Here is a 142,354-nt window from a genome sequence, read left to right as displayed (position 1 = left end):
TGAATCTCAAGTTCAACCCCCCTCCAGGCAGCCGAGAAAATAAACCCACTTCAGTTGTGATGAGAGGGACTTTCTTCCAGCGCATAATTCAAACGTACAGAGAGATGGAGCAGGTGAAGACCTCGAGATGCAAATCAAGAGAATATGAGCCTCGCTTGTAGACTATAATTTCCCCATCAAAAGGAAAGACGTACTGTCAGAAGAAGTGCTGCGCTCCAAACCACATCTCAACAGGTAATTAGACATCAGTCATTCTCTCTTTAACCAAACCTACAGCAGGGCCTGTTTGAGACCGAACGCAGGAGCCAACATGTCAACCGCACTGCACCCACAAACCACCTCGACACTTAATTTGGAATTTTTCACTTGCTCTCTCCGACCTGTTTTTACCATTTACTCCTGCAGCCGTCTCCAAAGGGGGAACTCCATTGCCGAAACATAGGTAAACCTATCCAACAAGGGAGCCCATTCTTTTGAAGGATCACTAAATTTCGGGTGTAATTTAATTCCTGCATGCCTCCTGTCCCGTATCATGGCTGCGTGTCTCCGAGGTACAACACCATAGTAAATAATGACTGGGGGCTCCACCTCTCCTTGCCAGGCTGTTATTCCTTTACAGTACAGAAATCATAAAGGGACTGCAGTCATAAATATACATTGTCCAACAGCTCTATAAAGACTCCACAGATGGGACTTGTGGTCAGGCAGAGGCGTCTGCATAAATTAAGTACCATAAAGGCTTGAAATAAGATGCCCATTGTTTTGGTGAAGAGCTAGTATAACATTATAGATTGACTGTAACTAACATGCATTGACTAGTCAACTGAAGGAGCAGTGTTGGAGAGAGACGCCTTTGAACAAAGAGTTAGTCAACAAAACACAAATATAATAACCCAGATTACAGGACACGCAAACTCATGAACTTGCGGGTAATCATGGAAAGAGTTGACAAAGAGGTCAGGTAGAAGACAAATAGGACTCACTTTGAGAGAAAACTGAAATTACCGAATTGATTAACAAATACTATGCTAGCCAATAATTTTTGAGGGATACTGTTAGGAAACATCTTTAAAGTCAGAAAAAAGTTTGCACTTGTGGGGTAAACAGACTTTCAGCAGATCCAGGCAACTTTTGGACACGTGCCTTTGAAAATAATGAATTGGAAAATGCTAGAAAATGGAAAACAGCCTCAGGAAACTAACAAATACATTGGAGAAACAAGGAATGTTAACTTACAAGCCAAAACTGGAATTGTGCAAATGACAAATGCAAATGAATTGTGCATGTGTTATAAGTCATAAGAAATTACATCCAGCAATTTAAGGATATTACTTTTTTTTTGAGAGGGAGGAGGAAGTTAAGAATATCAAATCTATCAAATCAATAAATGAAGAAATGTTTACTGACAATGTAATGTAACTGAAAGAGGATGTGACATTGTTTGCTTTTGATGACCGTGTCCCAAAAATCAAAAACAAGTCCTGCGTTCTGGTGTTAGTTCCACATCAGATCCTCAGGCCCCGCCCCGGTAACCCGACACCACTTCCCCTCTTCAGGAGCGAAAGCAGGAATGAAATCTATCGTTTCCAGATCAGTGGAGGGGGGCGAGCGAGGGAAGAGGGGGAGGAATAGCGTGACCTTCTTTGATCCTCTCTGAAGGTCTCATACCCCGCTCCCCCCCCCCCCACCCCCTCGCTCATTCCCACCCCTCTCTCCGCCCGTCTCTTCCTCTCTCACGCGCAGGTTCTGCCTTGCCAAGCACCTGTCCGCAGGTATGAAATGAGAGAGATTTGGGGCTTTTAACCGCCGCTGCGCTCTACCTGCACACAATACCTCCTCTAGTCTGTCCTCATCCTTGCCTCTGCTTATCTCTCCATCTTATCCCCCCCTCCCTCATCCACCCCACCCGCCCCCACTTCATACTCCCTCCACTCCCTCCCTCCCACTGATGCTTTCACCACATCTGTCAGCATCAATATCTCAACCCAAATTACAGACTTGGAGTGGGGCAAAATGGAGGCAATGATGATTACAATCATACAAGGGGATCTGCAATTCAGAGGTGCTTAAAACCAACACCGAGCACACACTCCCCCCTCTCCGCTCAGAGGGGGGTGGGGGGGTGGGGGTGATGGGATTAAGGTGAGTGCACCGTCTTCAAACAGGAATAATCCAAAACACCATGATTATCAGACATAGCTGCGGTTTCCTTGTCTCCCTCTCTCTAAAACTACCTCCTCTACTGAACATCTGTCAGTTTGTTCAACAACAGTCTTAATGGCTTCCTTTCCTCAACTCCTTATCATCTGCTGAATGCATAGAAAATACAGAGGAGGGAGAGGCTTTGTTTGCTCAGATAATTGCTTCAGGTTGTGGCTAAAAGAGAGAAGACTGCTGCAGACATAATTCAACAGCGAGGTCTGTCAGTGGGATCCAGAGTGGAACCTCAAGGATGCCTACAGCAAAATCGTCAGGGTTACAAACTAAACAACACTGTGCCGGTGTTTATATAAGTCTGCACCCATCAGAGTTAATTTAACACTTCTGCTAGTTTTGAACATCCATCAGAGCCATAATTACGGTGGCCCTGAGGGGCAAAACACGACATTTCACAAAACACAACAACATTTCACAAAACACAACAACATTTCACAAAACATAACGACATTTCAGATTACGGAAAAGGTGGGACAACACTTCTTGTTTGTGATTGGACAGAACCCAAGTCCCTGGCGACAGTTCAATGTCATTTCCTGTTTCTATTGTGTACTACTCTCAGCAGTGTCCTTGCACGAATTTTAAACTGAATTTGAAAGGATGGAAGAGGAGATTGAAATCATAAGGGAATATTTTAACAAAGGACATTCATATGATGTAATTCTCAATACGCTTTCAACATATCATGACATTAAAATGTCCTGTGGAACCCCGAAAGCACGCTTGAAAGAATTAGGTGAGGAGACGGGGCGGCTACTCTTCAACAAGTGACATCAGAAGGGCCTGGACAGATGTGGACCTGGACAGATGTTTGGATACAGAACTATGTGGTTGACTTTAAAGCAGAAACATGGCCTCTGTGAGAGACGGTAATGCGAATGCTTCGTGAACTGAACCCACGCGTAACCTTGTCGCGGACACGTCGTTGGTTTATTAGACGCACGTACTATTCTATGGGTCCAAATTACTTGTGGCATGTAGACGGGTATGACAAATTAAAACCGTTTGGCATTGCGATATCTGGCTGTATAGACGGGTTCTCCTGCAGAATCATGTGGCTCAAATGTGGACCAACAAACAACAACCCCGAAGTAATAAAAAACAACTTTATTAACTGTATTACGCCAACACTTCTAATACAGTTAATAAAGTTGTTTTTTTATTACTTTTATTACTACATTTTTGTGAAATGTCGTTGTGTTTTGTGAAATGTTGTTGTGTTTTGTGAAATGACGTTGAGTTTTGTGAAATGTCGTTGTGTTTTGTGAAATGTCGTTGTGTTTTCTGAAATGTCGTTGTGTTTTGCGAAATGTTGTGTTTTCTGAAATGTCGTTGTGTTTTCTGAAATGTTGTTGTGTTTTGCCCCTCAGGGCCACCATACATATCAGCTCTACGATTGGATAACTCTCAAATGTACTTTTGTCTCCAAATAATGTACTTCAACTCCAAATAATTGTCACTGAAAAGTCTTATGAACACTGGAAATTTACATGAGACAATTCATGACTTTTATACTGATTACAGACAAAATTTGGCATCATAACTGATTTTTACGATTGAACAAAATCCATGCTTTCCAGTGTTAAGAAGTCATGGTTTCAAAAGTCATGACAATTATTTCAAATTGATTGGAGAGTTATTTATCCACTCTAATACGTTTTTGTTTTAAAACGGCAACAAAAACGATCTTCGTCCACACGATACCACACCATACTAACACGCCTGAAAACGCATATCACATGACCATTCACGTACACTGGGCATGCATGTGCCGGTTTAAACAGGAAGCAGATTGTCTACTCTGCGGTTGGTTGCTTAGTTGCAGAAAATACTACGGAGGGGTCCGAAAACACCGGAGTAGTGTGGATGCTAGGCGTAAACGTAGCAAAAGTTATGCGTTTTAAAACGAAAACGTATTAGTGTGGATGTGGCCATAGAGCTAATATGGCTCTCAGGTGGGAGTTCACAAGTTCTAAATGTGCTAAATTACCTCTGATGGGTCATAGAGTTGATTTTTTTTATCACTCAGAGTTAAATGCACACTGACGATTTTAGATATGTTGCTAGAGGACAGAAACCACTACCTGCAGCTTCCCAGAAGGCCACCAGCACAGGGAGTGGGACTGCCACCGCTGCCCCCAGAGGTGCTATCTGTGTTTGGGATCAGCTCTCACCTCACCCTGCCTCCCTGCGTCTTTCTCTAATCTCCCATATTGGGACCAGAAGCCCTCGCAGAGACCTCCGCTGGAATGTGACAAGTCATGAGACTGCCACTGCTGCATGCATCCCTCTCTCTCTCGCTCTCTCGCTCTCTCTCTCTCTTTCTCTCTCCCTCTCTCTCTCTCTTTCTCCTTGCATTGACTGTGGAACGCAGCTATAAACTGGAGGATATGAGACACAATAGTAGCTGACCTGGGTCACTTGAAATACTTGAGGTGTGCTTGATTTACCACACGGGGTACAATGGCATTGCTGTAAAACTGGAGAGTCTCTGTGCCAGGCAGGATAAATCAAGAAAACCTCACGTACTATAAATTGAAACACATGTTCAATCCAGGCTTTGAAACCTGCTTCAACATTAAACTGATTTCTAAAAAAAAATCCGCTCTCAGTCTGTCAATTCATGCTGTATACGTTACACAATGATCTATTTCTGCTGTTTCATGAGGGGTTGAATGCTAGTGGAATGTGATGATTACGTGTTATATCACTCATAAATCTTCATCAGCAGTGGGTGGGTGGTGTCAACATCTCAAGTTAGCCTGTAAAAGGTCTTGCTTGGCCTGTGGATATAATCCAGCAAGACTTTCGCATGTCAAGATCCCATTTGCAGCCCAGGACCAAATCTCTTCTGCTGGCTGAGGTCGAGTAAAATAATATGCGGGCAGATTTGGGAAGGCAACTGATATGGATCCAAATGGCAGATGACAGCAGCGTAAGACGGAGGGCTAATGTGTGCAAGTGCATTTGTGCATGAGTGTGAGTTTGTGCGAGTGTGCGCTTGTATGTGTGAACGTGCATGCGTACGCGTGCGCCCTGCACACGTGCGCATTCCCTTTAGCAGGAGATCCATCATCTGGGTCATATTACAAAGCAGTGGGAATCCTCGGTCAATTCCGGCTGACGGATGAAAAGAAGAACTAAGATGGCAGCTATGTCAATAACAGGCACGGCCCCTCCTGACATCTGCCAGCCTCTAACCCTCACCCTCTCACCCCATTAGCTCAATTTTATACGGCCTACCAACCCCCTACCAGCCAGATGTGGCTCCCGCTCACATCTGTCGCACCCGTGACCCTCACCCTCACCGGGGCTGGGGTCAGTCCACATTTAATTCAAAATTCAGTTGTGTCAACTGTAAAATAAAACTGACATTTGTTTGTTAATGACTCACCGGCATAATGCATTTACAGACAAAAACAGAACAGACAGAAAAGACATTTTTACATGGAATTGGTTGAATTTAAAGTGAATTCAACCCTCCATGCCTAACCATATATACCACCACTCTTTCCTTACCTATTACCCCCCATCTGCTCCCCACACACACACACACACACACACACACACACACACACACACACACACACACACGCAGTTCTCTACCCAGTCCAAAGCCCTTCATCACACCCCTACAGTATGTTCTTCTCAGCTTCACAGTCCCCAGCCAAAACATAGCAGTGATGTTGGTGTCTGACCTCACCAGAACAGTGTGTTGCTGTAATTAAATCAGTTTTGTTGAAATGCTTTGTCTAAATTACTGTTTGGATGGAAAGAGTTGTGTTTAACTCGACTTGATTCTCCATTTTGGGTACAATGACAATGCAATGTGTGCAAAGCCTGCGTGCCAGGCGGGGTAAATCATGAAAACCTCACATACTATAAATTGAAACACATGTTCAATCCAGGCATGGACTCATTTAAACATGAAACTAATAAAAAACACTTGTATTCTGTTCGTAAATGTTGCATACAGTACATGATAATATGTTTCGGCTATTTCATGGCGGCTGGTTGCAACTTGAGATGTGATGATTATGTGTTGTTGGCCGTCTCATTTTCAAGGTAGCATATTCCTGTAATAGAAGAGGAGGATTTTGCCATCATCACTCATCCAACAGAGAAGATACCAGAAGCAAACGTGGAGATATGTCGCATGCCGCTTGATTACCCAACTCTTGCTAAGTGAAGACAGAGATAAGGCAGGGAAAGAATGAAGTGCCCACCTCCTCTTCTCCTTTACAGCGTCATTACATGCTGTTGTAGATTCACTCCTGATTTAGTTTGGTGATATATTAGATAGATTAAAGGAGGGGTTAATCATGTTCTTGTGTAGCTCAATATATGTATCATGGCACAAGAGTTAGGGGTTTGATTCCCACTATGGGGGCTACCCATACTGTAAGGTGCTTTGGATAAAAGTATCTACCAAATGGCATATAGAAGAGTTATTCTTACTTTGGGTTTTGGTAAATTCCTATTCCTTTAATTATTGATTATAATATAAACGTACACACACTGCCTCAACAACAAACAAACATGCTATTGTAATTTAGGGGGGAATAGATAGCAACTTCCACACTCCATTAAAAGTAAAAGTTTGTAGACATACAAACAGTACGATCCCATCGTAATACTTGTGAGTTTCAATTCACTAATGGAGATGGAAACTTTGCAGAATTGCAGTGACAGAGAAGCTGTTGTGGCAACCTGTAGCCTGGGAATAAATAACGCTGCGGCTGATAATCATCTGTTAGCAATCAGTGCTTCTGAATATTTGCTCAACTTTTCCCCAAGTGTAAATATCTGCCAGAGACACTCCATCTGGCTCACACTCAGTGTCGGAGTGACACTTTGCTCCAACACACACACACTTACCACACTATCTCTGCCTCAGCTGCCAGTTTTCCTCTTTCAGTTGGTGCCGGTGGTGTGGGTGTGGGTGTAGGTGAGTGTGTGTGTGTGTGTTTGCGAAATGGTCTTTTTGCATATTGATTTATACACAAATCTGCTTGCATGCCTGTATGTCTCTGTGCCTGTGTGTACATATAACGGCATCCAGTGGGAGATATTGAGGACAAACAGGCTGCCGCCGGGAATCCGGTTAGCGGTGTGTGCATAAGTGTCACTTCCAGATCTATGCGATGACAGATCAGTGCCACTGACAGAGGAAATGTGTGAAACCGACACACACCACTCACTGGTGTGAAGCTGGATCTGCCCCATATCCGAACCTCTGGAGTCACAGCAAGCGGTGTGTGTGTGAAGGACGATTGTTTGGCAAGGCAGCACAGTGCTGCGGCCTGCAGAGAGGCTCTGCCACAAACAACAAGCTCCTTGTCAGCAGCTGAACGACTGAGGGCTTTATAATCATCTCATCGTCCTTCAGTAGTGTCACAAAGACTATCATTAACGCATCACTTCTGTCAAAACACTTGAAATTCAGGCTGAAAAGGATGGCTGATTCCTGTGTTTTTGTGTGTGATCTTCATACAGATCCAGGTTCCAATTCAACTAAGTTCATATACTTCTCTGAGGCCAAACAACCATCTGAATAGCACTTGAAAAAGTAGGAATTACCCAATATGTGATGAAAACTCCAGTGCAATGCTCTACTCAAAATGACATAACTTATATCCATTTTGGAAAAATAAAATCAAGACCTAATGTTCATCATTCAGATAGATGACGTTGTAAAAATAAGGACTGAAGTTACCTTTTATGCTTTATAACAAGACATTTGTTTTATTTAGTGCAATCATTTTATTTTTAAGAGTAGGTGCCACTTTTCACTATATCACTCTTTGGATATCTTACAGATAGTGATTAGACAGAGAGGCAGTTATGTAGAATTTGGCAAAAATGGCTGATGGAAATCCATACATGCCGTTAAGGAAAAACAGAACTTTGATCCCTGAATCAATACTGTCTGGCTTTCAAAATCAAATCCGACAACAAGCAGTGGTTTCAGTGACTTGAGGAAGTACAGATACAGATAAAGCCACTGCAGACGTCTCAGGTGTTTACACCCAAGAGCAACTATTTTTTTTTTAAAAACTACCGTACTAAAACAGGGAAGATGCAGGGTGAAGGATCCTCTATGTTGTGAATATGCCTATGAAACAACAGCTTGACTGGAGTATTTGTGCACACAGAGGTCCCGGTGACGACGGCAGACAGCATTCCTCCTCTCGCCTGCACTGTAACATGTTTGGACATCTGCTACAGGGGGATTACAGCATCAGATTGCCTATCTTCTCATCAGCGCAGGAGGAAACATCAAAACACAGTGCTTCAGACTTCAAGACCTCACCTGGCTGCACCACCCAGCACTGTCAACAAAATCAAAGTCCCTGAATCTGATCTATACTGTAAAGGTCTGAGTCACAGATAGAAACAACCAAACCATCAGTACGCTCTAGTTTAGCTTCTTCAGCGCAGTGAAATTTCATGGACAAAAGGCAGTGAATAATGGGCGAATGATGTGGGTTTCTTCTTTTTTTTTCTGTGTGTATGTTTGGAGTTACGCATCTAACAGATAAAGGGCCGGGATGTGAATGTGTGATGATTAAAGACCCAGGTCCTATCTGCAGCAGGCTTAGTGCGTGTGTGTTGTTGTATGCGTGTGTATATGTATTTATCTTTGCGTGTGTACAATTTGACAAGGCGGGCGCATATCCTCTTGGTTTAGGGCCAGTCCCAACCACCACCCACCATCCCACCTTGACCCCCCACTACGCTACTGAGGCTGCTTTCCTTCGATACAGTAGTTAGGAAGCTGAGAGGGAGACTCAGCTGAGGAAGATCTGGCAGGATTTTATCTTTTAGGCCAAGCAGGGGAACACATGTGGCTTCAGAGGCTGCAGACTTTAACCAGGAGAGAAGAGAAGAGAAGAGAAGAGAAGAGAAGAGAAGAGAAGAGAAGAGAAGAGAAGAGAAGAGCTTGTGTGTGATGCACAGGCAGATTTAGCCCTATTGGGGGTGCTGTTAGCCCGTGAAGGGACCAGAGCGGGAAACTCAACCAATCGGGTCCAATCGGCTAGAACAGAGGATGACCAGTATGAATGAACCCAGTCTAGAGTTCTGTGTGAATATGCAAGCCATGTGTACGTATGTGTGATTATTCATGTGAGTATGTGTGTGTGTATGTGTGTGTGTGTGCGTCAATGTGTGTTGACGTGTAGGACATGTGCCCAAGCAAACACACACCACACACATAGCCCACCGTGGTTGATAGTTCATGTTTGGTGGAGAGGTATTAGTTACAGGATTGAGAAATTATTTGATTATAAAATAGCATTGACTGTGTGTTCTTAGGCACACATGCCAACTCCTGTGTGTGTGTGTGCCAGCAGGCAAGGCCAGTAGTATGTGAGTGTGTGTGTGTGTGTGTGTGTGTATGTGTGTGTGGGTGGGTGTGTGAGTTTGTGTGTTTTGTGTGTTGGAAACAGGAGAGAGAAAGAGAGTGAGAGAGAGCGAGAGAAAGAGAAAGATTGTGTGCATGCATACACGTGCATCAGTGTGTTCATTCATTGATGTGAGTGGCCTTGTGTGTGTGTGTGTGTGTGTGTGTGTGTGTGTGTGTGTGTGTGTGCGTGCATTCCAGAGAGGACCCTGAGTGGATCAAAGCTACTGACACCCCAGGCAGCGTCCAGCTGTCAGATCTGGGATCAGAGATCAGCAGCGTCTGTCCTCCCTCCTCTACACACTCTGTGGGGTCTGTCACAGCAAGTTAGCACTAACCCAGAGGCACTGATCAACAATCAGATTAGGCCCTCCCAAAATGATAGCTGTGATGATGACACAGGCATTGTGTAGTGGTGAGGATGGGAAACACTGCACACAACCCGAATGGGACAGCGCAAAGGAATATCAGTTTGATTACTGTGGATACGAATAACGTACAATGAGAAAATGCTGTTGTTGCTTATTTTCAGCATAACTGCCCATTCACATAGCCTCATTCATTGCCAAAGTGCATCATGGCATATAAAGAGGATCTTGTGAGAAACTGTGGGCTTTCAACATTGTTAGGGAACGGTTCAGATTAAAGGGAATTGACAATGGCGAGGCAACGTTAATGTAAGCAATATGATGCATTACAAATCTGCCATATAAAACACTGTACCGGCGGTAAAATTACCCGGCCCAGTTGCACTGGTCGTTGCCTGTGTATAATGTTGTTGGGGGTGTATGCACCCTGAGTGTGTGCCAGAGCTCTGGTCAGCCCACCCGTCGTAGATGTGCTGCCAACTCTCCCTTGGCAGGCACTTTGAAACCCCTCTTTACCTCCGCAGCGGTCAACAGTGTCAACAGCCCAGTTAGACCACATGTATATGCAGAACCTATGAATCAGTGTGACTGGAGCGCTTGTGTGTGTGCATGTGTGTATGTGCCTTTCTAATGGGGTGTGATATGGGTTTGTGCAAACCGTGTGTGTGTGCTGCTCTGCAGCTGCCACAGATTTGAGATTAAACATTTCTCGCTGGTCCATGAGCTAAGCAAAAATCTGAAAATTTCATTTTTCTCAGTTTAAGTACCTGGAGGTAGATTGTGTGAGTATAATTTACATGTGGCTTAGCATTTTAGCTGTAGTATTACTCTTACTGCCCTTTTGCACCTTGCTCGAAAAGCTCCCCAGAGCCTTCACTTTAGGAAGTTTGAAGCTCAAGTCCCCTCCTCCACACTCTCTGAAACTTTCTCTATCTCTGCCCCCCAACCCTCCCTCTCTCTCTCCCTCTCTCTCTCCCTTACTCCCTCCTCTCAGCTCAAACCAAGAGCCAGACAGGAGCGCACACACACACTCACACTCACACAAATACCCTTGCTCACATGCACACACACACACTCACAGCACATGCATAGAGTGGAACCAATCCACAGTATTACCGAGTGAGGCAACGGTGTGTGATTGTGAGGGGAGAGAGAGAGAGAGAGGGAGATAGAGAGAGAGAGAGAGAGAGAGAGAGAGAGAGAGAGAGAGAGGAGCATTTCAACTCTCCAACTAAAGGAAAGCACTAGTGTGGAGAAGTTGTATGAAGCGAGTGATTCCAACTGAGGACTTTCTTATCAGACGATGGAAGCCAAGAAGTCAGAGTAGCAGAGAAGAAAAACTCCCTGCTGCCTGTACGGGACACAAGGATTTCATCTGAGGGATTACCGGGCAGTTCATCTCCGCTCGTGTCATGCTGATATCCTAAATGATCGTCTCTTGTTGACAGGAACCTGTCCGCTTCTTGGATTTCCCAAGGATCAAAGTTTGTTTTGCGAGCAGAGTGTGTGAGTGTCAGTGTGTGGAAGCAGGAAACATGTCAAATGGACGTTTCGCTCACCTGTTGAGGGGAGTCTGGCTGCTGTGGCTCTGGCAAGGTGAGTTCAGGATGGCTGTGTGTCTTTCTTTCCGTTTATCTCTCTATGATTATTTTTAATATGTCTTTAATTACTCCCAGAGATCAAAAGAATTCTCTCCTTCGACTTAGTGAAAACTAAGCCTGATTATGTTAAAATTAAGCCTTGATGGTAAGCCTGATTTTGACCAACATTTTGTCCAAGATGATTGTTGTTTAAAAAGATTTATTTTAAAAGAGAAAAAAGTTTACAAACATGATGCTGTTAAATAGTCACATGGTTTTCTCTGAGTTTCAAGAATGATGTAGTCTACAGTGCTGTTTTTTCAATTTTTTTTTGAGGAATCATGTGTGAGAATGTCAACTTGTTGCATTGTAAATCTTTTCTTTTACAATCTATGATCTAAAAATGAAATTGCAGCTTTTCTTTTTTTTTTTTTTTTTTTTTTTACCAAAACCATAGCATTATGAAAACAATGTGATAAAAACTCTCTCATGTGAGAAATCAGCTGAATTCCTGGTGATTTAGCTTAAGGAACACATGGCAGGATATAGAGACAAAAAGGAAAAGATTATAAAAGACAAACTCATAATTACAAGGAAATCATTACGCAATTTGTCACAATTCAAATGATTTGAAAAGTTCCACATTCGGATCCCCACTTTTAAAAACAAAAACATAACCTGCGCTGACATTAGTCTTATGAATAGCCAGTCTGTTTTCAGCCTCTCTCTCTCTCTCTCTCTGGATCTTCAAAGCCTCAGTTGGATGTGCGGCCAGCAGAGGAGTCTTAAAGAGCGCCCTGGTTGGTGCCTTTAAACAATGGTTCCCTAGGAGCAGGGAAGCGTGGCCCTGGAACTAATGTTGCCATTATGTTAATGGTTAGAATAACAGGAGCCAGCCATTACTGACCCTACCTCAGGCTGCTGTGCGGAGCTGATTGTCCAGCCGCCACAGCCTTGGTCAGGGGAGCACAGCGTTTTGGCCGTCAGCGCTGGTTAAGGTGACGGTGGAGGGAGAAAGACAGGAGGAGGCATCTGCCCAGTTATAATCATCATCCTGCACCCCTGCTGCACACCTCCTCCTCCCTCCCTCCCTCCCACCCTCCCACCCTCCCACCCTCGCTCGCTGCCTCAATGGTCGAATGGTAGACTGGTAGACTGGTATCTGCGAACTGTTTTTCTTTTCCACCGCTCAAGTCAAGTAGAGGAGACAGGGGCGGTTGAGTCGCTGGCCCCAGACACACAGCGTAAGGAGCTGAGCGGTTCCTCAGCTCAGGGCCCCGAGGCTGTCATCTGGACACAACCCTTGTTTGAAATTAAGTCAAGGGACTGCCATTGATTTCAAAGTGGAATTATAAACCATGAATGGGTTTGGACCACAACACTTGTATTTAGATGAATTATGACAGGTGTAATGTGATTTCTGCGGAGGAAAAATTGTTGGTCAAACTTCCCAACTTGGTGTACTTTGTTTTGTATGTGAGGTGACACAGAAAACTATCTCTACATATTGATTCCATATTGAGCCAGACCTTTAGGCAACTTTGCTTGTCATTTTGCTGTAACTATAGTAACAGATTCAGTGTTTTTTTTCCTATTTACTTAACACTCTTTGAACCCTAACTCTTTGATTCTTAAGCTACAGACAAGCTACTCTTGGCAGATTGCTGTCTGCCTTGTTTAAGCTTTTAAGGAAGATAAAAGTAAGCGATTCGTTGTGTGGAAGAAACCACAGTAAATATTTGCATAAGGTCTGGTGGATCCTTAGATGGGAAAAATTAACGATCATGCCCTATCACTGCTTCATTTGACCATGTTTTGAACAGATAAACTCTTGATCCAATTCATTTTAATTAAACCTTGGATGCAGTCGTCCTCTTTGGCCCCTTAATTGTCCTGTTCCAACTTGAAACATTCTGAGTATGTGAGACAGCCACCAGCTCTTCCAAAACTTCTCTGAGGCAAGTTTTTGGATTAAGGTGAAACCAATGTAATCTCAGCTCTAAAACATCAATGGACCATCAACTTTCCTTGTCTGCTATCTACATCTTGACTGCCTCGGCTGTCCACAAAGGAGAGACACCACAATGCATGTCAGGTGCTATTATAATCAGGGATCTTCACTACTGTCCTCACTACTGTCTAATAACCCAAAATGAGACAGTGGAAAAAGTACAAATAATCCATCAAATCGCGCCCTATGAACTGTGAATCACAGCAGACATAGTTTTGTTTGAAAATTACATGAAGTGAATTAGTAGCATTGCAAATAATGCAGCATTTGGGCAAAGTACAGTATTAGGCAACATCATGGCCCTTGTGTGTTTATAATTACCTGTGAGGGAGAACTGACACTGTTAGTGTTGGTGTTTTTGTATATAAGCAAAGCAGCGGGGTGGTGGTGTTGGTGGAGTAGGTGGAGGTGTTGGCTTAATCCATTGGTTATTTTACATGGTGAGGGTGTGAGACGCAGCAGGAGCAGCTGTGTGTTGTTGTGTGAACAGGAGCCAGAGTTTGCTAACCACAGTGTAACTGGCAGCAAGGTCCGCTGGACAAACCCCTCTAGATCCCTTGTCTAAATAAACAAGGCCGCTGGATTAACCAGCTTACACTGTGATGAAAAGACAACAGCAGTCGTCCATGTGCCGCCCCAGGGACCGAGGGATACTCCGAGTCGGGGAGACTACTAGGAGAGTCTGGGGTGAAAGCCCAAAACAGGAAGGCGGACTCAGGGTTGGAATAACTCAACAGACCTCACGTTCTTTGAAATACCTCTAAATCAATCTGACCTGTGCCTGACTTTGTTGTTTCCACAGGCGACAACGTTAAAGGAGAGGGAGAGAGACAGATGCGGGTTCCTGCAGCAGGCGGGCCTGGGCCAAATAGAATTTGAAAATACTTTGCATGGTTTGTGTAAGCCTACTTTGGTGCCAGATAGGTGGGGTTTGCCACAACTGGGCCAGAGGATCGCAAGAAATGCATTTGACAATCATAGGAAACCATTTGGAAGACAAATCAGTTTATTTATTGTTGGCAAATTAACCAGACACCACCTGAATAGTCCTCATATGGTAAACCCCACCTATCTGGTACTCCCTCCAGGTTAAAACAAAGGCCAATAATTACTTGCAATTGTAAGTCATTTTTACATGCTTGCTGCACTGCTTCTAGCATGTGCTAATGCAGGAGAGATGCAGTGTGGGGTGACATCTAAAATGACCACTGCATAGCAAACCTGAACAATAATAATAATAATAATTAAAAAAAAAAAATGTTGTTGCTTGTCAGTGAGGTATTTGTATCTACTCTGTATGCGCATGCTGACTTTCACAGAGTAGAAATAAAAGAAGAATCTGGAACCAAGAGAACAGCATACATTATATAGCTGGTCATATTTTGTGAGGGGATTATGGCTAATGCTGCGAAAAAAAAGCAGATGATTTAGAGGGTTATTCTCCTGCAAGGATTATGTGAAATCATTTTTATCCATCAATACGTGGGCGGTGAGATCCTTCCCATTAGAAAACCAATCCAGATATCTTATAACACCGGTCCAAGATCTGGAGGACAACTCAGCAACTCAGAGAGCCTGAAAAAGCAGCTGTGAACTGTGAATAAAGTGCAGCAGCCAAGTAAACATGTGGAACGGATAGGATCTCTAAGCTACTGTGCCATTTAACATTTTTTTAACTTCACACATATACACACACACCTTATCTATGCCATGGTACTGTGCTGGTCTGCAGGATTTTCCAAACAGTTCCTCTTATGTGTGGAGCAACAGTGCAGCACAGACTACAATGTCTTTTTCTGTGCTCTACCTTGGTCTTCACATATATGCATGGGCACACAAGGAACAAGGAAGTGTACACATGCTTACACACTCACACTCTCTCTCACACATACACATAAACATCCTTCACCCCAGTAATCATGACTTGTTAAGAGTTTGGGGTCATTACAGCACATGAAGAAGCTTTACCTCAACCCCCCCCTCCCCACCCCTCCTCATCCTGACCAACTTCACCTCATCAACCACTGACAGACACAGAGAAAAAAATAAAAACGAAACAAAGAAGGAAAGAGAAAAAAGAGGGGAGGAATCTGAAATCCATCCAGGAGAAATGAGGCGTAAACATCATGGCTTTTTCATCAGGGGAACAGTAATCAGGGGGAGGGGAGGTGGGTGAGGTAAGGCGGAGCGGGGCCGGGCCGGGCCGGGCCGGGCCGGGCCAGGAGGGCGCAGGCCTCACAAAAGCCATGTGGCTGTGTATGAGGGGGGAACTCAGGGACAGTTAAAAGGGTTTTGTCCTGCGGCACTGAAGCAGTGAGAGGGAGTGAGAGATTAGGGAGACACGGAGAGTGGCTACAGTACCTTGCGGCTGACCACACTTGGGACTTAAGCTGCAGAGGGTGGGGCCAGGATGTTGTAAAAAAAACATAGGAAGTACATGAGGAAGCAGTTAAAATGTTTGCACATAAAGTATGAATTGTTGGTCCCGCTTTGCCTTGCATCGTGACATTATTTCAAATAGTGCACCAATAATATTTTGTCCTGTCCTTTTTGTGCCTATCCCTACTTTGGTGAGTTTAGTGCACCGAACTCTCCTTGAAAAGCCTCAATGGAGCGAGCTAAGAAGCTGACAGAGGAGTCTCTCTCTAACGAACGGCGCAGGGCGGGCTTAAAGGTCGATGTGGGCCGTGAATCAAAAGTGGCTGGATCTAGCTCTTGTTTGCACAGAACAGCTCCAAATAGAGAAGTACATAAAACCGTATTTTGACTTTGGCGCTGTGGATGAGACATGAGAGGAGAGTGAGAGCTGCCAAACCTTAATCACTAACACAAACAAACAAACAGTGTGCAGCCCGGAGGTCCTTTATAAATGGCATCCCTTCTATAAATCAATGTCTCCAGTGTGTTTTTGAGCGCGTGTGCAAGCGTGTGTGTGTGTGTGTGGCAACAGCATGAATTTGGAAGCTCCAAGACAGGTAGATTACTTTGGCTGGTCATCAGTCACACAAACGGGCCAGTTGCAGCAACGGCCAGTGACTGTGGCGGGCTGCTGGTGATGATAGGCTGGTCATCCAGACCACACACAGGTCACAGACTGCTGCACTGACCCCTTGTGGCAGAATGATGACATTACAGGAAGACAAATGGGTGGCAAGTGTTGTCATCAGAGCTGGTGTGTGTTGTTCCCCTGGTCTCTGATAATATAGATGAAACCAGCTTCACTGCAGTAGAGAGAGAAAGAGAGAGAGAGGGGGAGAGAGAGAGAGAGAGAGAGAGGAATGATAGCCCTGAACAGTGGCTCCCCAGCCGACGGTGCATTAAGTCATTCTTTCAGTGAGTTTTATTGTTCAAAATTATGTGCAATGTGTTTTTGAAAGATGCACCCAGCATGTGGCCCTGTCTACACTGGGACAGCACCATGCAAGTCCTATCGGGGAAGTTTTAGGGGCCCTAATGGAAAAATGATTGGGAACCACTGCAGGATGAGACTAATAATATTTCACTGCCTATGCAGGAAGTGAATCAACTTAAATAGTCCCCCGCCTCCTCCAAATTGTGATGGGGCCTGGCTCCCTGTTGGATATTATCATATGTATTGCTACATTGTCTCACTTGTGGTTAGAATAGCCTCTTTTGTAGAGGAATACTTAAAACCCCACGATGAGCAATTTTGTTTTACTAAGCTCTGTTTTTACGAGTGCTCTTTTAGTAAATGCAACCATATGCCCGACTGGAATGAGATCCAAGAAGGGAAAGGGCCTGAATGACAAGTGACCTCAAGAAACACTCTATAGAAATGCTTTGGCAAAACAGAAACTCAAATATAACAACCCAAACGATTCCACATCACATACTGTAACTCTTGCCTCTCTGTCCATTCAATGCTCTGTGTGTGAGTAACTACTTTGGCAGCATGTTGCATGCAGTTGCAGAGGGGGATAACACAAAACAGGCCAATCGGATGACTCGCAAGGAGCAGTGGAAATTAATTAATCCTGATTAGTATTTCTGCCCTGAGTTCTCCCATGGGAGCTCAGCTGAGTCCGTCTGACCGGATTCCCCCGCCAGCTGCAGTGACACGGAGCATAAACAAACACACATCATCGCATGGGGAAAATTGCAAACATGTTTCGACGCCTGTGACAGAAAAAAAAAAATTACTCATATCAACAAATTGACATAAATCAAACTGCTCGAAGGAGAAGAAATGTGCCTTGAGCTTAAATCTGTCTTTGTGGTGTGTGACTGTAGTTCAAACATCCCCAGCTGTGTATGTGTATGTGTGTGTGTGGACTGAGGACTGAGGCTGCGTTCACACTACAGGTGGAAGTGGCCCAAATCCGATTTTTTTGTCTACATGTGACACAGATCTTTTTTTTTTTCAGAGCAGTGTGAAGACCAAAAACATATGGAATCTGATCTTTTTAATTCCGATTTGATCCGATACATATCTGATACGCGGCAAAGCGACCTGAGTCTGACCGGTCAGATCATAAATCATCATCATGTGGTTTTTACGTCACACTCCACGACGCAGATCACTGTCATTTTCATTTTCAGAGGACAGCAACAACGATGGAAGTCAACTCTTCATCAGCAGACAAAGTCTCATTTGACCTCCACTGCAAATATTCCTTAAAATTAACGCTTGAACCGCAATTTCACTAGCTTCCATGATGTAAACATGACATCATTTGTTGTTCATTTGTACATGTGGGTCATTTCATCGTAGAGGTCGGATATAGGTCACTTTTCAAACATGAATGAGAACTAAGAATTAAGGGGAAAAAAATCGTAACTGAGCATGAAGGCCTGTAATGTGAACGTAGCCTGAACTGAGCATGTGTGTGTGGCTGTGGTCAACACATGGGAAGCATTCCCACAGTTAGGGGAACCAAAAATATCCTCCTGACACTAATAAGGTTAATACACGCTGACCAGTTAGGCTCCCTCTTGGAGCCTTTTAAAGACAAACTCATTGGCAAATAAATATCAGACGCTTTCCAATCAAAGTCCCCATTTCCCTGAGGCGACTCTGCTCCATCTGCGACTGAACCGGACAGCTCAGCTAGCAGTTGACACTTTCATAACTAACTCCCAGTTCAACCCAGGGCTCAACGGGTGACATTCTCCCCATGTGAGCTGCAAGAAGAGGGGTGAAGTGAGCGGATCTAGGTCAAACAAGGGAAAGACCTTTCAGAGTGGACCCAGAGTACGTCCATAAAGCTGTCTAGCACAGGGCCAATGATGAGATCCTGAAGCCCCTAGGAACGAGTGTGAGAAAGGAGAGAAAGTGGGAGAGCGAAAATGAGAGAGGGGAGGGGGGTAAAGGGGAGTGAAAGGGAATAACAGAAATGGGAAGATGGAAGGCGAGAGAGAAAAAGGAGAAATAGAGGAAAAAGCAAGATGAGTTGACTTAAGAATTAAACCCAGTGGGAGAGACAAGAAGACGGACAGAGACAGATAGAGCCACAGAGGGAGAAACCATGTGGGATGGCGGAGAGAGGAAAAAAGAGAGCAAGTCAGAGAACAATCAGGAGATGGAGGAGCCTGTGAGGACTCATTCCCCTTGCTTTTTGACATTTGTTTTGGGAGGATGAAACTGAAGCCATAATTTTCATCATACTCACACACAGACAGACACAAACACACACAAATGCGCACACACATTGCCCAGACCCCAGTGGCTCTTCTCACGTTCCAACCATCAGGGGGAAATCAGAGAATCCTCTAGCCTTTGTCTGTGTTGAAACCAGATCGTAGACCTTGGCCTTGCCCTGTCAACAACGCACATATCTCTACGCAACAACAAGTGGATACACCAGAACGCGTAGTTATGGCTAATGACAGGCAGAGAGACTGCAGATGTGCATGTGTCAGATCAATAAGTGTTATAGAATGAATAATGTTTTCATTTGGATTAACTTAACTGTCAGTGTTTGGGAAATCTTAAGCAAGACCGTTCATCATCACAAGTGTTTTTTGAATCATATTATCAACAGATGTTTTTGGCTAGGTCGGCCTGCTGCTGTCAGTGACAGACTGTTTGCTTCATCCTGATGACAGAGATGAATGCATACACACACACACACATACCTACATACCTACATACATACATACACACATACATACACAACTCCGTCTTCCAGGGAGACCAAAAGAACTAGGAGTGTGAGCTGCAGCTGCAGGCTGATTGAAGTGACAAGCCAAAACTGTCTGCACTGTGGCCAACGTCCCGATTCAGCACTATGTATGGTTTCTATAGCACCCACTCACCACTCATTACATGGAAAATTTACAGGAATCACAACCCTCAAACTGCTTGCAGTCAACCAGAATTTTGTTTAGCTGTAAAGAGGAGAAGGGGTGAATATTCCCCCACGGCTATTTGGCTATTATTTGCTCCCTTCATTTTCTGATGAAGGAGGCTGATAATCATCTCTGAAGCGAATAATTTTGTGTTCCTGTTTCTTAAAAACACCACAGTATGGTCAAAATCAGGCTGGGAATCTAAATGAATTGTAATGGAGCCTTGTGTGTTTATCTGATTGGAATACTAGATAATGATAACTGAGATTATTTACTGACTGTTTTCTGGCTTTCCGCTACAGCCGTGCTTGTGGCTGGGTCAGGGAGTAAACTATGGGAGGTCCCCACAGCCCCCTTCGGCTCTTCTTCCAACCACAGCGAAAGCTTGCAGTGGGAGCCCTACTGTCAGCACCGCCACCTACAGGACAGGGCAAGAATCACAGCAGACATCCCACCCAGACTGGACGGCACTTGGGTGTCAACAAGGTAATCTTTCTACAAGATGTTGTAGCAGTCTAGCAGCTTAGCAGAAAAAAAGATCCGATGGACAAACAAAATAATCGAATCCAATTTTTGAAACTCTCCATAATTACAGATATAATATGGGTCATTTGAAGTGCTAAGACCAATATGAAATTATGTACATTGCTGTACATTCACAGACTTCTTACTTCCCTCATTGTTATATTAATGGTATGCCCATAATGGCTCCACTATTTCATACAGTACATATACATTTTATTATTATGTTTACACATACTTATACTCACATAGCGCACATAATTGACATCAGCATGTTTATACAACCCCACAGTTGTTTACATTCCTATTTTATTGCTTTATTGTTTTATGAGTCTTTTACAGTTTTTATTGGTTATTCTTTAAATTTCTAATTTCCCTAAAGGGATTAATAACATTTCACCTTATGTTGACCCAAGTCAAAATATTGTGTCAGGGATAGAAACTGCACCAGACTGTCTACTGGTGACTAAGATGGTTCAGTCCAGGCTAGTGCAAAATAGCCATCACAAGCCAGAATTTGAAGGCAACTAAGCACAAATCCTTATGTTCCACTCCTTTTCACTAACCCCGCCTTATTCTAACCATTTCCCTCTTCTCCTTTCATGTTCAGATGTGAAGTTCGGCCTGGCCCAGAGTTCCTGACCCGCTCCTACACCTTCTTCCCCAGCCGGCAGTTCCGGCTCCTGCAGCACTACTACACCGACAGCGGCTGCGAGGACGCGGCCTACTCCCTGGTGATCAGGGGGAAGCTGCGTCTGCGCCAGGCCTCCTGGATCACCCGCGGGGGCACAGAGGCCGAGCACCACCTCAGCAAGGTGGGCATCATGGTCCACAGCTCCGTGGCCATGCAGAGGCTGGCTGCCCGGCTGCCTCCGGTCTGCACGGCTCTCACCCTGGGTGGATCGGTGCCAGGGAGGCTGTACGAGCTCTACAACGCCCGGGCGGGGAGGGCCTGTCTGGCGGCCCTGGGCTTCTCCATGGGGGAGATGGGTCTGGTGCGGGTGGAGACCCGGCACCACAACCATGGAGGGAAGGTCCAGGAACTGTTCTTAGGGGACATACACACTGACTGGACACAGAGAACTCAGTACAGACCCACAGGGTACCAGCAGCCACTGCAGAACGCTATGGTGAGACCTTTCTGTGTATTTTGGATTTCAATCGTTATTTAACCAGGCAACTTCACAACAAACACATTCTTATTTACAGAAAGAGCCTAGAGGAGTAGGGGAAGGGGGGGGGGGGTTATAGACATTTCATAGATTAGAAGAAAATGCACACCCCAGAAGAATACTTCCAATCAGTGCTGGTATGAAGGAAATCAACTTAGAAAATGGAAAAATGTATACCGCACACAATATAATGCAGCGCCCATATTTTATTAATTATCTCACACCAGAAAAACACAACATTTCACACGCAGGAGGCTTCATCGGGTCTACAGGTTTCAGAGTGTTAGCCCATATACATAACTATATGTACTGTATATAAAAAGATAAGTTAGTCAAACATTTCAATTCAGTACTCATTATCAATATTCATAAGACGCATTCTGACATCTTCACAGTCTTGAATCAAAACTCACTGTCATGCCTCTCCTTCCCCTCCTCCAGCACCACATCCATCCCTGCCCTGTGTGCGCCCTGGTGTACCGCTCCTCGGAGCAGCGCCCCCCAGCGCTGCCCCGCACCCCCGCAGCCCCTCTGTCTCTGGCGGGTCGCTGGGTCAGCCAGCGCTGCGAGGCCCGACCCGCCGTCCTCTTCCTCACCCGAGACTTCACCTTCGACCCTGACCGGCACGCGTGGGAGGGCGTCTACCGCCACTACTCCGACCCCGCCTGCTCCCAGCCCAGTTTCACCCTGAGAGCCTCGGGCCACTACGCCCAGGGAAACCCCTCCGTCAAGGTTGCAGGGGCCACCGAGTTCGTTTTCAAGGTAACCCAAGTGCGAGTTACGGCCTTAGAGGAGTCCACAGCTAAGGTGCTGAACGGGACGAGGCCAGGTAACTGCGGCCGGGCGGGTGGCTGGGAGATCGGGGCGGAGCAGGACTTGACCCCCACAGACGGGTGCAGTGTGCTGGGCATCAAGCTGCCACACAAGGAGTACGAGCTCTTCAAGATTGAGCTGAACCACAGGAAACATCCGCTGCTGTTCGTCGGAGAGAGGCCGACCGACGGCTCCAGCCCCGACCGACCGCAGAGGAGGCCCACTTCTTTTCAGGCTCCCATGGTGCTTTGCAGCGGGGGGGAGACATTGCCCTCGCATCGTTACGGCTCAGGTTCTAACAGCAAGCAGGTCCAGCTAGCAGCCAGTGGGACGGAGAGGTTGGCACAGCTGGCACTGCTGGTACTGGGATCCACGCTGTGCAGCTGGTTCTGTGTGTATTAGAGACCCGTTCAGAATCAGTGCTGCTGAAGCCGTTGATGGACATTGTCTTTTTGGCAGCTTTCTTTCTCTCTTCTTAGATATATTATTGACCACATGACTGATGGTCAAGAAAATAGACTTCCAGGAGAGCTGACTGATTTCTGATATCTGTTTGCCACGTTGGATTTCCAAATGGCTTTCACACCTGATTGCATTGTTATGCTGTCTGTAGGTTCAGTTTATTGACTCTTATTTCAGTGGTGTATGTTCCATTTCTACCTAAAGCTAACCTGTATATAAACTACCAATATATATACACAAGTGCCATCATTTCAGTATGTAAAAATGTATTCTTTTAAACCATGTTGCTTTTGTATAATGAGCAGTCTCGAAACAGGTATTCTTGCTTTACACAGATCATTTCCTTTTAAATATTCTGAGCAAATGCTGCAGATTTTTCCTTAATGCTGTTACAAAACAAGATCACGGTGTTGGAGTGTGGGCCGGTTATTTCCACATCCAACTGCAAGCAATGGACATTCCAGAGGACTTCTCGTGTGAGCGCAGCCGGCCAAGATGCAGTATGAGTTCAGCACTTTGTACAGAACATTGTTTTCTCACCATATGGAAAAGAAGGAAGCCACAAAGTACAAAGTGTGAAATCAAAACCTTAATAGCTAACATCTTCTCTGGTCTAATGCCACTGCATGATAAAATGTTAAGCTTGGAGCACAGCAATATTTGATTTACTCCTTTATCCTCTTTCAATTATGTACAGAATTTCTTCTATCTCGTGCATTACACCTAATTAGACTACTTGTCTATCAACAGTCAATCTAAATAAATTTGTTTTCAAATAAATATTTATTTTAACCGTTTATACTGTATCATTTTGATAAGGAAAAAGGAAGATAGTGGTCTATTTTTAATTGAAGTTTGTAGTTTTGCAATTTAAGAACTATTTTTTTCCCGCTTTGTCTATTAAAAATGGCTTTTCATAATGTCTCGTGTTCAATTACTAAATCATTTCTAGGAAATTATTTTAAATATGGCGCAGCCATCAGAAAAGAATGAAAGTTTGCTTTTGAAATGTCCAAAGGATGCTGATCGGACGTGATTTATTGCAATAATGAAACAGGAATCCTGGACTATAGACTCAGTGGGCTGGATCCACCAGGGGCTGGATTCTGTCTCCGCTCTGGTGATCAGACTGTGGTCTGATTCAAAGCCCAGATAGTGGGTACGTGTACCGCCATTTGATGAATAACTGTCATATGGCTCACACATTACACAAGGCATTCCAGTGCAGGTCCAACTGCTGAAAACACACACAGAGGGATATCTGATTGGATGCACAGTATATCATTAGAGTGCACCACCGTCAGCCAACAAAATACATTTCACAGTTGCTCTGACAATAAATGAGCCGAGAGGAGCGGCAGTTAGGAGGCAGAAATACTACACATACTGAAGCTGTTCATTCTCAAATCAACTCACTGACAGGCTTGTGCTCTAACTCTTCAGTGTTATGACTGAAACAAGTGAAGCATTATGTTCCACAAGGAGATGTCCTCCATTTGTAATATGTTGACACCTGTTCCAACAAAAAAAATAAGTTAAATTCAATATGGAATATCACTGAACTTATCAGATATATTATGGCCTTTACTTACACAATACTTTGAAGTTAGAGGATGTAGAAAGCTGGATTTTGAAACAATGAGAAATGAAAATGAGACTGTTTTTTTCCAAAAATGGACACATAGCATTTTGGATTGAAACTTTTTAACTGACATCACACCATTCTTCATCTAGGCTATCATCTGTAAGGCAGCATTAAAATGAGGAAATGAGGGGGGAAAAAAGTGTGGTTTCCGAGAAGTAAAAAAAAAAGAAAAAAAAAAAGAAGGCGAAATGATGTTAGTTGGCTTTCTAGTGTTGAACTTGTGGGGACAGAGAGAGAGAGAGAGAGAGAGGGAGAGAGAGAGAGAGAGAGAGAGAGAGAGAGAGAGAGTCCTTTCCAGGGGCTACATACTGTTCCTATTAACTCCTGTGAGAATGGTGATGGCAGCTGCTCGCCCCATGAGGTCATCCTTTGGGGTTGAGCAAGTGTAGGCCTACTTCAGGCTTGGATGAAGAATATAACCAAAAAAAAAGAAAGAGATGAGGAGAGAAGGGGGGGTTGGGGGCGAAGATGAATGGCATCTATCTGTACTCTAATGTGGAGAATCTGTCATTAAACGGACTCCTTGCTCCCTCCGGGGGTCCAGCAGCAACACATGGATCCACCCGGGTTGTGCACTGGAGATGGCTGGGTGGTGATGACGGAGGGGAGGGGGGTAGCGCAGTTTTTCATAGTCTGTTTGCGGTTTCTGCTGCACGCCATAAAGTATAGACCGCCAGGCAGCGAGGAGGAGAGCGCAGGGCCAACCTGTTAGCAATCATGCCTATAGTGGCTCGTTAAAGGCATCCGTTCGACAAAGAAAAAAAAAGATATAGATATACTGTATATATAAATATATATAAAAACGCTGCTCCAGTTTAGTGAAACATCGGAAAAGCAAGCATGACTGCATTCAGGATGGGTTTCTGTGTGTTTACACTGAGTCGGTATAAAGGCAATCTCTGAGTGGGTGGGGAGACAGTTTTAGCTTCTTTAGCCAAGATGATCAGCCCTTGTGTCATTTCAGAAGTTCAGACACATAATGAGAAAGCTAAAGATGGTGTGAAATAGTTTGAACTATTACATGACTTGATATTTCCACAGAAAGCTAAGTAGTTACCAAAAGCAACAGGGGGAATTAAGGAGGATCGCTACAGGTCACATGCGGTCATACATGAGCAAACGGCCAAACTTCCCTCACTGTAGAAGCAGTTGGGTTTCTGCAGCCTAGAAGTTAACTTTGTGTCACTTCAGTTGCTAAGACATTGGTATAAAAATGGTTTGATATTCTATTTTTCACATCAAGCCAGCAACAAATGTGATGCAGAAATTGCGGGAAGCTCCAAGCAATTATTATGCAAGCAAAAAAGACCAAAGTATCGTCTGTGTAGTTCACAACCCTGACATGGGCTGCCACCAAGCCACATGTAAGTTTTTAGCTGGGATATAACGTTTTTTCATTTTTTATTATTTTTCTTATTTCTGTAGTCTGAGCTGGGATCATGTAAAGCTCGTACTTTCAACATGACTTCAGAAAAAGAATGCTCCTATAGACTGAGAAAAAAAAAAATGAAAACAAAACAAGCCCTAAGGAGTTTCCTTTCAGCTAAACTGAGTTTCCAAACCACAAACAGTTTGGTGGGTTAGTCTGACAAATGTTCTGGTAACAGAGAGACCCAGTGCTGCTTTTGGACCGAGGCTCAATAGAAAATGCAGCAGAGGTATGTTTTTTCTCTCCATCGTTTTCTCTCCCATCTCCTGTCTTCCCATAAAAATCTTGCATATGCAGTTAATGCACACGCACACACACACACATCATGGGATGACATCAGCGCAGTAGTACGGACAGCTTCCAAATTTGCACTTTCTCTCTCTCTCTCACTCATTCAAATTTCAAGCTCTGTTAAGAAAATCACATTATTTCTATAAGAATATGAGCTACAGCTGCCCCATAAAAGATAACATCAGCCATAGGTTTGCTGGCTTGGTTGAAACAAATGAGTTCCTGTAAAAAAAAAAAAAAAAAAAAAAAAAAAAATGAACAAAGCGTTGTGTTTGCCCACAGAGCTGCAGCATGGGGCAGCAGCACTCTGCTGCTTGATCTGGTGCCAAACACAAACAGGCTCCTTTCTGTCATGACCTCATGCTTATCTACGGAGAAACAGGGCACGACGTTTGGTTAGACTCAACCGTCTACCAGATCCCACCTATTCAAGATCGCATTCCAGTTCATTCTCTTAATTTTCTGCTTTGTTAAAACTAACTCCTCATCTATCAGGATGCCCCAGATCCAAAAGAAAACCCATCAGCCCTAATCAATTCCTTTCTCCTCTTTTGCAACACCTCCTTGAAATAGAATAACATTATAGACGGACAGTAACTTTCAACATTCCAGCAGATGAGACAAGCTTTCTAACATACATGTTGCCCCGGGACTTATTTTGACAGAAGCATTCCCCCAGGAGCTATCTATCAGCTCTGGTGGCTTGTTAAATCAGGTCATGTTTCGGTTCTAAGGTTAAGATCACACACATGATTGAAAAGGTTATTGCTGGAGAGAGCTGCCACGGTGCTATTCTCCCAGACTGCATCACTCTCTGCCAGTTGACATGCCTCCAACCTTTCTGGCATGCTGCAGCTCTTATTCAAACAGTTATGGCCCCCAAAACTCTTACATGGACCTCTTGGCTTGACCACGCACATGGACTAAGTAGAGAATTTGCAGGATATTTGGCTAATCAATGTGCCAAACAACTCTGCCTTGAAGGGTATTCAGTGGTGCACTTGCTGGGCTTTGAGAGGGAAAATAAATGAAAGGTTTATATATGCCAATTTTATTTAAAAACTGTTGATGAGGAAGAAGATGGATTGTTTTCTCCGTGTATTTAAATAACAGTGTAAAACAATACTCATCGCTTTGCCAAAAGTAATTATGGCACACAGTTAACACCAAGAGCTCAGTTCAGGGGGGAGTGTGTCGGCTTGATGCGTAGTTGAATGCAGTGAACTTGGGCTGCAATGTTTTATATGTTTTCCAACTTGGAAACGCGGCCAGACATCAGGTTTATTGTACAGACCTCAATGAAGACCAGATCCACCGAAACACGGGGCGGGAGAGAAGAAGAACGGTTAAAGATCAGCCACAACCTCTGGACAGAGGATGAAAAGCCCTGCAGCCACTGGAAGACATCCAGTCTGAGGGGCAGAGATCAACATCTGATGTGGTTCATAGTTGATAATAAGAACCAGGCAGGATAAAGTCAAGAAAAAGTTAACTTTGACTCTCATTAATATCTCCCTTTTTGGGGAAATTTGCTCTTTGATTAGCTCTCATCTGTTAACACCCCTTTTATCTTTCTCCTTGGCTCTTATTTTCTCTTCTTTCTCAGGGCGCTACAGCTCTGACCGTTGCTCTCCTTATGACTGGCTGCTTGTAATTTTGATGATCTAGGGATTTAAGCTTATTCTACTTTTGCACGCATTCTATGTCGCTACAGATGAGAGTGTCAGCTAAATGGCTGTAATGCAACACATTAACTTAAAATGTTATTCGGTGCCATTTAACACACAGCAAACTGGAGTAGACGATAAATCCAGTCCAGAAATTAGCTGTGTATTTGAAAGGCAATGAGGCAAAACAACATCAGTCAGCCAACTGCTGTCTGAGCCTCAGGATTTGCATCACACCTTTGGCATTTTAAACCACAGCAATATAAAAATTTGTTGATGTCAGTTGTTGACTCTGTGACCTCTTCTTCAGGTGAGCGGCAAACCCCAGGACCCCTGAATAATTTTCACTCTCTCAGTATTTTGAAACATTCCTTTGTGATTTACCTTGGAAATGGAATATTTCCCAGCTGAACGTAAAAATGTAAATTAATATCGGTTGGTTTCCACCATTGAGCATCCAGCTGCGTCTCGCCATGGCCAAGCCAAACAGCTGAGGAGCTACCGGGCCCAGGTGCACCCCGGGGGGCTCCTGACAGAAACTCCTCCAGCAGCTGCACCATGAGGTGCAGACAGAAACACTGTCTGGTTGTTACTAATACAATAACACTGGATGAATCAACATGATTTTATTCAACACCACAACTGCAGATGTAAAATCCAAGGGGCAATTAATTACCTGCTGGCTATATATTTTAACACTTTTATCCCACTGCAAATAGTGCTACTGCCAAATCAAGCAAACGGGAAAGAAGTAACAAGCCAATATGGCTTTGGGTCTCAGTTGCGGCGTGTCTCTGGTTGTGATGAGAGTGGTAATTGCAGTTTTGTGTCTCTTAACAGCCAGTGGTTGTTATGTTGTGACAGGGAGAGTGCTGCTCTTACATTGTTGTCCCCTGGAGATTGTAATAAGGCTGACAAATACCAAACACATCACAAATCAGCTCTGCCTTCTGACAAGCTAATGTAATAGACAAAACCTGTTGGCCAGAACGGGTGTTTCTGATGGAGTGAACAGAAAAACAGTGTGTGATCTGGTATGTTTAAAGGTGTGTCTTTGGATGAGAGCCTGTGTGCATCTCATTAACAAACAGGAAATTACTTCACACGGAGTTAGGTAGAGGCTTTATTCATTTAATTTATTAAGATGCTACATAGTCCAACCAGGTTGGGTTGTTTTTATACACCAGAGAGACTACTTGACTAGGAATATTAATCTTCTTCTCAGATAGACTTATTTATTTATTTATATACATACAAAACAGTTGCCCGACTGCTTACATTGATCACGGTGATGGTCAGAGACTCCAGGATAGGTCAGTGTAGTGTTTACAATCAGGCCTCGATCGATTAGTATTTACAGATAATTATTTGTGTTTGTTTAATCCCACTTGGAGAACCAAATTGGTGGGGTTTACTGCATCAGCACAATTCAGACTCTGGTAAAATACATTCTCAAATCACAGAAAGGTTCATTAAATACTTTGAAATACTTTCCTGTCATCTTCTAAACCTTTCTGATTCTCATTGTATGGCCCTATGCCGCAAACCCCACCCACCTGGCACTCCAAGCAGGGTAAAATAAATGCTAAGAATTATTTTTAAGTACTATTTGACCCAGGTCTGATCACAACCCAAGATGGGACTGTAGCTCAGGTCTGCTCTGCCCTCCCTCTAAGCAGCAAGTCATCCTCAACCCAACAACTTTACAGAGATACAGTAGAAATACACACTTCTAATTTTTCTCTCTCAATCTCTCTCTCCAATCCATCCTCCTCCACTCCACCACACATGTAGATACAGTGGATTACATTTGTTTCCTTCTTTCAGTTTAACAAAGGTGAATACACTCCTCCCTCTCTCAACACTTCACTCATCACACGTAGATACAGTAGGATACAATATGCCCAACTCCTCTCTTTCACTCCAATAATGCAAAGTAGAATTACACTCCCCAGCTCCAAACTTTCAACAGCATTCTTAAATTGTTTCATCTCACAATTTGCATAATGAGGAAAAGAAAAGCTTTTCCTCAGTATGCAAATTGTGAGATGAAACAATTTAAGAGCATGTCTTTTTTTTCTTTTTTTGACAAAAAAAAAAATACCCATTGGCTCTAAAACAGTACAATGTCATCATATGGTCCCTTAAGGATATATCTAGGTTGTATGCTTCTTTTCCCTCGCTTGCTTTCAACTTAGTGCATTAAAATGAACACAACTTCAAATGCAGTGAGGATATTACATTGATAATCAACTGATAAAATGCAAAACAAACACCAAAACTGTACACAGGCCTGCAGTGGAGTGAAAAAGAGCAAGCTCATAGACAGTAGTTACATGGAGAGCTGGAACAGGGCAGCTTGAAACACTCAAATGATCTCAGACATACATTTGCCCTAACATAACAGAATGTCAACAAATGTATGGCTCAGTGGGAAAATACTTGAAGTTGAAAATATGACAAAAAAAAAACCCAGCAGTATCGCACCTTGGTATAGCTGATGTCAGGGAAACACACAACCAGTCGCCTCTACATGCACCTTCTGTCCATTCATACTCTCTCGCTATATAACTCTATATATACCTCCTTCTTGGCCCGAGAATAACTTGCCCAAACAGGTCACAAGGCAAGGCTTACATCCAGAGAACATAAATGATCCGATCCTACCAATCTGGAGCTCATTGTAGTTAGCTGCAATATTCTTAGATGCTTTAATTCTAAAAACAAAAAATCGTTAAAATCATAAAAATGCAACAAAACAAAACATGAAAGAAAAAAAAACAAAACAGAAAATTGAGTTGTGCAAACCTATAGCCAAAAAGACGTATTATTATCACTCAATGATAAAAAGCAATTAAATTAAGATTCAAAAGTCCAAATCCAACACTCGCTGTGGACGCATGCAATCAAGCATCTCCTCTGCCAACTGGGGAACCGGTGAGCTTTGAGCGACCGGGGAAGGTAATAAGGTAGTGTGGGTTACTTGAGAAAGGAAAAGACGGAAGAATATACCTATGGTATTGTGTCTGACATATTGATCAAGATCGTTCTCCAATCAAAGACAAGCCGGTCTATACAAAGCCTCTGATTGGAGGAGTCAGTTTGATTGACAATAGCCCTGTGTGTAACCCCTACCGCCTCTCTGGATCGTCTCTCTGGTAAATCCCTTCCTTAAAGGGGGTTTAGCTGGAAGGAACACGGCAAACCTGGATATACTGTACAGCAGGGGGATTACGTATACATATACGTAGGCTCTGGCCTCCATCATTTAGAAAAAGAAAATACGCTACGCTAAAATGACATTCACACAATGCAAACTGACTCAATCGCACCACCACTACCTCACCGGCGTTAGAAAATCCATTGGTCTGAATCACTAGCATTAAATCATGTTTCCATTGCCCCCCCACCCCCACCCCCAGAACTGGTCATCTGTATACATGAAACTTCGGGAAGAGGGCCAGAACGATTATGTAATGATTACGTAGAGGCAAGACCTGTAACAGTTGGTTTATTCATAAGATGATGTATCATTTTTCTTTTTTCTCATACATTTCCTTTGAAATTTTTACATAAATGAGACTTAATCAAAACTAGTACCACCCCCCCACCCAGCTGATATGGCATTTCTGATCCAAAAGCCCAGATCCCGTGTTTGTTTCATCCCCCAAAAGCATGCTGCTGCCGACCGAACTGCACTGCGCTCTACCAGACCAAGTAGCCCACGATGACGCCCATCACAAAGTAGAGCGCGATGAGGGCCACCATGCGGGCGCTCAACCCCTCCTCTTTCACCGCGCCGACTGAGGAGGAGTGCTGAGACGACATCACGTTACTCTTCCTCATCCGCAGACCATCATCCTCCTGAGTTGCGGAGGAGAGGGGGGGCGGAAAAATGGTGGGAGAAGGGTAAGGATCAAAGGGGGGGGAGGAGGGTAAAAGAAAGAAGTGTGTGGGGGGGGGGAGGATGAAAGGAAAGAAGTGAGTGTGGGGAGAGAAAGAGGGATGGCAGCGATGAGACAGTGAAATATAGAAAGGGAAAAAAAGAGAGACAGATAGACACAAAAGATGAGGAGAACAAGGGGGAAAAGAGATGGTCAGTTTATCAATCAGTCAGTAAGATAAGGCAGCAGTCATTCATTAATTCAAAGAAATGGGATATGCTTAAATCTCCATCTGACCCAATCCCCTCAAGACTGCAAAAGGCGCCAGGCTTTCACACACTTCATTTCCCAGCAGCGGGTGGGGGGGCTCTCTGTTAGTTTAATCTCAGCCACAGGAGCGGCCAACAGTCGTTCTGCCTCTGGCAAGAACTTAAAGAGGAGGTGGTGGTGGTGGTGTTGGGGTGGGGGGGCTCTCACTTGGCTGTCTGTGATGTGCATGTGTGTGTGTGTGTTTGAGTATGTGCATATGTTTGTGTATATGCGTGTGACTCATCGCCAACCAACCCTTTAAAAGTACAATTTTAAACCCTACTTCAATGATTGTTGTGATTGATGGCATACTCATTGATGGGTAAAATTGCCTTATGAGCTTCGGACCCAAGGGTCTGCCACTGATTATGGATTTCAGCGGTTACACTTACCCCAAACCTCAATCTTAAGCTTACTGTCTCTATTCAAATCAAGGCAGCAAGGGGGAGGGGGACACCACAACATCATTTGTAAGCCCTACTTTGTGTGACTCAACCTTCCATTTAATTAGCTTATCTTGATTACAAATATGACTCAATGCAAAATATAATCATGAAACGCAAAAATTACTTTGCAGTGATGTAATCTGCTAAATTTGATAAGATGTGGGGGCTTTTCTTTGTGTAAGAAGAAGAATTGCATTTCCCGTCCATTCCTGATTTAAGTCTTAAGCTGGGCTGAGTGGTTGAACCATGTGTTACAAGTTGCATCTTAAATGATACTGATTGGCCATTGCTGTAATGATGTATGACTTGTATCTAGTTCCTCCCCTATTTGTATTAGATCTGTAAATGTGACCAAGTAATATACATAAAATTTGTTTTTGTTCTCCATTTGTTTTTGTTACTCATTTCATTGTACTTATTTTATGGTCCATTTATACTATATACAACTATTTTTGAACGATACTTGTGAAACACTTTATTGACCATTATTAACTTGGAAAATCCAGTAAATTTAAAAAAAAGAAAGAACCACCTCTGGCCCTTGAGTGATCTCACTCACCCTGATCTGTTTGTTTTCTTCCCGTAGCCTCTGAGCCTCCATCTGCAGCCTCTTACACTCCTCCATGATCTTCTTCACCTCCCCGTCATCGAGGGTGGAGCTCATGGACTTCATAGACAGCGTGGAGGACTCCGACTTCAGCAGGCTGGACGACATCATCTTGTTGGACTCCATGTCATGCTGTTGGCGGGTTAGAGAGGGCCGAGTTATAATGGATGAGTGGACTGTTGATAAAAATGCTGATAAACTCGGCGATCCTGACCGAAGGCCTGGCTAGCCTGTACGTATGCGCACACACACACACACTCTCACACACACACAGAAATACAATCTCCAGCCTCCTATCTCTATGTTTATGCTGGAGTCCACCCAGGGGTGCCCTTCATAAGTGGATCAAGCTGGTTCTTATCAGCAGTATCTCTGTCTAACGTTGGTGCATTGTGCAGACTGGGAGCCATGTGTATGTACTGTATCTTATAGCTCATAACGAATTGAAAACAACAACAACAGGCCGTTTTCCCTCCTGGTGTTCACGAAGCCTGTAGACTCCGCTCATATCAGGAGGAGATAATGTCTCTACAGCTGTGTGTGGTTTGGAGAAGAATCACAACAATAACAACCTGCTTGTGAGAGTGGAGAGAGAGAGAGAGAGAGAGAGAGAGAGAGAGAGAGAGAGAGAGAGAGAGAGAGAGAGAGAGAGAGAGAGAGAGAGAGAGAGAGAGAGAGAGAGAGAGCAGCCCATCGAAGGGCTGAGACTGCAGCCAGGGGGGAGAGAGCAGGGACTGGAGGAAAGGAGGACAGGACGGAGAAAGAGGTGAGAAGGGAGAGGGAGATTGAGAGAGACGGGCAAGACAAGACAGAGAGAGAAAGAGAGAAAGTTAGTGAGAGAAAGGAGAGGAGAGAAGAAGATCGAGAGAGACAGGACAGACAGAACAGACAGGGGACTAGAGTGATAGAAGGATAGAGGGAGAGACGTGCGCAGCAGAGCAGTAAAGACGTGAGGTGTTGGGAGATAGAAAAAAGGAAGAGACAACAAGGAACAAAAAGGAGGGAGGCGGAGAGAGGAGGGGAGGAAGAGCACGTGCTTACCGTTTTCTCATTCTCCGCTGGCAGCTCAAAAACACACCTCAGCTTGGAGTCCATCAGCTCCTCTGGTTTGGCCTCCTTCCACTGGAGACACAGAGAACCAAATTAAATTTTGATTTTGAGTACCGACACATTATTTTTGTATTCAGACAAGCCCACGCAGAACACTGCAACGGTGCGAGCAAATCCAAAACCAAAACAACAGAAATATTGTTATAGTGTCTATCTATCTAGGTGTCATGTTGATAAAGCACATAAGGTGCTGTAAAGTATATTAAGAAATAAAGACATAAGAAGGCAAGGAGAAGGACTGTGTGGAGGAAAAACAGAGTGAAAGGAAGTGGTTGGCATCAGGATTATGGTAGCCTACATTACAGGAGGAAAGCTCAGAAAACCCTCCTGCTGAGTTTGAAGCTGCACTACAGCGGTCTCATCCTCAGATCACTGAGCAGGAAAACCAGGGACAAAAGGAAACTAGGCCTGTGCCGACATGAAAATCTCATAGTACGATTATCTTGGCCAAAATTATTGATTGATTATTGATTGATTGATTACCCTGATAATTATTAATAAGATGAAAACACGTTTTAATGTAAGACTGTAGAACTCTGTGTAAAATATTTGACTTTTTTCTTAAAAAACAAAATTGCAAATGCTGGTTTAGCTTATAAAAACTGTAAGGATAGTTTTAAACAACACATAAAAACTCACAAAACAGCATCTTAAATAAAAGTAAAACTGCTACTGGCCTGGATGCACGTTAAATAAAATAAAACATCAATGCTGACAGGAGAGAGAGCTGTGGCTGTGCTGTGTGTTTGAGCTTGTTATTCAGCCTCCCAACAAGTCGCCACGCATTTTATTACCGTGACCATCATGGTGGTCACGGTAATAAAATTGCGTTGCGATGTCATAACCGTTATTGCTTTTTTTTACTGCGATATAGAGTAACACCAGTTATTGTCCCATCCCTAAGCCGAACCTGTCCAGTCCACTACAACGCAAAGAATCCCTGCCCAGCAGGTAGAAATCTACTGTTGACAAGGAGAAAACAGTGGCTGAACACATTTGAAGAGTTTTGTTTCAAAATGAAATACTGAGATACTGACAATAAAAATGATACCTATTCCTACAAAATGACTGATAGCACTACATTAGAACTTATGGTACTACTACTACTACTACTAGGACTACTTATGGTACTTTTTAAAGGATATTAGGCAACTTGAGTCCTTGGTTGACAAAATAATACTTTTTAATACTAGGTTCTCTATGATTTCTAGATATTGAAAGATGAACTTTACATAATGATTGTTTCTAGAACGCATACAGTATGCAGTATGAACTATTTGTTTTCAATATAACCATCAAAAAGGGGGGAAAGCATTAAGATTGCTTGATTTATCTTATCATTCAGAAGATGTTAGCACCTTTAAGGCTGCTCAAGGGGTCAAAGTTGAATCGGGCACGCCTCCTGTGGTTCAAATGGGGCGGCAGCAGCCTGGAGGTTAGAGGAACAGGCTGGTGATTCCAAGGTTGCCAATTCGAATCCTGTACCAGCTGGGATCGTGGCAAACGTGGCACTGTTCAGTGGCGCTACTGTGGTAGCACTCTGCAGCTGGCAGGTGTTGATAGTATAAATGTGCGTAACTCTCCCACTCTCCCTTTGCAAACAATCCTGCAGGCTGTGTGTAAATAAGGCCGTGTTCTTAGTCAACTTGCATTTTTTACATTTTCGTCAGGGCTGCTCTATTACCAGGGAGATCAGCTCTGTCCATTGTTCTCCGACTCCACGTCTGTTGTGAAAGGGGGGAAACAACAGCGGAGATTTACCACCAGGAGGACAAGTTCCTTCTGTTGCACTCTTCCTACGATCCCACCTCTCACTGTTTCTCTAACCTCTGTCACAAATATGGGCTTGCACAATAGCCCACTGGGTTTCAGGCTCTGCCTCTGCACAGTGTCTCTTGTCTAACCATTGCTCAAGTTGTGTGTGTGTGTGTGTGTGTGTGTGTCACAATATCACACCGAATTCTCAAGACACTTGTCAGCATGTTAACGATAATTTACGACGGTACACTGGCCAATGATAGCAGCAGTGAGACGGAGACCACACACACTGTTATGACTAAACCGTGCTCATTGTGTTCTTTATTGCTTTGTGTCAGCACTGCGACACAGGCCCTCATCCAGGCTGTGAGTTGCTAATCGACCGCCTCTTCCTCACAGTAAAATTCAGGGTGTATTTTCTATCTTAGCAAGAGTGGGGTTCATCTGAGCGTGTGCTTGTGTGAGAGACTGTTCTGTCTGTGTGTATTAATGCAAGGTATTTTATGAAAATGGCTGAACCATGTTGGTGGTGGAAAATAATTTGAAGAAGATGGAGTACACTCACCACTCCCTCCATGTCAGTCATGTCAGGTGGCGCCAGCAGGGACTGAACCATGAACTTGTGTTTGCTCTTCTCATTGGGGTCGTAGTCAAAAGGCTGCAGCATAACTGAAATACAAAAAGACAGTCATTGTCAGTGTAGGAAGGAAAATATAAGGAAAATATACATTCTTAAAACCTAAGGCGATAATTTCACAATGTTTTCCATCACCCTGTATTTTTTTTTTAATCATGCCTTTGAGAAAAAAACATTTTCAAAGGATATTACACAAATATCACAGCAAAACTGTATGTCCCTGCAAGGATACTATAGTGATACTATAGGAGATTAAAAAAAGAAATACCATTAAGCATGATAAGGCCACAATAAACTCACTATTGAGTATCACAGACACAAGTCCATATAGGAATATTGCAGTGACTTTTTTGGTAGGGCTCTCTCAGTTTTATTTTCCTTTTTTTAAATCTCACCCTCACTTCTCGTCCTCAACCCTCGGAAATGATTATAAAGATCCTAAGGAGGATGTGTCAGATGGATATCTTGTTAGCATCATCCAAATCACAGCAGACAAGCAGAAACACAATTTGATTTGTGGGTGAAGCAAAGCAATAAAATCTGCCTTCCCAAATACGAACACTTATGGAATGCCGGCGACTAGGCCCTTAGTTCACTTCGTCAGCAACTTTCCATCTCTTTCCCTTTCTTAACTCAAGTGTTCCAGTTCAACTCCTTGGATTAAAGAGGAATTAGTGAGTATCAAATACCCATATATTTGTCAAACAGTAAACTAGGGCCTCAGCAGCTTCAAGGATTTTACTCGCCCCTGCTGCTCGGAAAAATGGTGGAGATGATTTATTTCCATGTTCGTGTTACCATGACAGCGAAACACTGATGGATCTACAAATACCCCGGGGGGTAATCTTTCTAACAGCTTCCAACCCTGTTGTTTTTCATCTTAACATTACATATCGCTCTAACAAAAAGCAGGTGTGGGGTTGGAATACTACTTTAACCCGTCACCACATCAGTCCTCTCAGTCAGTGGTGTGTTATTTGATGTCATTCCAATGACTGAAAAGGTATTTTACAGCTGTAACGATGATTTAAAATGATCACTTTCTTATGTCAGCGTCTAAGTTAAAGGGGCTGGGAGTCCAGAGGGGATGAAAATGGCTATTGATGGGTGATCTTATTCTCCCTTCATTACTGTTTTTAAAAAGGAGCAAGGCTGGAATTCAAAGGCAAATTTTGACATCAATGCCAACTCTGTGTGCAATGCATGCGTGATTCTTTGGCTTTCATTAGAAACAAATGACCTCTTAATTTCAAAGCCAGTGTTGGTGTTCTCAGATGTGGCTACCAGGACGGTTCTCATATATGGCACATGCCAATTCTCCCCAGAGTGGAAAACCTCAGAGTTGTAGTGCGCCATTACAGCAATCAGGGCAGTTCAATATTGCAAACCAGAACCAGACGGCGGGAACAGATTGAGAACGTCCTGTTTCAGTCAGGCCCAATTTGCACGGCCATCCACCTTGGGTCCGAGGGGACAATACTGGAGAATGGAGGCAGGAAAGCATGTAAGTTCTTTGAGGAACACTGAATAACATAAAAGGGTCCAAAACCAAAGCCTCAGTCAGATGGAAAAAAATATACCCTCCGTAGGGGGAAAAAAATGAGTTAAATCGTCTTTGATCTACACACTTTAAACAGGCCTTGACAAAAAGCTTCTTCCACTGATGGCATAATTTAGTATTCTTACTTCACACTGGGCGATCATTCATAAAACTCACAGAGGCTAATTGCAGTCAACATGGTCAAGCAGGATGGTAATCTGCATGTTCGCCTGCCTGCTTGTTGTTGATGAATGGAACATTTAGACGGGCGCGGTAGGGAGGTTAAGAGAATTTTCCTTTCCTGTCACTAATTTATTACGTCCCGCGAGAAAAGATGTTCACAACAGAATTAATTAAATATTTATCTTTAAGTGCTTATAGTGGTCTACCAATGGTTCCATTCCATTCACAATGACCAGGCAGAGGGAGAATAATTCTACTAATGGGCATTAAGGCACCTACGGGGAAATCGCATTGGGCCAAGGCAAGACTCGCTATAACAGTAACCTATTCACAAACCTTTTCAGAGGAAGGGAGCTTATCCTCAAGCCCTCCCTGTCTGCCTTGTTCATTATTATTCATAAGGAAAATCTGGTCAGAGATCAGCAAACCTACCGAGACAATATAGGGTGGGAGTGGGAAAGAAGCTAAAATTTTGGGGTTTCCGAGATACAGGCCTGCAGGGAAAACTCACCAGGACCTACAAGTTATACTCATAAAACTCCTTTATATTCAGGCTTCTCAGGGTAGCAAAGCTGATCTCAGACTCCTGATTGTGCTCTCCTGGGTCCATCTTATTCAATATAATTCAGCAGGAAAAAACTGACTATAGACTAGGAAACCTATTCCAGGGTCACCAGCACTTACTCCATCACACTTTGGCAGGAATCAACCACCATTAATGATCCAATTCTGTTCTAAGAATCTAGCTGGCGGGTAAAATAGTGAAAGTGGCTTGCGAATTTTGGAATAAACCAGCATGTGTGGCATGTGGACAGAAATGTGTTGTGAATATGGACCCAGATGTTGGGTAATTATCACATGTGACAGGAGAATCTGTTGATGATGAGTTTCCTGTGCTATCATAATAGCAGGCACACTGGAAATGTATTCCCTGTGGAAAGTATGGTTGTTGGACTGGCAAGCTAATGAAGATAATTGCAACAAAAGAATGTTATTTTGCTTCCCTAGGAATGTTGACATGTCCCGAGAGTTTAACAGGTCCTCTTGAGACAATAAAGAACGTCTGACACACTCCCAAAAGAAGATCAATATTTGTTGACACAAGGATTTTGAGACATTCACGCCGCATATTTTTCCATTGAATACTGCATAACACCAATCAAGCTCAGCAACATTCCTGTGGCGAGGGCAACATTTAACATATAAAGTTTCGGGTTTAGCTTCAAAAGCACTGTGTGTGTATCCTTGGCTAAGCCAGCAAATGACACATCAGGAGTTTGTAGGTATCCTGTGGCAGGCCGTTCCCTTTCGTTTGTTCCGACACAAGTAAAGTTCTACGTAGCTTTTGTGCTGCTCTGTTTACAATTCGAGACCAGAGACCTGACTATAGACTGCAAGAGGTTACAGCTCCTATACAGTATTCTTGGACCCATGCTATTTAGCATAAACCTGGGTTTTACGTTAAAGTTACTTAAAGTGTGTGCAATTTCGATGCACAAATCATCTGCGAGACTCAAACTTATGACCCCTTGTCATCCTACTGAGTCGGCTGCTTTGATTATACAGTAATTTGCAAGCCGGAGCTCTCCCTGTAGACAGGTTGGACAGAAAGAGGTTAAAACTCCTTTAATCGATAGTGACTACATTCTCAACACAGACTGCTATCCTTATGGGACTCAAACCTTCGACCTTCCTCAGCCTAATGAGGGTGACAAATGATGGCGGCTAACAGATTGGACTGCACTGATTTGTCGCCCACTACTGACCGCTGTCCCCAGTGACACAGTGTGCAGGAGGTGATACCAGATCCGGGAGGTTGTAAAACGAGTCTGTGGCTGTAAATGGCAGTGGTGGCGTAGCCTGGAAACACTAGCCTGTACCTGTCTCCCTCCAAGAGTACGGCTAGGGATGAGGCCTGCCAGGAAGAAGGACCGGGGAGAGAGGAAGGGGGAATACTGGGGAGGAGGAACGGGATGTCAGGGGTCACCATAGGCAAAAAGTAGTATGTGTGTGTGTGTGTGTGTGTGTGTTTATGTAAAAAGAGAGGGAAACCCTTTAGAATTCTGGGGTGAGAATGGGTTGCATTGCGGGAGGAAAAAGTTATGACCGGGCTTAACTTCCTTCCAATATGGTTATTCTCACAGATATGCTCTTGTTTTAAATCAAGATAAAAGACAGTCACAGAGATCCGGATTTAGGGACCCCAGTAGAGCTGGGTTTAAAAAATTGATTTTCTGATTCAAATCAATCTTCATTTGAATGATCCGATATCGATTCATAAAATCCCGAGATCGATCTTTTAATATATGCCCAATATATTCCTGTAGAGTCTGTAGAGTTGCACAACTTGCACTATATTGTGTTGCTGTAGTGTGTTGGTCATGTTAAATAAAAAGTACATTAATGTAACTGCTTTGGGGTCAATTCTTAATGTAAAATTAATATTTTTAATAATGCACCAGGTTAGAGGGTTCCTTGTACAATTTACAGCATTAGTTCTCTGAGAATCTCTTTCATATCCAAGCAAAATTGTATTGTAAGTGAAATATCCCTAACTGAATTGATATTGAATTGAATCGAATCAAATCGGAAATCTAATCGAAACCTTGTGAATCGGAATCGAATCGATTTGGGAAATCAGTGGCGATACCCAGCCCTAGACCCCAGGCTACTTTAACATGGCCTCTCTCCTGCCTCGTACCATCATTCCTTACCTGAGACATTGATTGAGGTGCCTGCATCGATGATACCGCTGTTTGGCCGGACACAGTACCGGCGTGGCGCTGTCGTCTTCACCTTGAAACACACATTCCTGTCTGTAGGGTTGGAGAGCTTGAGAGTCGTGGTGACCACGTCTGAGAACGGACCTTTGGAGAAGGGAGACAAGGGGGGCAATTAGTCTGGGTTTCGGGAGTTCAGGAAGACACCTTTATTTTCTCTTTGACAAAATATGCTTTTTCAAAATTATACAATGTGTTCTGAATGGGATTTATGGGAGCTTCCGGTTATTAAACATTCTCACCAGATATAGGACTAGGCAAACTTAGTTCCAACTGAACTAAAACAAAAGAAGAACACAAAACCTGGAGTTAACAGCAAACAAAACAGACTTCTTTTCAGGTGGGACTGACATCTACTGGTTAAAAGCATACTTTTGGAATTGCAATCTGGTATTGGCTGATCTTGGTTACCTGTGATGTAGGTTACCTGTTTTTTTTGCTCGTCATGGATCAGCCAATAGCAACCAAGATCAGCCAGCAGCACATTGCAAGAGCGTGGTTTTTTAACCGGTGGATGTCTGAAAAGTAGTCTCTGTGTTTGGTTTCCCTTTAAGAACTTTTCAAATGAAACACACGTAAAGCTAAAAATATTATAACAGATCAGATATTGGCCTTTCATATTTTCTTTCCGACATGATGAAATTAACAAATCACTAGTCGGAATATTCTAGTTTAGTTTAATTGCACAGTGATAATACACAGAATAGAAGTAATAAAACAAGGTGATGTAACACAATGATAAAACACAGAGGAGAGAAAAAAAATCGATTGGTGCATGAGATAAAAAACAAGGGGCTTATAAAAAACAATGAAGATCAGAACAAAGGCAAAACTAAACTGGATAAGAGAAACTAAATGGCAAAAAAAATACAGTTGTATCAATCAAAAATGACAAAATACCATTTATCAATCAAGTTTTGTGAAAGTCAAACGGTTGGAAAAAATGAGTGTACACTGACTTGAGCATGAAACTGCCACTGGCATACAAACTGAGCCCGTAGCATGTGTGAGCTGTAAAGCTCTTGTGAACTGTGCAGCAAGAAAGCAACGTACTAATCAAAGCAAATGAGTGTCTCTTAGTCAACTGATCAAAAGACATCGAAATGCAAATCCATCATAAGCTGCTACAGAAGAAGCACCAGTTTGAGAAAAAACACTGACAACAGCTAAAAAGAAAAAAAAAAATCACCCCTCAGGCAGGCAGGGCTCTGTACATGAGATCAAAGAAGTAGGCAAGATTTGCAACATCATGTCTTAATACTGACTTATCAAGAAAAAGGCAGACTGGGGGCTTTAAAGTTCAACCACTGAGGGTTTCTGCCTAGTGCCTACTAAACATAATGTAGGTGTGTGGAAAATTGTATTATTGGTTGTATTATGATAAATTGTAACATTAATATTTTGGCACAATTTCTGTCCCAATATAGAGCGACATCATCCATCTTACATTTTCAGCATAGTGATAGGCAAAATTGCTAAACATTTAACAGAGATTTTACCAAAAAATGCACTGTTCTATATACAGCAGAGCCTGGCCAATCTGAACTCTGCAGCAATGGAGGCTTTTCAAACCGCTGAAATGTTCGGATAACTGAAAAGACTGAAACACCAGTGGGCAAAGCTTAAAAATATGAGACAACATGCATGCACATGCATTTAGGCTAAGACTGCCCTGTCAAAGTCTAATTGGACATGGCTTTAATTATAACAAATCCAAACAACTGCCCACAATTAAGGCCTAATGCCACATATTTTCTTCAATTGACCTGAGGTTTGGATAAACATTGCTTTTACTGCCAATTCAACTAGTGAAGATTTTTAAGAATTTTGACTGAATGTTGCCCTCAAGATAAGTTCAAATCTCTCCGTTTCTCATGTTGAAACCAAAACATTACAACGTCTCAATAACCCACACTGTTGACTTGAGAATCAGAATACTGTCAGTATCACAATCCAATCATATCATGGCCTATGCATCATGACATGTGTCATATTGTGGGCCTATATGGTTAGGATGCTTAGTAGGCTAAACCATGAGAAAAAAGATAGAATCACTTCGTAGAATCACTTCCTGGATCACTGACCACTATAAACTAAAAAGAGAAGCCAATGTTTTTTTCTGTCAGCTCACCAAAAACAGTGAACTGTGCGCATACAAAACCATACATCACAAGCTTCTAGTTCTCCGGCATTATAAGCAGAGCAGCTGAAGCAGTTAGGCTTTAACTAATTACAGCTAGCATTGTCGATGCAGACCACATCTCTGGGGCTTTTGGAGGGCCAGATGCATTAACGTCTGAGCAGCACAGATTCGTCAATAATGCTGAAACCCTCATAACAAAAGCCACAGCAATAGAACACTGTGCCAACTCTAAGAGGTGAACTAAGTTTAAGTGGGTTATCCATCCAGATGCAGCAATAAGATTATCAAAGCTTTTTTATGGACAAAGTTAGGTCGCTGACTTTTTTGCGTTCATCCTCAAAGATATTGCACCGTTGTTTTATCCTTTGCTTCTGTTCTTCCCTGTTCTTATACAAATTTGTTGAATTTTAACTTTCCAATAAATGTAGGTTTTTAATCTGATCTAGGCCTATGCCTTTTCATACACCTAGGCTAGTCTATATTTTGGCACCTTTTTTTCATCTCTTAACCTCTTGGAATGCCTTGAATCACAGTGGACTCCAGCTACATACAATTTGTTTTGTAATAATCTCTTTTAGTCTTGAAATTATAGGGCGGTCAAGGTAATGCTCAACTTTGATTAACATCTGAGGTAACAGTGGAGAAATTGAGGACATGAGGGAGGAGGTGAGGGGGTGGGAGGGGGCGTGGGTGGACAAGGGCATAACAACCAGCAAGTCTCTTTCTTCACTAAGCTGTGTCAAATCACTCCACTTAGCCCTGCTATTCATAACTATATGACAGGGGAAGACAAGCACCGCCAAACAGACATGCTATACTTTTGGCTGGAAACACAGATATATGGACAATGTATTGTCAGGAATATTGTCACATGTCAGGAACATTTTGACAATGTCAATAATTTGTAATAATTTGTAGTGGTTAAACCCAAAATGGTCTATCACAACATAGATGTGGGAAAATAAAAGTAAGGAGAGTTATGCATGTGATCAGACAGCAAATTAGACTTATTGCAAATTTTGCTGGAATCTCTTGGAATCCCCTCAAGGACTTAAGGGGGTGCGCCTAAGGCCTTATTGCAGATGAACAATCATTTGCATCTTAATCCAAGGGAGAGTGAATGAACCACAAAATTTGGCATTGGCATATATTTCATATCTTTTTCATATCTTATGTTGTGAGCCGGCAGCACCTATCCTGTTGGCAAAGCAGATAGCTGACAACCCCATATCAGGTCAATGTAATGTAATGTAAGTCCCAGAATAAAGAGAATCAATTGAATTTCCCCTCTGGTTTATGTTTTTTTCATATTACTGCTGATTACATTAACAGAAAAGCTTCTATCAGTTGGTAATGAGGGCTCATACAAGAAGACAATAAGCATCAATTCATACGGCCCAATTTGTATTTTGGAGTTTTACAGAGTCGTTAAAAATCACCTTCACTTGCCTCAGCGGGCAAGTGAAAAAACACTAATACTGAACTATGCATTTGCTCCCCAACTTTGAATCTTGCAGGCAACATTTAAGGCAACCGGTAACCTTATGCTAGTATTATAAAGCTCACAACTCAGTCAGGTCAGTGCTGGTTTTGTGAAACCCGTTTTGGTGAGATCCAAAATGTGTTTAAAGCAGGTCAAGCTACTTGACACTGAGCAACAACATAGCTATTTAGGGCCTACACAGTAACTGTTCCCCTGGCACCCAAACAAGCATTAAACATTTCATTAATGGGTGTTCAAGAGTAAATTAGGCTAAGATTGGTTATACTCAAGAAAATGACAACATAATCTAAGGGTGGGGTATTCATGGAAATCTTTGAGGATTTAAGTCACTCATGTAATGAAATAACACATCAGCACACTCCAGTTGCTAGGATAGAAAGGAAAAAAAGTTTGCATTTGTCCATTTGAGGGACGGAGAGGCACACTGTGCATGGAAATGTGGAATAGAGCTACTTCAGAATTAGCACATATTCCAGATTCTAGATAAGGTTTCACCTCCCAAAACATCCACAGCAACTGACACTTCCTTTCCCTGTTGAGCGAAGACAGAGAGGAAATTCAGACCCTCACAAGCCTGGCTCAACATCTAAGGGGTTTCAATGAAAGGGACTCACGCCACTGACTACTGTACACCTGATCTACAACTTCCTTAAAGTACCTCGGGATAGGGTCCAACTCACGGAAACCACAAACGCAGTTAAAAAAGTATTCTGAAGGGCTGATATTTGAGGCTGTGATCTTTCAAGGGTATGGTTTTATAAATAGCAGATCAAGAGTGGGAAGCTGGGTGTGTTTTGCAAAAATTAGTCAACATTAGCCGTGAAAAAGAAAAAAAATAATGAAAGGTGAAAAAAACAATCCATTTCCTCATCTTTGAGATTCTTTGGTCCAAAGCTGGTCTCAGCCTAGGTATAACAAGTTGCCAGTGACAGACCTACTCTATAGCCTATTCCCTGCAGTTTCACACTGCATGCCTACTCATTAGCTGAGGCCTAATTGGCCACATGTGATTCGAGGTATGGTTGAGCAAGGCACAGACTTTCTTCTGTCCAGTTAACATGCATGCATTAAGACGTCTGATTGATACAACACTGTGGCAACTTACAGGCTCACAGTGGGTCCTATCTCAACAGTTCTGGACACCTGATTACCATCCACAGCACATAGATAGGCATCTCCCAACTAACACTGAAAGCAACTGATTTACGCTGAATAAAATTGAAATATGCCATTACACTGCCATATTGGAGGGACACAGTAAATGACAAGAGACAAGTTAGCAAGCTAAAGCCTTACTGAAGCTGCACATTTGTAAAATGGATTTATGATAGAATTGAATGAACTGCAGGTCCTTCAGTATTATTTTTCTTCTTTCCCCTGGCTGCAGTTACTTAAATTAGGAATAAAATCTATATAATAACCATATATGAAATGTTATTTGGGCCTAATGCAACGTGACATGTTGCAGTTTTATAGTAAGCGAACTGCTTCACTACCTATTAACTACTATAAAACCTAAATGATGACGATGGTGGTCATGATGGTGACCTGTAAAACAGACTAAGAAGCAAAGGTTGCCCAGTTATTCAGTCCTGGGAGCTGTCATGTTATTAAATGACAGCTGGCTGTCCAACAGAGCGAGACAGCCAATCAGAGAACTAGCTGATGTTAGCTAGCTAGACCTGCTAAGGATGTTGCAGCTTGTGCGCACTGTAGGGTTAGCTATTTGTAAGGTAATTCATGCATTTGATATATTGACTACTGTACTGAGAAATATACTTTCATGTCTTTCGTTTGCACACTGCTTACTGGCAGCTGCTGCAGCATATATGTCTGACAGGGCCTGGCTAGCTTAGCCATTGCAAGCTAATCCAGCTAACTAGCTAGCTGCCGAGCTAGCAGTTGACCTGTCGTCCTTTTAATACACTGCTTCTTCTTTTCAAACGAAGGCAATATTGTCAGGGTACGTACTGCAGCTTCTCCCCGACTTGATGACGGTAGCACTGGCCTGTACCCCCACCCTGCTGGCAGAAATAGCTCCCCCCTTCACGTCAAAGCCGGGCCCTCCCCTCTTACCTCGGAATTTCAGTTCGTGCTGAGGCTCCAAGAGCAGAACCTGTTCTGGCCGGGCCATGTCCCAACAGTTGAAGTGGGCTTATCGCAATGCAACCAGTTTCTGTAGGATACCCCTTGTTATGATGTTGTTGAATACTGCAACGTCTGGAGTTATTTCTTTATGATAATTAGCTGTGGTTATCCTGCCCCCCCGGTCACTGGTGCTACTCGAGCTACTAACGGCTGTTGTGATGCAGCAGGAAGGGAGTGAGAGAGAGGCTGGTGACGTCACTGCCTCTGCATAGCCACTCAGCGGGGAGGGTGACGGGGTGATGATGCCAAGGGTGCATCTGGGGCTGTGAGGGCCACCAAGCGAGGGTGGATGGATGTCCCAAGAATATGCAGATTTACTTTTCAGCCAAACACTATAGCAGCTGAGTTTACCAGTAACTCCTCCCTTCTCTGGTTGAAGGCGTGCTAATTGGTGAAATCAGCTGGTGTGGTGTATGGTTGGAATGAAAACCTGCATACAGCCATGGGCCACCAAGGTGCATCATTAATCTTCCTCCATTGCTGCTTTATGAGTTGTGCAATAACACGGATGCATGGAGTAGGATGATATTCCCACACTTCACTTCTAGATGGAAAACAGCTCCATGGCTTTATTTGCAAAGTTAGGCAATGGGAACTATATTCCAGTTTGCTAATAGCTTTAGATGCTAGGCACCTGTCAAATGTTGGCTTTTCACACTTCCACTTCTCTTCTGCAATTTTCCATGAGTTCCCATAGTATTCTCACACTGTGATGTAATGTAGGCAACCCACCAGTGCGCACTCACACTAATGAATTCCTACTCTGATTAATCACTCACACTAATATTGATACCTCAAGGAATATAACATGATAACTAAGCCCTTAATTAGTGAAGATATCTTAATTTACTGTCATATTTTTCATATCTCCCACTTAATCAGAATAAAACAAACGTGCAGGCAAAATGCTCATGCACTGGACTGGAATATACATACAACCCTACTGGGGGTGTCTGACTATGAACTTGGTGTTGAGAGGTTGTCTAACCAATGTTCTGCCCTCTCAGCACTATTCAAAGTGCAGTGAGAAGCCCTCTCCCAGTCAAACACATATCTCAAGTGTCATATTTATATATATAGCCAGGGGGCTGGTTGCCAGCAGAGCAACATAACCAATTACTAACAACATTGTCACTGTATCCCCAAGGAGCAAGTTAATACACACACATCCCCCACCTGCCCACCGCAGGACAGAGCGAGAAACTGTTCACACAGAGACACATACACACAGGCTGCATGCAGGACACACACACATAAGTACATTTGTCAATCTTTTTTTATTAGTAAACAGGTTGACAATTCCCTTTTTACACATTCAGAAATACACTGCCAACAAGTGTTTTCAGGCATTTTTGTTTACAATCAATATGAAACATAATAAAAAGCTAAATATGACAACTACAGTGCTGATGGAATTACTGCAAATGGTGTACAATAGTATATTATGGTCTTACAACTTACTAGAATAGAATATAGTCATTCCTTTGTGTGCAATTTGATGGTATCTGTCTACAGTGAAAAATACACATAATTAACATAGATTCATCACATTCCTAGGGCCAGCCCAAGACTATTGGTATTTTTCCACATTGTCAAAGCAAAACTGCCACACAATTTCTAGCTATGCCTCCTGTTTCAAAATAAGGGAAATCTAGTCACAAAGCAGTCATCGTTATCAGCTTTCAGACATTTAAGTAATTACATGGTATGTCACTTTAAATCGATCATTATATTACATCGACAATAAAAAATGGTTAATGATGCATGGTGTAGTAAAATGGCTTTGACATTATTTGGCACCATGTTCTGCATGGCAATAAGAACTGAGCAAACAGCCATAATCTAAAATAGCAGGAGGGGACATTAACAATCCTGACACCATTACAAGAATGTTTCATCAAGTGATTTCACACAGATAATAACAGGCTGCAGACAGAATGTTAGTTAGTAATATGGGCCAATTAATACAAATAGCTGGTCAAAGTGCAGTTTTCAAAGTACCAGAGTTATTCCCTTTTTGATATAATGCATTGCTGAAGCTATAGTGAATATTAGGTAGAATTAGCATTATGATGTAGTGTGGGGCGACTTGTATGAAAAACAGCAGAGTGAACCAAAATCATATTCACAGACATAGTTTTCGATCTGGAATGCCACTCTGGCTTTCAAGGGAGTTGGTTTACCCCAATCACACTGCTCAATTTATCAACTATGAATGACTGAAAATATCATAAAATCAAGTAACTACAAGAGGTCAATATAGGCCCATGTCTTCATCTTAAAGTAATATTGCATGAACATATTACACTGTAACTGATTTTTTGGATTTTAGTCACCATAGTTTAGGTCACATTTCACCCTTGTCGTAATGACAACTATTGCACTCTGTAAAGAAAATCCTGAAAATATAGGCAGCCTTGCTTAGTACACAACTCATCAATAACACCTACATTTAAAATGCATAAAGGCAAATAAAATTGTCATTTGTGTCAAAGAAAAAGCACACAGTCCATATTTAAGTCTATGGAGTCCCAGTCTAATTTAAGCCATATCTGTCAATTTTTTTGGCAAATTTGAATAGAGGCGTTGTGGCAAAAAGAGCCCAAGACATATAGACAATTACCACTGAAAACAATTAGGCCAATAAAAGGACCTAAATAAAACGAATGTACTATGCATATAGATCACAGAGGAAAAACGATTTTCATGAATGTGAAAGGTCATGACAGGACTCTTTCAATGCTATACTGTAATCCAGGTCTTTTTTCTCAGGCAAAATGGAAGTTGGGCCTAATTGCATGGAGCAGTGTTAAGGAATGAGGCAGAGGGAGTGAGAGAAAGGAAAGACAGAGCACATCCACTAATTCAGAGCAGAATGGAGACCGCAGTTCATTAGGGGGTCAGCATGTCAATGCTGCGCCACGTTTCATTCTGCACACAACCTTTTGCTAAAGGGAGATTTAAGCTCTCAAAGTAAAATCTCATATTCTCCTGGAAGAGGTCTATTTTCCAGATATCATTCTTTTCATCATCAGCCAGGTAGTAAAACTATATTGGATGTGCAAGCCAGTTCTTATTATGTGAAAAAATGAGAAAAGAAAGATGAAAAATGTTTATGGGACAATTAAAGAATTTGGCAAGACCTCACAAAATCAGCCTCCCCTGTAAAACTGCTGTAAAATAACAGCAAGGGATTCAGGACAGGAAGGCTCGCCAATGAACATGAACAGTTAAAATGAAATTACAGAAAAAATGAATCACAATTAATATTGTAAAACAACTGGTAGAATACTGTGGGCACTATGGGGCAATTCATATGAAAAATTCTGGCGATATGCTCATTTTTTCAGCGATTACAAGTGGAAACGTGGAACACATGTGAGCAGTTGGAACGGTTATCATATAATACACTTGGAGACTGCCAGTGGTGTCAGCATTACACAGCCTTATCTAAAGCACCATCACTGGAAGCTGCTGACAGTAAACTTTCTCTCATCACAGAGACAAGACTTTGCAAGAGTTTGTTACCGTTCTCAGTCCCAGGTGACAATCAAAACGTCTTTACAAGCCTAGCAGAGACGAACACAATGCACATCACTGTACTCTCCTTTGTGCAGCAGGGAATCAAATCCCAAAGTTCACAATCCATGTAAAGGAGGAAGATTCCCACACACCTATCACCTCTGCATCTTTTATTGTGTGGCCGTGGTTTGCGTCAACAGACCTATGTGGTGTTTGTCTTGAAAAAGGTCTTGATGCAAACACCGACCACACAATAAAATATTTAGATGTGTGCATTCTTTGTGATTGTGACTGTGACAATCAACATATCTTTCCAAATATTTTTCCAAAGTGCAAATAGTGAGATGAGACGGTGGTTACAAACTTAGACCATGTAAAGCCTTCAAACATGACCCTATTCATCAAAACCTTACGATAAATTAGTAATTACACTGATTAATTGTAAGGACTGGATCCTTCAAGAAGTTGGAGAAGACTTCATTGTTTGAGGACAGATTTCCCAACAAACAAAACAAAAGGCAATAACTTAAGTACTATCTAAATAGTTTGGTGAGATTTTAACTCACATTCAACCCATCTTTGGGTAGAAGATAATGCAAGTACGAATGTCGTCTGAATCTACAAATCTGTGACTGTAAATTGTGGTTTCTATCCAAACTAGGGCTGAATACACAGGGCAGAGGCTAATGTCCACTGGAGTAGAAGTATCTTTTTGTGTCTCCAAGCAAATGGGCTGTCTGTCCTTTCTGATAGAGTAGCAATGTGGGGGGGTTAGAGTGTAGGACTCAAGGATTCCTCAAGGCTATTTCACATACACAACAATGTGAACAAACGGTGTGTTAATGCAAGCATTTCTGTCCAAAGTTTGGCAAAAATGCTCCATAAACCTCAAAGTATCTTCCCGCAACTAATTACAGACAACACATGACGACTTGCTTTCGTTCCATGCGCCGCCTTTTTGTTTTGCGAAAATATATGTGCAGCGGCCTTTGCGGTGGCACTGTTGCACTCGGGGTCTCGGTGATGGAGGTGTGTGCTACGGTCGGAGGGTCTGTGGTAGCTGCAAGCTGAAGCAGGCCAGGGACAGAGGGTGAGCAAGGGTCGGGTCACGGATCATGTCAGGACAGTCAGTGGCATCATCAGCAGCACGTTCTGCGGGACTCTGAGGGCTGCCGTCCAAGTTTGAAACCCTTCCCCGCCGCTCCTCCTGCTGCGTCTAGAACAGGGATGCGCTGACCTGTGAGGACACACACACACGCAGAAAAAAATGACAATGTTCTATATATATCTAGAAAAAGTATACATCAGGCAATACTGTTCAGCACACAGTAAACAAGAAAAAAAACAGGCAAAGTATATTAATACTGTACACAGCTTAATTTATCACAGCATTACACGACTCAATAGGGACCTGTGGATGCACAAGGCAACAGAACCAAATGCTCAAGACACACACTCACTTATCTCTATAAACACCTCGTTGATGTTAATGGCATTCTTGGCACTGGTTTCTACGAAGATGGCATGGATAGAATCGGCATAGTCCTTGGCATCCTTCTCTGAGACTTCCCTGTAAATGCAAGAGGTGTGTCAAAATGATTATACTGCAACATGGAAGACTTTCATATTTCATGGATGACATAACCGTCAAATGTATTTCTACAGCTACCATCTGAAAGACTTCCCAATTTCATGGATGATCTCAGTATCAAAAGTCTATCTGCAGTTTGGGAGATTTTTCGATTTTGTGGATGATACAGGCGACCCACCAAAAGAATTCGTACAACTGCTGCTCAAGCATAGAGACGGGAAAGAACAAAGAGATTATAAGAGATAGTTTGGATAGTTTATGACCATGGCATCCCCACTGCAGTGCTACAGCCATTCACTCACCATAATGATCGTCAAGTTAAACGACAAAGGCCAAATGAGGTGAGAGGCTATCAGCTGATATTGCAAAACAAATTACATAGAATATTAATCAGTATCAAATTCCTCCTTGTACAGCAGAATGCACTTCAGCTCTGTATCAATTCCAATGGGGTTTCTAAGTCAGAAATCAAACATTATTCTGATGCGAGGAGGTAATGGCCCTTCAAGCAAAAATGAGGACTTCAAGTATTTTTCAGCTGCTTCTGACTAATCACCACAGTTTAAACCCCTCCATCTGAAACAAATATCTAATTTGCCATCATTTCTCTCAAGTTTATGCTGTATGTGAGGGAGCATCATTATACCGCATGTAGATTTTCTTCAGTCTTTTGAAGTCGCTATTAAACTTCTAATGCTGAATAAAACATCACTGTCTCTGGATAAGTTTAGGTGTCAATGAGTTCAGTTCCTGGGTGAGGTTGTTACAATAAGTGAAGCAACAAGCCAAACCTGACACTGCATCGTTCATTATATAATTTACCTGGCATCTGAAAGGTCACACTTGTTGCCAGCGATGGCTACCACTATGTTGGGAGGACCGTGCTGGCGCAGCTCCTTCACCCAATTCTTCAGTGTTTGGAAGGACTCCTGATGACACAGGTAATTAACATGTAATATTGATTGACACGTGAGTAAATCAATAAGCACATAAGATTAATGTATACTAGGGATGAGACGATATGTTTATCTCACGATACGATTCGACACACGATATAGGGTTTCATGATATGATGTAATATAGAAGAGTTCAATGACAACAAAGTCTGACTGTGCAGAATTATGTTTATTTCTGAGCCACAAATCTTTCTGGCAATGGCACTGGCTTGCTAGAACGTAAACAACAATTTAAAAATGTCATTACAAAGTGCCAACAATATAATTTTGAAGGAGAGCTTGTGAAACTGTGATCGGTAAGCTGTCTCATTTGTGATTATAACAGCAGAATAAAATGTAGATAATATCACTATTCATTTTTCTGCCCCACGATACGTATTGTCACATTTTTGTATTGCGATATATTGAATTTCAATATATTGTCCCATCCCTAAAAATATACTATTCCTTTGGAAGTTTGCTACTCACCTGAATGGGAAATAAAGAAGGAGACAGGTAGGAACAATTAAACTATACACTGTATTTTGTGGTTGAGGAAAAAACATAATATGATACCAAGACTGTACCTCTTTCGTGATGTCATAAACAATGATGGCCGCCGCTGAACCCCTGTAGTACATGGGCGCCAGAGCACGGAACTATGGGAAGATAGAGGGAGATTGAGGATGAGAGGGACAACGATGAGTAATGTCCTGCAGTCATTCTTCAAAGAAAGGGGAAGTCCACTGGACAGAGGGGAGGCTTGCCTGTCTGAAGCCTCCTACTGAGCTTTATCTCTGGTTAAACTGGCTCCTCTGATGTACTGACGTTAGGTCTGCGTATAGCTTTGGCCTATGTGAAACTGAACATGACAATCAGAGCACAGACCAAGAATCTAAAACATCTAATGACTCCTCTTTGAAGACTGTTTATCTAGATTTCCTCCCAAACGTTTGTACATGGACATGCATGTAAAAAAAAAAGGTTATAAAAATAGCGTTACATTATAACTTCACCATTATGAAGTCTACACATTCTACACACTAACAGTGTCTAGACTTTTCATAGATGGTCTAATCCATCATAGAGGTGAACACAGAGTATGGTGATTGCATCACTGTGTGCTTCACTTGGCTGAATAATATCGACTGAATATAACCCAAACTTAAAACAGAGCATAAAAGTAAGCAAAAAAGACACCAAGTACCATTTTATGAAACCAAAAGGCCCCACGTTCTGAGCCCATAAGCCAAGTGGCTTTATTATAAATGGAAGTATGGCAAGCCTTTCCACCAAGACCTCACACATGTGGGAGCCATCAGGAGAAAGATGAGCAGAATGTGTCAAAACCTGTTAGCGTTTTGATATTTATGGAGGACTATGCATTTGGTCTTAACCCAATACATCACAAAGCCCTGCATAATCAAAACAATCTGTACAAAATTTCCAAATCCATAGTTGGGGGGTGGGGGGTGGGGGGAGGTTGTTATGTTTGCCAGGTCTTGGTATTTTTCTGGTAAAACATTTTCCAGTGCTTAGTAAGACCTGGCTTCAACAATTAGCCTGCTGTCATAATATTTTAAAACAGTTTTATGTTGTTTTCACAATGAATAGGATGAACCAACTTTGAAGAGCGCGATGAGGCTGGGCCTAACTACAACACAAGTTAACTCTGTTCCAGTGTAACAGCATCTGAGCTGGCCGAACATCCAGGGCATTTTGTCAACAGATAGGCCTGAAGGACAGCTCCAGCATAACAAAAGACAGAGGGAAAAAAGGTCTTGCCAATTCCTTTAACACCATTTAGGTCCTAAGCCAGCAGCGGAGTGTGAGGCCACTGGCTTTGTTTCATTTCATTCCATTTAAAATATTGTTTCACTGTTAAACTGTTTTGACTGCTGACAAATGCAAATTACAAATGCTGACTGTCAATTCTTGATGTAAATACTGACAACAGTTTCTAATGGATTTTGAAGCTGTAACCATTTTATGTTTATATATGTTACATTTTGTGAGGGCTTCTGCGAAATGGACCAATATTTTGAGATCTGAAAGTTGCAAAGAGATCATTTTTCCACCAGAAAGTCCTACGCTTCAAGAATCTTTGTATAATTTCCTACACTTGATATACTGAAATGAATTCTGGATTGGGGCTGTAATGTGCTTATTTGAGAAATTAATAGGCTAATAATCACATGTGTCATGCATTAACTAATGAAATTAATCTGAAAAGAAACAACCCCAGTCTCAAAAAGACCTTCACTTGGAACGACCCTGCCTTTCCCGCCAATTCTATTTTCCTTTACAATAAGATGGAATAAACTATCCATCTTGGAGTGACACAGTTACCTCAGGAAAGCACACATTCCACATAATTATAGTTGTTACTGGCCCCAAGTCCGCCAAAGGGAATCCAACTCGGGATATTTGGCAGAGGCACTGAGGAGAATGCTGTCTGTCTCACTGGCTAGCGCTGGGCTGCACCACCGCCAGTCCTGTGTGGTCTCTCTCAGCCTTCACCCAAAGAGGCCAGACCAGACATCTGGCCACACAGCAGCCCTGAAACAGCTCCAACGATGCCCAGCGTGTGCTGATTAATTACTGAAACCGTGAGTCTGGTGCGCAGTGAAAGGCACCCTCCCATGCCAGGGGAAGCAGAGTTTGCCTTGCTTGTTTTCTGCAAAGAGGAACGGTCAGCGGGGGAAAGGCCTGGATAGACTGTTGACAGCAGGGCTGAGATGTACCCATAAGGCCCCATATGGTCTAGCGATGTGGATTGTGGATTGTGGAAATCACAGAGCTCTCTTCCTGCCCCTGTCTCTCCTTCCATGTGCATTGGCTGGCTCTACGTTCCCCTCTCTCAATTCAACAGGTTTTGATAGGCCAAAACTCAGCAGAGGTTAAAAAACAGGCCATGAAAGGCTTCAAAATACCACAGCAGCTTTGTATGAAAACACACACACAGACACACAGCCTACCAAAAGAATGTTGCTACTTTTTCACTCACAGATGTGAACCACTTGGGAGACTCAAGAGGCCACATGGGAATGAAAAAGAATTGGGGGAGTGAAAACGTGGAGAAAAAAGAACTGAACGTAAAAGAGCTACAGAAAAAACAGAGCGATATTTACCGAGAAATGAAAAAAAATAGATGTTGCGAAGGAGAGAGTGCAAAGGGGAAAAAAAGGACACTTTGACATGGAGTGGCAGTGACTCTCAGATAAGACACTGTAGAGACATCTTGGGTTTCATCCTCTCATCTTATCTTAAACAGACTTTCATTTATGTCCCCTCGAGGCTGTGGTGCAGCCGAGCCCCGGGGGAACAGGACAAAAGACAAGTAGCATCTTATCTCACCCCTCTGGAGAAGACAGCGGCAGGGAATAACCCATTGTAATAGCAGGGGATTGTGCAGGAAGAAAGGGAAGGGCATGAACAGGAAAGGGGAACTGATGTGGACAGCTACTGCAGAGAAATGTAGGATGCAGTGTATGAGGCCAAGATGAGTCAAAAAAGAAAGTGGTTCCTTACACTGCTGTCTAGGGCTGGGTGACTTAAATGCTAATAATGTACCTAGACACATAGCCTTATCATATTTCTTATATCACGTATCATTTGTAAGTGTGCATTTCAGTCCTTCACCTTGTGTGTGGGCGACAAGGCATTTCAGATTTGGCATCATATAACATCGGAGGCAAACATCAGTGTAGATTACACACCAAGTTAGCACTGCCTATCATGTCTTCACTGCTGACAAACAACTCCGCTTGACAGTTCAAAGGCGTATGCAGCACAAAATATGCACAAAGGGATAACAATGGCGCTCCTTTGAACCAGCACACAGTCTGCAGGTCTGCTTGTGTCTAAAAATTTATGTGTGTTGTGAGGGAGAGGGAGAGAGAGGGGAGAGACAGGGCGAAGATGGAGAAAGAAGTGAAAGAGAGAGAGACTAAATCATGACAGACATATTGATGTTATTCACTAGACTAAACAGACTGATCTAGAGAACGCAAACCCATCACACCATGCATGCCATTTAAACCATGGAAAATGGGCCTCCTGAAACAAGAGCACTAAAACGTGGGATGTTGGTTAGGAGGCAGAACTCTGCCTATAGAAAGGTAAATATTGCCCCCTATCAGAAATAATGAATTACTGCACAAAGTAGCCCCTTTCTTTCCCCCAGACTGGTTCAGTGAGTGATACCTCTATGCAGCTTTCTCATGTTCCTTAGAACCAAGTGCCAGGGATGAGCAGATTTTTAATGAGCCATGCCAAACTTCTCTGATTACAATATCAAAACAAGAGCGCCATTGTGGCTTGACTGTAAAAAAAACAAAACATAGGTGAGTCCTGCTCAGGTTTTATATCCACCAGTCTATTAAAAAAATGCTATGGCCTGTACCTCAATGGATTTTACTAACCCGCTCCTGTCCTGCCGTGTCCCAGATCAGGAACTTGTGCAGCTCGTTTTGGTATTGCACTGTCTTGGTCATGAAGGATGCCCTGGTGAAGAGAAAGGCCTTTATAGCATAGGTCACATTACAAAAATGGAAATATGATTTCACCATTTTTCAAAGCGTAGGCTAACAATAGAATTGGGACTGTAGGCTAGACACACAGAAGAGATATCTTGAAACATTCAAGCATCCAAATTTCCACCAGCAATGTTAAAAAGACAAATTTCTGTCACCTCCGACTGTCTGTGATCATTCACTTTGTGTTTCAGTATAACTTATAACACAAATTGTCATTGGCATATCTTTCTGTTTCTGTTATCAGACAACGGCTATAAAAAAGTGATTTGATTGAGGGTTACAAAATACAAAGTGGCTAATGGTAATTTCTGGGCTGTTAGGATTTGTGACCTTTGATCACACTGTTTTATAGTTGTGTAGTTGTCTGACAACAGAAACAGAAAGATATGTCTATGACAACACCTGTATTGTGTTGTAAGCTACACTGAAGCACAAGTACATGAGTGAGTCGGAGGCGACAGAAACTTGGCTTTTTAACATTGGCAGCAATCGTGCGAACTGATCTTTACCCTGCAGAATACATCAGCCATGTTTATGAAAAGGTTCAATTGGCTCAAAATATCTTGTAGTGTGTGCCACCCTTAGTAAGGAATTGTAACATCCCAACATCCAAAACATTCAGTAGATGAAAATGCCCGACAGCAACCATGTGCACAACAAAAGAGAAAGAATATAAACAGTAGAAATGACAGCAGGAACTTACCCAATTGTTGGGTTGATATTTGGGTCAAAGCTGTCCTCTACAAATCTCCAAACAATACTTGACTTTCCAACACCAGTGTCCTGAAGAGACAAAATAAAGACAATGCTTACTAAACATGGTCAGAAATAATAACTAGAACTATTCCATCCTGGAATACGATCGCAAGAATCAACTTGGTCTCACTGACTGAAAAACACATTCTCTGGCAATATGCCTAGACACTATTACTTCTACTGTGCCTTCTTCTACCTCCCCCCTTCTTTTCTAGACCTGTAACTTGGTGACAGTTAAACAGGGCAGCTGTAGTTAACCTAAAGATGTCAAGCTGTCATTGTTTACAGTTATTGTTTTATCTTTTTAGTAGATGATGGAGAGGAGCAGACATGAAGAGGTTACTCCAGGAGGGTGATGATGTTGTTTTAGCAGGATCGTATGTAGTCCAGATATGTATGAGGAAAACACATTAATAATAATAACATAGGGTAACAACCATCCATAAGATCCATAACGTTATTTGAGACAAGGGTTTAGAGGTTGTTACCCACTTGATCACAGGGCCAACACATTTGACTCATGTAAATAGAGTCAATCAGTCAGTCAGTACGGCAAAGGCTAAAGGAAGAGCAGTATCGATCAGTCATTTGATGCTACAGGTACAGTCAGAGGTACAGTAGGGACTTGACACGAATATCTAACAAATTACAGTGAACACAACTGACAGATAAAATCAATCCCGACTTACCCCAAGGAGACAAACTTTTAACTCTCTCAGCGCCATATCTATCTCCTCTCAGAATTAGTTTATGATGAACATTGACAGTTTCTTCTATTGCTACCTCTTGAATATTCTTCAGGTGGTCTGTGTTTACAAACAACTTTACTTCATCGTGGCCAAAGGCCTCCGCATGCACATTTCGGTGAGACGATAAATGTTATCAGCGTTCAAACGCGTGGTAACTTGTCCTATTTGCCATATTTTAATTATTGTAAACAGCTAGCTAGCTACCAGTTAGCTACCAAATCGCATCGTCTCCATCTTGAACTACAGTGTGTGGTCACGTGACAGCTTTGGCTCTTTTTGTTTGGAGATACACAAAGCCCAGAGGCTGTGTTTATGCTTACTTATGCTACATTTATGCCTGAGTTGATAAATATTTGTCGGAATTTATATTTAATAGACAATCAACCCATGAAAAGCCGCATCAGGAAGTAGTTTCAGGAAGTAGTTTACTGCCTTGTTTGAGTGACAGCTGTGTGGTGGTGACAGCCCACACGGCAGCCCGCAGAGCACAGCCGATAATCAAGATGGCAGGTAATGGCACTTTCTTAATAATGTTTTCCTCGTTACTTTGACAAAGTATTCTCTTTTGTACAACAGCATATGGTCCTCAGTGTTTCAATAGTTAGATTGAGGCGAACACTTTGCTGCATTTGCGGTATTTTCAAGCGAACTGCTATGGCGAGCCAAGTCAAGCGAAAGGGCTGGACAAGCTGTGTTAGTTAGCATGGCTAGCATGGCTAGCGAGCTAGCTAACGAAACCTTCCCAAGAGTAACGAAATAGTTGAATTCAAGGCTAAATTTTGAACGTATAAATATTAAGCACTTATATATGAATGTTTAGTTTACCGCTTTCTTTTATAGTTAGCCACCATCTCAATGTCTACAGCGGCGTGCAACATCGAACTGTTGTTATAGCTAAGGTTAGCGAGTTGACCTAGCTAACGTTAGCCTACTTGCTAACGTCATTTTCAGCCATAAGCTGACCAAATCCTCCTCCAAACCATAACAAAGGGAAACGTTGCTATTAGCCAACTTGATTGTGGGACATTGCAGATAACCAGCCCTCTTTACTGCACACACCAAACAAAGCTATATTCAATGTCCCTTTTCAAGATTGGGCTGTTATTTAAATGTTGGGCACATGCCCTTGCTTGTTCAGTTGTAAACATTGGCATAAGCCATCTTGCCACACACTGCTCCTTCTGCCACCTCTTTATGGGATGTTTTCTTGACTGAGCTGTTCAGACCTATTGTCCTGTATCTTGCTGTGATTTGATTTTGCAAATAATGGAGGAATTAGTCAAGATGTTTGTGACTAGATCTCGGGGAATCTCATATTTGCAAATGGTCGAAGACAATTAAAGCATAGCATTGTATCTCTGTCACCTAGCAGTTGTCTAAGTGATATTGGCCATCTTGCAGTTTTTAGACAAGTTCCCTCAATGTCAAACCAGGAGAGGAGAAACCCAGACATTGAATAGATTAGACTAATCCTGTATGAAACGGTGTCATCCCTGGCAATCCCCCACTGAAAGTCTGATTTTTTTTTTTAAGTCCATCTGGGTCTAATCTGTGTGTCGGATCCAGGGAAAACAATTGTTGTTATTTACTAATTTCTTCGAACACATGGCTAGGCCTACATGTCATGTGAATGCATTAACTTTTTCTACTGTAGAGTGATTAATTGGCTAGACCACTGTATTGTTATTGTGAATCTTACTGAAGCAGACTTTGTCCCTTCTTAGTAATTGTCAGCCTGTAAACCAGCCAACCCGGAACTCCCTTCACGCTAAAGGGGGGAGCGGTGTGTAGAGTGATGGTATGTTGATTACATGTTTGCCGCCATGGTTTTCCCCTTTAAATGGCTTATTCTTTCAGGTCTGTCTTTATACTTTGAAGATGGTCATGATGATTTGGATGACTGTGAGTATTCCCATTTTCCTATATGTTATTTTATATTGTGAACAAATCTCTATTAAAGCATACCCAAATTGAAGGGTTCATTTCATGCATTTATGGAACTTTGTTTTCTTTCCCGCTGCTCAGATGTAAGTGTCCTTGAGGAAGCATGATCTTTCTGGGTGACCCTGTTTGCCCATGTGAAATTTAAAGCTGTCAACAGTTCTCCTCCCTTAACATTATGTTAGATGATTCCTTCAGGGTTTACGCCTTGCTATTATTAGCAGTTATACAGCCCATCCTGTCCTTGTTGTCTTCCTTGAGTCGGGGTGATGAAACGGCATTCTAGCTCCAACTGCAAAGCCAGCATGTGTTCAGGGTTGGAACGTTAAATCGAATCAGTTAGAACTGAGCCTTTCTGCTTTATTCACTCATTCATTCATTGGTGGTTCATCATTCCTTACAATTAGCCTGGCTCTGTATGGTTAATACATCTCTTTGACAGTAGTTCGTCTATCAGTATCCTCATTTAAGTGTTTTGTTTTTGTATACAGTATATGTGGATATTTGTGTGTTCATGCGTTCAGAAATGTGTCAGCAGTCTGTGTGATTTTAAAATTGACTTTCTTCCCCATCCACAGTTGGATTTGATGACTATGGTTCAGAGTGCGATGGAATCCGCATCACAGCCTTCCTAGATGCGGGGCAGGACAACCTAACTCCTTTAGGGAGGCTAGAGAAGTATGCCTTCAGCGAGAATGTCTTCAACAGGTAAGTAGAGGCCCTCGTCAGGCTATTGACTCAATACTACTCCAAACCAGACAAAATGCAAAATATCAGATAATGGAATATTTATGACTGGCACAGTGGTACGGCAGGTTCTGTAACCAGAACAGTGTACTTTCATATAGTCGTCTGTAAGGCTGTCTGCATTCCTGTTTATTTACTAGGCACATACCTGGGCTAACTCTATACTGCAGGAATGCCACAAGTCTTGATGTCGAGCCATGGGTGGATGGTTTCAAAACATGGCATGAGGCTGGGTATAGCGGTGCCAGTTTACTATGGGTTTAAAGCCATGAACTGTTTGCCCTGAGGACACATTTTGTTTTATGTATGTGTGTTTTCTGATGTTGTTCTTTCAACTTTCTTCCTGGTGAAAGATGAAAGCCTGCCAGATAGCCTCAATGGTTTTTAAAGTCCTCAGGGTGTGCTTTTTGCTTAGTTTGAGCGCATTGCCTCTGCGAATATTTAACACCGCTGTGTTGCCCCTACACATACCCGCTTGGATCCTGTTTTCATGCTTTTCATGCGCAGCTCACAGGGTTCAAGCCCAACTGTCATTTCCAAGTACATGTACTTGTCAGCTCTGGCAGCGCTGTGTTGCGCAGTGTGCACTTGTAGGTATTGGCAGGCAGGCAACTAACCTGAGGCTCCTGTTGCTTTCTAGGCAGATCGTGGCACGCGGCCTGCTTGATGTGCTTCGAGAGTTCAGTGACAATGAAAATGACTTTATCAGTGTCATGGAGACAGTTGCCAGAATGTCAGAAGATGGAGGTAGATGCTTTTTTTCTTTTTGTCTGTTTAGTTGTGTCTCAAGTCTCTAGGCCAGTGGTCTCCAACCATGTTCCGAGAGCCATGTGTAGGCAGGTTTTTGTTCCAACCAAAGACTATAGCAGGTGATTTTGCTGATTAGTTCCTCCTCTCTGTTTGATGATGTGCTAATGATCAGCTGTTATAGTGTTTGAGTGGAATGAAAACCTGCAAACACGTGGCTTGTGATGGCACATGGTTGGAGAATTCTAGCAGAATGTTAGGATTCATTCCATTTTAATTAGTAATTTCTGCAATGCAGTTTGATTTTTTTTTTTTTTTTGGTGGTAATTTAAATTATAGAAACTCACTTAGGACTTGACCTGTTTACTGTTGCAAGCACCTAACACTAGTGGGATTTAGTGAGTGTGTATATACATGTTTGTGTGTGTACATAGTCTAATATTTTAACATATGTGCTCAGAGCCAACAGTGAGAGCTGAACTGATGGAACAGGTCCCCAACATTGCCATGTTCTTACACGAGAGTCGGCCCAACTTCCCAGCAGCTTTCTCAAGATACTTGGTACCCATTGTGGTCCGGTACCTCACTGACCCAAATAATCAGGTGGGTTTTAAATGAGCAGACTGTTCTAGCTGTCTTTTAAAATTAAATGGTCAATGGAGGTGCAAGTTTTCAAAAATAACTTGATCCACTGTTCAAACTGACTTTTTAAAATGGTGACACTGTGTATTCTTATCATATCTTATTAGGGGCCGGGCAGCTCTGCTGCCCCTAATCTGCCTTCCCATGCATGAAAATAAACCAAACTGCACATAGGCCCAGTCCCATGCCAAACTTACTCCACTGACTTTGGGGGTCAATAGTCCTAATGGTGGCGCTGCAGCAACCATCTAAAGTTTAAAACTTTGAAAATTCATTACAAATCAGTCGTACGTGCTACTGCTTTGCAAGTTGCACCAAAATGTAGGCCCAAGTGAGCAGAAATGTTCAGATGCTTTGAGCTGGCAGGAATAATGAAGTCCATCACTGTTTTTCTCAAAAACTGTAAAACTAATTAAACCTATCTCCTACCACATTTTTTGCTCAATTGACACCAAACTTGCTACACTGCATCTTCAGACTGTCCTCCACAAATGATCCAGCCAGATTTTTGAGTTATCAAAAATTGAGCCCACAGTGCATCAAAATGTTTTACTGTAAACAGTACTGTAAACAGCTACTGCAGATTCTCGCTACATAAATCTCCAATGTTCATGAAAATAAATGACAAAATTTTGCTGTCATGGTAGATGAAGTGTGTAAAATTTCAGAATTTTGTCTCAAAAACTGAATTTTTGACAGTATTTTGAATTCTGCCCTCATGTATGTAACTATTGCAGTCAGTGGAAATAGAGCATCTTTAAACATCAGTTTTTCACTAATGGAGCAATCAATCGTTGTAAAAAGAAAATTACAGACATCTCTATGTTGTCTAGATGAAGTACACAAATTCTCAGAATTTTGTCTTGATTACTGAATTTTTGACGCTAGCTTGAAATCTGCCTTTACATGCATGGACAGCTGTTATCCTGCACCCTGGTGGTTGGCTAAGTCATAGTGTGAAGCCACCTCTAATTTTCCCACTTCTCAGGTAGCTCAACTCGATCACAACTTGTCATTGGTGGCAAAGGTTGTGAGTTCGAGCCCCGGGGGATGCAGGTTTATGCCTACTCAGGCATTGTGTTGTGTGGATTAGAGACACATGATTTCAAAAGATGTTTTAATGATAATTATGGTCTGGGCAGTTCTGCTGATGGACCTTCATGTATTTCTCATTCGTCTTCCTCTTCTTCTTCCTTCTCCTCCTCCTCTTCTTCCTCTTTCTCCTCTTCTTCTTCTTCCTCCTCAAAATGCCCGGCCCCGACACTGCAGCAGCAGCTATAATCTTATGTTTTTTGTTTTGTTTTTTTCAGGTGCGGAAAACCAGCCAGGCAGCCCTGCTTGTTTTGCTAGAGCAGGGCCTCATCTCTAAAGCCGACATGGAGACCAAAGTTTGTCCCGTTCTGTTGGACCTCACAGAACCCAGCAGTGACGATGACTACAAAATTGAGGCAGTTGCTGTAAGAAAATCCCCTTGTATTAAGAGTGCAGAAGGTTTTTGTGTAGGGTATTCCATAAAAAAGGCCTGTTGATTCATTGTCATGGTACGAGATGAAGCACAGAGCCAAATGGTTTGTGACTGACTAAGTGAAGAGTGTTTGCCCACTGTTGGCAGCCTTGGAGGAGGCTGCTGCCTTCTAGTTGTCACTCTGGAAATAAAAGTATCTTGTGCCTGAATGTGTGTCTCAAGAAGCTGAATCTGAGTTAAGAAAACTGTGAATTTGACATCACATGACAAATTCAATTGTATGCAATTAAAATACAGTCTCTGCTGGCACTAATTGCTCTCCATATACTCTTAACAGATCATGTGTAAACTGGTCACCATGCTGAGTAAAGACACAGTGGAGCATCTATTGCTGTTGCGCTTCTGTGAGCTGTGCAGCGATGCCAGACTCTTCCAAGTCCGCAAGGTAACATCTCTAAACCCTTTTTACCTCCTCCTCCACCTCTTCAATGTCCGACTAAGCCCAAACCCCCCCCCAATGCTAGAGAGAGTTAATCAATCAGAATTATTCATGATAAACCAATGAGATATTCTTGGTTTTAAACTACATTCTATTGAATTTGTGGATAATGCATATGAATTTGATCAAAGGATTATCGAGTTAGAGTTGAATTATATTTATGGTCTTGCATGAGGACTGATGCAATATTCTGAGAGTCAGCATTAATTCTGTTTTGCGCATCACGCCAGCCTACACTATGCTGTTGTTTTCGGTCTGGAATGTTAATTCCCTGGCATAACTGGTGCCAGTTGGGAAAGGGTATTTAGGAGTAGCAAATATGGTCAAACTTTGTGAGTTTTCTTTTTTTTTGAGCTCTTGTTAAGTGTGAGAGTTTTTCTGCCATTCTGTGTCACTCTTACACTCCTAAACCAGCTGTTCTTTAAGGTATTGTTTTGGGGCCCAAAATGAGTAAATGTGGTGTTGCCCAGGGCTAAAAGCTCAATAAGATGTACAAATCCTCTTATCCTCTATATATAGGGACCCACCAGAATTGCAGGCTATTTCAAAAGTAGATATGCATTTTTATATTTATATCAGTGCAGACAAAGGACATTGTGACAGTGTTGCAGAGAGAATGAAAGCATGTGTTAACAGTGATGGGGAAACAATTTGAACACTTACGCAAGTGAGGACGCAAGTGAAGTTTTACTTGCGTGTTATTTCCTGGTATTAACGTAATACAAGTATAATTTGTAGGACTAATAAATTCTTCAATTGAATGTTGAATTATTTTGTTAAAACGACTAAGTTTAAAATTACTAAAATGATACAGCTTTTTTTTGGATGATGATGGTTATTATTAATAATAATAATGATACAAAATTGTATACCTACTTTTGAAACACTCTAGATATGTAGATAAATGTATGTAGATATGTGACCTGTTTTTTGCCCCATTTGTTTCAGGTACGCTGCTCTGAACAACTGAATGAGTTGTCATCAAAACATGTATGCTTCATTTGTCGAAGAGATGGATTTGGCACCTTCATTTTGTCTCATTGTCTTTCATTATGTTACAGGTCTGTGCAGCCAATTTCGGAGAGTTCTGTTCCATTGTAGGCCAGGAGGCCACAGAGAAACTACTGGTGAGAGGCTTTGGGACTCCTCTCTTTCTTAGATTGCAAACTCCAAAACCACAACCCCTCTATATAAGCCTGTCATTATGTAACAATATGCTTTAACATCGGTGTCCTTCTCTTGAGGCAAGTCACATAACATGACCTATGGTACAGCAAATTAGCCTAACTGCTGCCATGTGACTTGGTTGCACATCACATTTTACTTTCCGTTTATAAGTCACAGTTCCAATAGCACTGTGGCCAGACTCCAAACCACAGTTCAGTCATTGGATGTTAGATTCAACTTGTACTGACTTTGGTTTTGTTTTGGATGCAGATGTCCAAGTTCTTCGACCTGTGCTCAGACAGCTTGTGGGGCATCAGGAAAGCCTGTGCTGAGTGCTTCATGATCGTCTCCAATTCCACCTCTCCAGAGGTGCGACGTACTAAACTGTCCCCCCTCTTCATCAGCCTCATCAGTGACCAGTCCCGCTGGGTAAGACATACATACACACATTGGTAAAAAAAAAGTCATTGAGGCGATTGCAAATGTTTAGACACAGATTTTACATACAACTACGTCCCCATTGATGATAAAATTGTGGCAGTTGTTGGCCTGAAAGTAGGTAAAGTAATTGATTTTTATTTCCCTTGCCACTTTATGCATCTTCTTGTTGTTCCTTATTTTCCACTTTGTTGTCTCCCCATGTGCAAATTTGTAATGTGCATCTTCTTTTTTTTTTTTTTTTTATTTTACCACTGTTTTTATCGCTGCTTCAATGTTTTATCTTTGTGCAAATTAACTGAACTAGAAAAACAAGAGAAACTTGACAGTTACATAATGTAAAACAAACACTAAAGAAGTGATGAGGACCAGAAAAAGCGAAGGAAGATGTTTTGGTCCTCAGACTTCTGTCAATTCTCTGTTGTCATCATTAGAGATGATTGATAAGTATTGAGACATCTCTCCTCCACTTCTATTCAGGTGCGTCAGGCTGCCTTCCAGTCCCTGGGGCGTTTCATCTCCACCTTCGCCAACCCCTCCAGCACAGGCCTCCTCTTCAGAGAGGACGGCACCCTACTAGAGGTCCCCAGGTGTACCTTAGACAGGTAGGACCACTCAGTCAACTGCCCATCATCACCACTGTTACAATGGAGGTTTGGCTCTGTTTCCAAACTGTATTGTGCCCGATTTGAAGCATAGGGTTCAGTGCCCACAGGTTGGCAGTTTACTTTGAAATGTTATTTATTCCTCAAGTAATGATGGACTTGATGTTGTGTGTGTGTGTGTGTGTGTGTGTGTGTCTCTATATTTCACTATATTTTGGCTGGATTGTTATTGACGTTTCATTTAGCAAGCGCAATATCTTTGTTCAGGCACTGAATTTTCTAACTTGGTGCTACAATAATAGCTGATTATTATACACCCATCTTATTATCGCTAGTTTTGTGAAGCAAATATAACGTATAGCAAATTACAAATGGGTTACCTCCTCAAAAGTAGGCTACTCAAACTTTACCTCTCTATTCAGTTTGTGTTGGCACAGACATAGCACAATGTCATAGATGCAATGAATTATGGTCGTTGTAGTTCAATTACACGCTTTCAGCGCTTGAGTAGGTGGCACATGGGCACATATGTGGGCCTCTGAGGGAAAGGGAGATGTTTCGAAATCTCCGCACCACCAAAACATCATGCTAGTTGGCCATACAAAGCCGTGATTTTCGCACAAAACCAAGAAAACAAATATTATGCAGTGCACTACCAAGATTATGGCCAGGATGTATATGTTTAATTCTAAGATTTATTGAACATGAACATTGATTGACAGCTGAAAAAGTGAGTTAAGGTTACCCCTGTCCCTTTATAAAAATGTAATTCAGTAATGCTTCCATGCTGCACTCTTTGGCTGGGTTTGGAATAGACCAGTTTTTAGCTGGACTTTAACTTTTGTGTCGTATAAAAACTCTACATTGGTAAGCTCAAATGCTTGTGGAGAAACTGAACGAATAGATGTGGCTAGTGCTTAGTTTCTGGAGCAGGCTAATGAAAGGATGTCAAAAGAACTTGTAAATGTGTAATATATGAAAGGTTCTAGTCAAGTAATCCTATATATTTTGTTGTCCATCTCATTGCAGCGATTCCTTAAACTCCCTGAACTGCACTGAAATCAGTGGCTGCCACACAGAAAGGACCATCACTCACACGCCTCCCAACCAGGATGGCCGTGCCACCCCATCCCCGGAGCACTTGTCGACCGCTTACAGTGAGGAAATGCATCCCTTCGGTGACAACCCCACACCTACTCCTAGAGAGCTGTACAAAGGCCTCGCTCATACAACCCTAAACAACAGTGACAGCCCTACAACCACAGAGAACACCAGGAACACAAAAGAAACGGAGCAGGCAGATGAGAACTTTAATTCTTTCCACTACTGGAGGCCTCCTTTACCAGACATCAGTGGCGAACTGGAGATGCTAAGTTGTCAAACAACAGAGGAAGTGGTAGAAAAGAAAGAAAAGGAGGAGGAGGAGGAGGAGGAGGAGGTGGCTGAGGATGAATGTCTTCCTTCAAAGGGCGGCCCTGGTAAAGCTACCAGCGACCAGATCCAGAAGGTTTTGGACTGCTTGCAGCCACACATGGATGACCCTGATGTACAAGGTGAGTATACAGAGCCAGAAAAGTTCTCCGATCAGGAGTATGGAGCCATGGACATGCAACATGACAGACCTTTCTCTTTCCAGGCATTATTTGATAATCTGCTGTCACTGTATTTATTTATTTATTTTGGCAACATATATGTATTTGAGACTGAGCTTTGCTTGTTTATTTACCTCTAGCTCAAGTCCAGGTTTTGTCAGCAGCTCTAAAGGCAGCTCAGCTTGACAGTCCAACAGACAACAGCCCGACTGAAACCCAACCACCAAGCCAACCTGAGAACCCGATTGATATCCCGTTGGTGGAGAGTAAATCCGTGGAGGTTCAATCAGAGGACAGAGCGAGTACCCCAGAAGAGGAGCAAATAGTGGAACCTCCTCCAGCCTTGGAGTCATGCCCTGTCCAGGAGCAAGGAGAGGAAGAGACCCAGACGGAGCCCCAGGAGGACCAGGAAGAGTCTCCTCCTGACACCCCCATTCTAGTTCGGGACGATTCAGACCACAGCAGTGTGGTAAGTCAGCATTTGTGTATTATTTGGTTGAGCAAATATACAGAATATTCTCAATAAGTAAATATGCAGGACTCAGAGATAGGGCTGGGCGGCATGACGGTATATACTATACAACGGTAGAGCTTCTACCGTGGTAGCTATCTCTTTAGTATCTCTGGCTACCAGGGTTTCTGCTAGACTTTTTTTTTTTTACTGGCCAACTAGGCCGGTAAGATTCCAGGATTCTGGACAAGTAGAATATTTACCGGAATAGGCTAGAGTAAATTTAGATAGCAATAAACAATACAAACCAAAGGCAATGATTGAACAAATGCATTTTATTAACAGTCGAGCCAGACAGAACGGGTCGTTCGGCTGTCAGATCCAGTGGAAGAGTCTTGCTGCCTTCAGGCGCTCCTCATAAGCTTGTACTTCCAAGTTTCACAATCGTAATGACAACTCATTGTGTATTCATATACTTTTAAGTGAGAAATAACAAAATGGACCCTGACACAAAAGTACCATACAGAGCTCGGCTACTTTGTGCTGCGTGGGTGAGAATGTCACATCTTGGCATCTTGGTTATTATGCAGCCTAAAATTCTACTTTCCCATTTGTGTTTACCATTTTATTGGGTCGTTTAAGCACGCTCTACCTGTAATTGCAAGATTTCTGACAGCATTTGAAGGTAGCATCGGCTTGCTACAGTTGTGACGATGTAGAAGTGGGGAAAATCTAGGAGATAGTGAGGTAAATATTGGACTCAGTACAATCGTTTCACTTCAGAACACTGGCGTCATTTTTTGTCCTTTTTAGAGCCGTCTTTGCACAGAGAATGGCATAAAGCTGAAAATAAAAATGATGTGTGCAGTAAAAAGGAAGGCTAGTTATTCCGGTATTGACCCAACCTCTCCATCTAGTAAAAAAGCCGGAGCAGAACTAGGATTTATTCAGTGTAAAGTAGCTTAAAGCTGAGCATGCCATGGTAACCATGGTAACCATTACGCATTAACATTCTATCAGCTGTCCGCGAGAACTCTGTAATCTACTGAGATGTCATATTTTCTGTCTTTTTTTGCCCTTACATAATTTAAATTGCATATTTCTGGGGATGCTGTGATTTTTATTTTGCACTGACTGAAACCAGACTGCCATTTATTTGCACCCGTTAACCTTAATACCTGTAACACTTGAAAATATTGGTCTCATTTGGAAGCTTAAAGCCTAAATTTTAAAAGAATATTAGTTATACTTTTAGTCTTTCGCTTTGTGTGTTTTCTAATGTAAGGCAGCTGCCAGTTGGTCATATTTATTCATTTGTTATGATTACTCTTATCTTTTGTTTTTGGTCGATCTTAAAATATAGACTAGTTCAAAATAAAAAAGAGAAAATAATCAAATGTAATGAAGTGCCTTTTAATTTGTCAAGTATTTAATTCACTGGATTAGCCAAAAACAGGCATTACCATATGGTTATTTTATATATAAACCATTTCTTAATAGAATTTCCAGAAAAACTACTATATCGTGATATAGACCCTATACCATTGCCGTGATATAAAATTACATATATACCGGAATAGAAGATTTTGGCCATATTGCCCACCCATACTCACAGACCTAAGAGGATTTCAGAGAGGCCTTGTGCCTAGATTATGAAAAGAATGACAAAAAGGATACTGCTAAAGAAATTAAGATTCTTTTGTGTACAGCTGTGCTTGTTTGTTCCCTAAGGGGGTTTGTATGCATATTTGTATTTTCCTCAGGAGTCTGAACTAATCGAGAGCGTGGAGGAGGAGGGGAAAAGAGACTCTGCTCCCAGCCCACTGCCTGAGGAGAAGCCTAAGATCCAGGTCCGTCTGCCTGTTGCAAATGCTGTCGTACATCCAGGAAATATTTAGCTGGTCCTTACAGTTGGCATGTAGATTATCTTAAAAATGGATTATTAAATACTCTCTCTCCCTGTATCTCCATTCCTCTTTGATCCTCACGACACTTTCATCTCCTCCATCCTCCCCTTCCTCTGTCTCCAGAATGTCATTCCCCAGCAGCTGTTGGACCAGTACCTTTCTATGACGGACCCAGCACGGGCCCAGACAGTGGATACAGAGATAGCCAAGCACTGTGCCTTCAGCCTGCCTGGGGTGGCCCTCACTCTGGGACGGCAGAACTGGCACTGCCTCAAGGACACATATGAAACCCTTGCTACCGATGTGCAGGTATGCAGGGCAATGGAAAAACCCACCACATGAAAAATGTGACTACTAATCAGAATGATCACTGGAATGAAAGTAAAGCTCACTATTGAATATTTTTGCTATTGGCGATTTAAAGCCTTTTAATAACAAAATAACAAGCAACATTTTTAGGGTCACCGAGGGCCGTCACACCTCTGCCAACAAAGTAGGTAATCCTTTTTATATTTCTTTCACTCTTACCGTCTGCCTTTTTTTTTCACTCTCAGTGGAAGGTGCGCCGTACGCTAGCCTTCTCCATCCATGAGCTGGCAGTTATTCTGGGGGACCAGCTGACAGCCGCTGACTTGGTGCCCATCTTTAACGGTTTCCTCAAAGACCTGGATGAGGTCCGCATCGGTGTTCTCAAACACCTCTACGACTTCCTGAAGGTAAGATTAGACGATTATCCACTGCTGTTTCTTTTTTTCTTTTTTTTATTGGTGCAAAAACAAAACAGTGACTGAAACAAACAATGATTGAAACAGGGATAACAAGGGCAGACAATGTATAAACAACAACAGGGTGACATACAACACTTGACATGGTACACATATAAAAACAAAATAAAACAAAACAAACAGAGATGAAATAGACGTATCAATTATGATGGTAGTGACATCATGCAGTTACTGCAGTTTAAAATTAGTGTTTTAGGGAAGATCTATGTTAGAACGCGTGTTTATGTGTATGATTGTGTGTGTATGGGAGAGTAGAGAAAAGAAAAAAATTATGAAATAAAATAATAATAATAATAATAATAGTAATAATAATAATACATATATTGAAGAATGAATAATAAATAGGTAATAACAAGGGAAGAATGAAAAGTAAATAAATAAATGAATACATAAATGGTTTGTAATTGATATTTAGAAGTGTCCGCTATTATAGTATGGGGGGGTCCTGGCAGGGCTTGAGGGCTGTCTAATCCACAGTTCAAGTATGTATAGGTGGGGGGGGCACTGGTGTCAGTAGGGGGAGGTTGTTATCTGGGTGAGGATGTGTCCGTGTGTGTATGTATGTATATTGGTTTGTGTTACATGGGTAGACAAGTGATATTGATAAATGGGGTCCAGCATATGTGAAATTAGTCTATTTGATTGTTTTTTAATACTATTTGTCTTTCTGTTGTGATATAGTCAGATCTACTGCTGTTTCACGTGTAACAAAACTGTTTGCAATTGCCATGCTCTCATTGATGGGATTTGTAAAATTGTATAAATGGAATTGGAGTAATTTGCATTTTAAATAATTAAGCTTGGTTATTTATAGGGATGTAACAGCATAATTTTAATAATTGTCTTCATGTAGATTTTGCTCAAAATATTGTAATAATATCAAACTGTGACCACAGTGTCATGTATCGAATAGAACCATTTGAATCATTACATCCCTGGTTATTAACAAATCCATTTCAATCAAGCATTGCATACTTTGAATACTTCAACATGACATCATTAGCAATGGTACTTGCAAAGGAAAGAGAATAATGCTAATTATAACAACCAAACTGATTCATGTGCATCTCTGTGCTGCAGCTGCTACATGCAGACAAGAGGAGGGAGTATCTGTACCAGCTGCAGGAGTTCATGGTGACAGACAACAGTCGCAACTGGAGGTTCAGATACGAGCTGGCAGAGTGGGTTTCCTTTTCTTTCTTCAGTAGGGATGAGAATGATAACATTTGCATGATAGACATTTAGCTGATTCTGTTGTGAACAATTATAATGAGTGAGCAGGTGGGATTTCAGTGTCTTGCTCAACGACACTTTGACAGTCACAGGACACATGATGGTTCATGACTGTTGGGATCGAACCTGTGACCCTCTACGGGACAATCTTTCTAACCATTTGGCCAACCTGCCAACCTTCACTTTAAAGGATACGGCTGGTGTTTTTAAATACATTTCTTATCGTCAACAAATCCTATGAAAATAACAAAATCAACAATGCGTTTGCTCTACTCCCATTACTTTCCGACTTTCCACGTACCGTTTTTAGCCTTCAACCCGGAAGTCATTGGCTCCAATTGTAAGCTAAAAAGCTTTAAATACAGCTCACAAAGACAGTTTCAATTTTAAAAATCACTAACTGTTAACCATGAAAAGTCAGACTGTTGTAGTTATTACCAAATCAAATTCAAATGGGAACAAATTCTTCATTACGACAGGGACTACTTTCGGTGCTACGGAACTACTTTCCTGAGATCGCAAACGTCTTTACAGCTGGCTTATTAAGTTGTTTGAGGAAAAAGTCGGCTGGCCCGGTGCATCGCAATGATGAAATATGCTGCCCAGAGCAACGGCATGGCTCTTTGACATGTTTTTAATCGTTTTTATAATACAATGGAGTTCTGTGGCTGCTCGGACATGGCTTCATTGGGCACCGGCTACATGGGCGAGACTTGTTGGCAAAACAAAATCATTGCTCATTTTGTTATTTTCATAGGATTTGTTGACGGTAAGAAATGCATTAAAAAACACCAGCCTTATCCTTTAATCTTAAAGTCATGTATCCAACTTGCATAAAAATGGAAAGATATGAAAAACAGACACATTTGATGTCTCCTTCTATTATGTATGCCGAAAAACATCCAACCCCTTTTTCCCCAGTTATCTGATAAATGTAAAGTATATGGTTTGACAATTTTATTCAAATTGATGAACCATGAATATTGAAAATTGAAATTGCTCTGGCAACTAACTGTATATGGATTAAATACAATTTCCACCAAATAGTGTCAGTTAGTGTCACCAAGCAGTTTACCGACTGTAATCATTTCCATGCCTAACAAGCAGAATGCTTTAAATTATTGTTGTTGACTGTATTTACAGGACAGTTTCTGTAACCTTTATGTACGTCTGACTGAAGTGCTCTCTCTGCGTTTCCAGGCAGCTGATTCTGATCATAGAGTTGTACAGCCACTACGATGTGTATGACTATCTCAGACAGATAGCACTCACACTCTGCTCTGACAAAGTCTCAGAAGTCAGGTGGATCTCCTACAAACTGGTACGTCTGGGGGACACCTAAAAACGGCTTGAAGCTTTAACTGCTTGTGACTGATGTTGTGGGTCAGCAAAAACACTGCGGAAAATGTAAGATAAAAGGGAAATATAAGTCACACTGATGGACGATGTTATGTTCAGTCGGAATGTGTGTAGGGTAGATAGTATTACACTGATAGCGGTGGTAATTTATTGTCTTAGCTGGAGAATAAATACCTGAACCTATAGCTAACTACTCTCCAACTTCTTTGTAGTCAGTTCACCTATGAGATGTAAATGAGTGTGCAGTTATAAGTCTGTGCCTGACAGTCTAACCCAGCCCAAGGCTATGTGCATTTCATATCTGAGAAACTCATTTTTTCACATCTTGGCATCTTGGTTATTACTTTTTTTTTTTTAAGTGCGTCATTGTCTCCTATGTTCTCAGGTGGTAGAGATCCTCCAGAAGCTGTATGCATGTGGAGCTCATGACCTGGGCCTGAACTTCATCAACGAGCTCATCGTCAGGTTCTGCCACTGTCCCAAGTGGGTGGGGCGGCAGGCCTTTGCCTTCATCTGTCAGGTCCGTGGGTTTGTCACACTACTCAACAGGAAATGGTGGAAGAGAGCAGTTTCCACATATCTGACTCGCTGTTTTTCTACTCCATACATAGCTGTGTAACTGTCTGCCTTTTGCTCTGCCTGTTCTGACTGTCAAAGCTAGTGTTATCAAATGCACTATTTGGTTGCAGTGGCACCTTTACTAAGATTTTAGTAAAGGTCACAGCGCATTTTCGATATTTAACCCTAATAGAAAAGTGTGATTTTAAACATTAGAACTCCATATCTTAACGTTTCAGAGGGAAATTTAGCTAAATTATACTATTTTACCTTTTCTCTAGCAGTGATGGTAATTTTCTTTTTTGTTATTTATTTTCTGTTTAACGTGCATGTTACTCACATGCGTATCTGTCCATGAGCCTGTCTGACTCTATTCATACAATACAATACAGTACTTTATTGTCAACCTGTCTGTCTGATCAACTCCTGTTTTGTTCTGTTGCATCTTCCCCTGGCCACTGTGAGGGAGAACCTTACTCATGTACGCCTCTGGACCAATTGCCCTGCCTGTTTGTTTAGCTGTCTTACTGTCTGTGGTTTTTGTCATCTTGTATTTTCCTTAGGCCATAGTGGAGGAGGACTGCATGCCCATGGAGCAGTTCGCCCAGCACCTCTTGCCCAGCTTGCTCAGCCTCTCTTCAGACCCTGTGGCCAATGTCCGCGTACTGGTAGCCAAGGCACTACGACAGAGCGTCATGGAGAAAGGTAAAAGTACAAATAAACTGAACGATTGATATCTTCAGCGCACAACATGCTATGCGTCTTTCTCTCACACGCACCCCGTAGCCTTTTGTTGGTAGGTTTTTTTCACTAATTGTATCTTCTGGTTTGTCTGCAGCATACTTCAAGGAGCCAGGCTGTGCCTACTCGGACGAGCTGGAAGAGACCGTGATGGCCCTGCAGTCTGACAAGGACCGGGACGTCCGCTTCTTCGCCAGCCTGGACCCCAATAAAGCCCTGATGGACACGGCTCCCTTAATCTAGCCTCGGCTCTCAAGTCCCCTTCCAGCCCACCTGCCTGTCTACCTGTCTGTCTGTCTACCTGTCTGACTGAGGCACAGTCAGCTAACTGCATCACCAGCACCCGACCAGACCAGACCCCCCCGACCACTCGCCTGCTGGACAGACCTGTACCGAGGCACCGATGACCACTTGAGAAACACGTCCTTGCATACAGACATGTTCAGATGACAGTATACAAACACAAACATGAGCATGCTCGCGCACAAACCAGTTTCTGGGTGTGCACTACATAACGCACATTACACTCACTCAACATGACTCAAAACACATACTTCTCTGAATTTTCTGAAAATGAGCAGGCCTCAGGTTAGCTGGACCCCACTGTGGTAGCAACCATATTTCCACCTGGACTCCGCCCCTCCTCCACACTAGCAACAGAATGACTCGGTCTTTCCCTCATCACAGACTTATAAAACTGTGCGACGGGCTCACTCTCCAAAGCTAATTGTAAGCTTGTGATATAAAATTGTTGAATTTTGATTGATTTTTCTTATCGCTTCTTTTTTTGTGGATTTCTTAACGAACAAGCAGACGAAGCCTGCCTGACTCTGACGTGTGCACTAACTCAGGGGGACTGATCTGAACCTAAACAGCATTAGCTTAAATAATGAGCAGCCGCTGCTGCAGCGGTTCCCGGATCCCTGGTGAAAACTCCAGCTGTGTGAGCGACATACCAGCCAAACCAAGTAGCTCTGCTGGTGTCTCTCGCCTCATTTCCTCCTCAACGCCTCTGTTTTCTCAGATGTTCTCTGCCTACTGAGATGTCCTCTGGGTTAATGTCTCGTTCTCCCTCTACCTTCTCTCCTGCTCGTTCTTTCCGTCATTCTCCGCGTTGTCTTCATGGGCCACTGAAACCACTACTACTGCACAGGAGGGACAGTGACTCTGCCACTCAGCGTAACTCTTGATTAAAACCATATCTTGACATTTCTGAAAGAACACCGTTGATCGCTTCCCCCCCGTTGTGTGTATGTGTGTTTACCAAAAATGTGACACAGCACGTCTCCCAAACGGCAGGAGACTAATGAAATACCTCTGTTTGGACACGACTCTGGCCAGTGTGTCATATGTAGAGGGACGTCCAGGGTTCAACAGGCTTTGAATGTCCTAGATTGGTGATGCTTTTGGGGTGTTCTGTGGTGTTGATGAAAACATCTTAACAAGGGCTTATGATGAAGTGACACAGGGTGATATAAACCTCAGAGAGAAGAAGAAGATAGCAAGCACACTGTTGGAATATGCATGTTTCCTCACCGTACCTCCCTCCCCTTTTTCTGTTTGTGTACAGTCTGTTCCGGTTCCTTTAGGTTGACCTCCTGATAATGAATTATGTGACCATGGTAGCTTTTCAGTGGATCTGATTGACCGGTTGTATAGTAGAATATAGGAATGACTGTGTGTGGCTCCACAGTCAAGAGCTTAAGAGACTGAAAGACAACTGATCGATATTTCCCTGTCTTGGTGAAATGCGTTAAAGTATGAGGTTTCTCTAAATTTTGCTTTGTACAGCTTAAACCTGTGGAAACGGTATGCGTTTATGGAACCAAGGCCAGTTTAGTAGGGTTTTTACCTAATGAGATGTGTGTGAATATATTGGGAGCAGTCACCAAGTCACTTTTCGTAGTTCTTTGAGGTCTTTTGTTTTCCTCTGTGTGCAAATGGTAACCCATTTTTGACCATAGACATAACTTGAGAACTTAAGCTGATTGTGGTGTGTGCTGTGTATCTCAAGTCTTTCTTCCTTCGAAAGGAGAGCTCACTGCGGTAATGCAGTGTCTACTCATCTCATCTGTCTGCAATTTGTGCCCATCTCGTTTTTTTTATGTAGTAGAACTGTTAATATATGCATTTTATGAAAATTATTTTTCTTTTCAATTATGCACCACTGTTCAAAGATTTTATATCCTAACTTTACAAAATTTACGACCTTTGTAATATTCAATGGTTTCTTTTAAAAAGACATTTTATGTAATGTTATTTTTAGTATTCTGTAATTAAAATGATGAAAATTAGAATGTTGTTGTTTTTAAATTTATGGTTCAGTAAGCACTGGTACAGCTGGGAATAGCCTCTGGATAATGGACAACAGTGGACAAATCTGAAATACTGACTCACCTAGGGCTGTGCAATATGGTTGAAATCAATATCAATAATCATAAGGATTTTTATCTATACAGTATGTCACAATATGGCTCATGTATTCAAAATCACATTAAATAAATCCCATTGAACCGAATGGTAACAGGTGTGATGCCAAACAAATCTGAAATTTTCAAATAATATTCCTTAAAATGTTTTTTAAGGAACCTTTATCTTTTTTCCTACCTAAATATGCTTGTTATCAATTGCAGAATTGTCACGATATCCCAAAATCACCATATCATCACGCTATTATTCTACTGAAAGACAAACGATAATATTGAATAATCGCACAGCTCATGCATGCTAAAAATTGCATACATCTACATCTCTACATAGGTTTTTTACAGTGAGCAGTTGTATAGCTAAACAGTCTTTGATACATATTTTTACATTTTATTCGCACATGGTGAGGCAGATGGTTTAAAGTTTAAACACACAGAAGTTGGGATCATAATATGCCAAATGGCAGCAGGCTATTTATGTCAAGTTTTAAGCCACACTATTCCCATTTAAAGACACGCTGGAATGAAAAATTTATTTTTTTCAGCTTTGTAGCTCATTCTAACCATCGTACCATACACTTATTTGACAATTAAGCCCCAAAAATTACATTTTATTTTATTGTATTTTTATATAAAAATGTAGTTACTTTTACTTCCTGGAAAACAAGTGATTCAGGTGACTTCATTGTGTACCAGGAGACGTACATAAAAATTTCAACCAATAAAACATCACAGATTTTTGAACAATGCCACCCCTCTGCCTGCATTTCTCTCCCTATTGGTTTACATTGATCCCTTCCTGCGTTATGTCCCGCTCCAATATCCTGTTTCAACAGGATATACAAAGGATAAGGCTGGTGTTTTTTAATGCATTGCTTACTGTCAACAAATCCTATGAAAATAACAGTAATAATATCTGTTGTCATAATAATAATGAAAAATGCCATAATATGTGTCATTTTTAACTATAAAGGCTGCATGTACTGTGCAGAATACATACAGAACACAGACTAAATTGCACAGTTCACCTTCATTCATCACCTTCCTACTGCACAAGTTCTATGTCAAAACAGTACTTTCACAATACACTAACATTTAGGCCAAAGTGGTTTAAGAGAAATCATGACAGGCCCTAAAAGTCAGCCATAAAGACTGTCGGCTGTACTGGGTGATTGACTTTCACCACTAGGTGGTTCCCTCACCTGCCGTTAAGCGTAATTTCTCTGAAAACCTTTGGATGACACATTAACACTAAACCAAGCTTCATCAAACAGATAAAACAACTAAATCAAAACCACAATACAAACCAAAGCCTATTAAAGCATTTTATTTTATTTTATTTTGAGCTCATCAGAGGCAGCGCCAAAGGGCTCTCAGCGGATGGATCGCTGCTATTTGGTCTACTGACATTTGGTGGGACTGTCAGTAGCACAGTCTCACAAGGGACAGGTGAATTCTCTTCATCAGAGAAGGCCGTTTACACTTTGGAGTAGAGGCCTTTTCCTCTGGAAGAACTTGGTCCTTAGCGGGAGCCTTTGAAAACAGCTTTCGGATGAACTTGAAGCTCCACTTGCTCTTCTTGGTCTTCTTGGAGTGGGACTGGGCCACAGAGGTCTGGCTGTATGAGGCTCCAAGGGCCTGGGAGCAGGTCTCCACCAGGACAGTGGGAAACCACTTGTCCTTGGTATTAACAGCAGCCTTCAAAAGCTTCTCTGTCCCGTACTTATCAACAAGAGTCTCGTACATGCTCTTGTAGAGTTTCTTGACGTCTAAATCTGGTGGATGAGCCTGGTTGTGGCTGATGCCTGAGTCTCTACAGAACCGAGAGACAATCCTGTTAGCGAGATCAGCGGTCGCTCTTCTCATGTCTTCTGCAACACTCTGGGATTCACTGACTTCCGTGAAGAGCTGAATCAATAGCAGAGAGATTAAACTGACATAGTTGTCATCACCAGAATCAGTGGTCTGATGATGGGAAGAAGTCACTACTTCCTCTTTCACATTGTCAGTTTTAGCAGGCATCTGATCTGCGGACAGTGTAGAAGCATGGACAACCTGCTGAAGCAGTTGTTTTATCATCTCCTCTGCAAACATATAGCTGAGCTGATTGGAGAAGTCCCTGGATGTCTCTGGGAACTGCTTTGTTCCATATGTCCCAAATAAAACAGAGTCAGAGATCGATCTACTGGCCTCCAGGAACTGTTCCTGAGTCTTGCTGCTCTCATTCTTAATCACAGAGCAGACTCTGTCAATGAGCCTGTGTGAGTCACAGCGAATGGCTTCACTAGACAGCAGTGTCTGAAGCCTCTGTGCAGAGGAAGACAGAGCGGCCGTAATGTCCTGGACGGTGTCCTCCTTCAGGCCGGTCTCCTTGATGATACTGTCCACTATTTTGGACACTGATTTCTGCACCAGCTGTATGGAGGACCTTGATGGAGAAGGTGGGCTGGGACTGGGAGTGAACCCAAAATCAGATGGCTCAGGGTGAAAAGGTGCCCCATCAGAAGTCCACTCAAAACCAGATGTCTCAGAGTGAATAGATGTCCTATCAGGAGTCATCAACGAAATGTTTGATTTCGATGAGGATGGTCTGTCTTCTAGCATGTCGACATCCTTTAGCAAGGAGTCAACAGCGGACGCGATTAAGCTCCTTTCCTCTGAGGCTTTCCTTTTTGACCTTGTCAACATATTCATAATTGACTGCAAAGTCTGTCTCAGGAAGTCTTTGTAAGTCTTCCTGAGACATACAGACTGTTGCATGGACTCTGCCAGCACTGGGTCTTCACAAATGGAAGAAATTGGACCAATGACCTCCACGGTGCCGGTCTCAAGATCATATATTCGGAGCTGGGTCTCAAGAGCCATCAAGGACTCGCTCTGGCACTTTCGGGGTGTCATATCTGTGATGGAACTGCACTGATGAAGTATCTCACTTGGATACTTCTGAGGCAGATACGCCTCAGAAATCATGCCTCCGGTGGTTGATTTCTCATTGTTGTCAGCATTATCATCCTGCAAGGAAACAGGACGATGTTTGTTAAATTGACAACATGGAGTGAAAAACCTTCTTAGCCACCGCTGCACCTTTTTGCAGGAGCTTACTGAGGCAGTGGGTGGAGCTGAGGTGGTGGAGGGTCCGTCCTCTTTTTTGGTCTCCTCTGATGTGATGTCCTCATCCACCGGGCTGTCAACTACCAGCAGGTAGTTGGCACTCAAGTCTGCTTTGACAACAGCCCTGATGTCTTCTCTGGAGCACATCTCGGTGACGGACACTTGAGGAGACGGAGAGGTCAGTTTGATGTCATCTGACATGGCAGATGCAGAAACGCTGCTGGATAAACTGTTGGCTGTTGACTGGGCGGCCAGCACAGCCTCTGCTGCTGGGGAGACGTGGGAGCTTCCCTTGCAATAGCATAACACAGACAATAACTTACCCAGCTTGTTGCTGTCAGGAACAGAAAATTTCTGTTTCCAGGCAGTCTTTATGCCCTTCTCGGAGACAGAGCACATGGTGTTGCCAACTCCCTCCAACATCTCCTCAGCCACTTGGGGGCTTGAGATCAGACTGCTGGCAATGGTGACACGCGAGGATCCTCGAGAAGTCTGGATGGCCACCGACAGGACAGAGTTCACTTTTGTTACGACCTCTTCCACTATGGCCTCTGTGATTTTGGGAACCATGCCGTCGGCACTGTCCACACCAACAACCTCGCAGAGAGCCTCGCTGAAGGAGCTTTCCAAACCCCTCTGGACCTTGGCCACCGTGATGCCATAGTACTCGCTGAGAGGCTCTGAGGACAGCTGCTGGCTAACCTGCTGCCTGACCCCAGGGAGCACAGTGTCACATGTGATGACAAAGCGATGGATAGCTGGGACAAAAACCTCAACCATGGACTCTGTGACAAACTTCTGCATGTCCATACACATCGCGGCCAACTCCTTCTTCACTTCCAGATCGCTTAAGCCAGTAGTGACTTCCCTCCATTGTCTTTCATCCAGACTTTTTAAGAAGCTCACTATCATGGTATAGAGGCCAGTCTGGTGAAGCTCAGAAAGCCCCAGACTGAACCCCCGGTCTGGGTCCATGTCGCCTTCCTGGGAAGGCCCTGAGGGTGAAACCTAGATGGATCAAGAATGGATCTAAATTTGGATGGATCAGTATCTGACCTTACACCTCTTCTTTCGTTCTACTTCTACTTATGCTTTGTTCGATGCATTGCTCCTTATTTAGAACTGATCGAATGAACGCAACAGATGTAAACACACCAAATTAACTAAAAAGGCTTGGCTATAGTGACATCACAATGGCTGATGACATCACAATGGCTGTGATCCAATTGGAACACTGGCCATGGCTGCTGGGGAGAGCAGTATATAACTAGATCTGTAGTCTATACCACATTCTGTAATTAATACAGCCAAAAATTTTCCAAAAAGACAATATTATAATATATTTTTTAATATATATATTTTTTTATTATAATATTTTTTTTCTTAGTGAGAACCAGCTGAGCAGGATATTGAGAGTTACAGCGCCACACTCTGGTCAATTGCAGACTGCTGTCTCTACAGTAGACCGGTTGCTTAGTAAACCCTTCAGCTTTCAGGCTGATCAGCCTGAATGTGTTGATGGAAGTTCATTGCTTTCAGTCAATCAGACAATCCAATTTAATCTACTTCCATACTGGAGTAATGCCGCTGTAAACTGTGTGCAGGTTTGCGTTTGTCATCGTTTCAATCGTTTTACACATTTAAATTCAATAAATAAAAAAGCAATTTCGCTGCCTCTTTGCTTTTTGCATTTGAGTGGACACCACGGAAAAGTAAAGAGAGATGTGCGTTTTTCCCTTTTGCTTTAGTTTGTCAGTACACAACAGAAGTAAACAAAACTTCCGGAGAGGACGCTCCATTTCAGCCATTTCAGAGTAAAAGCCTTATGTTTTCCCATGTGAACCAGGTTGTTTAACGACAATTCACATCCTGCTTCTTGCCAGAGTACAGCATGGTACAGACGAGGTAGGCGATTAAACTTGAAGAAGTAACGTTAAAGCTACGCTATAAAGTTTTTTAAGCTTCATAACTTGCTCTCCAACGTAAACTAGCTACCTGACAAGCTAACAAGCTAACGAGCAGACAAGGCAGCAAGCCAGGCACAAGATGGAATAGGTTAGGATGAAGACAACGATCATTTTCAACCAACACTGAATAAATTACATTGACGCTCCGTGATCAGTGATGTCTTAATTTATAGGACATTTCAGATTAATTAAATTATGTTGTAAAAATAACTGATTTCTCTTATTTTCACTCTCATACAAGGCAAGTAACTGATAGGAAACCACAGTGGTGTAGTGGTGCCTGGAGAAGTGGGTATACTCTTAATTTATGCCACAATTTTTTTTTTTTTATTTTTTTTTTATTTTTTAAAGCGCCCGTCCAGCAAAGGATAAACGCCCTGTGTTATAAACAGTGACATGTAAGACTACTCTTACATATGTAGTTCGCCCAAAAACGGGCCAGTAGGCTAGTATTTGCACATTGTCACTTAACTTCTGCTGCTTGACTTCAGGGAGAAAGGATCATTATGAAATTAATATAGCCACAGAAGAGGTGCAGATTTTGCGATCAATACTGGCCCACAGACTATAGGGTGAGACAACTACATAACTATGCATTTTGAGTGAACTATTCCTTATTCCTTAGTCCATCAACACATGAAAATTGGACAACTATTCTCTCACCTTGCAAGTAGTCTATGGGCCAGTAGTTTCTTTTGTAAGCTGTCTCTTGGAACAGCTGATTTGCAACAGATAGTGTAGGCTCCATTATAAAATTAACATTATTTGTCAAGGGGCAGTTTGCAAATATTACTCGTCCTACACAGGCCTAATGCATGAATATAAGATATATTAAAGATGAGGCAAACACGGTGTTTCAGTCAGAGATTCGTTTATTTAAAAAAAAAACATTCAGAATGACCGGTCGCTTTGGTACCCATCGGTGCCGAAAACGCCGGACACCAGGGGCACGTTCAATCTAACAACGGTGTGCACTGTTTTGCTACGGTTTCCGGGTTGAACGTCATGTTTCCACGAAACGGTGTGCAACGGGCTTTGAGGTACGTTGTCTCTCGTTTGGTGGGTGTATCAGAGGTGTTACCCAATCAGCAGCGACGTGTATATAAACCCCGCTGTATTAAAAAGGCAGTGCGCACAATGGATCCAACAAAAGTCCTTTACTAATGCGTCTGCTGCAGCTTGCTGTCTGCAACAACTGAACTAATTAGAAGACATGTTTGTATCTTTTGCTATTGTATGTACCATTGTGGAGTGACACTTTAATAAACTTTTCTACTCCACACTACTCCTCTAAATATATAATGGTAAATATTACAATATCATATCACAACAACAATGATCAGCAATAATGATAGGCCTAATACTCATAAAAAAAAATTAGCTCATATAGACCGTAACACAGTCTCGAAGGTAAGAAGTGGATTATCCTTCACCTGAAATGTTTGCCTTGTCATCCTGAAATGCAAATGAGGCAAATGTTGGATCACTATAATTAGGAACAGTTTCCACAAACCCCTTCACTCCATTGAGATGTTCTGCTATTCTGGACGGCAAGGGCAGTGACTGTAACATCGAGCGTATTTTGTAGTATTAAACATAATGTACCGATTTCATCAGGCTCCGAAAATTCAAGAGTGGAAAATTATTCAAAAAGAACGCAAAGAATGGCCTTCTCAGCTGCCATAGTTGCAACGCTTGCATAACACAACAGGGTGTTCGACGCATCACCGTTTCCGTTTAAATAAACGTTTTGCTACGTTTTGTCGGGGCTGAACGCAGGGCCGGTGACGCATTGGCGTCGGGACCCCCGCCAAAATCTCGGCCGGATCACCAGGAACAAATCGGCGCCCAGCTATCGGCACTGGCAGGAACCGTGCCCCCGGGAAACTCCAGGAAACGTTGGCAGTAAGCCCTCGGCGCGCCGAAACCTCCATGCTTGTCTGTGTCTCTCTCTCCGCCGACAGAACAGAGGGCTGTCAGGTGGACTGAGCTCGTGCATATGCATCAAAATAAATGGCGATATGATATAATTGGCTTTATGCACACTCTCTGCCGCATTCCGAGTCAGCCAGCTATGTCACTTCCGGCGCTTCAGTTAGCTTCAGCTTACATGCATGATATTGGTCAGCCTGCTTACTGTGTGGGAGAAACGGGCTCCTGATCTCAGCGGAGAAAACAAAACCAATTTCTGGCTCTGTGATACTGTGTTGTGCCTCGTGCCACGGCCGACCAATGGTGTAACTTGATCACTCAGTCAGTGACAGACATTCACGTTTATAGGGCTGGCCCTGCTGTTGCGGTCCAGCCAAAAATTTGCAGCACGCTACTGAATGATGCGCATCAGAGGGGATTTACAAGTGGGTATACACAATGCCGACTGAAAAATAAGTAGGTATACGCCGTATACCTGCGTATGCCCTTGCACTATACCACTGGGAAACCACAACAAGTCCAGGTTAATAGGAGGAGGCAGTTATGTATAGGCCTATATGTTATAGTGTTTGTCTGCAGAGATCTGCCAGTTAAAACACTGAGCCACTGACTGTTTTCAATTTATATGCTCCCTCCATGTCATATTGACAGATGATATATTGAATTGATAGGTTCTAAAAGGTTGAAGGTGAAGACGAGACTGAACAAAGTGAACAGTCAAAGTGGGATTCCTAAAATATTTGCAGGTACAGCATGGAGTTCAGACACTGTGAGAAGCCACAGAGGTTAATATCCCACCTGATTCTACTGCTGAGTGCTGACCAAAACAGATAGAAGATCCAGAACAATTGTCCATGGAGTCCTGACTAGAAAAAGGCACTAATACTGCAGGGTTAGGGGTTCAAATCCCACTGAAGTTCACCATGTCTCCCAGTCCTGTGAGATGCTTTAGATAAAAGCCTCCACCAAGTAGCAGCGGAAAGAAAGGGTATATTAATCGTATTATACGTGTTCACACTCCAGTTCAGTAGGTGGCGGTAAAACAAACCTTCTTAACTAGTGAGGAAGAAGAAACCTGGAAGCAAAAAATTTGCCACCAAAGCTGCAAATTAATCTGTGTAAAGTGAATGAGAAATCTACAGTATGTTTAACTGTAGAGGGGAACTTTCAACAAAATGATTATAATAATTCTTATCATAGAAGAACACTGTACAGATTGTGATTTTGTTGCTTAATTATTAGATTTTTATGCCTCCACACCGGCGACAGCCGTGGCCGTCCCATTCTCGTGAACACAATATCTCAGCAACACCTTGAGGGAATTTCTTCAAATTTGGCAGAAACGTCCACTTGGACTCAAGGATGAACTGATTAGAATTTGGTGGTCAAAGGTCAAGGTCACTGTGACCTCACAAAAGACGTTTTTGGCCATAACTCAATAATTCATTCGCTAATTATGACAAAATTTCACACAAATGTCTAATAGGATAAAATGATGAAGTGATGACATTTTATATCCAAAGGTTCAAAGGTCAACTTCACTGTGACATCATAATGTTTTGCTTACCACTGTAGCTGAGAAAGCGATCTTGGGTCATTCTACAAAAACGGTGGAAGTGCTGTCACTTACTTTTGCAGGCACCAAAATCCTTTAAGTTGACCTAATAATCACATTAATTATATATGTTCAATAAATAAAGACTGTCCTTGCAATGATAAAACAAAGTTTATTGGCGGAGGCATACAACCGCGAGGCGGTTATTTCTACTTTGTTTTTTAGTCAAAATTTGAGTGTTGTGAATTTGTCGTAATTGGAACACAAGCAAACACCTCACTGTGAGGTTGAAGAGTCAGTCGAACATGTAATTATGCAGTGTGGAGAATATGAGGAGGAAAGAGAACAAATGAAAGAAGGATTTAGAAAGGCGGGATTCGGGAATCCAGGAATTTTATATGAAGACAATAATGAACTTATCAAGTGGCACATTTTGCAGGATTTTTTTTATTTTATTAATCAAACGGGATTAAAAGGTTGAATCTAGTCTCTGGTCCCTACAATGACAAGCAAACACCTGACACTGTCCTCATTTCCTTTTGAACAGCAGCAGCTTCCGGTCCCAAGCAGTGCTGCCAAAGCTCTGCAAGAGCTCCATGCCGCAGTGCCTCTCCAGGTGCTCCGTGGCGTGCTGTGCCACGTCCCCCCGGATCCTCAGGGTCTTAAAGTGGTCAAAGTCACAGCGGCCCAGCTTCCTCAGTCGCCGGGCCGCAGAGCGGTAGCACTTCCAAGGCTGGGCCTCGAGCAGGAGGTGCTGGCTGACGGAGGCCAGGCGAGAGAGCAGCTCCAGCAGGCCCGAGTCTCCGTGGTTTAAGTGGACCCACATCGTGACAGCCAGGCACACACACACGTGGAAGCGGGAGCAGCCGTGCCGGGTGAGGTAGCCCTCCAGCTGGCTCCGGCTCTCAGTGTCTTCAGTGATGTCTAGGGGGATGAAGGAGATGTTGGTGGGCAGAGGGTTGGTCTGCTGAGCCCGCCGGATGAGGCTCTCGTCTAAATCGAAGCCCAGGAGATGAAGAGTCCCGGCTGCTTTGGTGTCTTCCTCAGACTGGGGCTTCTGCTGCAGGTGTCTGTACAGGGCTACACTCAGTTCCTGTCATTCAGAGGGGAACGAAGAGGAAAGGTCATGATCAAGAATTTTATACCTTTAATAAAGATAGGGCTATGTTGCATAAGGAAAAAAAGATCAGTGAGCATAATTAAAAAGAAAGTGCACGTCTCAACCACAGAGTACCAGAGACACTTACCCCTGAATTACATCCCACGTCGAGCATCAGTGTGGTGCCATGACTGTCGCTGTAGCCTAAATCCTGAATAAGTGTTTTTGGGATGAGGTTTAAACGATTCTCGGGTGGATTAAAGGTGTAATAGTTTATAAAGTTTCCATAGGGAGCGGCACCTGGATCATTTATTTCATCAAAGGCGTCGCTCTCTAACTTTTCTGTCGTACATGCTGCCATTGCCGTGTGTGCCTTCAAAATAATTCCGGGTAGGAAACAAGAGTTAAGACCGATAAGTTAAGGATCTTTGATAAAAATGCGAGAGGTTTCACTTCTGTCTACCTCCCTTAAATTTTGTTTGGCCGCTTCAGTGAGAGTGTTTCAAATTCTGTCCAAATCGGGTTTTTTTTCTGATTTAGCCACCGTTTTAGTAAGCTTGTGATACCACTTTCAGACATAGACATAACTTTAAATTAGTAAAAATACACATTTGTTCAAATGGGCTGCTGTTGGGCGCATGCGTAGTATGGTGAATTCTGGTGTGAATGAAAGAATATTTCAGGGGGACAATCTCTTGTGTCTTGAGTTAGCTGTTGTGCGCATTAGCTAGCTAGCCTGCTAGATATGCTGCTAGCGCTAGCTGAATATAGAACCTCCTTGGCTGAGAGGAGGAGAGGAAGAAGACGAAGAGAGGTCTCACTCGGGCGCTATTTCCCGGTATCAAAAACACCATCGAGAAGTGCAGCAGGAAAAAATGTAGACCCGTGTACAGACATCTTCCGCTATAAATGCAACGTTTGTTTGGACCAAATTACACACAAATCGAAAGTATTATTAACATCTACATTAACATAATTTGTTATGAGCAGTTTGAGAAAAACAGCTCTGTTTCAGGTCTGTATCATATTGCTATGGTAACAGCTATGCACATACCAGAAATGGGTGTTATTTACCAACTACGTTCACTACCAGATATAAAAAACGCATTAATCTTACCTTTTGTTAAACTTCGCAGAGATCCAGCAGTTACATCACATTTGAGTAAATGGATGAAAAAAATGATAGTAGCCATTAATACTTTCTGGAACAAAAAGGATTAGGATTGGGATTCTAGAGGCATTTTTTTTTTTATTTCCAGGGCACTTTAGCCAACACTCTGGGGTTTAGTTACTCTTTAGTGCTTGTCAAAGTGGATTCTGTACAGGAAGATCTACTTTGGATGTACTAGTAACATTTAGTAGGCTAATACTTTCCTGGGTAATAGGCATTTGTAAAACAGTCTCCAAAAGCCTGGCAGGCTGTGCAGGCTTTATACAGCAGACATAAATTCTTGGTCTGGATCTGGGTAGAGGAGATAAAGCCCGATGGTGATGATTTGTTCAGAATCTGCTGCAGTAATTTCAGGTTTAACTTCAGCTGAAACGGCAAGAGATGATCTATTAATGGAAAATAATTGGATAATGTTAAGACTACAGAGACTTGGGACACATTTTAGGTTGGGTTCCTGCTCATGTCGGCCAACTAGCTGATAAGATGGCAAAAAGAGCATTACAACTGCGTGACAAGGACATTTAAGAGAGGCCAAGTCATTAATTACAAATTAAGTGATTAAATGATGACAAATGAAATGGGATAGGGATGGCAGGGGAAGAGATTATTATAAGACACAGAAATCTATTCATGTTAGGTATTTTAAGTGCAGGAGAGAGGGAGTGGCCTTCTCTAGCACGCAGGATTGAATTCACCATTGTTTCCGATGAATGTTTCAGATAAATGTGAGGAATGTGGCAGCAGATAAATGTGGAACATATTGTTCTGTCCTGAGCTTGGAATTACAAGGGACTTAGCCTATTTAAATATCAAAATTGACTTATCCACATATTCATGATCTTTGAATTTCAATTTATGCTTGTGTGGTGCGTGCAAGTTTTTATTTATTTATTTATTTTGGTTTTGTTTTTCTTAAAGACACTTTGGGGTTAAATATAGACACATGATGTAGGCAGCTTTTCCAACTAGTATGTAGAATCATTAATGCTCAATATCTTAGAACTGCTCTCCATGCAGACATAACCATATCATTAAATTTTGTAACAAATTTGTTATCGAGAGGGAAAGTTTTCAGCCAAGGAGTGAGTGAGACTGGACATGAGTGGACTCGACAAACAGGGTGAATGTAGCGGAGCACTATTATTTTTTAAATATACACGTTTAAATAATAGAATATAAGATAGCAGTAAAAAAAAAAAAACTATACATAGACATAGTAATACACACTCCGAATCAGTAGGCGGCGATATGCAACTATTCTGTTTGCGATCCGCCATTACATTGAGAGACGAAGAAGAAGCAGCGGATGTCCCTTTCAGCCTTCCGTACTGTACGAAAGCAAAGGCAGACGCCGACAGCTAGCTTCCATGCTGTAGTGACATTGAGGGCAAAACCGAAATCTGCGTTTGTTGTCAACTTTTAAAACAAAGGTAAGCAACGGCAATTACAGTCCAAGGTAAACCCCCCCCAAATACTATTAATAGACTGCTTTGTTTGTGTACGCAGCTAACGATTATAGCTAGCTAGCCTGCAGTGATGAAGGGGGAAACATTTAGACCACATTTCAGCGAGTTGGTGTTTGTAATCCGATATCATAATCCGATTGTTATGTACATCGCACCAAACGTAATCGACAACGTGATTAAAAAGTCCTTATGAGACCACCTTGCATTACAAACAGCAGTGTTGAACAACCATCGTACCATTCAGATGCTATGTTTTTGGATAGGTTAATGACCAGTGTGATCGGATGTTACATAAATCCTCCCCATGACTGACAATAGTCAAGATCCTGATCTGTAATATAATTAACAGATAAAAGAAGTTTTCCCATTAAGAGTGGATGGGAGACTATCAGTACCCACCCAGGTTGATTAGCATTATCACTTGGGTATGAGGTGAACCCTGGAATAAACATTTTTAGTTCACAGCTCAGTTTCCAGTACATTTTTAGTTCACAGCTCAGTTTCCAGTACACTGTCCATAGAGCAGCTTCAGGCTGTCCCTAGAAGCAATTCATGAATGAACTCATCAATTCTAATTCAACTGAAGAATTGGAATTGAATTGGAATTTCAGGAAATTGCATTTAGTTAAATGAAATTCTGTGAACTCCCGTGTTTTTTTTTTTTGGGCATACCACATTATCCTCTCTCCCTTAGAAGTGGAATTACATGAAATTTAATGGAATTCACCTCAGTTTTCTGTCATTCCAATTGAATTCACATTCTGTTTCCTTAGAGCTGGGTGCAATTCCTACTCCAACTGCAGTAATTAACCTGGAATTTACCATGTATTCTCAATTCAATTCACGAATGGCCCCAACCGTGATGAGAAGACATTAGATGAGAATATCGGTTCTGATTTTTGGCTCACTTCTTTAGCTTTAGGGTGGACTTTTGCTTTACTGAGCTGTGTACGTTGATGTTGTACCAACACTGCCTCTGTTTCCTCTAGGATCCTCACCATGGTCTCTGGAAAGCGCCTGGCTGACATTGGGTATCGGGCTTTTTCTGCCTCAATGATGCTGCTGACAGCCTACGGAGGCTACCTCTGTGTAATGCGAGGATACCGCTACGTTGAGAAGCAAAAACAGCTGCAGCTCGCAGCAGAAAACCAAGACCATGAAGTTATCAAAGACTAGATGGACTGCTCTTCCGATTTGCACAGAAATGGAAATTCTCATTCCTTCCTTTTGTCCGTCACGAAGTCATGAAGATGTTTATTCTTCTCTGGACATTTGTGATTACCTTATGTATGTGAGGGTATTGTGCTCTCACAAGGAAAAGGTCTTGTTCATTAAAAAAAAACAACCTTTTAATTTCATCAGGCAACTTAACTAAGAACATATTCTTATTACAGCAGTAGAGTATATACCGCCTATCAAGTCCATTGTGTGAGCAGATTGCCCTTTTGGGTGGTAAAGAAGAGTGTCACTGGATCATTGTTTGTATTATATTAAATGCCTTTAACCACACAGTACAGTGCAATGTTTCTAAATAGGACTGCAATAAGAAAGCAATCTTTCAACAACTGAATATATTTGGAAATACATTTTTTTTTTTTTTTACAAGGCACTCAAGTGAGAACGTGATACCAGACATTTTGTACAGTCCTCACACCTGGATTCCTCTAAAGGCAGTTGACGTCAAAGTACAGGCAACACTGTACATTAAACATTAGACAAACAATTTCATAAACATTTGGTCTCAGAAGAAGTAGTAAAAAACAGTAAAACGGAACAAAAAGTCACAAAGGGTAAAAAAACTCAAGTTCACTCAAGTTCATCTGACCAATAAAACTGGGAGAGAACATTGAAACCAACGGTCTGCAGCAAAACTCAGCACAAACAAAAAAACACAAATATCCCATTCACTTGGAAAAATAAGGTTATGCAAATCACTTGCTTTTCAACTGATTTTTCTTTTTTATCATCTCAGTTCACTTCTGGAGTTGTGTCATTACGGGGCTCTGGATGGCCTTAGTGTCAGTGTATCCCTCATCCGTTCACAAACACATCTGTGCGCGCTCACTGTCAGTGTATGATAAGAGACTGTGTGTGTGTGTGTGTGTGTGTGTGTGAACGTGTGATGCCGAAGCTTTGGAACGTCCAGGGAATAGACTTAAGAGAGGAAGAGCTCTTCAAGACGTTGTGGGGGACAAACTTCAGCTTGCCACCTGCGTGTCACCAGCTGCTGTGGTTCTGTGCTCTGGCTTTGGTAGCGGCACAGTGGCCGTTGGTGCCGTTCTCTCCCTTGGGCGTATGTGGGGAGGCTCTGAGGCCTTCTCTGGGCGCGTCCGACTCTTCTTCTGAGCTGCTCTCGATGTCGCTGCGGACATCGTTGCACACCTGGCAGGCAAGATGGTAGGGGGCAGATATATAGATGTTAGTCATAGTTCTTGGAGGATATAATTTGTTTTGTAACACTACAGAGAAATAAACAAAAACTGTCTAACTTAGGACAGACACTAATGCGTGGTGATATATCTGGAGACAGTTCATTCAAATCAAACACTAAGTCACATAAGGCAGGAAAGTGTTGTTGCACTGCTCTCTATGGGTTGAAAACCTTCAAGCATGTTGCACTTCTGGCCACACTCCAGGCACTGATGTCAAAGCAGGTGTTTTGCATCATCTGTCAAAGGCAAAACACCTGATTTGACATCACTTTTTGGGACAACAACCCTTTGCCTGCCTTACGTGATTTAGTGTTGATTGTTAAGCTGCACTAGGATACTTTGCACGTTGGCGGCTCCACATGGCACTGAGAGATAAACCGTTTGACAAATTTGATCTTCAATACCCAGAAATCATGTAACGTGACATCAGTAAACTGCACACAGCGCGCTAATGTTTACCAACCCAGCAGGTCTGTGATGCTTTATACCAGCTTTATCTGGACGGAGCGCTCCCTCTCTACTGTTTGGGAGACAGTTTGTATTTTGCTCATTAGTTTCAACACCAGAATTTAATTTGGGAAGATGGGGTGAAACTACAGCGTCACAATCAGGGGGGATAGGACACTCTTCTCTGTTGAAGCCCCACTTTGTGATTTAGGCAGATAAGATGGGTGTATTTTACATAAAAATATTTCCTAGTGCAGCTTTAAGGTAAAATAAATATATTCAGGCTGCTACTGTTGGAAATAAGTTTCTGTTGAAAAATGCAATTCCTATGCTATTTATGCAAAAATGCCTGTGTGCATTATAACCACAGGGTGGTGGTGTGGGGCAATTTCAACCTGCTCCTGACTAATGAGAAACAGTTGGACATACCTGACATTCATAACACCATTACTGCATTACCCATCATTTGCCACTATCCTCCTGCAATCACATGCATTTTTTTTTCCTCAGCTTGCGGACGGGGGTGAAAATAAATATTGATTTACTGCAACAGCTATCCAATTAAGTGAACTAAAACTACAATGAATCCTTATGGGATTGGGCAGGAATGATTCAATTAGGAACGTGTGAAAGGAATCCTAATAGAAGGAATGAACAGAGACTTACAGCAGAAAACAGAGAAGGTAAAGTTCTCAAGCGGACAGAGCAAACGAAGAGAAGCAAGAGAGAAGTGGAGGAGCGCTCAGTGGACAAAGAGAGACAGAAAGACAGGATCTCTCTCTCTCATTCCAGAGGGAGAGGAGACAAACTGCGTCTGCAGAAAGAATGAGACACAGTCAGGAACAGATGGAAATAAAGTGTAGAGGCAGCAGGTTCTGCACCAATAGCTATAGAGTTATGTCATTGATTTCTATCAATGCTCTGTCGTCATCCGCAGATGCCTGGCTTGCACTATTATCTATTTGTTTGACTGCTGTATAGCCATTGCAAAATTGTTTTTACGTATTGTTTAAAGCACTATTCATCAAACCAGTGTCTACATTGGGACCAAAGGTGCTTCACTGCCACACAAACATTAGTCAGACAAATTATTCTGATAAATTACGTATAATACTAATAAGTTCTTAGCTAATAACTATAATACTTGTGTTTCCAAAGTCTTCCTATGTCACTGCAAAAGTTCAGCTGAGTAAAACTTTTTAAGGACAAAAGGTTTTCTATTAAGGTTAGTTCACACAATAGCTTGCAGTTCTGAATCATGTGAAACTATTTTTAAAATCTAGGTCCCTTGAGAAAAAGTTTGTATAAAGTTTGGACTGCACTAAACCTCAGGACATTCCTGTGTTGTACAGTATGTGCCACTAGCCTGGACACAGTGGGCAGGCCCAGTCCGGAGTCCTTTACCATGCACCTATCCTGACACTCTCACAGACGTGCTGCATTGGCCGCTGCAGCCCATTCTTCCTCAAATGTAGTTAAGCAGAACTAAACTTGTGACACTAAACTCTAAGACAACCTCTCACCGGACGATTACTTGTGTATACTGATAGCTGAAAAGAGAACAAGACTTAAAATTCCCCTTGTGCAGTAAAAAAGTGAGACGTGTAGGACGGCTGCCACCTCTGCACAGCGTCATAGAACATCTGACTGGTTATGTACCCCTCCATGCTGTGACCCACCTTGCCCCGCAGCATGGCTTTTAGGGCTATGCGGGCTATGAGGTAGGACCAGATGATGTGCAGCACTTGGAGGATCAGCAGTAAGGAGTTGAAGAGCCACCAGGACGGGTACGGTCCGATGATGGCCCAGCTCTCAAACAGAGTGGTGTTCAGGATCCTGGAAAACAGGGATGCGAGAAGGTGTACACGTGAACTCACAAATTTATATAATAGTCTCACTCGCGCGCTCTGTCTCTCTGTCATACACACACAAAATAATTCATCCCAGTGGGAGCAATAAGTTGGCAAGCTGTACTTTCATATTATTATCTGCTGCTCTTCCGATGAGGCCTATCAAAGCAGTGCAGGCTGAAATTCCCTCTTGGATGCCATGTAGCAACAGCACAACCAAGCAGGCGAGTGCCACAGATCTACTGTAATATTAAGTGAGTGGAGGTGAGCTCATGTCTTCCTTTAAATCCAGTTGAGTGACAGGAGGTTGTCAACAGACCTGCTCCCCCAGGTAGTGGTATGGATTTCAGTCCAGGGTAACTGCAGCAGCAACACTAGCATCATCCCTCATCCACACCAAGACATTGAATATAGCTGCTCAGGTTACCTTCGCCAATGATAGGTTCCCTATTGTCTGTCTCTCTAGAGAGGGAGCTTCAACACCCAGGTCCCTGTCGAGGAATAATCGCCATCTAAACAGCTCCACAGAAGACCAACTCTAAACATCGTGTAGGTCTCAATGCACTGGCTAGGAAGCAGAAGATGAATCTACTGATGATAATTATTCTGTTGGTAGGATTGGCTCCCTGGAAATTTCACCATCTGATTTTCACACTGGTTGTAGTTATATTACGTTACAATTATTTCTAAACAACAGAGGCTGGTGGTTTTCCATCTCACATGTCACCTAGAATACATTTAGGGAGCAGAGTATAGACTTGAGGCTGTGTGGTGCTGACCAGTGTAACTCATTATCTCTGAGATCTCTACTATTTTCTCCACCTAAAGCAGTTGCTTTCAGAAGTATATTTTAAAGAGAGTGTTATTTACACATTTAAAAAGATGAGCTGTTAACCAAACCTGCTGTTGCAAAGTGGAAAGTGGAAAGTGGAAGGTAGCAAAACTAAAGACATTACTTTGCCGGGAAAGCATGAGATAAAAACATTTTACTTTGAAGTATGTCTTGTGCATTACTAAACTGATGGATGTAATTGTAGAGTGATTAAAATATATTTATTCTAACTATGCAGTTGTCATGGAGCACATACCATATTGGAAATATAACGAGCCGTGTGATGAAGAATACCACACTAAACACAATGAACAGGAAGTCACACAAGCGCTGGTACTTGGCATAGTTGGCCAGCTTGGCTGCCTGTTGAAAAAGAAAATGAGAAAGACAACACTTAATGATAAGCTTCGTGCTCCTGTAAACTGCAGAATTTATTTCACACACATTAACCCCGCCAAATTCCTTGGCTCTTACTCCTATCTGTTTGGGTTTCAGCCAACTGGAAGTGACTGGAAACACTAGAAAACAATCACATGTCATTTTCATTGTTTAGTAAGCCTACAGATCTATAGCAAAAAGGCTACTGAACAATGTCCTGTGGCACTAAAAGGAAACTACATTTAATGTGGGACTGCAGTTAATCATGTGTCGTCGAATCACTTTTACTACCATTAACCACATGAAAAGTAGGTCATCAACAGTGAAAGTTATTGTCAGGTTCTACTGCTTATGTTTATTACTATTTATGTTTGGGTTACTCTTCATTTAAAAGAAAGATTTTAACATGTAACCAGACTCATTCTCTATAGTCTCCACTCCACTGTGTCTGAGGGTGGAAAAACACCACAAAATTTCCTGAAATAATTAGGTAGAAATATTCAACGTCAGGGTACAATGAGAAAGCTGCAGAGACAAACGCTGATCTGATGCAGAACGTTCGCTCTGATATTGTAAAAGGTTGTGGAAAAAATTATTTGGGACTAAATCTGCAGAATGAATCTGACTGGCTCTCAGTGTGTCACACCAATTTAGTCAGTCATTTAGTCATTCAGTGCCAATCTATGTGAGCACAAGAATCTGACCAGATTTAGTCCCATTTATGAATCCCACATCACTGCATGATTATGGCTAAAATGATCATCCTGATTATTATCCGAGATACTGTGATCACAATGACTGAAATACAATAATTATTAGCCTTGATAATACACTCAGTGGCCACTTTATTAGGTTTATGCAAACAGCTCATGTGTAAATAAAGCAGAAGTATAAAGCATGCATGTCAGAGTTGAGAAGTACAGTTTGGGCAAGACGTGTGATTTAAGTGACTCTGAATGTGGTATGATCATTTGTGCCGGATGCAACGGTTCCAGAATCTCAGAAACGGTCAACCTTCTCTGGGACTTTCATGCACTCCAGTGCCTCGTTTACCGAGAATGGTGCGTTGAACAAAACAGTCGGTCAGCTGCAATCCTGGGAGCAGAAATGCCTCACCGACGAGTGAGGTCAGAGGAGAACGGAGAGACTCGTTCAAGGTGGAATGGGATGTTGGCAGCATGAATGTGCTGCCAGAAAAATCTGCAGGGGCTGAGTGACATTATGGAGTCAGCATGAACCAAAGTCCCTTTGGAACGCCTCCAGCCCCTTGCTGAATCCATGCCACGAAGAATACAGGCTGTCCTGGACACAAAATGGGTCCTACCTCTTACTACCTGTGGTCTTAAAACACCTTAAAAAGTGGCTACTGAGTGTAATTATATATGATTGATTGTGCAACCCTACATCACTGTTTTTACTTAAATGCTCCTCTCCAAACATCCAAGTCTTGAACGTGGAACTTTCTCAGTTTAGTTAGAGAAATCTTGCAGTGTGTGGCCACTCTATGCAAGACAGCGGTTTTCAGTCACCACTGTGTCTGACTGACCTCTAGCAAGAAGTCAGAGGCGTCGTGGACACACATGACCAGGCTCCCCACTCGCAGCATGTTGTTGGCATAGGAGAAGCTGATCAGGCTCACTGTGGCCAGGTGATGGATGAACATGATCAGGAAGTCCTGCATGTAAGAAGGGAGAGGGCAGATCAGCATGTGTGTTTTCCTGTCATTTTGTCTTGTGTGTGTTGTGTGGTTGTAAAGTGCATTTTTAAGTAGCTCCCTGCTCCTTGTTTCCCCACCGAGGGTAATGACTGATTTATAACCAAAGCAACAATGATTGTGGATTAAAAGCATTTTGTGTCTTTCAAAGTTAAGACCACATTTCCCATTAACCCCACTGGTTACTGTCACAAAGAGGATGTTGCTACTTGTCCCTCCTCACTGTCCCTGGCATCTCTCTGTGTGCGTTTGTTTCGAAGAGCAAGAACAAGGATGAAAGCTGACAACAGAAACCTTGATAACACTGAATATCCATTCTGACGAGGTAAGCTAACATGAAGTTGAAATTATGCAGTTGAATTATGTGGAACTGGAATAAAGTTGTGTATTACTTGCAAAGTATAACGGTTCCCGTTTTGTGCCATACAGAAATATCCATTTGTGCCGTAACACAATCCAGCAGATTTCTCGCGAATTCCAACCCGGTGAGACAACATGTAAAATGCAATACAGTAGAGGCTGCCAGTCATCTCGATGATGGTGTCATTTGTTAATGGTAATTATAATAATGTCTCAATTAATGTGGTAATGATTTATTAATGTTGAAATGCTTCATGTAGAACCTTTAATGTAGGGCACATAAGGGAGCAGTGAGCTTTTTTTGTCAGAACATGACCTAGGCTCATGGTTTTTACCTTAGTATAGAAAGTATGGGGCGGGGAACCACTGTTGATGCAAATTATTTATTCAAGTTAACTTTCACAAAGATAGAAATGTGTATATAGGCAGTGGAACAGTAAATATGGCTATACAATGCATGCATGCTTTAGGTAACACGTTTTGAGTCGATACACTCTTCCTCAGGCAGCACTGCTTTTTGCATTGGAAGTGGTTCCCCTTCCTAATTTTTATTGCATTTTGTCTCCTTGGCAACCCTTTGCCCTCCTTAATACCCTTCACGGTTGTACATTTACCAAAGTGTAACATCCAACCAATGCGGAACAAACCTATTTCATGCATGTGCCAAATTTTATCACCATCATTTCTAAACAGACAATTTTCACCCTTTCAGAGGAATCAGACAGCTACAACAGTTATTTTAGCATCTGACTCAACAGCGGAGCTCGATTTATGCAGCCTGAGGCTGAGGGAGAAGATTAAGGTCAAAGGTTAACACCTCAGAAGAATCCAAGACAAACAAACAGGCAGAGACTTAAGAGCCCACAACACTGACAGGTGACATGTGCATTTGACAGCTAAGTCATCTGGGCTGACATTAGCACAGTGCAAGGGTGTTATATGGAAAAACACACTCTTCACATACCATTCACACAATATATGAATCCTTCTCTTGTTTTTAACAAGTTTCAGAAATATATTCAGATTTTTCTAAAGTCTATTACTATACCAAGATTACCACTGTGCAGTATGTAAAACAAGAATAGCCAAGCTGGACTGCCATAAAAACACTGGCATTTTTGTACAACCCCTTTTAAGGCACTTGCCAATCTAAGCACTTCACTCTTTTTGCCAAGTCATTGTGGAGAATACAGGCTGAGATCTTGGCCATTTAATAAAGGCTGAAGTTCCTATTACAAGGACTGAGTTAGGAAAGCCAGTGATGTGTAACTCCCATGATCCTTATGGAACTCACTGCAAGGTCTTGACTTGGTCATCTCACTAGTCTTGGCCAGTTTAAATTTGAAATTAGAGGCATCAACCACAGTTAACTTTATGGCCACTGCTTGCTGGAATGCTGGATCCTTTACCTTTATCATCTTGGATTTTTCTATGTATGTTTTGTTCCTTGTTGTTTAATGTGTAAATTTACACAATGCCTTCGTGGTTAGGGCTAAACTCAAAAGGAGATTTTCATCACAATGTGACTACCCTGGTTGAGCAAAGGTGAAATAGTGAAAAAGATTAGGCTTGTTGGAATTTCCAATATTAATAACAGCCTTTAGCTTGAAAGACACAAATCTACTGAAGCAATCAGTTGTAACTGCTCCCTGTGAGCATCACACTATGAATAAGATAATTCAATCACACAAAGAACATGAACAGCTGCCTCTCAGCTTTCAGCTCCTGATTCTTCCAGCCTGCACCTTAAAACAAGCAGCACTGGCCTACTTTTCACTATCACATTCCACTAATTGGCTGTATAACACAACTGAAACAAAGTGTCTTTGGCCCCAACTAGCCCCAGCTCCAACCCTTGGCTATTCTGTGGAATTTCTGTAATTCTATTAGAGTTAGGCCTTTTCCATCCTGCCATCACATGACAGTTGTTGCCCACATGCTGAAACTACGAGGCATTCACAGATTGTGCCCCCCCCCCCCCCCCCCCACCAATAAATCATGTGACCTTCTCAAATGAACACAATTGTAACAGCTTGTCACAAAGCAAACTAGAATCAACTTTAGTCTTAATGCATGACATCCATGCACACATTTGAAAAACTTTGCCTCATACACACATACACGCACACACACACCAACACACAAACACTCACTGGCAAATGAGGAAGCGTATTAACAAATGTTCAACAGGGAGTGGCAGCTATAGCCATCCCTGATAGCACTTTCCCTTTTTGTTGTTCCCCTCACCTTCCTTTTGATGTCGGTGAACTGCGAGAACATGAGTGACCAGTAGAAAGCCAGTTCTGTCACATAGTAGTGGTAAAGCCCCGGAGTCAGGAGCTAGACACGTAGAGAGAGGGTAGACAGGTCATTAAGGTCATTGTGAAGGCATTTCTTTGATTTATTAAGGTGTTTTTAAATTGTTTATTTTTTTAAGACATTTCTGCTAAAAGGAAAGATTGGAGAGTGAGTGGATGACATTTGACAAACACTGTGCAACGAATTCAAACCCACAACTTCGCAAAACAACACAGCATGCGTCCAAATGAACCACCTTGATGCCATGAGAGGCCGTCCTTTACAACTCAAACGTTAAATAAATGTTAGATTTTTAAGCAATAGTTATTTAACATAATAATAATTAAATATTTATCTTTCGACAAACAATATACTTCATGTTCAATAGCTAAGCAACATGGTTGCTAACCAATGCATAACATGTCTCAGACAATCAGAACTGAGGACCGGAAGGAACTATCGTTTTTTTAAATAAATTGAATGAAATATATATAATGGATCTAAAATCAACATGATACAGTGTCATCAACCCAGAGACATTGACAATGCTTCCTCAGTACCATCCACATACAGGTAAAGGGAGGAGGGTAAGGAAAAAAATCAACACTCGCCACTTTTCTGCGCATGGTCAGTCAGTGATATAATAGGATTATAACATGATTAAGTTTACTCTGTGCCTGGGAAATGAGCCCCTTCATGTACGAGACTATCCAAAACACACAAGAGGTTATTAAGCAATCAGTGGCTATTGTGAGCGTAGAGCTGCATCTCACCTGATAGGGGTAACTGTACCAACAATGCCGCGTATCCCACATCCAAGGCGACTGCACAAAAACCAATACAAGCACGCACATTAGTTCAGCAAACAAATGCTAATGCTATTATCCACAGAAATAAAACAAGCCCATCAAATATCATCTATGAAAAACAAACAAAGCGAATTTCTCCTTCCCGATCGTCACTGTTTCCCAGCCAGATCTGCGGACGAGCTCACCTGCCACAGAAACTGGATCCCATAGGTAAATATGCACAGATAAAATGTAAACCGCCACCTAGGAGTGAAGGAAAGACCAAATAAATCACTAACCAGACAACACAACTGATCTGAGGGAACAGCAACGCATGAAACTCAAACATACAGACAGACACACCGCTGTCACACCACACCCACACGGAAATAAACACAGCGATGGTGTGCTCAGGTCTGCAGAGAGGTCAAAGGTGAACACAGTGGGCATTAACCTACATGCTCTCGCAGAACTTAGTGTGTGTACTGGGTTTGTCTTGGTTCCTGCGGTGCCTGAACCAACGCTGGACCTTCCGCACCTCCCAGTCCAGCTGCTTGGACAACCCATCCAGATGCCGTGAGTCTGGGTTCTGTGGAGAGAGAGAGAGAGAGAGAGAGAGAGAGAGAGAGCGAGAGAGAGAGAGAGAGAGAGAGAGAGGAGAGATGCTTCAGCAAACATTTAATTCACATTTAATCACAGACACTCTCAACATAACTGAATGAAACAAGAATGTGTGTGTGCTAAGCATGTGCGGGAGTTATCGGGACAATATCTGCACTCAGAAGATTCAGTGAAACCTGAAAAACAGCCACAATAGAACTGAAAACACTTCCTGCAAATGTTGTTAAGTAACTATTCGGGCAGACGTGTATTCTTGCATAATTGTTTCGTCATGCGCGGATGTGCCCAAGTTCATTTCCTCCAATGGAATTTCCATCCCCCAAACAAAATCCATGTGACCCTGTTTCGTCTTGTTTCCAGCAAAGATGATTTGTTTCATTAACAAACAATTAGTTTCACTGTCTGGATCCAGCCCCCCTGAGTCACATGTTAGCCCCCACCCACCCCCTTTTTTTTCAAATTTCCAGGCAGTGTAGCAAAAGAAAAACAAATCAGGAATAGTAACAGAGAAATGGCTTCAAATAAATGACAGAAAAGGCCTCATCTTTTTGGGGGATGGGGGTGGGGGTGGGGTGGGTGGAGGTGTAGAAATGCTAACTGACACTTGCATTTACTGAATGACACTTTACTAAGTGACTCATTATGAAACACTTCCTAAACAAAGCCTTCCCTAACACACTATGGGGCATGTACCTATATCATGCACTGCTATGTTGTACAGCTCGGCTAAACAACCTCAACTAACCCTTCCTTTGCGGCATTTTACAATGAAGGTAATGTGTAGCTTGCAGGGTTTGAAAGAGATGAAAGAGTTGAGAGGCAGTAAAAGACATATTACTGTGACATATTATTGTGAGAGGCAGTAAAAGACATATTACAGTGAGAAGGAGATTGAGATTTACAGGGACGCAGGGCACTGAGGACAATTACCTAACACTGCCTTTTTCGGCCTTTGGTTGATTTCATGCCAGGATCCATAATTTTTTGAGTATATCATGTCCGACTGTATGCACATATTGGCAGCTTTATGTAATTACAGCGCTCAATAAATTTGAGAGAGAGATTTCTAAGGCCAATGAAATAAACATCAACTATAGGTGACACTACTGCTATTCCAGACTGAGCCTTTGAGGGCAGGTAGAGTCAAGGGTTGAGGTCAATTTGCTTGATTTAAAATATAAATTGAAACTGCATTTCACATAGCAATGATGGAGCCTTCCCTCTTAAAACAGCCTTTGCAGAGAGAATAAAGGCAGACAATTTCCAGGTTGTGAATGTAGAAGAAAATCCACTTCAAGAACTGATTCAGTTTACAGTGTAGTGATGGAAAACCCTGGTAAAGACAAATATAAACACAAAATGTGTTTGCTCCATATATGGTGCGACCTAAAACGAAGGTAAAGGGGTTAAAAACAGCAGTCAGAAAGAAACCAAAGACAACAATAACGGTTGGTGTACCTTTGTGATGGATGTAAACACTTTCTCCAGCACTGCATTGGGCTGAGCTCTTCGTCCAACGTCCGCCTGAATGCGGAGACTCTGGGCACAGCCGCTGGCAATGAATCTGTCACAGAGGTCAAGACATCAGAGATGAACGGTCACACGCTGTTGTCCAAAAGATACACATTAGTTCTGTAAGAAAAACACACTGGACCCGTTTGATAAACACTGAAGTGCTGTTTCATATTCATGCTATGACATCTATTCCATGGCAAATAAATACTTCCTGAATAAAGTCCCGGGTCGGACAGAGAGAGGAAGAGAGAGAGAGAGAAAGCAAAAGAGAGGGGGAAGATGAGGTGTAGGGACAGACAGGAGTACGAGAACTTTATGCTTCATTTGTGTGCAGGTGAAGTAAGAAAATTGTGAAAATAAGGAAATTAAGTTTGGCTTGACAGATATGCTTCCTTCAGTGTGCGTGTGTGTGTGCGATAAGAGAGGCTAGCCTACTTTGCATTTTGTTTGGCTGATGATTTGAATGGTATTCAATCAGTGATCATTGTCCTTGGTCCAGGATCCTTGGTCCTTCACGCTCTCAGAATTCAAGAACATAGCAATAACTGTTGTCGGGCCAAATCTGAACGCTCTGTGTGTGAACCTATTTTTCTCCTTTTTTTTGATCTAGTCAAGTTGAATAAAAAGGCCAAGCCAATCATTTACAAGGCTGTGCGCTGGCACAGGAAAAATTAAAAAGAAAACCCACGCTTGAACAAACACATTTCTGTGATCTTGAACCATTACATCTAGATTTGTGAACATTAACATGCCTCTCTGAAAGCCAGAAAACAAGCGACCCGAGAGTCCAGAGACTTCGGTGATGTCATGAAGAGAAAAGATCTGAAGCCACTGACACTGAATGACAAACTTACTTCATAGACATAGTGGTGGTAACCAAAATGCTTTTACAGGTATACAAGCAATACAATAAAGCTCATATGGATGTAATAGCTCTGAGTTAATAAGGTCAGTCTCCAGTTCATTGTCGCAGGGGCTGGACTCTCGTTGACGTTGCAGATTGAGAGCCAGTTGTTCATGCCAGTGTTTGCACCTTGCAAGTGGTGAAAAAATCCATCACTTTTCCATGATTTTGACTTCTACAGAGCGTTTCCATGACCTAACAATTTCAGTTCCTTCATGACATGGCAGTACTGTTTTTCAGCTAAGAATAATTCTCAAGGCATAAGTCTGGTTGAATTCAGTCTCTTCTCTTTACATCTTATTACCTATGAAGAGGATTCAAGAACTAAATACTGTGCTGAAAACATTTTGGCTTGACCTTGACCCTGGTAAAAACCTCACTGACTGAATGTAAAGGACTGCTGGTAACCACAGTCTAATGCAATGAAAGTGTATGAAACAAGCTATAAGACACATTCCAGTAGTTTCCTGCAAAATGAAAAAAAATTCCCTGATATTCCTGATAAGCCTGCATTTCTCAAAATCCAACAATATTTCAGAAATTCCATGACCTGCCATATTGACAAATATTGATTTAACTGTCTGAGATTGCATTGTGAAGTCTAGCTTTACGGTGGATTGTCAACCTTGCAGCTGGCTATGCCGCTTGGCTTTACTGAGGAATGCAAACGATGCTAACAAGCTGTCAGGTGAAGCGAAGGACTAATGTAGGTACCTCCCTCCTATGTGACAAGTGACTGGTGAAGAAAGTACAATTCATGACATGACAGCTGAAGTACTTTTGCGATCCCAGGGCTATGATAACAGTATTCCAGGAAGTACCGTTAAACTGAAAACCTTCGGACTGTCTACAGAAAATGGATTTAGAACCAATACCTATGAAAACAATTGAAAAAGCGCATCTCTACTCTCAATCTCAAGCTGCAAAAATTTTGATGGCTTAGAATTTTCTTTAAAAAATTTATAATGAGGGAAAAAAAACGGTGAAACACACACACCATCGGACACTTTACACAAGTGTCAGTGACCTCTCTTAGGTTAAAGGCAACTTTACACACTGGCAGCTCCAAATGGCAGCGAGATGTTACCGTTTTAAAAATTTGAACTTCAATACCAAAAGGTGATGTGACGTCAGTAAACTGCCCACAGCAGCACGCTCATGTTTACCAACCTAGTCAGTCTGTGATGCTTTATACCAAAGGAGAGAGCCAACGTTGGTGAGTCCAGCTGTCTTAGAAGAGTGTTTGCATTTTGCTTTTTTAAGTTTAGGTTTCTCGATTCTTGTGGTACATACCCGATATGAGAATTACATTTGGGCAAATAGGGCAAAACCAATCTTGTCTTAATACATTTTCGTGTTGTCTATATTTGAACTGAATTTGCAAAAAATTAAAGTGCAAATTACAAACTATTTTGCAATACTCCTTTTTTCCTCATATGTGTACGATAACTCTCTGTTCTGTTCTCATGTATATCCGTTTTTTTTCTTTCTTTATTTATTTTTATTTTTCATGTTTTATATATATCTGCATTGAAAATTCTTTTTCCTATTTTCGACTGTATGTCTAACTCTGAAAACCCCAATAAAAAGAGTTGTAAAAAAAAAAATAGGGCAAAACCACAAGGTTTCAGTTAGGGAGGATGGGACGCCCCCCACTTTGTGTGTTAGGCTGATAAGATGGGTTCATTTTTACATAAAATCCTTGCCTAGTGCAGCTTTAAGCCTAACAGCCTGATAAAATCAAGCTCCTCTGGTATTGGTTCACCGATAATGAACATGGCGAGTTGCATTGCAGCAGTGAAAGCCTCCATAGCCTGATAAAAATTCTATTGTGTCAGTGGTAGGAGAGGCTTCCCAGTGGTGGGAATCTGACACTCACCACAAAATAACCTGAGCCATTGTGTTTCATTACGGGCGAAGGACAGAGAGAGGGAAAAAAGGCCTTTTGTCTGAGGCATAAGGACTCACACTTCTTGTCCTCCCTGTTCTTATTGTTTCTCAGCAAGAACCAGCTTTACCTCTCGGTACTTAGGTCATCTCGTTCCGAACCGACGATTTAGAGCAATGAGATGTATGTGGATAACAGGGCTAGGTCACGTTGCTTTCAAACCAAAAAACTAAAAAAAAAAAAAGGATTAAATACTCAAAAAATTAAACTATTCTGTAAGCAAAAATCTTAAGAAAACTCCTAACTTTAACTAAAACTTTGTTCCTTAGTTTCATGCACAATCATTTTCTAAGAGTAGGCATCAATGTTTTCAAATGGTTAATATATGTGACACTTTTAAGCATATGCTTTATCAGTTTCACTTCACATATTGAATTTACTGAATTTAAAGTGAATTGGCCCAAAACCCTGAAGGACTGTGTGGCATTGAGGTGCAGAAACAAACAAACAAAATAAAAAAAAAACATTAAGCAGGGAGGAAGAGAATAACAGTTCAGATAGTTCAGTGTCATGTGACATTGTGTTGTTAAACATTACTCAAGGCAATTCATTTCACTCCTTGCACTTCACTGTGTGTTTAAGTGCACCTTGAACATAAAACAGTTTAACGAGCAGGCATGCAGCCTCTGTGACAACAATGCCACTGTGCTCTGTCTCCTCTGGATTTGACACTTTGATCGCCTAAGAGCTCAAGGACAACACAGTCATGCATGGGACGCACCGTACCAGCCTGATTCTGTCATCCTGAATTAACTCCATGATTAGGCTTGAAGTGCCTATCTCTCTCACAATCAATCCATCTATTAAATCGTTACCAAAGGTTAGGATGTAGGTAAGCCAAAAGGTGAGCTATTATGCCACAGATATGGGCAATGGACCATATCTATAGCGGTTCCCTAATAAGCACAGGCCTTGCAATTTATGACAAACAGGAGGATCAATACACTAAATCAGCCCATGCTAGTGCCAGCCTGCAGTGAAAAGCAGTGGACAATCAGCGGCAACAGGAGAAAGAAAGACGAGAGACGTAAGCTAATCTATTTATGTCAGATGTCAAAACATCCCTGTTCCTCCTCAGGACCTGACCACTCTAACGTACACAGAGCCCGTTACCAAGAGACAGGCTCAGTACGGTCTGCGTACACTGACACTGGTGGCCCCGATGGCTGCGAAGGGAAGAGCTACAACCTTGACACTGGAAAAACTTCCCAGTCCCAGGCCTCGGCCTAGGCAGAGGCACGGTTCTATTCATAGCGGAGCACTGGGTGTAATCCTGGCTTTCATTCGATTTGTGAAATTGAAAGGTGTTTTCGCGAAAACAGAGCTGACAGGTAACACCGGGAAGAAACAATGCCAGATCCCAGGGCAGTAAACAGAACACAGAGCAGAACAAGAGGATGTTTAATGCGACATGTCCACATTTAGTTTACAGCGTCTTCCTTACTTCCTTGAGACAAGACACAGCCCTCCCTTTGAGGTGTGTCAGGCAGAGTACCTGCTAGTTATAAGACAAAAGTCAAAACGGGCAACAACAGATTACAAGGCAAGTCTGGCTAGTCATAATCTCATACACATCACTGTTTGTAGTCTTAACACCGTTCAACCCATGACACGGCTTAGAAGGGCCTAGGCTTGCACACACAAAATAGCACGACTATTCTATCTACAAAGTCACTGCCAAGTGCAAAGCAATGATTATCATCAAACAAGAAGAAGCTGGTCTAAAAAAGAGGCATAGTTCAGTTGAGGAAATCTGTCACTGAAGCGAAGAAAAGAACTGCCTGCAGGTAGGAGGAGGATCCTGCAGATAAGCTTCCTTGAATTTTGTATGCATAAAAATGTTGCCTATATAGGACAAAGGCAAATATGTTTGGAGGCAGAGACAGAGAGAGAGGCAGAGGCTAGCGAAATGGACTACTACCAAGCCTGTTTGTTTCTTGTGGCTTTCTGTGGGGGGAGTAGGAAACCAAGCCATGGTCTGATGTTTTTCTGATGAATAAATGAATGAGCCAGTCACCCGGCAGGGCGGCGGGCAGCGTCAGAGTAAATTGTCTCTGATAACATCACCCTGGCCAGGGCCGGGCCCTATCTCTCCTGGCGAGTAGCACCACATGAGAGAGGGAAAGACAGTCATCGTTGGCACCTGAGACAAGCCGCTGGCTCCAGTGTGCTTGGGACTGGCCCCGTATGTCTGTGACTAGGCGACATACAGGCTAACTCCAGCTACCTATCCAATTTACATTTCCAGGAATATTTACTTTTTAAGATGATGTGCACTGTTCATAATCAGGTATAACACAGGTTGTAATTTATGTTCAGATCTAAGAAATGTGAGTTTGTTCATTTCTTATTTGAAGCATGGAATAGAGGGCTGTGTGCACTAAGTGCACTATATGATTAAGTGAAATAGTGCCTCTTTTTGTCAAAGTCGGATGGATGGATGTCCACTACATGTATATCTGGATTAGCCTACTTATCTTTTAATATCTTTTTTTATTTTGAACAAGAACTCTTTTCTCTGTTGTGTTTCATGTAGGCCTAAACGATGTCTTATAAGCCAATGTTGGCTGGGCACCAGAATTGGGTGTATAACACTATAATAAAAAAATCAATCAATCAATCCATCAAAGTCTTGGAACACTGTTCTGTTCGGACCAGACCACCACTTTGCTCTGCCTATGCCGGACGCACGTGTGGCAACAAGAAACAATAGCAATCATTACCTAAATAAAACAATCAGTCAATCAAAATGTTATAAAATTAATCAATTTTCCTTAACGCATCAATGGCAATACAAACATTTCACTGAAACCTTGAATGAAGTGTGGTGTTGAGTTCAGTGAAACCACTGTATCATCTCTTCCACCACACTAGTCCAAGTTTCAGTCAAGTGGACGGGCTTTTACTGTAGCCACTGACAGTATCAGTGACAGGATGGCAGTGGACTAGGTTTAGGCCTGACAGGAAGTGCCAAGCTTTCTGTCAATCAAACGACATCATCAGTAAGTAAGTAAATCTGTATTTATATAGCACCTTTTGAAACCAGGGTTAAAGTGCTTGACAACAAAAGGAACAACAGCAATATAAAAAAAACTTAATAGAAATAAGATAACAAGACAGACAATAAAATCAAAGCCAGAGATAAAAGAAATACTGACAAGACAGACAAAGCAAATAAAAAATCAGTAGATGGCTGACATGAAAAGGTGAGTTTTGAGACGCTGTTTAAAACAATCAACCGTATGCCATCAGAGGTAAAGCCTTTTCTAAAACCGACAATGACAAAGTGCTTGGTATCGTTTCGCTGGACCTCATGTTTGTGTCAAACTCAAACTTCCCTCTCTCTCTTCCCCCAGGCCAACGGGCTAAACACGTCCAAAACCCCACAACAAGAGGGCTTGTTTTGAGAGAGCGAATGTGACACTTTGTGAGGAACCAAGAATTATGGGCGGGGGCGGACAGCATCTCCTCTGTCTGGATGATTGGCTGTCATACCAGACTGACTGACCCAGAAGAGCTAGACATACCTTGAAATTGCCTTATGTGGGACTGCAATGCTTCCTCCTCTTATCAGTATTATAGTAAGCTTGGGTCTGCCTTATCTGTACTAGGGGGGATGGGAGGAAGGGTATAAGATAACCTCTCAACTATGCAATAGTCAAATGAATAATCAAAACCATTGCCACAGCAAAATGCCTCCATAACATGTCTCCACTTGGTTGTGCAGCAAGGCCTGCAGCGGCTTGGCATTCAAGTGTGTGTATCAAGCCAGGGTATGTGTGTATGTGTGTGTGTGTTGAATGCCATGTCATCATCAAGTGCCTTCTCTACTTTTAGCGCCTAACAAAGGCACAGCTTCACCTTTGTGCAGGGCAGCAGCAGACCACTGGATGGATACCCTGCCCATCTTTATGTGACGAGATGTGGCACAGCAGGCTGGCAGGGCCTTGGAATATCTCTCTCTCTCTCTCTCTCTCTCTCTCTCTCTCTCTCTCTCTCTCTCTCTCTCTCTTAGCATGCAAGCACCAGTTGGTTTGTTTGACTACAGGAAACAAACCAGCAGGCTAACATTAGCTTATAACACAAGCAGAGTGGTTAACACAGTGGTCCCCAAACTGGGGTCTGGGGTTTCCAGGTTGTCAATAACAGGGATCCAGGGGCGTTCCCAGCAAAATGCGGGTTAGTTTATTTTCAATATTACTGCATTCACTTGAAGTTAGCACTTGAAGGCAACGTTTAATGACTATTCTGATAAGAGGTTTCCACTGTTATCTCCCCACCTACCTAACGTCACCGTAGAAAGACAACAACTCTTCTCAGATGGAGGTCTGAGGGAGAAATCCTTTACCAAACGGGGGTCTGTGGTCTAAATGTCTATCCAAATGGCGGTTTGACATAAAAGAAAGTTGAGTTAACCCCAAAGTTACTGATGCTCCTCATTCCTTGATGTAACGTAAAACTTAACGTTACGTTCTCGTCCGTTATGTGTAATTAGTTTCTCTCATAACTAGCAACCCGCGTCTGTTTTTGAAGGAAAGGAGCGGTACTATACGAACCTCTCGAAGAATATCCTGACGAAGAAAATCACCAAAGCCAGCGGCAAGGCAGAAAGCAAGTGTCCAGCTTTGGGATACTCCACCCCGGGAGCTGGGTCTGCGAGATCCGCCCAGGTTACGTTGTGTGGCAGCCAAAACCTCTCGTTCCAGAACCAGGCTGAAAGAGCAGCCATGCTTCACACTGCCGTCTCCTCAGATGGTAAACAAACAAAAACAAAACGGTTTCTTGTCCGAAAGGAACGATGTATGAAACTTGTTCGGCGCCTCTCCCACCCCAGGGCCACTGTGAGATGACTTGCTGCCGGGAACTTTACAGCACCAGTGTCAAGGTAACCACAACAAAAAAGCGACTTCCTGTTAAAAATGTCAAACTAAACTCTTGTCAACGAACGTAAAGTATATTGCAGCGGTTTTGATCAACATTATACGATATAATCATCTTGGTATCTAATTAGTTTCACTCCATATTTCATGTTATAATTCCACTGATTATTCCGAGAAGATTATTGTTGTTGTGGACACGACTAGTACAATTTTATGCTTTTATTTTGAAGGCTACATAGCTTAACTTCCTGTCGCAGTGTAGCTGTCACTGGCTAGCTTGACGCATCTTAGCTACCGCCCTGAGATGAGAACTGGAATTGAGGAAGTGAGGCGGGTCCTACCTCCCACACTTAATTCAGTGAAGTGATGGGTGAATGTATGCATGGTGCCTCCTTTTTGCCATTTAAATAGAACAAGAATAGAGTCACATCCTTCTGGTCGAGTTGTAGGATCCTACCTTGTGTGCGTTTACTACTTCCGCTCGGTAATTAGAGCGATATCTTATCTGAAATATTTCTCTATCAAAGGGAGATAAAGTTGACCTGAGGTGATGCGACAGTGATTGAGGTGATGGCACGGCCAAGTGGTCATTCAAAGTATTACAACTACAAATCGGGGTGCAATATTATGTAGGCTAATGTTAACGCTTGACCTGCACAAACTTTTTTTTTTTTTTCCTGAAAGGGCTCAAACATAAAATTGACCCTACTGAAAGTCATCTTGCTTACATCAACCTGCAAAAAAAATAAAAATATAAGAACTAACTACTAATTTAAAAATCATTTGAAATGGAGCTGAAAGTGGCTGAAATATGCAAAACAAAATTTGTACTTTTACCTTTTTAATTATATAACACAATTTTGTACTTTTGTACTATCCAATGTGCTCTTTTATGGATTCGGTGTTTTTATGCAAAATTCTGCTCTGTTTCTTTATACTTTTCTGTATACTTTACTGCAAATACGAAATAATAAAAGTTAAAATGCAACTACTCAACATGTATGGTTTATATGGTACCATAATGATACAGTATTTTTGGGGAGGGATATCCCTCCATCTCTGTCCTTTAGTAAGGATGAGGCAGCTGCAGCGCTATCCACACTCAGCTCTAATTATAGATAGACATTTGCCCCTTTGGAGCACGTTATTATTAGAAATCTCATAGGGCAGTTGACTCAATAACTATGTGAGGGATTTCAGCCAGGGAATCCAATTATAAACAGTGGCAAATTATGTAACTTTGTGGTCAGCTCTTTAAAACTGAGCAACTGAGTTAAAATACCTAAACACATTTGTGTGATCAAAAGAAATGCAAATAGATTGCAGGTCGCTCACAAATTTCTCAGCAGGAGAGATGAGATGATGACACTGGATGCAGAATATCTGAAAAGCCAGTGGAAATAGCCTCTCCTATTGAACACCATTATGATTTATGGTGGCTTTAGCTGACACTCTCATCCAGAGTGACTTACAATGACTGAGCATAAAGGGATTCAGTGTCTCGCTCAAGGACAGATGGCTGTTGACGGACACACACTGGCTGCTGTGGGGCTTGAACTCTGACATTTTAGTTTGACCATTTTCTCATCACTTGCATATCAACAGAGGCAAGAAAGAAAACACATCTCCAGGGGTATTTTGGAGTGAATCAACAGAATAAAAACAGCCTTGTTGTGAATTAAGGGTTTGGGAAAAAAACTATGAGGAAAGATTATTTGAAATTGAATGCGTCCGTGATCACGCCAAAACATATTTACCATCGATAATCTGTTCTGAACGCTGGCCTGAATCTTTACCCCATCACCTACAAGCACTGTGCTTAATGAAAGGCTGAAGTACTGTAGACGTGGTAGAAAATGGTAAAGGTGAAAAGTTTAGAGTGGCAGGCTGGCTGAGCTCAGGTCAGGTTACAGTGAGGCTGCAGAGTTTAAGGATCGGTGGGGAACGTCGTCTGCTAGGCATCACTGGGACCACGACAGTTCAAGAGGCATTCAACATGAAAACAGACCAAAAAACATTGCTGTATATTACTTCAGCAGTTTATTCCAAAATAAGTCTTGTTATGTAACTGGGCTACATCTCTAGAAGTCCAAAGGAGAAACAACACAGTGGGAGTGGCAACTGTTCAAGTGCTTTGTTTGACACTGGAAAACACATACATGTCGGTTAAAAGGCAAGTTAAGGCACTTTTACTTTAGAAACCATGGGATATTTCCATATTGGGTTTATGTATTCTTAAGGCCATCAAAGTAATTATAATACCCTTTTATTCACTAGTTTATGGCACATAGTATAGATTGGAAGATTTATGTAACAAAAAATACCCATTTGTGACATAGTATATTTATAATCAGTAAAAACAGAGTTGGAAACAGGAGTCATGCGTTTGGTGGTAATATAATACCGGAGGGTCATCACAGCAGCTCAGGTAAGGAGGGCGAAGCGGAGGCTCCATTTTTTTTTTTTTTTTTTTTGAGGTGCAGACAAGAAGAAGAGGCGTTAGATGAGGTACAATCATCATCCAGCCTGTTCCTCCTGTAATCACCTGGGCTGGTTCTAGTGTAAAAGTCCATCGGTCAGTCCGCCCTTTACATGTGCTCTGGGTGGTTCTGCAAACAGCTGATGAACTCTGTTACCGGGTGGCCGTTGAAGCAGATCTGGTGCACAGCGTTGAAAAGAGGAAACCTGGAGAGGTGAAGCAGAGGGAATGATTCAGCACCATACACTCTTTTTTTTATTCCAATTTTCTTTTCTGAAGGTGTTAAAGTGCAAACTCAAATGCATTCAGTACTAGGGCTGTGCAAAAAAATCGATACAGCTGAGTATTGTAATATTTTTTTCCATGATACTGTATCGATTTTCCAGCCCCTCGTATCGATACATTAAAAATAATTATTAATGTTTTAAATGGATTTAAAATGTCCTTAAATTTCCCTCAAATCCTTTTGAATTAAATAGTTTTGACTCAATTTGACCGCTGAGTTATCAATATAATGTGATGTACATATTAGACTACCCAGGTGGTACACAGCAAGTTGTATTTTCAGCTCTATTTTTAAATTTTCAGTAAATTATGTAGAGTATTGCAATGTATCGTGATACGTATCGTATCGTGAGGTCCTTGCCAATACCCAGCCTTATTCAGTACAACCTCAAATGTATCAGCAATTATAAATGCACAAGCCACCTCCATATAAACTGCTTAACAAGTTAAATTCATGACATGAAACAACTTACTTGTCCACCATGTTTTTGTGCTTCAGGATGTTGTTGACCTCACTTGCCGTTGCGGGACCTTGAAGCTTCTGACCGTTCAGCAGCTCCTTCTCCAACTCCACAATGGTCTAAACAGAGAAACGCTTGATATTATAATGTTGTTGTTATGTTATTACTAGGGAGGGGACGATATGCTTATCTCACCATACGATACGCGACATGGGGTTCATGATTCAAATCTTTCTGGCAATAGCATTGGCTTGCTAGTAAATGTAATGTAAACAATTTAAAAATGTCATTACAAAGTGCAAATAATGTAATTTGGATGGAGAGCTTGTGAAATTGTGATACTTATTGTCACTTTTTTGTATTGCGATATATTTAATTTCAATACATCGTCCCATCCTTAGTTATAACTATGACAGAAAAGGTTTTCAGAAAGAGAGAGGATGACAGAGAGGGGGGAGGGGGCTCCACACGAGCATCATGAGTCTAGCTGCATGTATTTAAAAACCTCTTCTTACCTTTCCCGTTTTGGCGAAAGCTTCCCCAATCTTGCGGTTGCGTCCGCCGTAGCAGGTCGTGATGAGGTCAGCGATGCCGCAGCTCTCCAGGAAAGTGGAGGGGGAGACGGGGCAGTCTGTGCAGAAGACCCTGGCGAAGGCGATCATCTCCATCAGGCCGAGACGAATCACCGCCGCCTTGGTGTTGTCGCCGAATCCCAGGCCGTCACAGAAACCTGCTCCCACTGCTACAATGTTCTGCAGCAACGACAAAGGGGAGATCCTGATGCATATGAAGAAGTCTGATCGCTTGTTTGGTTGAGAAAGCAATAGCATATTTTGTGTTTAAGAATATCAAATATCAAAATATGTTCTTTAGCCCCTGTGAACTCTTTTCTATCAGCAAATTCTGTTAGGTTGACATCTTCACTGTTTTCGGTACATAACATACTTATCCAGTTGAAATTTAAAATATTTACATATGGAGAATTCCCTAATTGGACAAAATAAAGGATATCCTTGGGGTGACGGTTTATAACATGCATAGTTATGTTTTTTGTATGAATTATACTGTTGAGAAAACGCTACAAATTGCATCTTTCAGAGATAATTTAAAGACGCCCAGAGCATGTCATTAACGTTGTGAACATCCCTGGTTTCTGATACATGCCCTCCGCCAAATTTGGCAGTCTAATGTGTCCCAGCGAGGGAAAGCAAGGAAGGCAGATGTGTTTGACGGAGGAGAACTGCTGACCTTGAGCGCTCCGCAGATCTCCACAACATCAGACTCTTCCACCACAGTCACACGGAAGTTAGTGGTCTGCATCAGCTCCTTCAAGATGGGACCGTTTACTTTGTCTTTGCACCCTATGTGGCAAAAATAAACACGGAATTAGTTACCTTACTGCAGCATGTAAGAAATCCATTCTTCATCTGGATCAGACAATGAAAAATATATGTTTTTAGCAAGAGAGAGCAAATAAAAGTGGTATTGTTCTTTCAAATGATATGCAAATAATATTTCCTATTTTTAATACCATATGGTGTATATATCCAGGTGGCCCCAAAAGAATGTGAATGCATAAATCCATTCACATTCTTTTCTTCAGGTCATGACTTTTCAAACAGGGAATCATGCAGTAAATGAAGTAAAACATGGTAAATGAATGAAAAACACCAAAATTAGAGTTATAAGGTTTTGATGTGGCTGCAGTGATGTGGGAAGAAAAAAATATGAAAAGGTAGTAGTGGTGTTCAGTCTAGGGTTAGACCAATATATTAGTTTGCTGATATTTCAGGACAATGTTGGCTTTTTATTAAATATTTGACATCAGCCAGTGATATGTACTGTAGATATACTGGAAGTTCCTCCCACCCTTCATTCCAAAATTGTCCTGTATATATCCAGTTTGGAAAAGGTTTGCCACCTGAAATTCATCAGGAAATATTTCAAAACCATAGATGATTCTATCCTCAAAAATTTTGTAAGCAATGTATTCAGATGACTCATAACTTTAATAGTAAGCCATAATGTGCTTTACTTTCCTATCAACAATCATTTTGTAAAAGTAGATGTCATTTTTTTTTTTTTTTTCCAAATGGTAGATATCTAATTCAGGAATTAAACTCTTCAAAAACAAGGACTCCTTCCTGCCACATCTGCCCTCCATACCGATAGTTGTTTCGCAGAACTTCTCCTCAGCGACCTCGTTGGCGATGTTGGCGCCCATCAGGACGGTCATGGTGATGCCCAGCTTCACGCGGATCACCTCCGAAATCAGCTTCAGACCCTCTGGACCCTCATCCACACCCTGAGGGACACAGATGACCACAAAAACACACAAACATGCACACATTCAGGCATGCAAATAAGTATACACGCGCACACAGACGACAATCACAGTCCTGCACCTTATTAAAACACATTTCCTATTCTTTATGGAGATTTTACAAAGAGAACTCTGCCCTCGGCGGAACTGATATCTTCGTATTTCATCATGGATATGAATTTAAAAAGGCTTTGATTCAGATTTAATGAGCGCCCCAGATGAGAAAGACTACCTTGATGAGAGACATTCCTACGGCATCCTTCTTGATGTGGTCTTTGATGGTTTCGCACACTCTGGTGATGAACTGGTGAGGAACCACAAAGATAAGGATGTCGGCTCCTTTCGCAGCCTCAGCCAAGTCTGGGACAGCCAACTGACAGGAGGGGGGGGATTACGGTGAGACTCAGATATTCAATCATATGACAACAATACCAACACATAAAATAAAATAAAACAAGATAAAATTGAATAATAGTGCATGTGTTCCCCAGCATGTACTGACTAGATAAATAAATGTTTCTGAAAATCTCATAAAATGCTTTTGCAGATGCTTCACTAAGACCAAATGTCAAAAGAAGACTCATATGTATAGATGCAGTGGTGGAAGAAGTATTCAGATCTTTGACTTAAGTAAAGTAGCAATACCACAGTGTAAAAATACTTCGTTACAAGTAAAAGTCCTGCATTCAAAATCTTACTTAAGTCAAAGTACAAAAGCATTAGCATCAAAATATACTTAAAGTAGCAAAAGTAAAAGTAGTCATTATGCATTTCAGATTTCCATTTCAGAATCATATATATCGTGTTATTGGACTATAATTATTGATGCATTAATGTGTTCATCACTTTAATGTTGCAGCTGGTAAAGGTGGAGCTAATTTTAATTAGCCTACTTTATATACTGCTGGGTATCTTAACCTATAAAAATATATCATAATTTATTAGTTGATTTATAATTTGTATTAATAATCTAAATCTGCAAAGTAACTAGTAACTAAAGCTGTCAAATAAATGTAGTGGAGTAAAAAGTACAATATTTCTGAAATGTAGTGGAGTGGAAGTATAAAGTAGCATGAAATGGAAATACTCAAGTACAAGTACCTCTAAATTGTACGTAAGTACAGTACTTGAGTAAATGCACTTAGTTACATTCCACCACTGTATAGATGAGTTGGTCTTTCTTATTAATAGCCACCAAAAACAGTAGAAATAAACTTCATCTCATACAGACTTTACTTGAGCATCCAGCAGTTTTATGAAGGAGTGCTTACCACGTTGGGGGGCAGCTTGTGACCGGGCAAGTACTTGACATTTTCGTGGTCTGTGTTGATGATTTCTGTGAGTTTCCGACCGTTCACCGTCTCCTCGAACACCCACATGTTCACCGTTGTGTCAAACGTGTCATACTTGGCGGCATTTGCGCCCACAATCTTGGCAATGGCAGAGCCCCTGTGGACATTGAGACACGTTATGAGCAATCTGGCTGAACGCAGTGGCCTTCTCAGTTTCAGATGTAAGGAGATAGCCTACTGCTGATGTCTGGTCAGGAGGACCTCTTGCTACCCAAAAGAGTCAACCTTTCGGGAATTGAGAGAAACTGATTTGGCCTATAAGTGGATTTGAATAGATTAATGGGCTTAGGGTCCTAGTAGAGGACCATGCAATCTTTCAATTCAAGTAAATGAATGAAAAACATCTACATTTGAGTTACAAGGTTTTGATATGGCAGCAGTGATATGGGGGAAAAAATGATCAAAATGATGTGGTGTTCAGTCTAGGGTTAGACTGGCATATTGGTTTGCTAATATATATCGGGCCGATATCGGCCTTTTAATAAACTAGTGCAGTGTCCGTTCGCGCCGCTGCTGCACAGAGCGCTGTTCGCTTGTTTATTCAAAGTTTCTTAATATTGAACGTGTCGCGTGTCCAAATTGCACCAAATCCGACACTGCACTTCCTTGGGTCCCCAGCAATACACCCGCCAAATGTGAAGTCGATCGGACGAACGGTTCTCGAGATATGCAAGGACACACAGACAGACAGACAGCTTTATAGTATGATGATGATGATGATGATGATGATGATGATGATGATGATGATGATATTGGATATCGACCAATCAATGTCATCCAGTGCTGATATCGTAGAGGTTCCTCCCAAACCACATAAAAACAGCTGCAATGAATTATTTTGTTTCTTTGCACATTTAATTTGCTTATTTATTCGTTCAATTCTGTTTTTTGCAATTAATTCTTCATATAAAGGCCTAATTCATCCCAGAGTTTCATTGAATAAGTGGAAAGGCTCATCCTTGCTTTAAGGAGCTGTGGGCTCACCTGAAAGAATTTGATTAGTCTGGGTTTCAATGGAGAGTTTTAGTGTCACATAATTTTTCCGCCCTGACAAGAATAAAATGCTGGGGGAAACACGAAATACTTGAAAATCTTTGCCATGAAAGTGGGAAAATGTAAAGATATTGAGTATCAGCGCAAAACAACAGCTATCAGCAACTTAAATCTAAAAATATCGGTATCAGTATCGGCCTTCAAAAACCGATATCAGTCAAACCCTTGTCCAGGCACAAGGGATTTACATGACATACAGTAGCTTACCACAGCTATTACTTGTTAGAGGAAGAATGATCGCTATCAGCACTAAATATGAATGATGATTCACTAGAAATATCACTCTTAAAATAATGGGCAGTTTAAAAAGGCCTTTGAATTATATGGCAAGCATGACATCAAATACTTAGCGTGTGGATGTGTGTGTGTGAGAGAGGGAGAGAGCGAGAGAGAGAGTGTGTGTGTGTGTGTGTGTGTGTGAGAGAGAGAAAGAGAGCCAGTAGAGGGAGGGAAGACTCCCATGGTATTAAAGCAAAATCCAATCTGCAGTCCTGCAATATGGCAGACGTCAGTCAAACTTAATGACAAGACGTTGGATATCAGTCAAAGCTACTATTACACCAATAGGCGGTTTCATCATGCTTTTGATGAACACTTATCCAACAAGTTTGCGCACAGAAGAGCGCATAAATGACTTTCCCCCTTACGAAAAAGCACGAAGTAATCCGATGATGAATGTATAGGACGAATAGGATACAAATATAACAGAAAAAACTATAAACTGATTATTATAGCGATATCATACAATTGCGCACCACGGACTCACTTTAAGTCCCTATAGGAATATTATAGGAATACCAGAGTGATTTTTCCTAAGGGATCAAAGTTTACTTAAATGTCCAAAAAGCGGTCGCTCACTCACCAGTTGCCAGAGCCGACGACACAGACTTTCTTTGGCGCTGCCATAGTGTGTGTTTGACCTTCCAGGCCGCTGCTGCCTCTCCTCAGTTACCGGTGCGAAGACAGGCTGAACCTGAGCCAAAGTGTATTTATACCAAACACAGTGCCGAGGCACACCCACTCACACTGGTTGGTCTACTCTGTCGGCTCTCAGGGCCAAGTTCAAGGCTCCCCCCAAAAAAATAAAAAATAAAAGAAACAGAAAAGGAAAGACACAGCAGGGGGGGGGAACATGGCGGTTCAAGATCAGGTTCAAACACTATTTAATTGAGCTTATAATGTTGGATTAAAAAAGTGTAGGCCTACTCATTATTCCTCATATAAACACAATGTACAAAATTAATCAAATAGCCTACGCACCCCGAAAGGAAAATAACTAAAGTATCCCTACAGTAAAACGTAAATAACCTATAAGAATCACAGCATAAAGTTACACGGTAATTAACATCTTAAGTATTTTATAGTGATAATGACAGTATATGTAATTACAAACTCACTATCAAGTCCAGCTCAAAATAGATAGTATATATATCATGTTTAGTAGAGTCACACTAATGTACGTTATAGGAGAATGAGGCCTTTTAAGGGAAGATGTCTACATTCACACTTCCCTGAAAATATTAACTGATATTTGTTTGTGCCCTTGTGTTGATCACCAACTGAAAGTCATAGTTTACCCACTTTATTTGCCTCTACTCATTCACTATCGTGATACCACAGTAAGAAAAATACCATAAAGTACAATATGGTCACTATCAACTCACCATTGAGTACCAAAGACACACTATAAGCACAGACAGGAATATTACAGAGACAGAAACTCTCACACAGAAATAACTTTTAGATATCCTTTATTATAACATAAGATTAGAACATACAGAAAAATAGGTTTGGTCCATGAAAAAGTCTGCAGATCCAAATACTATAATAGTCCCCCAGTGTTTTCTTTTAAACCCTAGTGGTTCCCAAGATCATTTTCAGTCATCTACAACCCCCCCACCCCACCCCACCCCCAAAAACCACATTAGTGTATTCTTGAAAATCATGAAATGAATGCAACCAGCATTTGCAGCCAGGGCATCTATCTTTAGCTTTAATAGGGAAACATCCATCAAACTAAAAGCTAACAGGTCTTCAACCGGAGTATGAAAAAGCTGAGATTCTTTAAATATGCTAGGCCTCATCAGCGACCAACGCACCAAGCTTGTTCAAGTGTATATGGCTTCTCTGCACATAATTAAGATACACAAACCTAAAAAGCAGATGATTCAACCCGACCCCGCTTACAGAGGACATTAGTGCCGACTGCATTTTGCCCTCCGGAGCACTGGTTCATCAGATGTGACTGCTACCGCTGCGTTGTGGAGAGCTAAATCACTGGGCTCCCAAGAGCGAGGGCCGATCAATATAAATATTGGTTCAACTATCTGAGCATAGACAAAGAGTTAAGAGAATGATCTGCCAGGAAAACAGATACAACTTTACTTCACATCCATCTTCAGGTTTTTTTCTGCTCAGTATTTACAAAACTATATAGACTAGAGGTACTCATACTAGCTACTTCCTTGGTATTCTGTACTAGTTAACAAGACAAGTATTGATATAATTCATTTTTTAAAAAACAAATGGGATCATTAACAAAAAACCAAATACCCATGAAAAACTTCATACTGAATGGCACCCTAAACAATACAAAACTGCTTCGTCACAACAGTGTATATTCTGCCATGGTCAAGCTCTGAAACTTGGCTGATTTTCTGGAACAAGGGGCTGTGGCACAAACCGTCAAAACAAACCAATGAGAATTTATGACAAAGTGGCATACTGACAGCCACAGCAATGTAGCATGATTGATTACAAACACATTCACCATCAATATCAAACTGCATGGGCAAGTATTTGCGGGCCAAAAATGGGAGCGTAAAATGTAAATTTACTTTCCAAAAGGGGAAACAAAGACCCATGGCAGAATCAACACATTCCAGCTGATTTAAGGTATTTTTTGTTCCGGGCACAAAATACATTAAAAGTTGCCTGGTGCAACTGCCCACTATTTTTCATAGGTGTACAATCTGTACTTTTTGTGTGGGTATGGGGCACAATCTACCAAAATGAAAGGAATGCTTTCAGGTAAGGCTTAGACAATCAAGAGAAAATCCATCGTGCTCCAGGAGCTCTGGTGTGACAAAAAAAAAAAGAAAGAAAAAGAAAATCATAACAAAGAGGAAGTAGCAACCAAACGGCAATACACGTTGAGCTGCAGCTGCAGGGTGAAGATAAAAAATTGACATCCTATATAACAGTAAAGCCATCTAGTATCTATGTCTTTCTAGGTTTGTCAAAAAATCTGGGGGTATTCACTTGAACATCCCACACACACACGCACACACTAGTCGTCTCCAAAAAGCACAGCACGTCTCTTCATTTGCCTGGCGCCTGCTGCGAACAAATTCTTTAGGTATTCCTGATGCCAAGAGCCTGCTCCAGCTCCTGTCGCCTCTGCTGGACCTGGAAGCCATTTTCATATGGAGAGATGGAGGTTTAATCATCAGAGATAACACCATGATAGAAACTGGGAAGGATTAATTGCGGATATGATAAAATAAGGTTTGTCCGACGAAATGCCTGAGAGGCAAGCTATACACATTGCAGATGATAAGGTGATAAGAGACGAAGAGTACGGGAAGAAACGCAGGAGGAGAGACAGATTACCTTGGAGTAGAAGTAGCGACAGACCGCCTCCTGGGCCCAAGGCTGGAAATAGAACTCTGCCCTTCGCTCCTCTTCTGGGTTTCCGACCACATCTGTCATGGTCTGATAACGGAGAGAGAAGACATAATTAGACATTCACTACTGCAAAGCGGCATCTTGACTGATCCCGCAGCTGAGAAACCAAGAGCGTACGCTTATCCTAGTAAGATAAGTAACGTTTAGCGAAGTGGTTGAATCCAGACATGGACAGCGGTGGCGACAAGCGCATCGTCATAATAGCGCACTTGTCGATAAGGTCGACAAGGCCGTTAAGTGTGAGGGCAGCCAGTGGGCTTTTGGAGTCTCATCTTCTTGCGTCACTACTACAAGTCCTGTTTGTTGTTGGATCCCACTTGAACAAACACTGCAGGTGGATGGCAGCTGGTCAAGGGGACGCTGCGGCCAACGCAGACAGAGGAGGGCAAGCCTGCTTTTAGGAAGACACGCTGGGGCTAAATGCTTCATGTTTTGTCTTTCCTGTGTTATGCCCGAGTGAACATGACCATGAGCAGTCTTGTATTTGGAGTGGGGGTGGGGGGTTGGGCTGCTTATAGGGCTGCAACTAACGATTATTTTCATTGTCGATTATTTTCTCGATTAATTGATTAGTTGTTTGGTCTATAAAATGTCAGAAAATGGTGAAAAATGTCGATCAGTGTTTCCCAAAGCCCAAGATGACGTCCTCAAACGTCTTGTTTTGTCAGCAACCCAAAGATATTCAATTTACTGTCAGAGGAGTAAAGAAACCAGAAAATATTCACATTTAAGAAGCTGTAATCAGAGAATTCTGACTTATTTTTCTTAAAAAATTACTCAAACCGATTATCAAACTATTATCGAAATAGTTTGCGATTAATTTAATAGTTGACAACTAATCGATTAATAGTTGCAGCTCTAGGTGCTTATGTAATGCAGTCCACTCTTCCTACAGGAAAACCCTGGATTCCAACCAATGTCACCATGACCCAGCATGCCCTGGGCTGACCAAACAGTATTAACCTCAAACACTGATTCAAGGCATTTCTAAACCTGGAAAGAATGACTCGGGCTCAGAAATGCCATGGTTATGCTTGTCATGTTGATGTGACTTTTGAGGTCTGATTCTAAAAGATCCAATTTTATGGATCACATCGCTGTATGTCATGCACTTGGCCTGAAAATGGCTGTTATGCATGTCATGTGGCTGTATTTCCTTGGATCTGTGTCCGCATTACGCATTTTGCTGGAACAAATTCTACCCCCAGATACTCTTACTACTATATATCATCAATCTGTGTGATTTTGCCTCCTCCACCTGCCTTATCTACTTTAGTTAGTGATTTCCTACATTTCCCAGCATGCCCTTTAACAACACCAAGAGTACTGGCTTGGACTTGTTGCATTCAGTTGGGTTTCGCGTGTAGGTAAAGAGAGTAATAATGATAGTAAAGTAACAGCTAGACAGTTTCTAGTTGAAAAAAGCGAGAGTCGGGCCCCTTACTCAAAACATGACCTGTGTTACGACTGCATTGCATTCTGGTCTATTGATGGTACTCTTGGCGGAGAAGTTGGTATCTCTTCCTCTTCTACTATGGAGTTGTCCCTGACGGATTGCTGAACTGGTGCAGAATGACCAGTCTAGAAAGAAGACCTCGCTCTTTGATTTTGAGGGACTGACACCAAAACCTGACATTTACCGTTAATGTTTTAGAAAGCTGAAAACTCTTCTTATATTAAACTCCATTGTAGTGACGTCGCATCATCTACGTTTGGCCAGTTATCCGCGGGAATAAGAAAAATACATATGTTATAGAGTTATAGAGTAGTGGTAGCAACATGGGACCTAGAGTGAAATGAAGCAACATGGGACCTAGAGTGAAATGAAGCAACATGGGACCTAGAGTGAAATGGTGAAATGAATGACCGGCGGCCTCACCTTGAGGTCTCTGCACTGTGACTGCAGCCAGTCATTGATAAAGCCCTGAGGATCTCTGGCGAAGCTCAGCATGAACTCTCTCTGGGTCTTCAGCTGGTTGATGGTCTCAATGGTTTCATGGATCTGAGGAGAATCAAACAGGTAAGAGCCATCAATTGAAGGGAATGTCATGGGGATTTAATTTAATAATTATTACTTGAATATGATTAATGAGTTATTCATTGAATCCAAGTTCAAGTTTGTTTACTGCTTGAACTTGAACTTGATTCATCATACTATAAAGCAAGGAATCTCTGTCTGTATGTGTGTCCTTCGCACATCTCGAGAACCGTTCGTCCGATCTACTTCACACTTGGCAGTTGTATCGCTGGGGACCCAAGGACGTGCAGTGTCAGATTGGACATGCGACAAGTTCAATATTAATAAACTTTGAATAAACAAGCGAACAGCGCTCTGTACAGCAGCGGGGCTCAAAGCAAGCGACTGGAAGCACAGTGTCGAGTGTGAAGTTGTTTGGATGAGCGGTTCTCAAGAAAGCTACAAGCAGCAATACCAGAGGCCAAGCAATCGGCCCGTTCTGAACAAGCATGTTTTGAAGGGCACTGCACTAGTTGAATTTAATCTATTACATGAGGGAGGACAGAGAGTAGCCTGGTCTTAAGTAGGCTCTTCAATCTTGGCTGGAAGCAGTGGCCATGCTTTCTAGGTTAGGTGAAAAATCTTCCTTATTTATTCCTTCCTTATTTTGTGGACAGGGCGGCCTTAAATGAATAGTATCATTTATATAAAACAGCTATGTAGCATTCCTCACTGGTCTTATGAACGTTTAGCAAATCACAACAAGACGGAGACGAACTCAGACTGCAGATTAAGGATAGATTTTCTTTCCGATAAACAATCAAAAGAGCAACAGTGTGATAATAACACCAGTTTCACAGAATTAAAAATCTCGATGGACATGAGTTATTAAGACAAGAAAAGAGTTTCATAACTGCAGTCATGAAAATCACAAGGCCAAGCTGGTTGAATGGCTCGTTGTTAGACTTCATTACCAGCTCAATCACTGATGGGTCTCCAATATTTACTCTGGGTTATTGGTTATAATAGATGCGTGTCTGTCATCTATGCATGCAAGTTTGCCTAGCTAAGACAACAAAGGATGACTCTTGAGTGCCAACACACACTGTAACTGCTGTGAAAAATAAGAGAAGCTGTGCAACAAGATATCTGATATCAAGCGGGCAGGAACAGGGTGTATATCGGCAATTCTCACTCAACCCAAAATAAAACAACAAAAACGCTGGCGCCTATAAATTATAAACAAGCCCTCTCAATTTACATTGGTGACTTGTCTCAGAACAGAGACTACACAGCGGGTCAGGGGAACGGCTCTGTGTCTTATCGATGTGATTACAGCCAAGGTAATGGCTGCTAGTGGGAGGTCAAGAAGACCCGGCTGACCTCGAAATTGGCTAGCTAAAAGGCAATGATACACAAGAATCTGAGCGAATAGATATGTCTGAAATTGCCCTCAGCAGGTTGGCAAAATGGGAAAAAATATTCAGCATGGCAGACTAAGGAACAAGTGTATGGTGGAGAAACTGCCCATTCACATTACGTCAAAATGGAGTATGTGTAACATTGTTACAGAAAATAGAAGTTACTACTCTTTGGCACAAATCTATTTAATAGGAAAATAACTCAAAGTGCTACTTCTAACCACTTGACAAAAACTATACTTCCTCTATGTCCAGGCATGGTGTCTATTGAACTTATTCACACGGCGGCCATTTTGAACACTCTGGGTGGGAAACTTTACCTGGAAGAGCGAGTACAGCACAGCTACTGTTGCAAGATGCACATCATTCAAAGATTTAGCATTTCCTAGGTTCCCCTTTGAAAAACACATTAGAAACAAATGGATCTCAAAAATTCAGATGTCTATAGCATCACCTTTTAATATATTTGGCTCATCACTGCAAGCTACCAGTCTAGCCTAGGCAGCTAGCTAGTAGCTTACTAACTTCCCTGCTAAATTCAAGTAGATGTTATAGTTGTGTTATGTAATTTGATACCCAATGGGTCTATCTGAAGTCCTCGCTAGTTTTATAAATGTCAATCTTCTGGGAAGAGTTTCCCATCATCTCAAAATGGCTGCCGTGTGAATAAGGTCAATTACAAAGCCGGTTACTCCACATTAGGCAGCACACCAGGAATGTGACAGGGACAACACATAAAAGAGCAAAGAAATAATGCAGGAAGCAGGAACACAACTCCCGCTGTGGAAACACAACTCCCTTTCATTACACAGGCAAGTGTCCAAAAACAAATTAAATCCTGACTGGAAAAACAAAGTCATTACATCCACAATAAATACAGCCATTCAGTAAGAACTGTACAAAGCCAGTGAGTGACTGTTGGGACAGGGTCTGTACCTTGTTGTCCAGGCCTGCTATTTCCTGCTGACTGGCTGTGGACAGCAGGAAGGAGTTCATCTGAGTCTTCAGTGTGTCGTCCACCTCCACGTCAATGTCATAGCAGGCAGTCTTCTTTTGGTCATTAGGGTCCACACTGTAAAAATAAAATCCCAACAATATTTCATTTCAGGAAGTTTTGGTAATATGTGGTCACATCACATAAGCGGCAGATGGTGAAATCAAAATCGTGACCGGGTCGAGGATGGAGGATGTATAGGCGTTTGACATTGACATTTACAGATACCGTTCTATCACACTCACATTCTACAAGCATTTAGCCAACTAATTCAACAGTGAAATAAGCTTCAATTCCTAGGTCGCCAACATTAAAAGCAACCGATAATAAAGACTCCAAGGGTCAGAGACAGTGTCCTTACAATATTCCTGTGTGCATAGAATGATTATGTAAAAAGAACTGAAAGGAAAATTAATAAAAATAAGAGCTCATAAGTGAGGCAGAAAGGATTTCTTATTACACACTTCTCTCACAGGTCTCGCTGTGGCTATCTAGAACCAAACTACATGAGTCCAATCCAATACAACGATTGCTGCAAACCCTAACTTTTAAATTCCAAGACTTCCCTGGGTCTTCCACCACCGTGGGAACCCTGTATACCGTCTTAATCAAGTTACCTGATCACATGGTTGATGATGATGGGCTCTGGGGGCATCAGGAGAGCATGCAAGCGCTGCGGGATCTCAGAGAACTTCATACGCTGGGTCTCAAAGATCTACAAAACAAAGCCATCGCTTGGTTATTATGTGGACAACCCAATGACCAAAGAAAAATTAAGATGCACATGAGAGAAGATGAAAGAAGGTTGGCTGGTTGGCTGCAAGAATAAATACGTAATGCTGAGTGTTAAGTTTAGAGGTCTAGTCTCTCCTTCCCACACTTCAAACCACTGTTGTATTTATAACGTAGTCATCACTGGCTATCTGCAACGCACCAGCAATGATGTTAGCTAACATATAGTAACTGGCTCATGCCACCGTACTTCGATATCAAAATACTAATCCTTTATGCAAAATGTTGGGGTTGGAAGGTTTGGCAAATGGCAAATGTTATGTGACAAAAGGACTCTCTGCACCTGCTGCAGGTATTTGTCACAGTTGATGAACTCGCGCTCGTGGGGGTCCTGGAGCTTGTGGGTCTTGACGTACTGCCACAGTGCCTGAATGATGACAGGCCTGGTCTGGGTGTGGATTCCCAGCATACGAGCCAGCCGGGGGTCCAGCTTGAACTGAGGAGGCTGTTAGGGACAGAGCCAGAGAATGATAGAGATGGAGGGGGGTTGTGGGAGAGAGAGGGAGAGCAGTGAGGCAAAGAAAAGAGGGATTAGGTTGCGATACATCCTTCTAAGCTGGAAAATGTCTCAATAGTGCAAATTTAGCAAGGCCTAAAGCATAGCATTTGAAAATTGTGGTGCCACACAAGGGCTTGGTTTGACTTAAACAACCAAAGCAGGGTGAGTTTGCCGCCGGAGGATGATTTTGCTACCACTGGTGGATGATTTAAAAAATTTTCAGCTTCTCCACTAATCAAGCCAAGGATGACTCAAGGGCAACAGCACCACAGAGCCTACTGACAGGTAAACCCTGGGCTTTTACCTGGTAGTCCAGCATGAGCAGGACGGTGCAGCGAACACCCACATCACCTGGCCTCTTCACCTGGAAACCATCAGTCTCCTGGGTGGTGGCAGTCCTATGCCACTGAAAGAACATAATAAGCATATTTAATAACTGGTATATCATTTATTGATACGTCTAATAGTCTGATATACTTCAATTATCTGGGACAAAAATTAAAATGTCACCGCAGCAACACACACTTGAGACACAATGCATAAAGTGACACTAAAATAAAGCTTTGCCCCCTCCTACACCCTTGTACAATCAGCTGTTCAGCTATTAACATATGACTCTAATTTAACGATTCTGTGCCCCTGTCCCCAAATACAAATCAAAATTTGGCACAGTAAACAATAAACTGAACATTTACAAAACCCAAACTCTAATAAAGAATTCTAAAATGGAATAAGCAAGTGTACTAAATTATACAACAACAAAAAAATAAATCTAATAAACAATTGGAATCATAATAATAATGTTATTCAAAGTATGAGAGAGTAAATGGTTGTGACGTATAAAAAATCTTAACACGGATTCTTCTACTCATGAAAATTCAAACAAATCCATAAGACAAGATTAAACTTTAATGGTCCCGAATGGGGAAAATCAGGTAATTACCTATATCTATAAATACATAAAAAAAAAAAAAATTATACTCAGTGAGCATCATCTTACTTCCACAAGGTGATTATCAGGACCATACAGGTCCTTGTCCAACTCAATCACCAGGGACTTGAAGAAAGAGGAGAACTTTCTCTTCTGTTTGGTGGCTTCATACTTGGACACGGCCGTCTGAAAAGGAAACCATTGTTTCTGTTTTGTCATGTTATCAGAAGGATGAACGCAAGCAGTTTTGGATAAAGCAGGGTTTAAAAATCAAATCCAATGATAGAGTATTTTCTTAGGTCAAAAGGAAAAAAGAAAATAGAGATAAGATGCAATGTTTCCCACAGGCTCTTTGGGTATTTGTAGTGGTGGAAGAATAGGGCGGGCGAAACACACATACTAGTCAGCAGCCAAACAGACTGTACACACAAGTACTGTTAATATATTTCAGTTTGGGAACTGAAATATTGGAGAGCCTATCTCATATTGCCTTGGGCCGCCACAAATAAATATGCAGGGGAAACACTGTCAGGAAATGAATCCAGAAAATACTCCAATTATAAAGCTTACATCTTCCAGCAGACGCCCCTCCACACGTAGCTCCCATGATGCAACTGTGCCTTCTCCATCCTCAGCATCCGGCTTCGCAGGGTTGAAAGTGTTGGATATGAAGATGCGGAGCTTTCTCTTTTGCTAAAAAGCAATCAGTCAAAAGAAACTTTAGATTCGCGTGTTATCTGTCATTCAAGTAAGACCTGAGATCTACATTGATGATTAGCCCAGGTGGATTAATTAGTTTTCTAAACACTAATGCTCAGTAAAATACCCAAGACTGCCGCTCTGTTTCAATCCATAAAGAAATTACCACCCAAGTCAAACATCAGATAACACCGGCTGGTGGTCCTGTGCAGGGTTAGACCAATATATCGTTTGTCGACGCACTGGGCAGATAATCGCCTTTAATTAAGTATCGAATATCGGCCAGCCATGACGTTCACCTCCAATATGATGGAGGTTCCTCCTGACCACAGCGACATAAAAACAGTTTATAAAACCAGCAATAAACGCAAATTTTCTTCTAATTTTATGTATTCACTTAATGAAAAACAATGTTTTTTAGAGATTAATTCTGTATTTAAAGCCCTAATCCCATCCCATTTCCCTGCCATTGAATACGTGGGATGGGTCACCGGCCTTAAAGAGCTGCTAACCCTCAAAGAATTTCATTAGTCTGAGTTTCAATGGAGAGTTTTAGTGACAGGTGATGGTCTAAATGCTGTTTCAGAGGCTGTCCCACCCTGCCAATAATAAAATTCTGTGAGGAAACACTGAATACTAGTAATTTTTTTCAAATTTAATGGCCATTGGAAGCTTCGATACAAAAATATTGGTATCAGTATCCGACTTCAAAGACCCATATCGGTCTAGACACCAAATACTGCCAGGGTTAGGGTCCTACATTGTTGTATAACCACCCATTCTAAAAATGCATGCACTCACAGTACTGTCAAGGCCGTTTCATAGTCCAAAAAAGAGATGCGGATCCTGAGCGGACCTCTGTGGACGTCCTCACCAGACAAATTTTCTGTCTGCACGTACCTAGCAATCCGTCTACAAGCATACCTATCTGCAAGAGCCAATTTCACACTGAGCTGTGGGCAATGCGCGCAAGGACTGTGGGAAATGTAGGTCTTTAGCATGCATGAGTATGCATTAAGTACGAATGTCAAATGACTGCGGATGTAAAGGCCTTAAGACACTTTGGATTACAAAGCACCCACCTAATAACATTACTCTTAAATGGCCAGATATAGGGAGCAAGGAGAAACCTCAACAGAGCTATGAATTTAATTTCAGATCTGTAATCAGGAGTGATTGAGGAAGCGCAGGAGTGAATAGTTTAATGGAATGCAATGGTCTCTGCAGTGGCTTACCTTAATGGGCCTCTTGAGGGCCTCCTGGATGTCCAGCCTCTTGCGCATGATGGTCTGGTCCAGCTTCCTCTCGAAGGCAAGCAGATCCATGTAAGCCTGAGACTCTGGGACCAGTTCTCTGATCTGGGACAGAACACAGATACCAGTCATCAGGACAACTGAGAAAACCCCCTTTGCTGCACTCATCATGCAATATGTAGTATTCTTACATTTTAGGTATTAAGTGGACATGGCAACATCCAGTGAGTGTAACAGCAGAATAAGCTGAAACTCCTACACCACCAAAATTACATGCAAATAATAACAAGTGTAAGGATCAGGGCTATAGTGACAGACAATATTCCAGTGACAATAGAATGATCATGTAAGAGGGATGTTTTAAATTAAAAGTTGACTAGTGCAGTGCCCATTCACAAAAAAAAAAAAAAAAACACACAATAGGCGTAGGCTATCAGTCGCTTGCTTTGAGCTCCACTGCTGCACAGAACACTGTTCGCTTGTTTATTCAAAGTTTATTAATATTGAATGTGTCGCGTGTCCAATCAGACACTGCACGTCCTTGGGTCCCCAGCAATACACCCACCAAGTGTAGAACAGAGAAGTAGATTGGATGAACAATTCGAGATATGCAAAGGCCACACATACAGACAGATTCCTTGCTTTATAGTATGATGAGATATCTGTGTACCTTTAACCCTACCAGCTTGTACAAACTGGTCTATTAAAAACAATCTTTACAGTGAAGGAAAAGAAAAATTCCACTTGCGAATGTAATCTCCAACACAATCATGGCCAGCATCCTAATGGATTTCAATGGACTGCAATTTGATTAACACTTACCCTCTGAGGTAGAATTTTATCAGCCATCTTCTTCTTCTTTGTGCTGCAAAAACAAATAATTAAAAAAAGAAGGTGAGTTTGAGTGTGTGAGTCAGAGCAGCTCTATACGTCTTCACAAAAAGGAAAAGGAGGCAATTACACTCATCAGTCTCTAGATTACCCTCTGCTATGCTTATGTGTTTACACACACACAAATGAATAGCAGTATCGCATTAACACATATTCACAATAAGTCAGTCGCCATCGCAAACAGCATACCAATTTTGGTTCTTTACCCACTGGAATCCCACTACGCTCCCATAACAGTTGATTGTTGTAAAAAAAAATGTGCTGAATTATGGTTGAGTGTCAGATATTTATCTTCCATTCAAGGTTAAACGGCACTTAAAAGCTTCTACCAGGTGAGAACTTACTGCTGGTTGCGGTTCTGCTGCTGGACCTGCTGGATCTGCTGGGGGGCAGGCCTCTTGCGAGACGGGTCCATCACGCCGGGCATCCCAGGACGGGACACAGGGCTGTTGCCATACCCCGGGGGGCCCATGGCGGGGCCCTGCGGGGTCATACGGCTGGAGGGAGGCATGCCAGGTCTCTGGATAGGAGGAGGAAAAAGGATTGATATTGAGTTTCTCTTTAACTTTTATTTAAAAAAAAAAAAAAAGGTTTTCTGGGCGTTCGCGTTCCGTTTCACAGCCCTTTTGTCACAACCGTTCACATATAGGAGCAGGAGAGCTGGACGCATTCAGCCCTCGAGTCTGGAGCGCAACTGGCAGAAAAGGACTGTCATGGACTCCTCAATTACAGACACAAAAGATAGTCGATTACTTACATAAAAATTTCGCCGATTTCAAATTAACTTTGTCGGAACCTACTATTTTCCTTCCCAGGTTGGCTCAAAATGCAGGACTTTGTTCTGTGCATTGCCATTATACACCTTACAGTGTTTTCTGTGGAGGTTTTAGTTGTGGGGGATGAGGGTAAATTTGATTCTGAGACCCAGGTTTGCTCCTGGTCCCATTCCAGGTCAGTTCCAATAGGTGTTCTCTACAGGCTCTAATTTGGATATTGATATCATTATATATTGACAATTGTACTGTAATTGCGCTTGTAATTTTTGGGCAGGCTGAGCAATGAGGCAGGGGATGAGGTTTCATTGTCTTTACTCTACAGTAGCTATGGGGCAATTTTCCTGTTTTGGGGGGGGGGGGGGGGGGGTAGAAAAGGGTGGGGGGGGGGACTGGAGATTTACAGATGTAAAGGAAACACTGCCTTAGCAACTAAGCAATTGCCAACCCCTCTTGACAATCATGACTCAGTAAAAGGAATCTGTGTGGAAACAATTGTGGAGGATAAAGCTCAAAACACTAAAAGCTCAGAGCGCCTCCATTCCAGTAAAGCAAATTCATTTTCCAAGGTCAATGTGTGCGACGAGAGCATTCTGAGGGGTTTTGAGGACAACAGCAAATCGAACTCCATCATCCTTTCATTTTCACGATTCATTAAGGGTGCGGCCAAATGTAATGGTTATGTTTGCTTTAATGAGAAGTAACACATGGAGAAAAATGCAGTGAAAGGTGTTAGTTTGGAAAAAGGGATCATAAAATAAAAAGTTAGCAATGCATTGCCTAATACAAGTAATATGAGACAAACTACTACTCGGAAAACTGAAGGCTACACTAAATGCATGGCCACTGAAATAAACAAAACCTATTTTCACCGATTAAGACACTCCTTATATGCAGAAAAAAAATTGCACTGCTGATCATTCAGCTACACACAAGAGCTCTGTGCTGTTTGCATTGAAAAACTCACAAATAGTGCATTTTATCATCAAATCCAACCATCGTGTCATTTGAGGTATCTACAATTTGCATGCCAACTCGTACAACAGGAGGTAGCAATAATTTGCATGTCGGCTCCTTCAAACAAATAACACACAACAACCACCACTGCCAACTCACCAAGCCATGCGCTAGGAACTCAAAGAGACGACTTCGCGTATCTGACTGCATGAGTGCGGATGACAACAGCTGATAAATGACAAATCAATGATCTCAGTTTTCCTTCCAGCGCAGTCAGTCCTGTGGTTGTGAAGCTCTCTAATGTGAGAAGCAAAGGCAAAACGCTCTCTCTTTCCACAGCCTCAGGTGGAGGGTGGGAGGGAGGAAGAGTGACAGAGAAATGGACTTGCCAACAATAAAGGCTAGATGCACTCTGCCTTTTCCATGCAGAAGCCTCCAGTTTGGTCACACACACACCACTTTACCTTGTAAGCCCAGATAGATAGCTTACAGAGTCCCTAATACATAAAGTTAGCTTTTCCTACATTTATTTAGGTATGTGATCAAGGATGTTTAATGAAGACTGTCAAAATTAGATTTTTTTGAGCGAGTAGGTTCAAAGTAGATTCAAACGTCTTCTCATTTTAATGAGTAGTTGCATATTTGCTCCAGAAAAATACATCACCACTGCACTTGGTCTTCTCCAGACTCTGCCAAAAAGACAACCAGCTGCTGCCCTCTGGTTTCCTATTTCACTGTGTTCTCCTTTTGTATGTCCATATAATAAAATACAGCCCCTTTATCCCCATTGTGCTGTAGTTATCAAAAGCTTAATCTTTTTCACTGTCCTCCAAGCCTAGAAACTTGAATAAACTTCTAATAGAATTCAGTCACACCTTTTAGCGAACAAATTGATTAACTTTATCTCATCTCGTGTGTAAGACTGAAGAATAAGATCTGACACTATTTTAACAGGTGAGCCAGAGGGAACTGTGTTACCCCTGTTTTTATTTACACTGTAAACAGCAGACTGCAGTCATGGGTCCTGCCATTTGCAAAAAAAAAATCTGAAAACTCTTCCCTCGTCTGCTTTATATCTAATGGCAATGACCTGGCTTATAAAAAGGAAAGGTTGAAGGTATTGTTAGTTGGTGCGATCCACAGGTGGGGATTGTCCTGGGTGTTTATTTGGATAATAAACTGAACTGGAAAGAGAACACCAATGTCCATCCATGTTATTTTTCATCATAGATCATTTGATGCGAGTAGGAAACTTTTAAATGGCTTTTATCAGAACATTTTGGTAAGTCTCCACTATTATGCTGTGGGGGGTGGGGGGGTGGGGGGGACATCATAGCCGATGACAGAAATAGGATCAACAAACTGATCAAAAAAGTTGGCTTCCATAATTGGCTTGACCCCAGATTCCTTAGGGTTATCATAGAAATGAGAACCAGAAATAAATTGTGGACTATACTGCAATATGATGGCCAACCTCTCCATGGAATTTTCAGTGGTCTTTGAAGCAGTTTCAGTGATCAGCCAAATTGTTCCACCGAACAATTTAAAAGGTTGTTCCTGCAGCTGTCAAGTTTTTTCTAATGATCTGATATAGTTATGTTGTTATTATCTTACGTGTAATTTATGCTGCTGCATCAAACCTACGGCGTAGCTCGCAGAGGCTGCCGATACAAAACCGCAAGAACTGTGATTGGCCCACTTCGTATTTCCTCTTACCTGTATCCGGTTGAGGTCCGCCGATAGTGAAGACAATGGAACAGATTCAAGCGAGACTAGCTGAGCAGGTTCGCAAATATATTCATTTGTATGACTCCTTATCTCCCGAATTATGAAGACCACTGGATGTCACTGTCGTTAGAGATGAACAATTAATTGAAAAAAAAAATAAATCTAAATTGTAATATGAACTTCTGCAATTTCCAAATAGCAGAGGCTGCAATCAATTGCTTAAGAGAAGGGCGTCCAGAATAGGATTTGTAAACAAGGTGTTTTAGAGCTCCAGGTAATCTTTGGTCCATGAATCAAGTACAATATTGGTGAAAACCGTTCATCATACTCAAACTCAGTAAATCCTGCACACTGACATCTATGTTTTTTTTGTTTTTTTTAACAAAATCACTTTTCTTTGAACAATTTTAAAGTTCTAAAAAAATGTATGACAAGAAAAACGGATGATGATATGAATCGCTTTTTATGAGTGAAGCAATTTGAGTAAGATTCCTTCATTTTGAAAGAATCTTGAAAAGTATTTTGGTCCCAATCAAAATGTGCATACCCAAACAAAACAAGATAGAAAACTATTAAGGTTGAAAAATGAACTAAATAGTGCAGCGTGGGAAGAAAAGAGATTTCATCATTTAGTACTCTTTACAGTCACACCTACATCAGTACAACCTTGGTTTCCAGAGTACAATTGGAGTTCTCCAGCATTCTGCAGTATTCAGAGCATGAGGCTTCCTTGATTATAGTGTAGATTATATTGAAAGCCTGCTTGACTCTTGTATGTGTGAAAGCAGTCAAGGACACTGGAGAAAAAAGATGGAACATCCTTTCAGAGAAATGTTTCTGAATGCCAGTGCTATGGACAGATGAAAAGTGAATCAACGTTTTAGTACCATCAATTCGACTGCATCAGTACTTCTTACAAAGACAAGATTAATGTAAGGCAAAGATGTGGCAGTCTTATTTATCATATTTAAGAGTGACAGTTACAGTTTTGACAAGTGGAAAGGTTGATTGTAATATAAAACCTCTACTTAACAGGGATTTTAATGTTTAGTTGAGCTATGCTAATAGTTCTCAAAGTGGAATTAGTTTGAAGCCCTAATAATTTAATCTAACTTAAAAATGAGGAGCATTATCTTAAAAAAAAAAAGCCATCCTCATATGGGGGTCCCTGGTCTAACAGCTTACACGTTCCATAATATGTCCTCCCACTAAAAGTTTGAAAGCTCTACACAAAATTTCTATACTGTGTCCAATTTTGTTAGGTGGGTATCTTCACTGGGTACTTCAAACAGTATACCAGCCAGACAACTCTGACAAACAGGCAAAAACTTTAACAAAAGCAGATACTGGCGTTGCCTCTCAGCTGGAAAACAGCAGCTGGCGTGCAATAAGAAGCAGTTCATTATCCAGCCAGGGCGCAGTCTATCCATTGGGGAGGACAGGGCACGCTAGTCCATGTAGCATCGAACTTTACTATGTTGCTGCCGTGCACGAAAACATTTACTCTGTCTAGGAAAATATATACAAGCTCTCTTCACAACTCTATTTGTAACTATTCAAAGTCCTATAACGTTATTTCAGCCAAAGAACTGAGCGAATAGCAAGTTAGCGAAGCTAGCAGGCTAAGCTAATTGGCTACCGTAACTAACTAATGTTAGCCGGCGGGAGGGTTAGCCAATTCAAACCACGAAGAAACTCTGATCGTCAAACAAACTGACTGGTTAGCGAGGCCAAACTAAGCATTTCAGAAAAGTAGCCATATTTTCGCAGGGCCAATAGCTAGTTTAGGATGTGGCCCGCGTCGGCAACGTTAGTTAACTTAGCCCCCTCTGACAAAGCAACGGTAACAGGCTTTGTTCTTGCGGGCAGGCTAACGCGTCAGCAGCAAAGATGGAGTGATGTCTTACCGGGTATCCAGGCCCGGGCATCGGGGAGCGGTACATGTGATTTTGCGCGGCCGAAGAGGGCCCCATCCTTCCAGAAGGAGTCCCAGGGCCCATGCCTGGTCCTCCACCCGGTACCGGGGGTCCAGGTCCCATTCCTCCGCCACCACCTCCCGTCGGTGCCGACTGAAAACCACCTCTGGCCGCCATCTCCTCTGAATGTCGCCGCCGGTGGAAACACGGAACTATCGCGAGAATGAGAACAGAGCGCAGGATGACTCGTGCCTGGCTGATGCAGTAACGACCCCTGCTGTATGATTTTGGCACTACAATGAAGCTGGCCGCTGAATGAGGATACTTAGCAGGAATTTAGTATCATTAGTTGTCAGAAAACTAAACTTGTTAACTAAAATTACTCAGAAAAAGTAGTTCAAGCTATTATGTTAGAAACTTTATATGCAATGTCATATGATAGTATAGGCCTAATACAAATCGCATGACTACAAAACACCACCACAGGATGGTAGCAAAAATTGTACTTCATTTGAAACAATGCGAGGAATGTTCACAGTTTGTTATGCCCACACCTTCCTGCCGGAAAAAAGAGTCCGGATGTACAGTAAAAGCAAACCAAACAGCCATATCTGGGTTTGTCACAGGAATGCAAAGAATGTTAACTTTCTTTATGTAAAGTCCATCACACATTTACATTTCCACTCTGTCTGCCAGAGACTACAGTCTGGACTTAAACCCAAACCAAACAACACAGTTTGGGTTCTTTACAATAAAAAGTGGAAGGAATGTTAGCTTTCTACCTATGTAAATGTGAAATAAAATAAATAAAAGTGTCTCTGAAATATCTAACTTGTACAACCCTGACAATTAGGAGTAGCCTAAATAAAGAAATAAATGAAAAAAATACTTGTCCCCTCTTTTATTTTAGAACCTAAATAGATGGTAGCTGCTCAAAATGACAAAACCTCTAAAAACAAATTGAAAACAAATTGTTCAGGTATAAGAAATGTGAATTTAGCTGAACTTAGAACTTAAATATTCATGGGCGAACCTGAACGCCATGTCCTTCCACCTTCAGTCAGAGACTGCTGGGTTTATCACAATTAGATATTATGTTTTTGTCCAATTGTGAGATCTGTATTAAGAGCTTTTTAATTAGCCTACAGCATGTCTGGGCTGATAAATTAGTGAATCAGCTCATTCTTTACGTATTAGGTCATTTAAATTACAATTGCAGCACCAGCATGACTGAGGGTTTGAATTGAAATCATTTTACCTTCATATTACCTTATGTGAATGTTATTATGGTCTATCACAAAAGTTGAATTGAATGTATGAACCAAGTAATTAGAACCATTTGCTTTACTGTCAAACAGAACAGTGTTGCTATAGTAACAGTGCCAGTGACCTTTGGAAAAAAAAAAAAGAGAGAGAGAGAGAGAGAGAGAGTTGTTTCCTGAGGTTCCTTATTTCAGTAAGAGAACAAGTGAGAGAAAGGAGAGACCAGGTCCTGTAAGCCTGTATAGGCCAGCCACTGCCTCAGCATTAACTATCAACAACAAACATGATTGATTGATTGATTGATTGATTGATTTATTGATTGATTGATTAGTTTATTAAAGTGTCATACACACAAGGTGCCCAGCCCACATGGACTTACATGACATTACCAAGTAGTTACATGGCTGCACAACATCATAAAAAAAAATAAAAGATTCAGCAGATCACACAAACAAAATATCTTGCCTTTTCTCCCCATGCTTTGCAAATGTCAAGTTTTTCATAAGCATCTAGCCAAAAGAAATTCATAAAGACAGAAGTCATTTTGCTACACAACACATTTCTTCTTAATTTTGAAGTTTGCTGCTGTATTACGGAACCTCCCTGTTTCAGTGGCTAGTGGTAAATTGTTGGAAAGTTTAACGTAACAGAAGGTTCTGTAATATGAGTGTTCTTGACATGACAGCATGTGAAACACTTTCTTATTACAGACGCTAATGTCATTAAACTTCCCTCTGATTAGCAGGGAACTGCAATGGTGCAAAATCGATGCCATCCCATCTGTTTGTGTAGCTGGTGTGTTTGCCCTGACTGTGCTTGTTTGTGTGAGTGCATACAAGAGGGTGGGGGGAGAGGAGGAGGAGGAGGAGGAGGGTGGTGGTGGTGGTGGGGGGGTTATGATTTTGGAACAAGGTGGAACAAAATCCTCATTTATAGGATAGTATCTCATTTACTGCATTGTCCTTAAAAAATCTCCAGAGGGGATCTGGCATCCTCCGTGTGTTAGATCTCGGTTGATTAGGCTGCTCCTTTACAGGACTTGTGGCACCCTGGATATCAAACAAATGAATAAGGGCTCATTTCACTCTTTGAACAAATGAAAGGACAAATGAGGCGGACTCAAGTCTGAAATCTAACGCGGCTTCCTCCACCGCTTTCTGAGAAACCAGTCTGCACTATAATTATTAATCCTCTTAACGAGCAGGATGCAAAGTCGAGCCCAGAGGAGCCGGGCCGAGCCTTATCTATGACAAACGGCTGGGCTTTCTAATTGCATTGAGATATCTGACATGATAAATTAATACTAGAAGACTAGAAACGTGACTCATCTGACATGCTGGCAGGGATAAGGACACGGAGACGGGCTTGAGTGTCATTTTCCGCTTTAAAAATTCATCCTCTTTTTTTGTAGGCATAATAGGAGGAGTGGTATAGACCGGTCTGATGTGTGACTCAGAGTCAGCAGGGGAATGTCAGTCTCCCCCATTTATTCCTGAAGGGTGTTGGAAGACAAGAGCCACCACAGCTATGGGAAATGATGGCACCGTGACACATGACACTGTGCATCACACCAGGCAGGAATACTGAGTGAACTCCTTTGTGATGATGTAGCCAAAAGGACGCGATAACAGGCATATGGGAGAAAATTACCTCTGATTCAAACAGATGCTGAGTCTGTGTCCGCGGGCCACCTGACAGCCGAGAGGCATGATTAAACCGGTGCATGGATAAGGTTGAATACAAGCAACAGAACAAGGTGTTAGTCTTATTAAAATGTCACAGCAAAAACGTTTCAAGTTCCCTGCATCAGAGAGAAAAAAAAAAACCCCTCTGTTCATAAATTACATACAGCCGCCTATGTTGATTAGCCTAGGGTGAAATAGCCATCCAAGAAGGGCAGACAGTTTAGGGATACATTCCATTACTGAAACATCTCTCCCTTATACTGTTGGCAGATTGGCTGTGTGTCAAACAACAAGGTGAAAGCAAGGAGGGAGCAGTGCCCAGTCATCGCTGATCTTTCAGGGGGGAGTGAGTAAGGGCACATAATGATTTAACCTCATTCGCCCAGAACGAGCCACAAAAACCGCAGGGAATCCTTATTAATCCAGTCCAGTCTTTTTTGGGGGCCCTTTCAGTTTGTCTGCACCCCCCCCCCCCCCCCCCCTCATCTAAGTCACCCACCCCACCCAATCTGCTTTGCCCCTGCATCCCGGAGCCTTATCAGAATGCAGCGAGCGTCGTCTTCAGCATTCCTGTTGTTGGCAGGCGGCTCTCCTGTATAGTATCATCTCTGACCCTCCTCCAATCTTCTGAGTAGCAGACTGCCCCTCAGACAAAAACACAAATGCCAGCAGGAAATGAACTGCATCATCTTTTATTCTTGATTAATTTATCTTCTTGGCAGGTACAACAGAAAATAATAAAACCATCAGAGACAAAATCATGTTTCAGAAATTCAAAACAGGGGGAAATTTTCATGAGATTTTGTACTTGGATCCCAGGAGCCTTAACACCGCTATATTAATGCATGGTGACCAGCTGAGGTTTCTCTTCTGAATAATGAAAAATGAATGTGCATTCACATTTGATGAAAGACGTTGATGTTTCGTTTCCCACTAAAAGAAAAGTTTGCAGGGAGAAATGATAAATAAGGTAAAAGTAAACTTCTTGTCCTTGAATAACCCTTAACTAACTGACTGAGCAACAAACATGATTTTGAGGCAGACTGTGTTTTAGGGGTATAACTGGGGTACAATTTGCACAAAGAGATGCTTCACAAAACCGCTTTTCCAATACGAGTGTGGCAGTTGGCGGCACCAGATGTAAAGCACAACACAAGAAGCTGTCCAGAATGTGTAGGCTACCGGCTGGATGGCAGACTGACAATCTTGATAAAACTTGTATTGGCTGTGCAGGATATTTCCCATCCATCCTCTTGTCATACAGTAGCTGAAACTGTAATTGCATTTCAGCAGTATGGAGCTCCAAAATACCAGTGTTGTGGCTCGCAGCTGTTAAATTGCAGCACAAATGAA

The 142,354-nt window shown here is 42.0% G+C and overlaps 9 protein-coding genes across 13 annotated transcripts; 3 read left to right on the top strand and 6 right to left on the bottom strand.

Annotated features, from left to right (window-relative positions):
* The first annotated feature begins 11,028 nt into the window (after positions 1 to 11,028).
* On the top strand, positions 11,029 to 23,764 carry LOC139648472 (protein APCDD1-like). The gene is made up of 4 exons (XM_071524607.1): positions 11,029 to 11,586; positions 20,193 to 20,376; positions 21,023 to 21,542; positions 22,026 to 23,764. The coding sequence occupies exons 1-4, from the start codon at positions 11,526 to 11,528 to the stop codon at positions 22,797 to 22,799; spliced, it is 1,539 nt and encodes a 512-aa protein (XP_071380708.1). The 5' UTR covers positions 11,029 to 11,525; the 3' UTR covers positions 22,800 to 23,764.
* Positions 23,765 to 29,001: 5,237 nt separating this feature from the next.
* On the bottom strand, positions 29,002 to 47,082 carry LOC139648469 (vesicle-associated membrane protein-associated protein B-like). The gene is made up of 6 exons (XM_071524603.1): positions 46,869 to 47,082; positions 41,080 to 41,232; positions 36,571 to 36,674; positions 34,179 to 34,259; positions 33,090 to 33,269; positions 29,002 to 31,755 (listed from the first exon to the last, which is right to left on the bottom strand). The coding sequence occupies exons 1-6, from the start codon at positions 46,924 to 46,926 to the stop codon at positions 31,597 to 31,599; spliced, it is 735 nt and encodes a 244-aa protein (XP_071380704.1). The 5' UTR covers positions 46,927 to 47,082; the 3' UTR covers positions 29,002 to 31,596.
* Positions 47,083 to 50,645: 3,563 nt separating this feature from the next.
* LOC139648467 (ras-related protein Rab-22A) lies at positions 50,646 to 59,260 on the bottom strand. Of its 2 annotated transcripts, XM_071524600.1 has the most exons (8): positions 58,972 to 59,019; positions 58,775 to 58,841; positions 58,230 to 58,309; positions 57,413 to 57,494; positions 53,576 to 53,647; positions 52,876 to 52,982; positions 51,923 to 52,032; positions 50,646 to 51,699 (listed from the first exon to the last, which is right to left on the bottom strand). In XM_071524600.1, exons 2-8 carry the CDS (start codon positions 58,802 to 58,804, stop codon positions 51,602 to 51,604), a joined length of 579 nt encoding a protein of 192 aa, XP_071380701.1. In that variant the 5' UTR covers positions 58,805 to 58,841; positions 58,972 to 59,019; the 3' UTR covers positions 50,646 to 51,601. The 2 variants fall into 2 exon arrangements, with proteins under 2 accessions (XP_071380701.1, XP_071380700.1); XM_071524599.1 differs by lacking the exon at positions 58,775 to 58,841 and having other exon boundaries at positions 58,972 to 59,260.
* A 233-nt stretch (positions 59,261 to 59,493) lies between these two features.
* Positions 59,494 to 78,395, top strand: LOC139648468 (serine/threonine-protein phosphatase 4 regulatory subunit 1-like). The gene is made up of 20 exons (XM_071524602.1): positions 59,494 to 59,541; positions 60,889 to 60,933; positions 61,551 to 61,680; positions 62,360 to 62,466; positions 62,927 to 63,069; positions 64,419 to 64,565; positions 64,911 to 65,018; positions 66,134 to 66,199; positions 66,510 to 66,668; positions 67,158 to 67,282; positions 68,312 to 68,835; positions 69,015 to 69,343; positions 71,089 to 71,175; positions 71,356 to 71,541; positions 71,787 to 71,948; positions 73,098 to 73,198; positions 74,451 to 74,571; positions 74,995 to 75,129; positions 75,731 to 75,872; positions 76,006 to 78,395. Exons 1-20 carry the CDS (start codon positions 59,535 to 59,537, stop codon positions 76,149 to 76,151), a joined length of 2,970 nt encoding a protein of 989 aa, XP_071380703.1. The 5' UTR covers positions 59,494 to 59,534; the 3' UTR covers positions 76,152 to 78,395.
* Positions 78,396 to 87,218: 8,823 nt separating this feature from the next.
* bcdin3d (BCDIN3 domain containing) lies at positions 87,219 to 88,360 on the bottom strand. The gene is made up of 2 exons (XM_071524608.1): positions 88,147 to 88,360; positions 87,219 to 87,992 (listed from the first exon to the last, which is right to left on the bottom strand). The coding sequence occupies exons 1-2, from the start codon at positions 88,357 to 88,359 to the stop codon at positions 87,429 to 87,431; spliced, it is 777 nt and encodes a 258-aa protein (XP_071380709.1). The 5' UTR covers position 88,360; the 3' UTR covers positions 87,219 to 87,428.
* Positions 88,361 to 90,462: 2,102 nt separating this feature from the next.
* On the top strand, positions 90,463 to 92,144 carry cox14 (cytochrome c oxidase assembly factor COX14). The gene is made up of 2 exons (XM_071524598.1): positions 90,463 to 90,599; positions 91,625 to 92,144. Exon 2 carries the CDS (start codon positions 91,635 to 91,637, stop codon positions 91,809 to 91,811), a length of 177 nt encoding a protein of 58 aa, XP_071380699.1. The 5' UTR covers positions 90,463 to 90,599; positions 91,625 to 91,634; the 3' UTR covers positions 91,812 to 92,144.
* A 151-nt stretch (positions 92,145 to 92,295) lies between these two features.
* On the bottom strand, positions 92,296 to 111,587 carry cers5 (ceramide synthase 5). Of its 2 annotated transcripts, XM_071524594.1 has the most exons (10): positions 111,279 to 111,587; positions 103,814 to 103,919; positions 102,193 to 102,323; positions 101,941 to 101,998; positions 101,720 to 101,770; positions 100,896 to 100,988; positions 98,121 to 98,249; positions 96,453 to 96,559; positions 95,194 to 95,350; positions 92,296 to 93,017 (listed from the first exon to the last, which is right to left on the bottom strand). In XM_071524594.1, exons 1-10 carry the CDS (start codon positions 111,449 to 111,451, stop codon positions 92,853 to 92,855), a joined length of 1,170 nt encoding a protein of 389 aa, XP_071380695.1. In that variant the 5' UTR covers positions 111,452 to 111,587; the 3' UTR covers positions 92,296 to 92,852. The 2 variants fall into 2 exon arrangements, with proteins under 2 accessions (XP_071380695.1, XP_071380696.1); XM_071524595.1 differs by lacking the exon at positions 98,121 to 98,249.
* Positions 111,588 to 113,638: 2,051 nt separating this feature from the next.
* On the bottom strand, positions 113,639 to 120,511 carry gpd1b (glycerol-3-phosphate dehydrogenase 1b). 2 transcript variants are annotated; one of them, XM_071524596.1, is made up of 8 exons: positions 120,418 to 120,511; positions 118,422 to 118,599; positions 117,383 to 117,523; positions 116,994 to 117,132; positions 116,076 to 116,188; positions 115,343 to 115,579; positions 114,840 to 114,946; positions 113,639 to 114,287 (listed from the first exon to the last, which is right to left on the bottom strand). In XM_071524596.1, exons 1-8 carry the CDS (start codon positions 120,459 to 120,461, stop codon positions 114,191 to 114,193), a joined length of 1,056 nt encoding a protein of 351 aa, XP_071380697.1. In that variant the 5' UTR covers positions 120,462 to 120,511; the 3' UTR covers positions 113,639 to 114,190. The 2 variants fall into 2 exon arrangements, with proteins under 2 accessions (XP_071380697.1, XP_071380698.1); XM_071524597.1 differs by having other exon boundaries at positions 117,383 to 117,454.
* An 831-nt stretch (positions 120,512 to 121,342) lies between these two features.
* On the bottom strand, positions 121,343 to 138,235 carry smarcd1 (SWI/SNF related BAF chromatin remodeling complex subunit D1). Of its 2 annotated transcripts, XM_071524604.1 has the most exons (13): positions 138,045 to 138,235; positions 133,024 to 133,199; positions 132,611 to 132,653; positions 131,771 to 131,893; positions 130,407 to 130,529; positions 129,906 to 130,022; positions 129,210 to 129,311; positions 128,690 to 128,851; positions 128,232 to 128,329; positions 127,557 to 127,692; positions 125,122 to 125,244; positions 123,168 to 123,269; positions 121,344 to 122,963 (listed from the first exon to the last, which is right to left on the bottom strand). In XM_071524604.1, exons 1-13 carry the CDS (start codon positions 138,228 to 138,230, stop codon positions 122,910 to 122,912), a joined length of 1,545 nt encoding a protein of 514 aa, XP_071380705.1. In that variant the 5' UTR covers positions 138,231 to 138,235; the 3' UTR covers positions 121,344 to 122,909. The 2 variants fall into 2 exon arrangements, with proteins under 2 accessions (XP_071380706.1, XP_071380705.1); XM_071524605.1 differs by lacking the exon at positions 125,122 to 125,244 and having other exon boundaries at positions 121,343 to 122,963.
* Positions 138,236 to 142,354: the final 4,119 nt, after the last annotated feature.

The sequence above is a fragment of the Centroberyx affinis genome, unplaced genomic scaffold (genome assembly GCF_046629955.1).
Source record: "Centroberyx affinis isolate AG114_WGS23_722 - 3 ecotype Tasmania unplaced genomic scaffold, CSIRO-AGI_Caff_v1 ptg001206l_1, whole genome shotgun sequence".
Lineage (NCBI taxonomy): Eukaryota > Metazoa > Chordata > Actinopteri > Beryciformes > Berycidae > Centroberyx > Centroberyx affinis.
The sequence above is the reverse complement of the archived record's forward strand: the minus strand, read 5'-3'. Positions and strand labels throughout refer to the sequence as shown.

Coding starts and splice junctions, on each gene's coding strand:
- LOC139648472 (XM_071524607.1), top strand. CDS start 11,526: ATGTCAAATGGACGTTTCGCTCACCTGTTGAGGGGAGTCTGGCTGCTG. Junction 11,587..20,192: donor GCTGCTGTGGCTCTGGCAAG/GTGAGTTCAGGA, acceptor TTTCCGCTACAG/CCGTGCTTGTGGCTGGGTCA. Junction 20,377..21,022: donor GGCACTTGGGTGTCAACAAG/GTAATCTTTCTA, acceptor TTTCATGTTCAG/ATGTGAAGTTCGGCCTGGCC.
- LOC139648469 (XM_071524603.1), bottom strand. CDS start 46,926: ATGGCCCGGCCAGAACAGGTTCTGCTCTTGGAGCCTCAGCACGAACTG. Junction 41,233..46,868: donor GCACGAACTGAAATTCCGAG/GTAAGAGGGGAG, acceptor CCTTCTCCAAAG/GTCCGTTCTCAGACGTGGTC. Junction 36,675..41,079: donor CACCTCAATCAATGTCTCAG/GTAAGGAATGAT, acceptor TTTGTATTTCAG/TTATGCTGCAGCCTTTTGAC.
- LOC139648467 (XM_071524599.1), bottom strand. CDS start 59,007: ATGGCGCTGAGAGAGTTAAAAGTTTGTCTCCTTGGG. Junction 57,495..58,229: donor AATATCAACCCAACAATTGG/GTAAGTTCCTGC, acceptor TCTCTTCACCAG/GGCATCCTTCATGACCAAGA. Junction 53,648..57,412: donor ACACGGCAGGACAGGAGCGG/GTTAGTAAAATC, acceptor ATCTTCCCATAG/TTCCGTGCTCTGGCGCCCAT.
- LOC139648468 (XM_071524602.1), top strand. Junction 63,070..64,418: donor TCACTGACCCAAATAATCAG/GTGGGTTTTAAA, acceptor TGTTTTTTTCAG/GTGCGGAAAACCAGCCAGGC. Junction 75,130..75,730: donor CCTTTGCCTTCATCTGTCAG/GTCCGTGGGTTT, acceptor TATTTTCCTTAG/GCCATAGTGGAGGAGGACTG.
- bcdin3d (XM_071524608.1), bottom strand. CDS start 88,359: ATGGCAGCATGTACGACAGAAAAGTTAGAGAGCGACGCCTTTGATGAA. Junction 87,993..88,146: donor ACGTGGGATGTAATTCAGGG/GTAAGTGTCTCT, acceptor TCTGAATGACAG/GAACTGAGTGTAGCCCTGTA.
- cox14 (XM_071524598.1), top strand. CDS start 91,635: ATGGTCTCTGGAAAGCGCCTGGCTGACATTGGGTATCGGGCTTTTTCT.
- cers5 (XM_071524594.1), bottom strand. CDS start 111,451: ATGGCTGCTCTTTCAGCCTGGTTCTGGAACGAGAGGTTTTGGCTGCCA. Junction 103,920..111,278: donor GTCAGGATATTCTTCGAGAG/GTTCGTATAGTA, acceptor CCTCTGTGACAG/ATTCATTGCCAGCGGCTGTG. Junction 95,351..96,452: donor CTCGTTATATTTCCAATATG/GTATGTGCTCCA, acceptor CCTGTTTTCCAG/GATCCTGAACACCACTCTGT.
- gpd1b (XM_071524596.1), bottom strand. CDS start 120,461: ATGGCAGCGCCAAAGAAAGTCTGTGTCGTCGGCTCTGGCAACTG. Junction 118,600..120,417: donor GTCGTCGGCTCTGGCAACTG/GTGAGTGAGCGA, acceptor CAATGTCCACAG/GGGCTCTGCCATTGCCAAGA. Junction 115,580..116,075: donor AGATCTGCGGAGCGCTCAAG/GTCAGCAGTTCT, acceptor TCGTTGCTGCAG/AACATTGTAGCAGTGGGAGC.
- smarcd1 (XM_071524604.1), bottom strand. CDS start 138,230: ATGGCGGCCAGAGGTGGTTTTCAGTCGGCACCGACGGGAGGTGGTGGC. Junction 133,200..138,044: donor TGCCCGGGCCTGGATACCCG/GTAAGACATCAC, acceptor CCTCCTATCCAG/AGACCTGGCATGCCTCCCTC. Junction 128,852..129,209: donor TGCTCATGCTGGACTACCAG/GTAAAAGCCCAG, acceptor TGTCCCTAACAG/CCTCCTCAGTTCAAGCTGGA.